The sequence below is a fragment of the Danio rerio genome, chromosome 22 (genome assembly GCF_049306965.1).
Source record: "Danio rerio strain Tuebingen ecotype United States chromosome 22, GRCz12tu, whole genome shotgun sequence".
Taxonomy (NCBI): domain Eukaryota; kingdom Metazoa; phylum Chordata; class Actinopteri; order Cypriniformes; family Danionidae; genus Danio; species Danio rerio.
Window position 1 is genome coordinate 6,793,608 of NC_133197.1, and position 113,358 is coordinate 6,906,965.

Consider the following 113,358-nt stretch of genomic DNA (forward strand, 5'->3'; position numbering starts at 1 on the left):
CAAAATTCACATGTTTAATAAGAGTCCTGACCTGAACACGTTTACATGCCAATATCTAGATAGAGTTATAGCGCCACCAGCTGGCCACAGGAAATGGCATGTTTTACATTGTAACATACTACTTCACCAAATTTTATTGTATCAGCACCAAAATTGGGTGTTGTTATCTGAAAGCTCTAGCGATGATATATTGTGAAGATCTAGAGTTTTTGCAGAGGGGTGTGTCCGTGGCGGCATGACAAACCTCAACGCTTCGCCATGGAACAGGAAGTCCTTATAACTACACCACACAATGTCTGATCTGCCTGAAACTTCATATGGTTGATAAAATTCCTCTCCTGAACACATCCACATAACAATATTGAGTCAGTCATAGCGCCACCTGCTGGCAGAAGGTAGATTGGCTCATAACTTAGCCACACAATGTCTGACCTGCCTGAAACTTCACATGGTTGATTAAATTCTTCTACTGAAGGCATCTACATGCCAATCTTAAGTCACAGTTATAGCGCCACTTGCTGGCAGAAGGTAGTTTGCATTATAACTCAACCACACAATATCCGATCAGCCTGAAACTTCACATGGTTGATGAAAGTACTCTCCCGTGCACATCTACATAATTATATTGAGTCTCTAATAGCGCCACCTGCTGGTAGAAGGTAGTTTGGCTTATAACTCAGCCACACAATGTCTGATCTGCCTGAAACTATACATGGTTGATTAAATTCCTCTCTTGAAGACATCTATATGCCAATATGGAGTCACAGTCATAGCGCCACCTGCTGGCAACGGGAAATTAAATATAACTCAGCCGAACAATGTCAGATCTGGCTGAAAAATCACATGGTGGATAAGATTCCTCTACTGAAGGCATCTACATGCCAATCTTGAGTCACAGTCATAGCGCCACCTGCTGGCAGAATGTAGTTTGCATTATAACTCAACCACACAAAATGTGATCAGCCTGAAACTTCACATGGTTGATAAAAGTCTTCTCCTGAACACATCCACATAACAAAATTAAATCATTCATAGCACCACCTGCTGGCAGAAGGTAGTTTGGCTTACAAATCAGCCACAAAATGACTGATCTGCCTGAAAATTCACATGGTTGATAAGAATTCTCTCCTGAAAACATCTACATGCCAATCTTGAGTCACAGTCATAGTGCCACCTGGTGACAGGAGGAAGTTTGACATAAATTTGTGATTTTCTCGGGTTCTTTATATACATCGGCTTAAATTAATATTGTTCGCTGTTCTCTGTCATCCTGAGGCCACCGGGCGGCGGTGAGCCCGGGTGCGAGGTCCCTATCATCGCTGCTTGCAGCTTTAATTATTATTTCTTCTTCTTCTTCTTCTTCTTCCGCGGAATGAATCGCGGTTTTGAGGGGCTAAACATGCCCGAAAACTCACGCAACTTTGCACACGCCTCAGAAGTGGCGAAAATTTACGTTTATTATGGGCTTCGGAAGTGGGCGTGGCAAAATGACTCGACAGCGCCACCTAGAAAAATTAAACGGACGAGCCCCCGATCCACGAATCACGCACATGCACGAAAATTGGCACACACCTCAAACATGCCAAAACATACGAAAAAGTCTCTTGGAGCCATATCTCAAACCCAACAGGAAGTCGGATATTTTTAACTTCCTGCGGCGAAAAAGTGGCGTTTTTGCCATTTCCAGGCGTTGTATTTTAACGAACTCCTCCTAGGGATTTTATCCGATCGACACCAAAATTGGGTTTTGTTATCTAAAGGCCTTGGCGATGTTAAATTGCGAAGCTTTAGAGTTTTCGTCGATGGGCGTGTCCGTGGCGGCCTCGCAAACTTTGACGATTCGCCACAAAAGAGGAAGTAGTTATAACTCAGGCATGCATTATCTGATCTGCCTCAAAATTCACACGCTTGATAAGCGTCCTGACCTGAACACGTTTACATGCCACTATCCAGATACAGTTACAGCGCCACCTGCTGGCCACAGGAAATGACATGATTTACGGAGTTATAAACTCCTCCCACAAATTTTATCGTATCAGCACCAAAATTGAGTGGTGTTATCTGAAAGCTCTAGCGATGTTATATTGTGAAGATCTAGAGTTTTCGCAGAGGGGTGTGTCCGTGGCGGTATGACAAACCTCAACGCTTCGCCATGGAACAGGAAGTCCTTATAACACAACCACACAATGTCCGATCTGCCTGAAACTTCACATGGTTGATAAAAGTCCTCTCCTGAACACATCCCCATAACAATATGGAAGTGGGCGTGGCAAAATGACTCGACAGCGCCACCTAGAAAAATTAAACGGACGAGCCCCCGATCTACGAATCACGCACACGCACGAAAATTGGCACACACCTCAAACATGGCAAAACATACGAAAAAGTCTCTTGGAGCCATATCTCAAACCCAACAGGAAGTCGGATATTTTTAAATTCCTGTGGCGAAAAAGTGGCGCTTTTGCCATTTTCAGGCGTTGTATTTTAACGAACTCCTCCTAGGAATTTTATCTGATAATTACCTAAATTGGGTTTTGTCATCTTAAAGCCTTGGTGATGTTAAATTGCGAAGCTTTAGAGTTTTCATCGATGGGCGTGTCCGTGGCGGCCTCGCAAACTTTGATGATTCGCCACAAAACAGGAAGTCTTTATAACTCTGGCATGCAATGTTCGATCTGCCTCAAAATTCACACATTTAATAACAGTCCTGACCTGATCAGGTTTAGGTGCCGATGTCTAGTTACAAATATAGCGCCACCTGCTGGCCACAGGAAATGACATGTTTTACAGTGTAACAAACTCCTCCCACAAATTTTATTGTATCAGCACCAAAATAGAGTGGTGTCATCTGAAAGCTCTAGCGATGATATATTGTGAAGATCTAGAGTTTTTGCAGAGGGGCGTGTCTGTGGTGGCATGACGAACCTCAACGCTTCGCCATGGAACAGGAATTTCTTATAACTCAACCACACAAAGTCTGATCTGCCTGAAACTTCACATGATTGATAAAAGTCCTCTCCTGAACACATCCACATAACAATATTGAGTCAGTCATAGCGCCACCTGCTGGCAGAAGAAATTTTGGCTTGTAACTCGGCCACACAATGTCAGATCTGCCTAAAATGTCACATGGTTGATGAAAGTCCTCTCCTAAACACATCTACATAGTAATATTGAGTCTTTCATAGCGCCACCTGCTGGCAGAATGTAGTTTGTCTTAAAACACAATCTCCACACAATCTCTGATCTGCCTGAAACTTCACATGGTTGATAAAAGTCCGCTCCTGAACACATCCACATAACAATATTGAGTCAGTCATAGCGCCACCTGCTGGCAGAAGGTAGTTTGGCTTATAACTCAGCCACACAATGTCCCATGTGCCTGAAACTTCACATGGTTGATAACATTCCTCTCCGGAAGACATCTACATGCCAATCTTAAGTCACAGTCATAGCGCCACCTGCTGACAGGAGGAAGTTTGGCATAAATCTGTGATTTTCTTAGATCTTTTTTTTATATATTGGCTTAAATTATTATTGTTCGCTGTTCTCTGTCATCGTAAGGTCACCGGGCGGCGGTGAGCCCGGGTGCGAGGTCCCTATCATCGCTGCTTGCAGCTTTAATTATTATTCTTCTTCTTCTTCTTCTTCTTCTTCCGCGGAATGAATCGCGGTTTTGAGGGGCTAAACATGCCCGAAAACTCACGCAACTTTGCACACGCCTCAGAAGTGGCGAAAATTTACGTTTGTTATGGGCTTTGGAAGTGGGCGTGGCAAAATGACTCGACAGCGCCACCTAGAAAAATTAACCGGACGAGCCCCCGATATACGAATCACGCACATGCATGAAAATTGGCACACACCTCAAACACACCAAAACATACGAAAAAGTCTCTTGGAGCCATATCTCAAACCCAACAGGAAGTCGGATATTTTTGACTTCCTGTGGCGAAAAAGTGGCGTTTTTGCCATTTCCAGGCGTTGTATTTTAACGAACTCCTCCTAGGGATTTTATCCGATCAACACCAAAATTGGGTTTTGTCATCTAAAGGCCTTGGCGATGTTAAATTGCGAAGCTTTAGAGTTTTCATCGATGGGCGTGTCCGTGGCGGCCTCGCAAACTTTGACGATTCGCCACAAAACAGGAAGTCGTTATAACTCAGGCATGCATTATCTGATCTGCCTCAAAATTCACACGCTTGATAAGAGTCCTGACCTGAACACGTTTACATGCCAATATCCAGATACAGTTATAGCGCCACCTGCTGGCCACAGGAAATGACATGATTTACGGAGTTATAAACTCCTCCCACAAATTTGATCGTATCAGCACCAAAATTAAGTGGTGTTATCTGAAAGCTCTAGTGATGATATATTGTGAAGATCTAGAGTTTTCGCAGAGGGGCGTGTCCGTGGCGGCATGACAAACCTCAACGCTTCGCCATGGAACATGAAGTCCTTATAACACAACCACACAATGTCCGATCTGCCTGAAACTTCATATGGTTGATAAACGTCATCTCCTGAACACATCCACATAACAATATTGAAGTGGGCGTGGCAAAATGACTCGACAGCGCCACCTAGAAAAATTAAACGGACGAGCCCCCGATCTACGAATCACGCACATGCACAAAAATTGGCACACACCTCAAACATGGCAAAACATACGAAAAAGTCTCTTGGAGCCATATCTCAAACCCAACAGGAAGTCGGATATTTTTAACTTCCTGTGGCGAAAAAGTGGCGCTTTTGCCATTTTCAGGCGTTGTATTTTAACGAACTCCTCCTAGGGATTTTATCTGATAGACACCAAAATTGGGTTTTGTCATCTTAAAGCCTTGGTGATGTTAAATTGCGAAGCTTTAGAGTTTTCATCGATGGGCGTGTCTGTGGCAGCCTCGCAAACTTTGATGATTCACCACAAAACAGGAAGTCTTTATAACTCTGGCATGCAATATTTGATCTGCCTCAAAATTCACACATTTAATAACAGTCCTGACCTGATCAGGTTTAAGTGCCGATATCCAGTTACAGTTATAGCGCCACCTGCTGGCCACTGGAAATGACATGTTTGACACTGTAACAAACTCCTTCCACAAACTTTCCCGTATCAGCACCAAAATAGAGTGGTGTCATCTGAAAGCTCTAGCGATGATATATTGTAAAGATCTAGAGTTTTTGCAGAGGGGCGTGTCTGTGGTGGCATGACAAACCTCAACGCTTCGCCATGGAACAGGAATTTCTTATAACTCAACCACACAATGTCTGATCTGCCTGAAACTTCACATGATTGATAAAAGTCCTCTCCTGAACACATCTACATAACAATATTGAGTCAGTCATAGCGCCACCTGCTGGCAGAAGGTAGTTTGGCTTGTAACTCGGCCACACAATGTCCGATCTGCCTGAAACTTCACATGGTTGATGAAAGTCCTCTCTTGAGCACATCTAGATAATAATATTGAGTCAGAGTCATAGCGCCACCTGCTGGCAGAAGAAATTTTGGCTTGTAAGTCGGCCACACAATGTCAGATCTGCCTAAAATGTCACATGGTTGATGAAAGTCCTCTCCTAAACACATCTACATAATAATATTGAGTCTTTCATAGCGCCACCTGCTGGCAGAATGTAGTTTGTCTTAAAACAAAATCTCCACACAATCTCTGATCTGCCTGAAACTTCACATGATTGATAAAAGTCCTCTCCTGAACACATCCACATAACAATATTGAGTCAGTCATAACGCCACCTGCTGGCAGAAGGTAGTTTGGCTTATAACTCAGCCACACAATGTCCCATGTGCCTGAAACTTCACATGGTTGATAAGATTCCTCTCCGGAAGACATCTACACGCCAATCTTAAGTCATAGTTATAGCGCCACCTGCTGACAGGAGGAAGTTGGACATAAATCTGTGATTTTCTTAGATCTTTTTTTATATATTGGCTTAAATTATTATTGTTCGCTGTTCTCTGTCATCGTAAGGTCACCGGGCAGCGGTGAGCCCGGTTGCGAGGTCCCTATCATCGCTGCTTGCAGCTTTAATTTCAAGTTTGTTTCTCAGTTAGATTTAGAAACCCTCTGAAATTGTAAGGCCTTATGCCATTATATAGTAAAAATAAGGAACTCTAGCAACACTTGTAATAAAGGAGAAAATTAATGAAATCTCCTTTATTACAAGTTTAATGTTTCGTCCATGCACCTTCTATACCTTAAAATAATTTTAAAAAATAAACATTTACTGTGGTGTGCCATTAGCTGCCAGTCCATTTTCATTATCAGCAGGCAGTAATGAACAGTTGGCCTCATTAGATGTTCCATTGGCACCATTCAGTCTGGAATTAAGGGGCACAACTTCAGGACCATTCTGAGAAAAAAATATACATTAAAATGATGGAATTATTGTATCATTACGGATGATTCAAATAAGTAAATAAAAATGTTGAACTTAAACCATGTCTTAATAATCAATAAAATCAATAATCAATAAAAACCAACAAAATCTACACTTATCACCAGAAAGCTCAAGCAGATGCCCGATTATTGGGAGAAAGAAATATAGTGGATATAATTTCTCACCGTAGTATTTTGTTCTCCTGTCCTGTTTCCTGTTGGAACAAAACACAATAAACTATTACTTTGGATATTAAAAAAAGTTTTTTTTGCAACAAATTTTCATTTTGGCAACAAAATAATCTTGTTAAGCTTTATGTATGACTTGCCATTCTGTTGTGATGAATTATAACGCCACCAGCATAAGATTACAGCAACAACAGCAGCAGCAGCAGCAGCAGCAACAGCAGCAAATACAGCAGCCACCAGCACATATGCAATAACTTCTGGATGAGCTGAATCTAAAACAGACATAGACAGTCATTATTACTACAGAACGACTAATACAAAGTTTTAGCAAACTTTTATAGCTGATATTTCTTTTCACTTTTGCAATCAGATGTATAATATTCATAAGATTACTTTTTTTATAGATGTTTTAACATTATTATCATCAGATGATAAGAGAGTTATCAAGCAAAGGTATACAGAGTGGCTAAATGATACTCACTGGTGACATTAACAGTAAGCTTCCTGATGATGCTGAATGTGCTGCAGTTGATCATCAGTTTATATTCTCCAGAGTCTGTGCTTCTGCTGTTAGTGATATTCAGAGAATCGTTTTCAGTTTTCAGTCTGTCAGTGAATCTCTCTTTACACTCAGCATTTGTGCAGATCTGACTCTGATTTCCAGTGAGTCGAGCAATGAGAATGTCACTGAAATACCAGCTCATCTCATTATATGCGTTTACGCCAGGATCTAAAGTGACAGATTCTCCCTCCTTCACTGACGGACTCTTCATTTCAGAAGTATCAGCAGCAATCCTGAAGGTCTTTTCAATGTTGTCTTTGTTGTTGCTGCTGTTGCTGTGGATAATCAGTTGATAATCTCCAGTATCGTCTGCGGTTCTGATGTTAAGGATGGTCAGATCTCCAGTTTCTTCATCCAGCTTCAGTCTGTTTCTAAATCTCTCATTCTTTGCTTTTAAATTTAGATTACACTGAACATCTGTACAGCTCTTACTCCGATCTCCATTTATCAGAGCAATGCGAATGAGATTAAAATACCATGTAATCCCTTCATGTTGGCCTGTTCTAACACCAGTGTAAAGAGTGACTGAATCTCCATCCATCACAGACACTCTTCCTTCTTCCACACCAAAAACACCTGAAGTAAATGAATAGCAAACTCATTAGCCAAACAAACCACAAAACAAGTGTGATGTGAAGTAATACAGCACAATATGAAGTTGACCATATCATGAAAGATACATCACTATAATATTAGGTTTATTAGTGTCAACTAATTTTTTCAGATTTTTTTTAAACAAACAATGAAGCTTTTAAAAGGTGCATGTTAAGCAATTTAAAAAACATAATAATAATAAATATTGACCCTAGTTAAGGATGTTCATTTCAGATCGCTTAGCACTTTTGAAATCTATTCAACCTAATTGTCACCAAAGAAATAAAAAAACAGCATTCACATGGTAATAGCAAAATAATGATTCAAATAATGAAATAAAAATGACTCTAGAAACAAATTGTTTATGAAATGTATCATACATTAACATGTTCTGAAATGTTCTAAATATAGGCATTTCAGCCTGCTTTAGCAACTTTTAAAGTATGCAATTAAATGGTGATGACATTACTATTATATAGGCATGAGCTCGTTTTTTTTCAGACTTAAAAAAAAATTACTTCTGCGGAAAAACTGTTTACAGGCACTGCTCATAGTTTCCAAAATCGCCTACATTTAATGTACTATATAGTATGGAAGTCGAGTATTATGTCCGAATACATAGAATTCGAAAAACTGTATGCAAGTACCCGACCTACTTCCGGCAAGACTCTGAAGTGTGCATCCCATGCACGCGACGCTATCCCATGATGCACCACAAGATAATTCATTAATGGGAATGAAGCGACGCAACTGAATGGGTAGGTCACACATGGTACAAAAAAAAACTATGTGCCCTTTTTTTCGTGTTCTCTGTGTGCATGTCTCAGTTAAACAAACTGTCAGTCTTTAGGGAATCAAATGCTTTTATTCTCAGTTTAGTCATTGTGTCAATGCAAGTATCTGCTCATGAAGGAGTTTATGCATCATCAGATTGGCAGTGCATGCATCTGCGCTGTTAAGGCATTAGCTGTGCTACTATCCACACATTTTGGATATGCGCATAGAAAATGGTTGATGGAAAAGCCAAAATGCACATAGATTTTCAAAATGAACAAAAAAACTCATGCGCATAACTGAATAGGATAAACTTTTTATTTGATAAAAAAATGTGAATAAACTACAATATATACCATAGCTTATCAAACTAATTCCAGTATGCGCATTAAAAAAAGTTATTTGATTTTGTTATAAGAGATCATGTGACAATAAATGTGTGAATGGACAAACCAGTAGGCTGAGCATATTGTAAAACATCTGAAATGTTGTTTTGGTCATTCTAAAATGCATTAACCATTTCAGTATTAATGTTATTATATTATTAATTACCTCCAGAACTGTCAAGAGCATCTCTGCTCCGCGTTTCATGCCTCATTGCATGCCAGCATTTGTCTTCTGAGGCGCAAGTAATTTATTAAATAAAAAAAAAATTCACGCAGCTTCTCCTACCCCAGCAAATTCTGTTTTTACGTTATTGTCACAAGTTAATCAAGCAGTGTTTACATTCAAGGAGTCAAAGAAAAGAAAATGATCACTTCCTGTTTTTGCAAGTTTGTTAATGGGATAATCCAGTTTCGCCTATAAATTTAATTAGCATCTTTGGATGGATCCATAGCTACTGAGGGCGAAACTTGTTTACTCAGTCTGTCTCTTCAAGTTTTAATGTAACTGCGCCAAACCTATTCAAATCAAAGTCCATATAGTCTTTGTCTGATCTCAGTCACTGCCGAATAAAACTAAAGTTTGTTTTTTCTCTGGCTGAAAGATTATGTCTCTCCCCCACTTACAGTCTGCACTCACCTGTTTGTTTAAGATGGGCATAACCCACATCTTGTTTGGGCACTGCTGATTAGCAGGGTTGGGTACCAAAACCCGGTGCCATTATAGCACCGGTACCTTGGTAACCGGTATGTACCGGTATTAAATCAGCGTATGAATTTCGCTGCCTAATTTCGGTGCTGCGGCAATGACGTAAGGGGTGCATGAAAAAAGGCACACATTGGCGTTGTGTCACAGCATCACTAAACATTTAATTCTAAACAACTTTGAGGAAAACGGACAGGCGATATCAGGCGATTGTTATTGTCGCTAGGGAACAGATGCACGCAACGCTAGCAGTACAGCGTACAGCCTGGTTTTCCAGCGGTTTTCGGTGAGCGAGAGCGACGCTCTTCAGATCAACACGCATGATTGCGTTCATCCAATTTGCTTAAACTGAGCATTCTAAAGTGTATTTTACAAGCAAGAATTCTTACACAGCAACTGTCTTTACAAAAGTTGCATGTAAGGGGGAAACATGTCAAACTTAATGACACTTGAGGGTTTAAAGGCAGAGCCTCTCTCGCATGCTTTATGCCTAGTTCAGACTGCGAGATTTTAGCCCTGATTTTGGCTCGCCGACAGGTTTTGAGAAATCGCCGACAAATGCCTGAAATCACAGGCAAATCGCTGCTCGTGCACGTGAGTGACAATCACACAGTATGAACAATCAAAGACGCAATCTGAGAGAATCGCCAATGAGTCGCAGATGCCTATGAGATATTTGGCGTGCTAAATATCTGGAGCTGTCGGCGATTCAAATCATGCCGTGTGAATTGAGTTTTGACTGAAAATAACATCAGCGATCGCCTACAGCCAATGAGAGAGCGGCATTCACTTGTGTGTGTTTGTGTATACCTGCTGCAGGCCAGCAGGAGGCTGGGGGAGAAGTTAAAAGCGCTCTTTTTTGGTTTATTTGGACCCACGAAATGGAGGAAAAACTAGTGGAGGTTTGACAGCACTCAGGAGCAACCGTGTCTGTTTGACGGTTCATACAGAAAGAAATTAGTTTATTATCAACTTAAGTTGAGGAGAAATGGCTAATTCCCTTTAAACCCAGGTGAGCAAACATGTACATGTTCTACCCCATTAAAGGATTCTTTCTCATTATGTAGTTATGAGAACGTAGTTTGGATGAAGTTGTCGGCGATTGTTCCTATAGTAAAGTCATGCAATCTGAAAGCCCCTGTCCCCGATCCATCTTGCAGTGTAAACAAAGCAGCGCCGAAACGCAAGCCCAGATAGTCATGCAGTGTGAAAACATCTGTGACACGACTACTTTGAAAATCATGCAGTCTGAACTCGGCATTAGGTGTCACGAGCAATCGCTCCCGCGGGCACTCACTTATACTCGCTCTCTGTTTTCGCGGCACTTGCTATCTCTGTTAAGGTGCTGCGTGCATCAGTTCGCAAAATATTTTATTCACGAAATAAACAATAAGAAATAGGACTTATTATGACTCTAGAATAATTATTTTTTAGGAAACACTGTGAAAATTTTTTAGAAACATTATTGTAAATGAATAGGAGGGCAAAATAAATTGACTTCAACTGTGGGCCTGTTAAAATTTGCAGGTGCAGCAATGTGCCTTGATGTACTTGAATGTTAGAAATGTGTTCTCCTACACCAGTATAACGTTACTTGTCAAATAAATGAACAAGGAAGATTATTTTGAGTTTAAGTTATTTAATTATCTTGTTTATGAAGACTGCAGAGTGATGCATGAAAACAATTGGCTTCAAATAATGTTTTAAGTATTTTGTAATATTTATGTTAAAATGTGCTCCTAAAAGTACGTGGCCCCTGCCCGCCCCCCCACGGGTTAATAGTAAGCTAATGTAATTTTATAATGCAAATCTTAAATTCATGCTAACCAACAAATGATCAAAGGAAATGTATTAATGTAATACAACATGAATTGATTTTAACTTTAAACTGTAATTATATTGTTCTATTAAAATGATTTTTAAAAATATTTTGTCAAATAAAATATTTTTGTAGAGTTACCCACCATCATTTTGTGGCTAAAAAATATCCATTCAGGCACCGGTATCATTTTAAAAGTATCGGTTTAGCCCCGGTATCGAAAAAAAAAAACAAGATACCCAACCCTACTGATTAGTGGGGAATGATGCTGCGTTCACCTTATTGGTTAACAATGGACATGAAAGGAATATAAGGGAGTTTTTTTTTTTTTTTACATTTTTTAAATATTAACATTTTATACCCCATAATTATATAATTGACATATGTTTAAGCTAATTATGTAGTTTAAAAACCTTAAACTCCACACTTTTTTGAGGGGGTAAAACTGCATGGTAAATCTTTCTTTCTTTTTTCTTTTTTTTTTTGTGAAAAAAAAATTGGGAATTTTATTTTTAAAGGCCATATCTCCTAGCCCAGCTTTTAATATTTGTTAAACCATTCCCAGACAGATGTACAGCCCTTTTATCATTTGTAGTTCTCTGTTTTGGTAAAGCATTATATGCTCTCTCTGTTATGCATATTTATAGGGGAAACCTTTTTTTTTTGTAATTTTGAGAAATACAGTGTATAAACATGCTTAAAATCTTTCTCTTAGGTCATTATGTGCTAGCCACTTGTTCGCATAGAAATAGTGATGGCTGAGTTATGCAAAAAATGTCACTGTTTTAATTTTTATTACTGCAACTTATTTTATAATATTATATTATAAAATTAATATTATAATATTATTATATTATAATATTATAATATATATTATTTTATCAGATTAAAGATCTGTTTAAACCATGCCCATGATTTTGTCAAAGAGCATGTCTGCTGCAGAAAAGCAGATTCAATACATGGCATGTTGTCAAGCAAAACCTAATACCAAATTTCGATTTTTAAAAACAGATTTCCAGGCGGGGGACAGTTATCTGAATTTACAAATAGAGAACAGAATTTAGTGTTGTGTCGAAACTTGTGACCCGTTAAGAACTGTGACCAGGGGGTGCTGTTCAGTAAAATTTTCACTCTGGAACGTGCTTGTCGCTGCGACCGATGTTTAAGTGCTGGGATTTAGAAAACAGGTTCATGGAAGAAATTTAATGTAGTCATGATAGTTTGACCATCCAAAACTTTGTAAAGAAATAAAAAATGTATTCTGACTCTGTTGTTGTCTCCTGGTAGACTCATAGTTTGTTTCGTTATGAAATATAGTTTATGCATTCCAGATTCAAACTACTGACATATGGCACTGTAGACCAGCTTCACAGAGGTAACATTCATAGCCACCTAAATATTGTACTGTATATGTTTAATAATAAAGTTAATAAAGGCAATCTTTTTTTTCCATTTGTATAACATTTTGACCAGATATTAGGCTAATATATATTTTATAACCTGTGTCTAGAAAGAGAAATTTATAGCGATTGAAATGCCATCCCTTTTATTTGTGCGATTATAATGTTTAATAAAATAACTTGCCATATCTTATGTCTCTAAAGCATATTGACCAGATATTTATTTACAAATGCTGTAGTCACTGAATCTGAAATAAATAGCCTTAGTCCCTTTTTATTTTCATATGACTGATAATAATGTTTAATAAAATGACTCCATATGATTCATTCATTTTCGGCTTAGTCCTTTTATTAATCCGCCAACTTATCCAGCAAATATAATGTTACCTCTGATTCTGTGAAACCAGTCTACAGTGTCATATGTCAGTAGTTTGAATCTGGAATGCATAAAACCTGAACTTATACTTATAGGTACACAATCCACTTTAAACAAATCACAATTTTCTATTCCCACTGATGGTTCTGTCATTACCCCCTCCCTTCAGGTTAAGAGTTTGGGGGTCATCTTCGACAGCACCCTTTCATTCACTTTACATGTCAATAATGTCACCTGATCCGCCTATTTCAACCTTCTAAATATAAATCGCTTACATCCTTCCCTCACACCTCATTCAGCTGCCATTCTTGTTCAGTTTAGTCACATCCGTTTAGATTACTGTAATTCCCTTCTTATTGGCCTTAATAATAAAACTCTTCATAAATTACAATTGGTACAAAACGCTGCAGCCCGTATTCTCACAAAAAACCCCTCTGTCTGTCAGATCACACCCATTCTGTATCAGCTTCACTGGCTTCCCATCTCTTACAGAATAAATTATAAAATATTAGGAGTGCAACGATATACTCAGCTCACGATACGATGTGTATCACGATATAATGTTCATGATTCGATATGTATCACGATATTTGGAATAAAAATTGAAAATTAAACTGAAATGCAAATTTTACCAAGTAAACTATTTTTTATGTATTTCTTTTGTTTCAACTTGTTAAACTGAACCTTCTTTAAGAAAATAAATTAAACAGGCTGTCTCTGGAAAATAAAACAATTTAAAAACTTCTTTAAAAATATTATTGAAATGACAGAGACAAAATTAAGGAACAATTTAAGTAAAGGTGCAAAAAAATAAGCTTTCTATTTAATTGAATTTAACAGTAAAAGCTTAAGGCTTTGCTTGGTCACTTGTGTTTTTTGTGTAAGCAAAAAAAAAATCCCCATTTCCAGGTAATCAGCAGTTCTATAAGATAATCCTGAAGTGATGTGTATCTGTCTGAGAGGTTTTTATGGATGGCTGTCTTCATGTTGGGCATGATGACTGACAGGGTGGCCGTCTTTTCATTACACAGGACAGTCGTGGCTCTTTTCAGCAGTTTAGGCAGGTTTACTATTTCTTCGGCGTCGCTGATGTCGGCGCTATCAGGTGTATCATGTTGACGTGCATTTTTGTGTACCTCTGTACTCAAAAGGGTTAATGCTCATCGTAATCATAACTCTAAAATGCGATATGATTGTTTAAATAATGTGCACGCTTTCGGTTTCATTTCCACAGCTAAGTGCTGTTCATACTTCCCACGCGGCTCCTGAACGATCACTCTGTTCCACAAACTGAATGTTGTTTACTACTTTATTAGTCACAACCTGCAGGTTCTGTTCACTGAAGCAGACGCGCGTATGGCAAGCCGTTTTAGCATTTAAACCTTTGTTCCGACTATCCATTAATATATTTAATTCATATTTAATTAAATTCATTTAGAGATATCTCTAATTACAATTGTGACTAGTCAAAACTCATTTAGAGATATCTGCAAATATTTTTCAATGGAAGTCAATGGAGGAATATGACTAGTCATAACATATTTGCAGATATCTCCAATCTGATTTCGTACTAGTACAATTGTAATTGCAGATATCTCTAATTGTCATTCTGACTAGTCGAATTATAATTATGACTAGTCAAAATATAATTAGAGAAATCTCTAAATATATTTATGGATAGTCAGAACAAAGGTTTAAATGCTAAAACGGCTTGCCATACGCGTGCGTCTATCAAAGTCCGCCCTCTGTAGTAACAGCTCACGATCAGCTCACGTTATGTGTGATTTTGCGGCCACCAATACATCATTATATGAAGACAGAATGATATTTTAGGGTGAATTGTACCTTATAAATGCAGTATGTGACTCTTTTAACAGCATTAGAAGGTATCCATGTCGCTGTGCAAAGTATGTAAATCACTGTGAAGACTTTAAAACTTAAGATGTTTAACCCAGTATGCGTGTCAAAAAGCGGACGAGTCTAAAGCAACGACTGGACAACCGAAATGTTGCCAGACGTCCGATTTTGAGAGGATGGGCCATCCTCTATTTCAACTCCACTCATCTTGGTCTGCTAACATTACTGCTGCTGCAATCTGAACTCACGTGCGACAGCAGGTGGAACGTAGCTCACGTGCAAACAGCTCAACTAATAAGAGAAAACGGACGTCATATAGTAATCAAATCGTCATAACGCCACGATGCATATCGAGACATTTTTGCATCGCAATAAATCATACAACGATAAATCGTTACACCTTTAATATATACACACACACACACACACACACTTATTTTTTTATTATTAATAGTTAATTTGTTCCTATTGCTAAATTTTGGTTTAAAAACAATTTATTGCTTGCTATAAATTACTACAATATTAAAATCATTAATTAAAAGATTATTAGAAAGTTAAGCAAATAAACACTATTAAATTGCTTGAGTAAAATATTAATATAGTGTTACACATTTGTTACATGTAAAAAGATTTTTATTACATATAATGCCTATATTAACTTGCTATTATCTACTTCATCATAAATTAATCCATTATATAAATTAAACCTTACCAAATTAGATCGTTCAGCAAGGCCAGCAAACGAGTATCTGCTATATTATTGTCAGATAATAATGACTGATTAGCTATAATGACTGATTAAAAACTGTTCAGTCTATTATATTGAATGGCGAAAGGAAACAATGCTCCCCATTCCGCCGTCTCGATTGCAATGTTTGTGAAATAAAGCAAACGCTATTGTTTATTGTGTACAATATTTATTAATCATATTTATCAAAATATAGTAGTGATGATGAAATTCAAAAAGACGTTAATAACATTAGCATACGTCGTAACCATATATGGTTTGCCTAGATTGTGTGTGCCTAAACGTGTGAGGTTCTGCGGGTCTGCAGTTGGATATTTTTGTGCAATACCTCCATTCCTGTGCCGCCATTCAGAATGTATTTAGAGGAGTGACAGGTCAGAGGCGAGTCGACTGGCTGTCGGAGAGCAAAACGTCTATGTAGATAATCAAAAAGGCAGGAAATATGTCCGTGGTTTTATTTACTCTTCTAGACATCTCTATAGTGAAAACATCCGAGAAGCATTATTCCAACAAAACATTTGTTTTTTCTGTCTCTGCAACTCAGAAAGCCTTTGTCCCGCCCTTACGTTTCATGCAACTAGAAAAAAACAACTGTGATTGTCTACTTTTCATCTCAGTCAAACCACCGCTTCAGAAACTTCGGAAACTGATTTTCAGCAGCTTATGACACAATGCACTAAAATAAACACTCTAAGCACAGCGTTGTGATCGTACGCTTCACAAAACAGCCAATGCTGATCACATCGATGTTATATTACACATTAAAGGATTAAAAGTGTTTATTGTTTATTTCATTATTTGGCGATTCCTCGATGGTAAGCGTACCACAGTTTGAGAACCACTGAACTAGGTGTTGCAGTTTGTACTCATTGTTTTGAGAAATGCATTAACTGTTGTGCTAAAATGCACTAGTGTTGTGAGAAACGCACAAAAGCGACTGAGAAAAACTGTAATAATATAATTTCATAAAAGTATTATGTGCAAACTCTAAATAGCGAAATCATATTAGCAGCCAATGACTATCAAAGAACAACATTGTTCAGAGTCAAATAAACAGTGTTAATGTTGTATTCAAGTTATACTTGCGTGCTAATTCCGATCAAATATTCAAAGTAACATGGTAAACAACACAGAGACTTCAAAATGAACGAATGTGCGAATATAAAACCAACTTTACCTCTATAGGGTGTGGCTGGTTTTTTGCAACTGCGTCATGGCCCTTGTCTTTTTTTTTTTTTTTTTTTTTTTTTTTTTTGAGGGTAAGACATTTAAGAATCAAGAACAGAACATAAATTAAAGTCATTACAAAATGAAATAGTTCTGTTTGCTTTATTATTTTTATATAATGAAATTAATTGTATATAATTACTAAATTCTTGCAAAAACACAGGAAAATATGGTTCATTATTAGTAAATTTGCATTTGTGGATATGGAATTTACAAAGAAAATAAGTTAAATTTATAACAAAACAAGTATTTCTCTTAGTAGGGGCAGATTCATAATAACTAAAAATAATTTCTTTAAAAGTAACAGAAACATCTTGTTGTATATTATCATTAATAAATAATTCAATATGTTTCCAAAATTGTACAGCATAATTACACTCCTAAAATAAATGAAAAACAGTTTCAGTATGAAATTGACAAAATGAACATTTTACATCAATATTAGAATTAAACTTTTTCAAAAATTGTTTTATAGGATCAAATGTGTTGATCAATTTAAAAGACACCTCTATGACCTTGTTGGTGAGAAAATATTTTTGTTGCAAAGACCATATTTTTTCCCATATCAAATCTCTATAGATATTATTCCAATAAGAGATTACAGGGGACAATGTAGCAACTTTTTCAATAAAAAGAGATCTAACTTTGTAATTTCTATCTTTTTTGTTTGAAAAACAAATTTTACCTAAAAATGTTTCTGTCGGATCAGAAAGGTACACTTTTTAGGAGGGAGATGAATGCTACTTTTGAAGAGCATAGTAATTCCTGATGTTATAGCTCCCATAACAATGGCGAAATTTTTTGGACTTACTGGTATGTTAAACGCGGAAATAAATTCAAAGTAATTCATTAAAAAACCTCTGTTGTTAAATAACTGACTAACTAAAAGCAAACCATTGTTAAACCAATCACTGAAAAACAAAGATTTATTTTTATATAAAATATTTTGGTTATTCCAAATAGAAATTGTGTGAAGTCCAGGCCAGAAGAACTTGTTGATGGAAATTTGAAAGTTTAACAGGAATTTTGGTTATGTTATAATTACACATCAATAAAAACTTAATGCCTCCAACAACAGAAAATACCTGTTTTGGGAAAATATTCCAAATTGAGTCTTCTTTATGTAGTTACTGGTTAAGCCAATTAATTTTGAAAGTATAATTTGAAGAGCAGAAATCAATACAGTTAAGACCTCCTTTATTATACGAATTTATTATAACAGTCTTTTTCATATAGGGGCATTTATTTTTCCAGACAAAGTCTGTTAGTTTACATGTAGGCTTATCTACGTACAGAGATTGAGCTGCATAAGAAAGACAAGACAGGCCCTCTGCTTTGGTGAGCAAAATTCTTCCTTTAATAGACAGATCTCTTTGAAGCCAACTATTCAATTTTCTTTTAGTTTTTGCAACAATTGGATTAAAGTTAGCATCACATCTATTTTTATCGTTAGTTATATTTATGCCAAGGTAAGATACTGAGTTTTTAAACAGCTACTTCACAAATTGAGGAAACACCACAATTTTTAATGGGAAGTAATTCACATTTATTTAAATTAAGATTTAAACCAGATGCATTGGAAAATGTTTGTAGAGTATTTAATGCAGCCGCCACTTGAGATGAATAGTTGACTTATAATCAAATCTGTACTTCCAATAGTAATACCTTTTAAATTACTCCTTTTGATATGTAAATTAAGAAACTGTACTGCAATTAAAAACAAATAAGGTGATACTGGGCATCCCTGCCTTACTCCATGATGTAAAAAAAAAAAACCTTGGGGAAGTACCACTGCTTAATTTAATAGAGCTATTTATGTTTTTATATAACATTTTAATCATTTTACAAAAAGTAACACCAAACCCAATTTCTTTAAGCGCTTGAAATAAAAAACCATGTTCTAAAGCGTCAAAGGCTTTATAATAAACCCAAAAAAAATATGAAACTGTCTCCATCAATCATATCAGAATAGTCTAGGATATCTAAAATTAATCTTATGTTATTAGATATATGTCTATTTTGCATAAAGCCTGACTGAGTTTCATCGATAATGGAAGGTAAAATGACTTTTAATCTTTTAGCTAAAACTATAGCAATTATTTTGTAGTCGTTGTTCAACAAAGTTATTGGACACCAATTATCTAATAAATTAGCAAAAATTGAGTTGGAGAAAAGAGTTATCTGTACTTTCCTTATAAACACTTAACAAGAAGGGAGCAATATTTTTACTAAACATATGGTAAAATTCTGAAATCAGTGCCAGGAGATTTATTCAGTTTTAATGATTTAATTGCTTCTTCAACTTCTGTTAATGTGATTGGAGCCTCACAAAAAGCCTGATCAGCACTTTCTAATTTTTCTATACAAGATAATGTTTCGAAAAATTCTAAAGCATTTTGTTTATTAAATTTAGAGGTGTACAAATCATTATAAAACTTAGCACAAAAATTAGTAATAGTCTTCTGGTCTTCACATATTGATTGATTAATTAAGTTTTTCAATAAGATTTTATTGCTGTTGTTGCTTCTCCAATCTAAAAGAATAAGAATTCTGCTCACCTTATTCCAACCATCCTTTCCGTGATCTAATAAATGCTCCCTCTGCTTTTTACTGATAGATTTCATCTAATTTATTTTGATAATGGGTAAATTCAACCTTTTCACTATCTGACAAAGTAGTTTTAGATAGAAAATCTGAAATTTTGCATATTATAATATTTTCATTTTCTTTTCTTTCTTTCGCTAATTTACTGCTAAATGTTCTTAAAAACTTTCCGATTTCATATTTTGCTAACTCCCAATTCTTTCCAAAAACATTTTACTCGTTTGCTTTTTTCCAGTACTTGCAAATTATAAATTAGATTTTTTCATTTACTTCTTTATAGTTAAGCAATGAACAATTCAATTTCCAGTAAGAATTGATTCTACACAAGTTAGCAGTATCTGAAAAAGGAATAGTTATCGAGATGCACCTGTGATCAGAAATGTGATGGAATAATGTCTGAATTAGCCTTGTTTAAATCTCTTGAGATAAGCCACAAATCTATACGGGATTGTCTGGAAAGAGAGTTATTTCCCCATGTGAAACATTTTTGATTAGGATGAGTGTCTCTCCAATTATCACTTAAACAAAATCGTTCTATGAAAGTTTTAAAATAAAGATTTGAGTTATCAGGTGATTTTGGAGGGCATCTGTCTAATCTATTATCCAATGCAACATTAAAATCTCCGCCAAGGATTAAAAAGGCATTTGGGTATTTAGTAAGTAATTTCAAAATGTGTTGTTCTATTAGATCAAGAAGTTTTTCATTTTCTTTTTGTTGATTAAACCCATAAATATTAACAATGATAAACATTGATTTGGATATTTCTGTTACAAGACAAATATATTGGCCATTTGAGTCACATTCAGAGCAAATAATTTTCCCATTAAATTGATTTTAAGGATGCAAACACCAGCTTATTTGTTTGTACCATGAGCCATCCATAAATCTAAACCCCACTGAGATCTCCAAAAATTATAGTCCTCTTTTACAGAATGACATTCTTGCAAAAAACAAAAATCAGTTATAAACTTTTTCATATACAAAAATATAGCTTTACTTTTTAGAGTATTTCTTAAATCAGTTTTAATTGTCCTAAAAAGGCCATCAGTTTTACAAAAACAAGTTTTTTTTTACCAACTTAATATTAACATCACACACCTTCCCATGTAAAGTCTCAAGCAGGAGGGAATATTTTGTTTCCCTATACGAAAGCGCTACTTGCGATGAAGTATGCTCGTTTATTATCTTTTCTTGCTTTCTCCACTGCTGGCCATGGTTTGTTTCTTCTTTCTTTATCTGCAAGGGATAAGTTTTCTTATATTTTAATGTTATTTTCGCGCAAAAAGGCAGAGTCCTTGGCTGCACGCCAAACAGCATCGCAAAAGAAACAGGAAGCAAATTGTAGAATAATTCCTCTGTTCTTGTTTGTTTGCTTGCGACCTAACCGGTGTACAGTGTCGACGGCGCTGGAGAGTCTGTCCTTGTCCTCTGGTAAGAGATGCTGACAAACATCTATAACCCTATCACGAACATCCTCTCTTTCATTTTACGGAATGCCGTGCATCCTGAGATTCCACCGCCGCGAGTAACTTTCTAACTGTGACAGCCTTCGGTCGTGTCCCACGCAAGTTTCCTCTACATTATTCAGTGTGGATTCCATCACTCCGTACTTGTTTTTCATAACTACATGAGGCTCCCATCGTTTCACTCACGTTACTGCTAACATTAGCAGCGTTAGCTGTCCCCAGAGACACATTTTTGTTCTTCCTTTTCTCCGATTTACCCATCTTATTACAAACAAGGACTAATTCTGTAGTATTTATATTATATTCTCTCTTTGCACAGAGTAAAATAGCTTTCAACAAATAACACTACTAGCCAATTACAATGTTTGAGCTTACAGAGCACATCGATTTGCTTTTGATGAGCGCCATCTTGGCCGAAACAACCACTTGTCCATAAAAAAGTGAGACTAAAAAATAAATGTCTTATGGACATGCAAAAAACAACATCTGTGCATTTTTCGACAATGTAACGCATTTCTGTCGAGGAAGAAGCAATTACAGCAAGCATAAAATCAAATGTATCACAACAGTCCGAACTTACCTAATGTCGACTTGAGGAAACACCAAATCGATATGTGAAAATAATAGGAAAGCTTCATTTTCATGTTTGAAATAATAAAATAAACGGAGTTTATTGTTCCAATAAGCTTGTGTCTGGAAGACAAAAACAAAGATGTCGCTTTCTAGTGTCTGCTGAAAACCATGAGCGTCTGCAGACTTGAACGGCAGGCACTTTTTTCCAGGGGTTTCAGTCAATGACTGTAAAAAATATGGACGACGCGACAGCCCTTTTTCCCATTGAACGGCGTGATTTTTTTTCCCAGACCAGTTCAGCGCAAACCACGCCCCCTACGCGAAAACCCCACCCGCTGCTGTGACTCACGTCCGTGACTCGATCCAGGCAGTTCTTCTTCTTCTTGGTGTTTATTGGCGGTTCGCATTCTTAACAGAGCATTACCGCCACCTACTGTGGGTTATGGATCAGAGACTCTTTTATTTTTATTTATTTATTTATTAATTTTTTATCTCTTGACTCTTCAAAACCAGAGCCTTTGATGTTGCTGCGTGTTCAGCTCCTCCATCTACAGCTCAGGTCCTTCACAGCAGAGACATAGAAAAACATAGTAGAAGAGAGGAGAAAGCTTAATATTGTTATAAATAAAATAATAATTAAGTTAATTAAATAAATATATTTAGACATTCTATATCCTATGTATTAACTGAGTTCTTTTTAAGAATTGTATCAACCATTTCTTTCCTTCCTGATATAAAAACTCTTTCAGTGTTATTTGTTCATCTTTTATCTGTAGGTCATTAATTAACATATTTCTTTCCTCTGTGTATTTATTGCAACTAATGATTACATGTTCTACTGTCTCTCTCTCTCTCCACATCCATCACACAAACCCTTTAGATGTTTTCCTATCATGTGTAATGTAGCGTTCAGCCCTGTATGTCCTATCCTTATTCTTGAAAGCATACAATCCTCCTTCCTGCTCCCCCATGAGTTCAAAATCTGTCCTACCTTTGGTTGTATTGCATATAAATGTCTGCCTTTTTGTTCATTGTCCCAACTTATTTGCCACTCTTTGTGTATTCCCTTTTTAATTACTGATTTAAGTTCAGCCCTACTATACCTCATTTTGATTTCTATCTTCTCTTTTGCCATTATGAAATTCTGAACATTCTTTTGAAATGCTTTATAATTCTGCTTTCATTTTTCCTATACTATTACCGAAATTTCTGTTTTTATACATGCCTGTAATTTTTTTTAAGCGTACCCCATACCTCACTCAAATGTGTTTCCTTGCCTAAGGTAGAGCAATATTTTCACCAATATCTTTTTTTTATTAGGTTTAATTATTCTTCTGGTTTCAGCTCTTTCTTTCTGCTATCTAATTTTTGCTCCTGATCTCAAGATTTTCCTGAGAATTCTAAGAAGCTTTATTTCTTTTCCTGATAATTTTCTGATATTCCTTATATTTCATTGTTTTTTTAGACCCTATTCCCGATGATGAGAACGAGCAGCTTAATTTTACAAATGGAATAATATCATATTCATTCTGTGGAAATATAAATTTCTATCAACTAATTCCAAATGAACAATAATCTACGTATAACTGAAAAGTTATATTCTTTGGTTTTTAATTATATAATTTCATTAACATGCCATATAGGAGGGACAGTTAACCTTTGCCTTGCTGACTACAGACTTCATTTGTATGCTAAAGTGATGTAATTAAAGAGCCCATATTATACATGAAATAAGGTCATATCTTGGTTGTAAGGGTCTCCAACAACAGTCTAATATGCATGCAAGGTCAAAAAACACTTTCATGGTCTTATAATCTGCATTTATTTTTATCTAATTATCCCAGCGACTCCTGTATGAATCGTCCAGTGATTCATTTGTTCCCAAACCCCTCCTTAGCGCGGAGCTAATCTGCGCTGATTGGACCGATGACAGTCTGTCGCGATTGGTCGACTGCCTTCAGTCAGAGAGGGAAATGGCCAATAGCTAATCAGCAATTTAAAAAGTAATCACAGTTCATACACGCTCGATAGTGTAGGCGTGGACTTTAGCTGCCACACTATGGCGAGTGGATAGTGCCACGGATAACCGAACGAAGGAGACAGTCGTGTACTCGCCATACCACACACACACAAAAACACACACACACCTCCGGATGACAACGCTCCCGCTTCAGCCCGCACCCGCCAGGTTTTAGCCTGAGAATCCGCTCCGTTTTCTGCCCGCCGCGCCCGGTCCCGCTAGAGCGGAGAACACAACCAAATATCACCCAGTATACAGTCCAGACAGCCAAGCTGTCTGTATAAAAACACACACACAGCACAAAGTACACAAAGCTCGTTCGTTCGTTCGCTCTCTCTCTCGCTCTCTCTCTCTCTCTCTCTCTCCCCGCGCCAGATTTCTGCGGCGCGGGAATACATTTCCGAATAAATCGCGGGAGCAGAACTCTAGCACGGAGCTCCATAAACAAACAGCACGCGTCGCGTTTTTAACGTGACTTTGCACGCGATAAGATAATATATCCAGTTAACCTGATACAGTACACGCGGTTACAAGTAACAAATCACAACTAAATACATTTGCAAGCTAGAGTAAACGAGGCAACAACTTTAACCGCACGTACTTACACTTGAGAAATGTAGGAAGAAACCCATCCTGACGTCCATCAGTTACTCTTTACTGATCCTTCCTTTAACAAACTCAGATGAAGTATTCTTTGTAGCATGTAGCTTCCAGAAGTTTCCAACTGCTTGGTTATAATGCTGATGTTTCATCTTTGGGTAGAGACTCAATATATCCATCTGCAGTGTGACTTCAATCGACCGGCATGTTTGTGTGCGTGTGTTTGTGGGTGTGCGTGTGTTTGTGGGTGTGTGTGTGTGTGTGTCTGGGTTACTGCGTCAGAGGGCGGGGCCTCAGGTTTGAAATCTCCCGGGTTTGCGCGTGCACGTGAAAAACTTTGTTTCGTTCGTACGTCATGGCGAAACACCTAATGAGTCGGTATCAAGGCGACTCGTTTGAAGCACTATGATTCGACTCTTTTATAGATGAATCAACAGTTTTAAACACTGTATTCTTACAGATTTAAGCCTTAGCTGGATACTTCACTTCACTTAGAGCTGTGTTACACACTACATGGAGGGGAATTTTCAAAAACCCATAATATGGGCTCTTTAATGGTTTCACAGCATGGCTGTATCTATTGTATTCCCTGTCTCCAGAACATCATTTGCACATTGTTGTAATGATGTACTTATCTATTGATGAGATCAGCATAGCACCCAGACTTCATTTGCAACCATGGCACCCAGACTTCATTTGCATGCTTTGTTTTACTGCCCCCCATGACTGACCCCACCTACATGCTGTAAGATGTATAAAATGTATTATGTTTTGCTGTGGAGTTGAGAGTTTGCTTTCGATGACGCCACAGCCACGCTGAGTTCCTCTTATTAAAAAGGATTCTGCTTTGAAGACAACCGAAAGATTCTCCCTGGTTTTTTGTGGGCTCTTAGAAGTTTACAACAATTCAAACCACTGCTTTCCATAAAAGCAGGGCAGAAATGAGACACTCACTAATAACCCCGCCTAAAAGACTGACAGCCTTATCCTAAAGGCAGTCTCTGTGACCAGAAGTGAAGAAAAATCATTTTGAAAGGGGTGGGAATGTTGTTATTTGATTAAAGATGATAATTGTAAATGAATTTTTTACAAAAATACGAATTGCAGAAACATCGTTGATAACAAAAAATTACAATATACATATAAAAATAAGGAGACTAAATTTTGATTTGATGCCAGTTTTAAGCATGGTTCACAAAAGAACACTTTCAGATCCTTCCTGTTACAAGTGTTAGTCTGAAAACTGGAGGCAATTTGATAAATTATCTCAACTGGCAGCCAGGGTTGAGGTTTCTCTTCATCTTTCCACTAGATGGTGCCACCCCCTGCCATGAGTATTAACTTGCATTCAAAATATATTTCCCACAACTCCCTTCTTAGCACTCATTGCAGCCAAAGCTGTTAACTAATCACCCCAATATTTAGGCTGTCCTTATTGTTAAAAGGAACACTCCATTAAAAAGGTTAATTTTACAACTCTCCTAAATGTTTAACAGTTTAGTTTTACCATCTTTTTAGTCATATCGATCTATAATATAGCATCCTTTCATAAATATTAGTACACGATGTAAATGGTCTAATTTAATTCAATGATCTATGCTAAGATATTCTAAAAGTGCTCCTGCCAGACCAGGGTCTGGGATGAGAATCGGCACCTCCAAGTCTGAAGCCTTGGTGCTCCACCAGAAAAAGGTGGTTTGAAATTTCCAAGTTGGAGGAAAGTCCTTGCCCCAGGAGGAGGAGTTCAAGTAGCATAAGATTGACAGATGGATCATGCAGCAGCAGCAGAAATGCGGTCAATGTATTTGTTCACTATGGTAAAGGAGGAGCTGAGCCAAAAGCCAAAGCTCGCAATTTTCTGGACCATTTATATTCATACTCTTACCTATGAAAGGACAAGATCTTGGAAACATGCGGCCGAAATTAATTTATATCACAGGGTAGCTGGGTGCACCTTTAGAGATGGGGTGAGGAGCTCCGTCACCCGGGAGAAGCTCAGAGTAGAGCCACTGCTCCTCCACATCGAGAGAACTCAGCTCATGTGGTTCGGGCATCTGTTGCATGTACCTCTTGAACGCCTACCTAAGAAGGTGTTCCAGGTTTGTCCCTCCGGCAGAAGGCCTGAGAGAAAGCCCAAGACACACTGGAGGTTTTATGTCTCTTGGCTTGCCTCGGAACGCTGGAGAAAGTGTCTAGGGAGGGGGAAGTCTGGGGTTTCCTCCTGGGACTGCTGTCCCCATGTCCCAGCCCGGGTTAAGCAGACAAAGGATGGAGGGATCTGACCAGGGACCAGACTGGCTTCAATTTAAATATCTTTTTATTCCTGAGTAGGATCATTTAATTATTGTGTGTAGCATTTGCTGCGGCAATGTGTACAGAACTGTAATTGTATCACAACATTCTAAATACAACAGTCAACTTGTTTGTTGATCATTTGTCTGTGGTGTGAGTTGGCCTTAATATTTCTGAGTGACTTTTCCTTTAATTCCTTTTTTATTCATTACTTAGAATTTTTTAATAATTGTGAAACTTGCCTGAATTTGACCCTTTTTATGGCTGCCTGTCCTCCTGACCCCTTCTTGTGCCTTACCTACATTACTGTGTTTACTGTAGCCTGATATTTGCCTGTGTGACTTTGCATATACTATTATGATCTATTATCATAATAAACTATTATGAAATGTTAAACTAGTCAAACATTACCCAAATGTGTTTGCAGAAGTCAGTAAAGGTGAATTTGAAGGTGTCATGGTTTGGTGGTGTCTCTTGAAGTGTCTCAGGGCGCATTCAAACTATGCTATCTGAACCATGCCCAGGCACATTTCCTGGTTTGTTTGAGAAGTGTGTGCGCTCTGAATCGGTCTCAGGTCTGGTTCAATTGGTCGGCCCTGACCCCGTTGGAAGAGGTGTGCCAAAGCGCGGTTCACTTGGGCTTTGGCGCGGTACGCTTGTAGTGCGAGTGCAAAGTGCCTGAGCCCAAAACTGAAGATGAGACGTGACTTTTAAGAGTCTGTTACACATGGATTTATTAATCAATCTTACTGTTCACTGAACGTAAACTCGTGTGTTTTTTTTAAAGATGCAAACCCCTCACTGCAAGACAACTGCACCTTCAGCAAACCTCCTAATACCTGCAGCACAAGGACTTTTATGATCATTTATGAGCATCGGAAGTGGCTGATCTGTTTGGCGAAATATTTGACACTGCACTGCAGGTGTCACTGCATATAAAATGACTAAAATTAAATAACTAAAGAAATCTCCACTGTGCTGAGTGAGAGTGCTTCTCTTCTGTTACTGAACATTACTTCATCGATGACGAAAGTGTGCTCTGGCTTGGATGCAATGTGGAAATATGATCATATCACCCCAATTTTATCCTCCTTACACTGGCTGCCTGTTAAGTTTCGTATTGGTTATAAAATATTACTTTGTACCTATAAAGCTTTAAATAATCTAGCTCCTGTTTATCTAACCAACCTTCTGTCTTGCTAGAATCCAACTCGCTCTTTAAGATGTTCAAGGCTTCTGGTAGTACCTAGAATAGCAAAGTCGAGTAAAGGAGGTCGAGCCTTCTCATTTATGGCTCCTTAACTCTAGAATAGCCTTCCTGATAATGTCCGATACTCAGACACACTAGCTGCGTCCCAAATCGCATACTTATGCACTATTCTACGCCATTTTGTAGTATAAATAGTGTAAGTAGTGTGTTCACACTGAAAACTCTTAAAATAATAAGTGCACTTTAATTACCCGGATGATGCACTCATTCAGCCGCTAAAATTAAGTGTGTATTGATGGACACTTCACGCACTCAACGACCGCAGGTTTGCTTACGTAGCGGAAGGGGCGGAGCTATCGGACGCACATGTTGGATAACTTTTTTTATTTTGGATGGTGAAAGCAAAATTCTCCTATGAGAGTGATTATAGCGCCTCCCGATGGTGAATGCGGTTATACTCATGGCAGGTTTTATTTGATAGTTTGGTCATTTATTTCAATGATTTGGCAACCGTCAAACATCATCAGGGAAACGGTTTGAATTTCCGCTTAGTAAAAAAACATTAGTGTGCCATTTGGGACAACACTACATACATATACTTTCCTGTTGAGTGTGTAAGTGCATAAGTACATAGTGCATGAGTGCATAGTGTGTAGTGTGCCATTTGGGACGCAGCTATGCTTCCTCATCTAGACTGATCACACTACCTGAGGATTGTCAGAGACTGCACACACTATTTAAGCAGCACACTCACTCACTCCCATTGCCGAGTCTTGTTATCTGTATAGTAACACTACAACGCGCTTTCCTTGTCTTGCTTTCTTGTGTTTTGACCCTAGCCTTGTTAGCCTTTATGTCTTAGTCTGCTGCCTGTCTCACGACCTCTCACCTGTTCTCTGATAACGATTCTGGACTGCCTCTAAACACCTGTTTGCACCCATACTGACCATTGCTTGCCTGACATTGAATAAACCTGCAAGTGGATCCAAACTCCAGTTGTCTGTATCACTTCCCCGTATTACACTCCTCAACAGCTGATAGGAGTCTGAAAACAGACTTTCCCCTTGAAAATAAGCACTTTAAAATCAAATACTGCACATGCACCATGCTGTTACTTCTGACAGTTTCGCACAATTATTCATTTTCTACTGCAGGGCTGTCCAAACTCGGTCCTGCATATTTTAGTTCAAACCACATTTAAACACACCTCAACCAGCTAATCAAGCTCTTATTAGGTTCACTAGAAACTTCCAGGCAGGGGTGTTAAAAGAAGCTGGAGCTAAACTGTGCAGGACACCGGCCCTCCAGGACTGTGCCTGGACACCCCTGCTCTACTGGATTTTGCACAATAGCCTTTAGATATTGAAATATAGAATTATAAATATAGAATTAATTTGAAGGTGTCATGGTTTGGTGGTGTCTCTTGAAGTGTCTCAGGGCGCACTCAAACTATGCTATCTGAACCATGCCCAGGCACATTTCCTGGTTTGTTTGAGAAGTGTGTGCGCTCTGAATCGGTCTCAGGTCTGGTTCAATTGGTCGGCCCTGACCCCATTGGAAGAGGTGTGCCAAAGCGCGGTTCACTTGGGCTTTGGCGCGGTACGCTTGTAGTGCGAGTGCATATTTTTAAATATAGAATTATTCATTTCATAGTTTATACTTGTTAACCTTCTTGCAAGATCTTATATAGTTGCCTATTTTGTTTATATATATATATATATATATATATATATATATATATATATATATATATATATATATATATATATATATATATATATATATATACACACATACATATATATATATATATATATATATATACATACATATATATACACATACATACACACACACACACACAAAAAACATTAAAAACGCTTTTATTCTAGCCGAAATACAACCAATAACACTCTACAGAAGTAAAAAATATTATCAGACATTTCCTTGCTCTGTTAAACATACTTTGGGAAAAATTATATATATACAGACACACAGACACACAGACACAGACACACACAGACACACACACACACACACACACACACACACACACACACACACACACACACACCTTAAGTCTTATTTAGCATTAGCATTCAACCTTAATTAATACAAATGCTTGTCAAAAGCAATGTTTTATATGTTATAATAACGATAATAATAATAATAATAAACAATAATAATAATAATACATTTATTATAAATTGTATTACTGATTATTATTGGGGATTATTAGCATATTCATAAGCACACATACTAAATAAGGTAAGGCATTTTAAGCCATTTTAAGACATGAAGAAACTATTTGAAAATCCATTATTCAAGTGTGACTTCAGGGAATTTGTGGCAAAATTATTTTCTAGTCATTCAGATGTTATAATCAATGAGGGGTAAGGATAATTTGAACTCATTTCTTTTACATCCACCTGTTTTAATAGCTTGATTAAAACGTTATCTGTCTCTACAACAGTTTTGTCAAGCAGGAAGTCCAACTGTAAGCTTCATAAAAGGAGGACAGGAAGAAGCTGTTCATCTGCAAAGACGCGTTGCCATGTTAACAACAAAAATCGTGTCCATCTAGCAGAGCAAACCTCTGAAAGAAAGAGCTTGTCTGGAAACCAGGTCACAGGTTTCAGTTTGACTCAGAAGATGAGCTGTTAATAACATAAGGTAATGTGAGATGACAGACTGTTTGAACTTTGTGTTGTGCTGAACAAAATAATTGATAAATAGATAACTAAGTTGATTTATAAACTCACTCTGCAAAAAACACATTTTACACCATGTTATTAAAGAGAATTCACACCGCAGTCATCTACTTTAATAGAGTCAGGAAACTGCCATTCAGAAATGATCAATGGTAAATACTTCAAAATATTAAAATCACTATTAAGTAAATTATGTCTTAAAAAGAGCCACAAGAATATGTAGTACAGAGACATACGTCTTCAGTGTTTGTGTGTACTTCCACAGTCAAACTCTGTCGAAGGGGAGGGGCTGCAGGGGGTTTACAAAGAAGCAGCAAACCTTTTAGACAGGACTTTTCACTGAACACCCGAAGAACATGTTTCTTTTGCTGGGTTTATGCTGGTGGCACCTAACTGGTAGGTAATAAAACACAACAAACTTATATTGAGATATTGTGTGACCCATCATGCATTTCAATCTGTAAATTTGAAAATATAAATTTTCAGTCATGGCAATCTAGCAAAAAATCTCTAAAACAATGACTAAATACTTCTGCAGCAAATCAAACATAAGATGAATTTCTTCAAACTAAAGCCATCCATATTTCTTAACCAGGTGTGTTTAGTGAGAAGTTATCAGTCATGGAGGGAGATTCAGTCCGGCTACAAACTAAAATGACTAAGCTACACGAAGATGACAACATACTGTGGACTTATAGCAAATCTTTGATCGCTAAAATCAGCATGGAGAAGCAAATCTTCTCCACATTTGATGGTCCTGATGATAGATTCAGAGGCAGACTGAAGATGGACAAACAGACTGGATCTCTGACCATCACAAACATCAGACTTGAACATGCTGGGGAATATGGAGTAAAGATAACCGGGGAAAAACTGACTAAAATATCATTCGGTGTTTCTGTGTATGGTGAGTCTGGTTCATTTGTCTCCTCCACATATTCACGGCATTTGTAGATTCAAGTCAAATTTGTCTACTTTTTTTTCACTTCACTTCAATACTGCACTTATTGGAAACACTTAAAAGGCCAAATATATTAATTCATATATTAATGTAATAAATCATTACACTGATCTAAAATAGGAATTCCCTCATTCACCAAAAATTATTTTCAGTTCAGTCTAAGAATACAATTTAGCAGGCAGTACCACCGTCCATGTAGAGTTGAAGTCAAAAGGATCTACCCTCCACAAATTTGTTTCTTTTTCAAATATTTCCCAAACAATGTTTAACAGTGCAAGGCTTTTTTCACAGTATTTACGATGATATTGTTCGTCTGGAGAAAGTCTGATTTGTTTTATTTTGGCTAGATATAATAGGGGACTAATAATTCAGGAGGGCTAATAATGATGACTTCATCTATATGCACGTTTAAAGGGGTCTTTTTTCTCCCAAATAATTTACACAAAAAATAAAAAGTTTGTCTTTTTTTTTCTAGTTCAAATATCTAAAAATTCTTAAAATCAGGAAGCCATTTTAAATTAGTTTATTTTGATGGTCCCTTTAACATATTTTGTTGAATACAAGTTATATTACATCTACATGCCAACTCATTCATTCATTCATTCATTTTCTTTTCGGCTTAGTCCCTTTTTAATTTGGGGTCGCCACAGTGGAATGAAGCACCAACTTATCCAGCATATGTTTTACACAGCGGCTGCCCTTTCAGCTGCAACCCATCACTGGGAAACACCCGTACATACTCATTCACACACATACACAACGGCCAATTTAAGCATACCCAATTCACCGGTACCGCATGTCTTTGGATGGTGGGTGAAACCGGAGCACCAGGAGGAAACCCACATGAACACGGGGAGAACATGCAAACTCCACACAGAAATGCCAACTGACCCAGCCGAGGCTCGGACCAGTGACCTTCTTGCTGTGAGGCGAAAGTGCTACCCATTGCGCCACTGTGATGCCCCCAACTAACTCTCATTATATTATTAGACTGTTAGGTTAGGTTTCCTAGTGCGTAAAAACGTGCTGGATAAGTTGGCGGTTTATTCTGCTGTGGTGACCCCAGATTAATAAAGGGACTAAGCCCAAAAGAAAATTAATGAAATGTCAGGTTAGGGTTAGTGTTAGTTGACATGTACTTGCAAAGTTTCTTATAGTCTGTTAAATATTAAGCAGACATTTAAGTAATTGGCATATAGTTGCAATGCAACTTTTAGAAAATGTGCAATAGGGACCATCAAAATAAAGTCTTACCGCCGTTTCTAGACAACAAATATGGTCTTGTTTACAGAAATAGTGTCAAAATTAAGTGACGTTTTCCTTAAAACAAGCTAATTCATTTTATTTTCAATTTAAATTTAAATTATTTTGCTGACTCTATCGATAGATAATTTAACTTGTTTTAAGGGAAAACTACTATTTATAAAATAAGACAATATTATTTTTACTAGTCTAGTAAATGGTCAAAAATGTAAGAATTTTTAGATATTTAGACAAACAGGACAAAAAAACATAAGAAAACATTTTTGCAGTATAAAAAAGGGATTTTCACGGTGATGCACAGACTTACAGTATACCAACGAAAAACCTTTTCTACTTCGAAGAACCAAAGTGTAAAACATTTAATAATCTATAATATAATTATATCCTAATGAAATCTTTTCATTTCACAAAAGGATCTTAAATGGTTCTTCATGGCGTATATGCACACATATTGGCAATGACATAGCGATGAAATAGATCATGCCAGAGATCACAATGAAATTTCTCTATAGCAATGCCAGTATTCATCTAATAATTCTTTTTCTCTTCAACACTTAATAATACACTGTATAATACTTTTATACAGTTTTCACACCCTTGTTTCTATGCTGGATATGGTGCTCCAGTGTTGAAGACATCTGGACTACACTGGAATAATAGTAATATTTGCTCTTTTCCTCTATCTCGTGTTTTTCAGCTCGTCTATCCAGTCCTAGCATTACTAGAGAATGCTCATCTTCATCCCAGAATAACTGTTCAGTGGTGTGTTCAGTGGTGAATGTGAGCGCTGTGAGTCTCTCCTGGTACAAAGGAAGCAGTGTATTGTCCAGCATCATTGTGTCTGATCTCAGCATCAGTCTCTCTCTACCTCTGGAGGTGGAATATCAGGATAGAAACACCTACAGCTGTGTGATCAACAACACCATCAGCAACCAGACCACACATCTGGACATCAACACACTCTGTCAGCCGTGTCCAGGTATGTTGATTTTAACATTCAACCCCATGATTGTTAAACTATAAACAATCAGTAAAATGTTGTTGCTGTTTGTTTAACTGGGTACAATGAGTAGGTATTACTCTTCAACAGTTCATCCACTGAACGGGTGAGCAGCTATTCTGCTTTTTATGGGAAAGTATTTTACATTCTTTTTGTCTTCGCTTTAATCGGACCCTAAAAATGTGCATTATGATGCCAAATATGGGCAAACCCAATTGTTGATTTCAATTTTAATTTAAAATAATGTAACCCAGCCGTTGTCCATATTTGACTCAAAGTTTAGTTCACAGTAAACACAATACACGACAATAAAAAAGTCATAATAATTGCAAAAGGTTGTTATTTATATACGCAGCTCTCATGTTTTATTTGTTTCAACTCAAAATTTGGGTTTAAAAAAAGATTTAAATTTAATTTAAAAAATAATTCAACATTGGGTTTGTCAATTTATGACCCAGGTGGCGCAGTAAGTAGTGCTGTCGCCTCACAGCAGGAAGGTCGCTGGTTCAAGCTTCGCTGGGTCAGTTGGCATTTTTGTGTGGAGTTTACATGTTCTCCCAGTGCTGGTGTGGGTTTCCCCCACAGTCCAAACATATGCGTTATAGGTGAATTGAATAAACTAAATTGACTGCAGTGTATGTGTGTGTATGAGTGTTTCCCAATGATGGGTTACAGCTGGAAGGGCATCCGCTGCGTAAAACATAAGCTGGACCAGTTTGTGGTTCATTCTGCGGTGGCGACATTATTAAAAGGACTAAGCCGAAAAGAAAATGAATGAATGAATTTATGATCCAACATTGGGTTAATACAACCCAGCATTTTAGTGACAAAATATTCAACTACAGTTTTGATTACAGATGAGGAATGAGTGGACGGAGGAAAGGAGCCAGTGTGGAATAAAACGTCCAGCTCAAAAGTTCAAAGTGAACTAATTTTAGTAAAATGGATGTAATGTTTGTCTAGACTAAAAACCAATCAGGATTCTTATAACCAAATTTTAGGTCAAATGTAGAAAAAAACAAAAAATTGGGTTTAAAAAAAAAATATTTTATTATATTCCAAGCGTTGTTGGAAAAAATAACATAATTTGAGATTGTACTTAAGCAAATGAAATGTAATTTCCCAGTCTGTTACTCTGTTGATTATAATCTGTAACTCCAATTAAGACTGTTCAGGTTTGATGGATGAACAATTTATTGTCAGTCTTAGAAATCTGTATAATCTGTGTCCAAAAGTGTCAATAATATGCTGCCTTCCTAAAACCTGTAAAAATAATAAATAAAAATAAAGGAGCTAATCTTATTTTCAATCCTCAAATCTAATTTAAATGAGGAAACATCTTTATTGCAAACTCCATTTTTGATTAAAGTAGAGGTTTATATTTTATAATATTATTAATACAAGTGTAAAAAGCTTAGCAAGACACTATCCATAAATGTTAAAGCAGCAGATTCTTATTGAGTGTGTGTGTGTGTGTGTGTGTGTGTACCTAGCTTTTGTGGTGTAAAAATGGTTTAGCTGGCATGGCAATCATTGTATATAAAATATGAAGAAAATATGAAAAAGAAAATGTTTTTTTATGTTTGGAGAAAAAAAAAAAAAAAACTAAAAAAAACTATTTTCATTTAGTTTTGGCCTGCTGTTAAAATTGTGCACGGGTCATTTTTTATCTGCAAGTCAACAGGAGAGAAAAGCTTAACTCAATTTTAAAGAAGATCTTGCAATGTGAAAATCTTTCAAAAATGCTGGATGCCATTTCAACCCAATTTGAGCAAATTATTGACACTTAAATGTTGGGTTAAATTGAGCATATAGTGTCAATAATAATAATAATAACCCAATGATTGATTGAGCACTTTTCTTTTTACCAAAATTGGGTTGATAGAATGGAACCCTATACTATTAAGATAAGAGCAAAAAGATCTCTCTTACACACGCTCTCTCTTAGACACACACACACAATACTTTATATAACACTTCACATAAAAGCCAGAAACTATGGACTGATGATCAACAGTAAGAAAAAAATAAAAATAAAAAATGATTAAAAAAATATATAAAACTGTTCAAAAGAAAGCACAACGCCAAATGTACCTCACTTTTCACTACAGTATGTTACTGAATTATTTAAAGCATAATCCTATCACTTGATTTTTTCGTCTCAGTTCTTGTGATTGTAAATTTTCACACCAATTGCAACATAGTTTGACCCACAATAGTCGCATGCAGAAAAAGGTGAATGGGATACAGTGCAGCTGTTTGACTGTGTTGTCGATCAGACAGATTCATTTTCATCATTGACTTATTTTTATCTATTACAGATGAGGATCTGCATCTGTTCAACATTGTGTGGATTTGTGCTGCTGTTGGGTCTCTGTTGATTTTAGTGTCTGCCGTGATGTGCTGCATCTCCAAGAAATGTAGAAAAACAGGTTAGGTCTAAAATGTTTAAAGAAAATATTCACAAATATTATTGACATCATTGTTTTAACATATCTCTGTTTAATGCAGTTCATAACTGTGAGGAAGACCAATCTGATTCAACATTGTGTAAAGAAAAATCACGAAAAAAGGTAAGAAACTTCAATGACATCTAGCAATACGTTGGTGCAGTGTAAGTTAGTGCAGTTAAAGTTTGCTGATTGAAGTTTTGTGCTTGATGTGCATCAGAGAGTCAGTGAACAGCACTTGGCCAACTGTCATCATTTTTACCACTAAATACAGAACAGATCAAAAGAACAGTTTAAGCATGCTTTTACGTACATATGTGCCTATACTAAGCCCGAGTATGCCATTTTGCAAATTCTTTGCATTTTACAAAAGGTATGTTTCATGTTGCGGATTTATATAAATGTTTCAGAATTCTTTTTGTAACAAAAAAAAAAAAAAAATCATTAAAAAGCTACTTAAATAATTACAGTAAAAATACATGTCTATAAAAAATGCATTGAACCTGTTTTCCATTTTTAATCAGTCCATTTCCTGCTATATAACGGGTGTAGTGATGGTTTTTCATGGGCAGATTTAACCATTAAGCAAGCAGTCGCTTAGGCCCCTAGAACTCTTGCAGGACCACAATAAATATATAGATGTTTAAATAATATCTATAATCTATATATAATATTGCTATCTGTCCTATTTTATACAGTCGGAGTCAAGCAATTACAATTTTAACAATTAAATATTATTAATATATGATAAAATCTAATTTTAATAAATGTGATGTTACGTAATAATTTAATACATCCACGACCCCAATCTACGAGCAGTTCAGCAGTCAAATTTATAAAAACCACACAAACATATTTATTGTTTTTAGTTTTAAACTCTTAAAAAAATAAATAAATAAAACAATTTAAATATAGTGATAACATGTAAAAAAGGAAATTGAGTGATATATATACAAAAAAGATAATATAAAAATAAAATAACTCATAAAAATAAACAAATAAATAAAAATAAATAAATAAATAAATAAATAAAAATAAATATAAATAAAAAATAAAAATAAATAAATAAATATATAAAAAAAGAAAACAGCAGCGGTTTCAGAACAGCTGATCTGAGTTGGATCAATCAACTGAGTAGACCAACTCAGAGTTAAGCGCGCGCACCACAACTAAAAAGACATTATCAATGGAGCGCAGATTTTACGAGTGACTATTGCAATATCTTGCATAAGAGATCACCATTTCTTCTCCAGCTGAATTTGCCAGTATGAACAGTTAAAAGCAACACATGTCTCTATCACACTGCAGCATGACGATATCAATCGGAACCTCTATAATGGTAGTCTATGGGACTGTTGCTAGAGTGCCGTATCTGGTTGTTAGGGGTGTGGCTAGAAAGTTAAAAGCTCATCAGTTATTGGTAGTTTGGTAGTCTGAGTTAAATGAGCCCGGTTAAAAGTCTGTGCGACAGTTTCATGTAGAGTTATGAGCTCACAAAGTTTGACCCAATGTAAAGTCAATGAGAGTTTCTAGGGTCCCAAAAGTGGTTGCTAGGGTGTGGCCAAAAAGTTAAAAGCTCATCAGTTATTGGCAGTTAGGTAGTCTGAGTTAAATAAGCCCAGTTAGAAGTCTGTAGGACAGTCTGATGCAGAGTTATGAGGTCACAAAGTTTGGTTCAATGTTAAGTCAATGGGATTTTTCAGACCGTCCCGGGACGTTTTTCGGAAAACCGAAAGTCGGATCAGTTGGAAAAGATATAGCAACCAGAGTCAAACCAGTTTGGAGGTCTGGTGTGAGTTTGGTGGTCATAGCTTGAAAGCTCTAGGAGGAGATAGAGTTTAATTTTTAGTCTCAGAAGAAAAATAGGATAACAATAGTCTGGCTTGCTACACAAGCCAGCCTAATTAATCTAGGCTACTTGTCCCTGTTGAAGGTCAGTGAATTTAAGCTTTATTTATTAAAAAAGGACAAGCCATTCTCGTCCGCGAGTTTGTTCTTCGTGTGACTGGAAATGTAGGCAATAGCTATGTTTCCATCGAATATTATTAATTAAATTTATGTGCAAAACTGGATTATCGCATAAAAGATATGTGCCAATTAAGCAGCATTTCCATCCAACGAGTCAAAGAGAACAAAATCGTCACTTCCTGATTAAACGGGCACCAAATATTAACAGTAAAAGCTAAATTTACTGCGGTAGAAGAAGCTGCGGCAGCGTCAATCTTTTCTATGTTTAATAAATGTACTTGCGCCTCAGAAAAAAATGCTGACACACAATGAACACGTGGGGGACTTTGAAGCCATGAGACGCGGAGAACAGACGCTCTTGACATGCTCCAGACGATTTGGAGGTCATTAATAAAATAATACCATTAATACTGAAATGGTTAAGGATTTTTAGAATGAATGAGCAAAACAACATTTAAGATGTGTTATAGTGTGCTCAGCCTGCTGGTTTGTCCGTTCACACACATTTTCATCATCAAAAAACAAACCTTTTTTAAAATGTACATGATGAAATTTGTTCAGTAAAAGTGTTTTCATTGTAGTTTATGCGCATCTTTTCTATTGAATAAAAGTTTCTCCTACTCAGTTATGTGCGGGTTTTTTATGCATATTTTTAAAAAGTTGTGTATCATGACGTTTCCATCAATCGTTTTTATGCACATCTCCAAAATGAGCATTAAAATAGGTGGGTGGAAACGTAAGGCTAAGGTGAGAAATACCACTTTATCTTTAAAAAAGGGGAGGAGACCAACAAGAACTCAGAGTTTAGAGAATAAAACCTGCCCCTGACCAAGTAAGATTCACAGAGTAAGTTACCACAGTAACTGACTCTGAGTTAAAGTTACCTCTCGTTCAGAAACAGGCTTGATTTACCCTGCTTTGTCGAGTTTAACAAACCTGCCATTTTGAAACGGAAAGCCCAGAGTTTCTCTCATTTCAGGGTTAAAATACTCTGAGTTTTCACTTAACCTCCTTTCTGAAAAGGCCCCTGATCAACTTTGGGATTAAAACATGTTTGGTTCTACATGTGTTTGGGATTAGCAGCCTATACTGAATAAATTATTTTATAGTATAATAATACATTATCATTATCATTAGAAAAGCAATGTAATTTAGAGAGAAATATAGACTGGCCTATACATTTTCTGTTGTTATAACATAAGATTTCTGACTGAGTTTTTTTTTTTCCTTGCAGAAATCAGACATGCAGGCTGTTTATTGTAATGTCCCTAAAAGACGGTGATAGTATCTAGCCTATAGGCTTACTGGAACCAGTGTAAGAGCTCAGCTTTCATCTTTCATCAATCCTTTTGGTTTCCTTTCAACGCTTACTTTCTGCACAGATAACTACTTTGTTTTGTCCTTGCATATTTGGTGTAATATTATTATTATAAATTTATTGTAATCATTTTGTTTGTATTTATAAGTTTAACCAACAGCACTCAGAAATGTAACCACAAAAAAAAAAATTATTTGAGTTTACTGTGTGTATAAATGTACATTAGCTATTAAATACTGATCACATCCTTCACTTTATTTCTTTCTGTTATTAACTGTTAAGGTTTTTATTATTTTTTCAAACAACTAAATGAATATGGAGAATCGCAATGTTGTTTACATCATAAGACATTATCAAACGTAACCAAAACATCATCACCCTCTAGTGTCCTAAAGGGGGGGGGGGTCATTTACATGATAAAGTATGCTATAAATAAACAGGTTGTTTATAGTGTTGGCGCCAAATACCCAGTAGTGAAAAAGAAAGTATTTTTATCGCACTTTGCTAGGTAAATGTAAAATGTAAGAGGTATGTTAAAAAAAAACATGGTAGGGATTTCCATGACACACAGAGTTTCATTCTGAATTTTAAAATGAACACAATGTTAATGTTTTTATTGATTTATTTAACTTAAATGTCACATTTAATACGATTGGACCAATGAGATTGGTATGTGAGTGCAAGTAATGATTGGTGGTTTTCAAGAACACACATTTGTATAATGACATGATCGGTAGTATTTCAATATTAAGGTCGTTAATGAGGACGAGCCTCGTGTCCTTAGGGCTCAATTTTCCTTTAAACCTCTTTATAAAAAAAAATAATAATAATAATATTCGCTGACGATACTGAACTATACCTTTCATTCGTACCTGCTTTATTTAATCTTTTTGAATTTTATAAAATGATTTATGATTCTATTTTTCGAATCATCTATTAATGTACCTTTATTATACTACTACATTACATCTAAAGTGCTGAGCGTTAAGAAAGCATTAAATACAATGCAACAAATTATTCTACTATTATTATTAGTATTATTATTATTATTATGAAGTTTGTTGGACTGAACAGGATTCATGTAAACACCTTATTTCTATATTTCTAAGCTATTGCTATTAGATTGAAACTGGTGACTTTAACTGGTCATTAGGAATTAAAGCAAACATTCACTTAATACTTAAACAGACAGAAACACAAGTCACAGTGTGCAATATTAATCTTTACATTGGCTGTTAGCTTTGATTATTTGACTTTTTCTGGGGTATTTATCAAAAAATAGCTCTTATAGAAGAGATGAACAGGAAATCATCTTTTAGTGTCTGTTTGTCCAGAATTCACCTGACCAGAGGTTATTGTGCGTCTAAAGAAAATCAAACCACAGCAGGTTTCAGTTTGACTCGCGTTGAGTTGCTAATAATCACACCTCTGACAAAGTGAGATAGCTGACAGTTTCAACTCTGTTTTTTTTCCATTAATCACCACTTCATAATTAAAAACCCTTTTTTAAATCTATTATTAAAAGATTCATTACATTATGACATAAGATTGTCACTGCATTACTGATTTTGCATACAGCATGTGTTCAGAGTGTGTGGTTGTAAACTATACAAGGCTCTATCTGTACACATTTGCGCTTTAAAATATATTTCGGTCTTTAAAAAGCACAGAATAGCACCTAAAAGCTGCAAAAGTTAATCCGTACCACCCCGATGACAGCTTTTGTACCTTTATTTCTGAGAGTGTGTTGTGGGAGGACTCACAGACCAGATGAAGAAGCTGGGCTTCAGCGGATAATCACACTTTACAAACACGCTTGCAAAAGTCAACACTCCAAAAGTCAAACACGCTTAAAGGAAATGGTTCACATTTTTGCTTCGTTCTTGTTGTGCTGGTGGCTTCCAATTGGTAAGTTATGAATGATTTATCAAATGACTTTTTCAGTTTCAGATTATTATCTGCTAACATTATATACAGTTTATGCATTTTCTTTTAAATCCACAATGATTAAATTAATTATTGATCAGGGTGCCAGTTTTAAAATAATTTACAGTATACTATAATCTGAAACTATTGACCATTTTCACAAGAGTGTTATGACGTGTTTAACAGTCATCATATTCTTAACTCATTAAAAGTTTTTAATACTTCAATTTATTTAAAAAAATGTATGAACATTTGGCGTCACGATCGCCTCACAGCAAGAAGGTTACTGGTTCGAACCTCGGGTGGGTCAGTTGGCATTTCTGTGTGGAGTGCAAAGACATGCACTATAGGTGAATTGGGTAAGCTAAATTATCTGTAGTGTGTGCGAATGGGTGTTTATGGATGTTTTCCAGTGATGGGTTGCAGCTGGAAGGGCATACGCTGCACGCGTAAAACGTATGCTGGATAAATTGGCGGTTCATTCTGCTGTGGTGATCCCGGATTAATATAGGGACCAAGCTGAAGAAAAATGAATGAGTATTTATGGATGTATTATATCATCTTTGTGTCAAATTACCAAACACGAATCGCCACTTGCGCGAGGTGTTTGTAATGCAGCGTCTATAAGGCAGGACAGTAAATTTGATGTTATTCTGTCCTCTGGCTGCAGTTATCAGTCTCACAGTTTTTTCCCTTTTTTTCTGATAGTCTTGATTAAAACCGTTGTGGGTTTTTTTTATTTGTATTATTTCAGCAAATAGGACTATAAAAAAAAATTATAAAAAAAAGATTTGAGATTTTTTGTGCTCTACCATTCTCCCACACAAGTTTACCCAACTATGACTACGTATGCTACTGAGAAACATGGAAATGCTAAAAGGGTCTATTGCAGTAAATTTTCTGATATATGCTTTTATCTTGAGTGAATTAAAGACGACAAAAGAAGAAATTAAATTAGCAAAAGAGCAAAAATATGTTGGTTCTGCATAGTCTGTTGATGTGACTTTAAGGAAAGGAATGAAGTTGGCTGCAAATATCATCTATTCATTCACTTTCCCTTGGCTTAGTCTCTTATTTAAAAAGTGTCGCCACAATGGAACGAACCACAACATACGCCAGAATATGTTTTATACAGTAGATGCCTTTCCAGCCACAACGCAGTACTGGAAGACACCCATACACTCTGTCAAACTCAAACACACAATCTTATACAGAAAATGCTAATTTTGTTTACGCAATTCATCTATACACATGTCTGTGGACTGTTGGGAAAACCGAAGCACCTGGAGGAAACCCACGCAGAGGTCTGCACGGGACTGATTTTTTAAAAATCCTGCTCTTGCTAGGTTTTATTCCGCACCAGACCGCTCGCATTGTATATTCAGTCTTTGTTCACCCGTTGCCCACTTAAAATATTTTCTACCAAACTGTTCCTGCTAAATTTAGATCTGGTTTCCAAAATCTCACATTTAAATTGGATACTACCAAAATCGAGAGATAACAGATAAAAGTGTAGGCTGTGCAAGGATTGTAGGCTAAATGTCAGTTTTATTTGCCCCTTTGTGATAAGTGCTACCTTAAACCTGAGCTTCCAGTCTTGTGATTGCTAAAGGGTAAAACTTTGAGATATTATCACATCGCGCAAAGGGTAATTGTTTTTTCCATGTGTCTATGACACGTGAAACAGACTCCCATACAACAGACTTGCCTGATGTGGGTTTCCTAACAGTAAACTGACCGTTTTCTAATGCAAGCTGAACGTTCTTTAAGGACAGTGCATCTTCAGTTTGCTCTGCCATGGTAAAGCCCACTCTGAGGACTGTTATGCAGAAGATGTGTGAAAAAAAAAAAAAAACATGAGCAGAAAGCCCTGATCATGCGTTCAGCATGTGTAACAGTCGTGAGCACTGGCTGCACTAGTGCTCAATTATAGTTGCATAAAATGGTACCGCAGAGCTTCCGAGATGCAAGTGTGTGCGTGTTCATATAGAACTATGAAGGAAGAGGTGTAGATTTAGCACTTTCGTTACCAAAAATAAGCATGTTTAAAAAACTAAATAAATAAATAAAAATTATCAGCGACAGGAGAGGACATCCTCACTACGCTGCTGCATAGGCCTACCTCACTGCACTGATCTGCTTTCATTCTATCCCTGATGATGCTGGAGGGAAAATTATTATATTTTAAGGAAGTTTTATTGTATTATTACTACTATTCATTCATTCATTCATTCATTTTTTTGTCGGCTTAGTCCCTTTATTATTCCGGGGTCGCCACAGCAGAATGAACCGCCAACTTATCCAGCAAGTTTTTACGCAGCTGATGCTCTTCCAGCTGCAACCCATCTCTGGGAAACATCCACAAACACACACTCATACACTACGGACAATTTAGCCTACCCAATTGACCTGTATCGCATGTCTTTGGACTGTGGGGAAAACCGGAGCACCCGGAGGAAACCCACGCGAAGGCGGGGAGAACATGCAAACTCCACACGGAAACACCAACTGAGCCGAGGTTCGAACCGGCGACCCAGAGACATTCTTGCTGTGGAGGCGACAGCACTACCTACTGCGCCACTGCCTCGCCTATTGCTACTATATTACTAATATTTAAATTTAAAATCTGTGATATTATACATCTCATATGCATGTATGCATGTTGTAAAGTGTGAGTGTGTTGAAAGTTTGTACTCTGTTGTCTGTTGAGAGACGCAAAACAGACTCGGCTGATATTAAGAGAGATTGCCTAATTGTGTGTTATGCAGAAGCAAAATTAAATCACCTTCACATGACCATGTTTGAGTCAAGCTTCTTTTTTAATAATAAAATAATGATTTTAACAACGCAGAGAAAAACCTTCATCTCTTCCGTCATTGTTCTATGCGACTGGAAATGAACACACACACACACTTGCAAATCGGAAGCTCACCGGTGCCATCTTGTACAAGTAGCCTATTAGAATGAGGAAATCACAGATACGCTGTTCTGAAATAACGCCAGGACTCGACAGCCTGATCCCATTAAAATTACACCAGAGTTACCGACTGTTACGTGTTTATGATGTTAAAGTGGGATGCTGTAACATTTAAGTGAGACAGGTGTAATGTGTGCGACAGATCAAGAATGAGGCAAGGATCAGTTACTCTTATTTAAGCTTTTACTCAATATTTGAAAATTGTAACACTAATAAATGGGGGGGGGGGGGGGGGGGGGGGGGGGATGGGGGGGAGAGAAATAAACATTTATGATTATTATCTTTAAACAAAAACAACAAGTGTAAGCCAAATCAAAGAAATTAACAAAACAAAACAATACTTAAATCTAATGTCTAAACTAGGCGTCAAAAAGAAACACAAATAAAAGCCGAGATCTTCAGTGTATACGACACCCGAACTAAACTAATTAAACTACAAAACTCAAAAATACACGGGTGGCAAAACACTCAAACTAATCTAACAAAACATCAATCTAAACTAAAACGAAACAAACCGGATAAGTCTGTCAAAGCTTAGTTTAGAATCACACAACAACCATCATACTATGTTACTTGAAGCCAACGAAGTTCAACAAGCAAACTCGAATTATCACAGTAACTGAGATCAATCACAAAATAGACGAAGCATTTGCACAAACAAATTGCATGGAGCACAAAGGGTACCGCCGAGGCAGGGCGCACACCACACACTGATCTGACAGGGCTTTAAATCCTTGCGGCTCGTCCTGGGATTGGTGGAACCGGACAGCGTCATAATGATGATGGACAGAATAATAAACCAATAAGAAACCTAAGGGTTGAGCAAACGAAGAGGAGGGTGAAAAAAAAGACAGAAAGAAAACATAAATCATAACACCGACCACTACTGCATTTTAGGGGAAATTTATTCCCACACCGCAAGAAATCTGGTTGGGTCCTGTGGTACATGAATGCAGACCTCTAAACCTACATGAAGTGTGGAGAACATGCAGAAATTCCAACTGGCCCAGTCGGGACCCAAAACAATGAACTTCTTGCTATGTAGCGACAGTGCCAACCACTGAGCCATCATTGCAAATATCAGTGTATTGAATTTGTTGTACATGGCTTCCAAGTGCAAACTGATGAACAGAGGGGAAACAGGTAAATTTGCTAGTTAAATGAGCTATATTAAAAACACTTGTAACATCAAAATACCTTTAAGGCAAGTAATTTCACCCTGCGGCCATCTTTTAAATGCCTCTAAGTCAGTATGCTCGGGCACTCTGCTTGAATGGGGAAACATCAAATTCTTCAAAACTGTTAGTCAAGCTTACGATTACGATGCAGATTTGGAATCACCAATACATCTAAACAAAAACAGTCTCATAGATTTTTATTTCTAAACGCCAGAATTAAACAAAATCAGAATATTTTCAGGTTGTCCGAGCTTATGTGCATGCACACTCAAAAAGAAGGAGATCATGACACCAACCTCATTTATGGCTGATGCACATTATTATCCTGTGGATAATGATCGTCTGATCGCGCTGCTCTTCTGACGTAATTCACAACTTGGTCTTGATAGTGAATCTCTGGCAGAAATGACAGCAACTCTGTAAGTTTGTGGGTGTTCGAGTAGTTGCTGTGAAGTGATGTGCATTTCACAGGCGGGCTGTACCTCGTATTCATTTCATACAGATTACAAAATCAAAAAACTTTACTTTTAAATGAAGCAAGTGCACTTATAAAACAGAGTTTTCAAGCTTTATGTGGATATATTTCTTATGTCTGTGAAGCAAGTATTCACTGAGATTCCAGTGTGTTTGTTGATCAATAAACTGTTGTAATGTAAAAGCACCAGTCTCGTCCGAGTTTCTCCCCCCAAAAATCGTCAGTCTACAGCGATTGCTGATTGGCTTCTGTACTAGAAGGCGGGGCTTCATTCGCCATATTGACCGTTACACATTTCTTTATTCAAAACTATGCGAGTGACATGTCTCGTGTATTCTATAGTCTTTGGTAACATTACCAGATTTTTCTTTTCAGCTTGTTACATTACAACGCCTTATATTTGCGTACATTCATCTGTTAATTAGGAGTACTCTAGATACTTAATCTGAGTGTAAAGTGGTTTCTGTCCTTTAGGTGTGTTTGCTAAGAAACTAAAAGTGTCCGTGTCAGTGACTGAAGGAGATTCTGTTACTCTAAACTCTGGTGTTACTATAATACATTGGGAGAACATGCTGTGGAGTTTTGGAGCCGAAAACACTCTTATAGCTAAAATCAGCATTAAGGAGCAAATCTTCTCCACATTTGATGGCACTGACAGATTCAGAGACAGACTTAAGATGGACAGACAGACTGGATCTCTGACCATCACAAACATCACATCTGAAAATGCGGGAATTTATAATCTTGATATAAGCGGAAAAAAATGGCCATCAAAAATATTCAATGTTTCTGTTCATGGCGAGTAAAGTTCTTTAATCCTTCACAAATTCTTCAACAATTTACACTCAAACTCTGTACTGAAAATCTCTATTCTCATGTTTTCCAGCACGTCTGCTTGTTCCTGCCCTCATCTTCAACTCTTCTCTGTGTTCATCATCCCAGTATAATTATTCAGTGTTGTGTTCAGTGGTGAATGTGAGCGCTGTGAGTCTCTCCTGGTACAAAGGAAACAGTGTATTGTCCAGCATCAGTGTGTCTGATCTCAGCATCAGTCTCTCTCTACCTCTGGAGGTGGAATATCAAGATAACAACACCTACAGCTGTGTGATCAACAACACCATCAGCAACCAGACCACACATCTGGACATCAACACACTCTGCCAGCCGTGTCCAGGTATGTTGATTTTAACATTCAACCCCATGATTGTTAAACTATAAACAATCAGTAAAATGTTGTTGCTGTTTGTTTAACTGGGTACAATGAGTAGGTATTACTCTTCAACAGTTCATCCACTGAACGGGTGAGCAGCTATTCTGCTTTTTATGGGAAAGTATTTTACATTCTTTTTGTCTGCGCTATAATCGAACCCTAAAAATGTGCATTATGATGCCAAATATGGGCAAACCCAATTGTTGTTTTTAATTTTAATTTAAAATAATGTAACCCAGCCGTTGTCCATATTTGACTCAAAGTTGAGTTCACAGTAAACACAATACACGACAATAAAAAAGTCATAATAATTGCAATAGGTTGTTATTTATATATACGCAGCTCTAATGTTTTATTTGTTTCAACTCAAAATTTGGGTTTAAAAAAAGATTTAAATTTAATTAAAAAAATTAATCCAACATTGGGTTTGTCAATTTATGACCCAGGTGGCGCAGTAAGTAGTGCTGTCGCCTCACAGCAGGAAGGTCGCTGGTTCAAGCTTCGCTGGGTCAGTTGGCATTTTTGTGTGGAGTTTACATGTTCTCCCAGTGCTGGTGTGGGTTTCCCCCACAGTCCAAACATATGCGTTATAGGTGAATTGAATAAACTAAATTGACTGCAGTGTATGTGTGTGAATGTGTGTGTATGATTGTTTCCCAATGATGGGTTACAGCTGGAAGGGCATCCGCTGCGTAAAACATAAGCTGGACCAGTTTGTGGTTCATTCTGCGGTGGCGACATTAAGAAAAGGACTAAGCCGAAAAGAAAATGAATGAATGAATTTATGATCCAACATTGGGTTAATACAACCCAGCCTTTTAGTGACAAAATATTCAACTACAGTTTAGATTACAGACGATGAATGAGTGGACGGAGGAAAGGAGCCAGTGTGGAATAAAACGTCCAGCTCAAAGAGAAAAAGTTCAAAGTGCACTAATTTTAGTAAAATGGATGTAATGTTTGTCTAGACTAAAAAACTATCTGGATTCTTATAACCAAATGTTAGGTCAAATGTGGAAAAACCCAACCATTGGGTTTAAAAAATAAAATATTTAAAAATATTAAACAAGCGTTGTTGATAAAAAAAAAAAAAAAAAAAAAAAAAAACTATTTGAGATTGTACTTAAGCAAATATAATGTAATTTCCCAGTCTGTTACTCTGTTGATTATAATCTGTAACTCCAATTAAGACTGTTCAGGTTTGATGGATGAACAATTTATTGTCAGTCTTAGAAATCTGTATAATCTGTGTCCAAAAGTGTCAATAATATGCTGCCTTCCTAAAACCTGTAAAAATAATCAATTAAAATAAAGGAGCTAATCTTATTTTCAATCCTCAAATCTAATTTAAATGAGGAAACATCTTTATTGCAAACTCTATTTTTGATTAAAGTAGAGGTTTATATTTTATAATATTATTAATACAAGTGTAAAAAGCTTAGCAAGACACGATCCATAAATGTTAAAGCAGCAGATTCTTATTGAGAGAGAGTGTGTGTGTGTGTGTGTGTGTGTGTGTGTGTGTGCCTAGTTTTTGTGGTGTAAAAATGGTTTAGCTGGCATGGCAAGCATTGTATATAAAATATGAAGAAAATATGAAAAAGAAAATATTATTTCTTTCTGTTTGGAAAAAAAAAACTATTTTCATTTAGTTTTGGCCTGCTGTTAAAATTGTGCACGGGTCATTTTTGATCTGCAAGTCAACAGGAGAGAAAAGCTTAACTCAATTTTAAAGAAGATCTTGCAATGTGATAATCTTTAAAAAATGCTGGATGCCATTTCAACCCAATTTGAGCAAATTATTGACACTTAAATGTTGGGTTAAATTGAGCATATAGTGTCAATAATAGTAATAATAATAATAATAATAATAATAATAACCCAATGATTGATTGAGCACTTTTCTTTTTACCAAAATTGGGTTGATAGAATGGAACCCTATACTATTAAGATAAGAGCAAAAAGATCTCTCTTACACACGCTCTCTCTTAGACACACACAATACTTCATATAACACTTCACATAAAAGCCAGAAACTATGGACGGATGATCAACAGTAAGAAAAAAAATAAATAAATAAAAAAATGATTAAAAATATATATAAAACTGTTCAAAAGAAAGCACAACGCCAAATGTACCTCACTTTTCACTACAGTATGTTACTGAATTATTTAAAGCATAATCCTATCACTTGATTTTTTCGTCTCAGTTCTTGTGATTGTAAATTTTCACACCAATTGCAACATAGTTTGACCCACAATAGTCGCATGCAGAAAAAGGTGAATGGGATACAGTGCAGCAGTTTGACTGTGTTGTCGATCAGACAGATTCACTTTCATCATTGACTTATTTTCATCTATTACAGATGAGGATCTGCATCTGTTCAACATTGTGTGGATTTGTGCTGCTGTTGGGTCTGCCGTGATGTGCTGCATCTCCAAGAAATGTAGAAAAACAGGTTAGGTCTAAAATGTTTAAAGAAAATATTCACAAATAATATTGACATCACTGTTTTAACACATCTCTGTTCAATGCAGTTGATAACTAGGAGGAAGACCAATCTGATTTAACATTGTGTAAAGAAAAATCACGAAAAAAGGTAAGAAACTTCAATGCCATCTAGCAATACGTTGGTGCAGTGTAAGTTAGTGCAGTTAAAGTTTGCTGATTGAAGTTTTGTGCTTGATGTGCATCAGAGAGTCAGTGAACAGCACTTGGCCAACTGTCATCATTTTTACCACTAAATACAGAACAGATCAAAAGAACAGTTTAAGCATGCTTTTACGTACATATGTGCCTATACTAAGCCCGAGTATGCCATTTTGCAAATTCTTTGCATTTTAAAAAAGGTATGTTTCATGTTGCGGATTATATAAATGTTTCAGAATTCTTTTTGTAACAAAAAAAATAAAAAATCATTAAAAAGCTACTTAAATAATTACAGTAAAAATACATGTCTATAAAAACTGCATTGAAACTGTTTTCCATTTTTAATCAGTCCATTTCCTGCTATGTAACGGGTGTAGTGATGGTTTTTCATGGGCAGATTTAACCATTAAGCAAGCAGTCGCTTAGGCCCCTAGAACTCTTGCAGGACCACAATAAATATATAGATGTTTAAATAATATCTATAATCTATATATAATGTTGCTATCTGTCTTATTTTTTACAGTCGGAGTCAAGCAATTACAATTTTAACAATTAAATATTATTAATATATGGTAAAATCTAATTTTAATAAATGTAATTTTACGTAATAATTTAATATATCCATGACCCCAATCTACGAGCAGTTCAGCAGTCAAATTTATAAAAACCACATATTTATTATTTATTTTTATTATTTTTAGTTTTAAAATCTTTAAAAAAATAAATACATAAAACAATTTAAATATAGTGATAACATGTAGAAAAGGAAATTGAGTGATTATATATATATATATATATATATATATACATATATATATACATATATATATATATATATATATATATATATATATATATATATATATATATATATAAATAAACACACAAAATGGATAATATAAAATAAAATAACTCATAAAAATAAACAAATAAAAATGAATAAATAAATAAATAAAATAAATGAATAAAAATAAATATAAATATAAATAAATAAATAAATAAATATATAAAAAAAGAAAACAGCAACGGTTTCAGAACAGCTGATCTGAGTTGGGTCAATCAACTTTGAGTAGACCAAATCAGAGTTAAGCGCGTGCACCATAACTAAAAAGGCATCATCAATGGAGCGCAGATTTTACGAGTGACTATTGCAATGTCTTGCATAAGAGATCACCATTTTTTCTCCAGCTGAATTTGCCAGTATGAACAGTTAAAAGCAACACATGTCTCTATCACACTGCAGCATGACGATATCAATCTGAACCTCTATAATGGCAGTCTATGGGACCGTTACTAGGGTGCCGTATCTGGTTGTTAGGGGTGTGGCTAGAAAGTTAAAAGCTCATCAGTTATTGGTAGTTTGGTAGTCTGAGTTAAATGAGCCCAGCTAAAAGTCTGTGCGACAGTTTCATGTAGAGTTATGAGCTCACAAAGTTTGACCCAATGTAAAGTCAATGAGAGTCTTTTGCAGTGGAAGTCTAAGGGACAGTTTCTAGGGTCCCAAAAGTGGTTGCTAGGGTGTGGCCAGAAAGTTAAAAGCTCATCAGTTATTGGCAGTTAGGTAGTCTGAGTGAAATGAGCCCAGTTAGAAGTCTGTAGGACAGTCTGATGCAGAGTTATGAGGTCACAAAGTTTGGTCCAATGTTAAGTCAATGGGATTTTTCCGACGGTCCCGGGACGTTTTTCGGAAAACTGAAAGTCGGATCAGTCGGAAAAGATATAGCAACACGAGTCAAACCAGTTTGGAGGTCTGGTGTGAGTTTGGTGGTCATAGCTTGAAAGCTCTAGGAGGAGATAGAGTTTAATTTTTAGTCTCAGAAGAAAAATAGGATAACAATAGTCTGGCTTGCTACACAAGCCAGCCTAATTAATTTAGGCTACTTGTCCCTACTGAAGGTCAGTGAATTTAAGCATTATTTATTAAAAAAGGACAAGCCATTCTCGTCCGCGACTTTGTTCTTTGTGTGACTGGAAATGAAGGCAATAGCTATGTCTCCATCGAATATTATTAATTAAATTTACGTGCAAAACTGGATTATCGCATAAAAGATATGTGCCAATTAAGCAGCATTTCCATCCAACGAGTCAAAGGGAACAAAATCGTCACTTCCTGATTAAACGGGCACCAAATATTAACAGTAAAAGCTGAATTTACGGTAGAAGAAGCTGCGGCAGCGTCAATCTTTTCTATGTTTAATAAATGTACTTGCGCTTTAGAAGACAATGCCGACACACAATGAACATGTGGGGGACTTTGAAGCCATGAGACGCGGAGAACAGAAGCTCTTGACATGCTCCAGACGCTCTGGAGGTCATTAATAATATGATACCATTAATACTGAAATGGTTAAGGATTTTTAGAATGAATGAGCAAAACAACATTTAAGATGTGTTACAGTGTGCTCAGCCTGCTGGTTTGTCCGTTCACACACATTTTCATCATAAAAAAACAAATCTTTTTTAAATGTACATACTGAAATTTGTTCAGTAAAAGTGTTTTCATCGTAGTTTATGCGCATCTTTTCTATTGAATAAAAGTTTCTCCTACTCAGTTATGTGCGGGTTTTTTATGCATATTTTTAAAAAGTTGTGTATCATGACGTTTCCATCAATCGTTTTTATGCACATCTCCAAAATGAGCATTAAAATAGGTGGGTGGAAACGTAAGGCTAAGGTGAGAAATACCACTTTATCTTTAAAAAAGGGGAGGAGACCAACAAGAACTCAGAGTTTAGAGAATAAAACCTGCCCCTGACCAGGTTAGATTCACAGAGTAAGTGACCACAGTAACTGACTCTGAGTTAAAGTTACCTCTCGTTCAGAAACAGGCTTGATTTACCCTGCTTTGTCGAGTTTAACAAACCTGCCATTTTGAAACGGAAAGCCCAGAGTTTCTCTCATTTCAGGGTTAAAATACTTAACCTTCTTTCTGAAACAGGCCCCTGATCAACTTTGGGAGTAAAACACGTTTGGTTCTACATGTGTTTGGGATTAGCAGCCTATACTGAATAAATTATTTTATAGTATAATAATACATTATCATTATTATTAGAAAAGCAATGTAATTTAGAGAGAAACATAGACTGGCCTATACATTTTCTGTTGTTATAACATAAGATTCCTGACTGAGTTTTTTTTTTCCTTGCAGAAATCAGACATGCAGGCTGTTTATTACAATGTCCCTAAAAGACGGTGATAGTATCTAGCCTATAGGCTTACTGGAACCAGTGTAAGAGCTCAGCTTTCATCTTTCATCAATCCTTTTTGTTTCATTTCAACGCTTACTTTCTGCACAGATAACTGTTTTGTTTTGTCCTTGCATATTTGGTGTAATATTATTATTATAAATTTATTGTAATCATTTTGTTTGTATTTATAAGTTTAACCAACAGCACTCAGAAATGTAACCACAAAAAAAATCTATAAAATCTATTCTATCTAGTTTACTGTGTGTATAAATGAACATTAGCTATTAAATACTGATCACATCCTTCACTTTATTTCTTTCTGTTATTAACTGTTATGGTTCTTATTCTTTTTTCAAACAACTAAATGAATATGGAGAATTGCAATGTTGTTTACATCATAAGACATTATCAAACGTAACCAAAACATCATCACCCTCTAGTGTCCTAAAGGGTGGCGGGGGGGGGTTATTTACATGATAAAGTATGCTATAAATAAACAGGTTGTTTATAGTGTTGGCGCCAAATACCCAGTAGTGAAAAAGAGACTATTTTATTGCACTTTGCTAGGTAAATGTAAAATGTAAGAGGTATGTTAAAAAAACATGGTAGGGATTTCCATGACACACAGAGTTTCATTCAGTCACATTTAATACGATTGGACCAATGAGATTGGTATGTGAGTGCAAGTAATGATTAGTGGTTTTCAAGAACACACATTTGTATAATGACATGATCTATAGTATTTCAGTGTTAAGGTCGTTAATGAGGACGAGCCTCGTGTCCTTAGGGCTCAATTTTCCTTTAAACCTCTTTATAAAAAAAAAAATAAAATAATAATAATAATAATATTCGCTGACGATACTGAACTATACCTTTCATTCGTACCTGCTTTATTTAATCTTTTTGAATTTTATAAAACGATTTATGATTCTGTTTTTCGAATCAGCTATTAATGTACCATTATTATACTACTACATTACATCTAAAGTGCTGAGCGTTAAGAAAGCATTAAATACAATGCAACAAATTATTCTACTATTATTATTAATATTATTATTATTATGAAGTTTGTTGGACTGAACAGGATTCATGTAAACACCTTATTTCTATATTTGTAAGCTATTGCTATCAGATTGAAACTGGTGACTTTAACTGGTCATTAGGAATTAAAGCAAACATTCACTTACTTAAACAGACAGAAACACAAGTCACAGTTTGCAATATTAATCTTTACATTGGCTGTTGGCTTTGATTATTTGACTCTTTCTGGGGTATTTATCAAAAAATAGCTCTGTTAGAAGAGATGAACAGGAAATCATCTTTTAGTGTCTGTTTGTCCAGAATTCACCTGACCAGAGGTTATTGTGCGTCTAAAGAAGATCAAACCACAGCAGGTTTCAGTTTGACTCGCGTTGAGTTGCTAATAATCACACCTCTGACAAAGTGAGATAGCTGACAGTTTCAACTCTGTTTTTTTTTCCATTAATTACCTCTGCATGATTACAAACCCTTTATTAAATCTATTATTAAAAGATTCATTACATTATGACATAAGATTGTCACTGCATTACTGATTTTGCATACAGCATGTGTTCAGAGTGTGTGGTTGTAAACTATACAAGGCTCTGTCTGTACACATTTGCGCTTTAAAATATATTTTGGTCTTTAAAAAGCACAGAATAGCACCTAAAAGCTGCAAAAGTTAATCCGTACCACCCCGATGACAGCTTTTGTACCTTTATTTCTGAGAGTGTGTCATGGAAGGACTCACAGACCAGATGAAGAAGCTGGGCTTCAGCGGATAATCACACTTTTTTTAAACACGCTTGCAAAAGTCAACACTCCAAAAGTCAAACACGCTTAAAGGAAATGGTTCACATTTTTGCTTCGTTCTTGTTGTGCTGGTGGCTTCCAATTGGTAAGTTATGAATGATTTATCAAATGACTTTTTCAGTTTCAGATTATTATCTGCTAAAGTTAAATACAGCATATGCATTTTTTTTTAATGCACATTGATTAAATTAATTATTGGTCACTATTCTTTAATTCACATCTCATTTTCCGGTGCCAGTTTTAAATTAATTTACAGTATACAATAATCTGAAACTATGGACCCTTTTCACAAGCATGTTATGACGTGTTTAACAGTCATCATTATCTTAACTCAATGAAAGTTTTTAATGTTTTAATTTATTTAAAAAAATAAAATAAAAAATGTATGAACATTTGCCGTCACGATCGCCTCACAGCAAGAAGGTCACTGGTTTGAACCTCGGGTGGGTCAGTTGGCATTTCTGTGTGAAGTGCAAAGACATGCAGTATAGGTGAATGGGATAAGCTAAATTGTCTGAAGTGTATGAGTGTGAATGGGTGTTAATGGATGTTTCCCAGTTATGGGTTGCAGCTGGAAGAGAATCCGCTGCGTAAAACATATGCAGGATAAGTTGGCGGTTCATTCTTCTGTGATGACCCCAGATTAATAAAGGGACTATGCCGAATAAATATTAATGGATTGAATGAGCATTTATGGATGTATTATGTCATCTTTGTGTCAAATTAGAAAAAATGAATTGCCACTTGCGCGAGGCGTTTTTAATGCAGCGTCTAAGGCAGGACAGTAAATTTGATGTTATTCTGTCTTCTGGCTGCAGTTATCAGTTTTCCTTTTTTCTGATAGTCTTGATAACACCATTGTGGCGTTTTTATTTTATTTATTATTATTTCAGCAAACAGGATTGTAAAAAAAAAAAAAAAAAAAAAAAAAAAAAAAAGATTTGTTGTGCTTTACTATTCACTCTAAGTTTACCCAACTATGACAGAGTATGCCACTGAGAAACACGAAAATGTGAAAAGGGTCTATTAAATTAAATTTGATATATGCTTTTATCTTGAGTGACTTTAAGATGACAAAAGAAGAAATTAAATTAGTAAAAGAACAAAAATATGTTGGTGCTGCATAGTCTGTTGTGAATTTAAGTAAAGGAATGAAGATAGTTGCAAATATCGTTCATTCATTTTCCCTTGGCTTAGTCTCTTATTTATCAAGTGTCACCACAGTGGAATGAACCGCAAACTATGCCAGAATATGTTTTATACAGTAGATGCCTTTCCAGCCACAACGCAGTACTGGGAAACACCCATACACTCTCTCACTCTCCAAAAGGCCAATTTTGTTTACCTAATTCATCTATACACATGTCTTTGGACTGTTGGGAAAACTGCTTTGTTTTGTCCTTGCATATTTGGTGTAATATTATTATTATAAATTTATTGTAATCATTTTGTTTGTATTTATAAGTTTAACCAACGGCACTTAGAAATGTAACCACAAAAAAAAAAAAAAAAATCTTTTTGAGTTTACTGTGTGTATAAATGTACATTAGCTATTTACATGATAAAGTATGCTATAAATAAACAGGTTGTTTATAGTGTTGGCGCCAAATACCCAGTAGTGAAAAAGAAAGTATTTTTATCGCACTTTGCTAGGTAAATGTAAAATGTAAGAGGTATGTTAAAAAAAAACATGGTAGGGATTACCATGACACAGAGTTTCATTCTGAATTTTAAAATGAACACAATGTAAATGTTTTTATTGATTTATTTAACTTAAATGTCACATTTAATACGATTGGACCAATGAGATTGGTATGTGAGTGCAAGTAATGATTGGTGGTTTTTAAGAACACACATTTGTATAATGACATGATCTATAGTATTTCAATGTTAAGGTCGTTAATGAGGACGAGCCTCGTGTCCTTAGGGCTCAATTTTCCTTTAAACCTCTTTATAAAAATAATAATAATAATAATATTCGCTGACGATACTGAACTATACCTTTCATTCGTACCTGCTTTATTTAATCTTTTTGAATTTTATAAAATGATTTATGATTCTGTTTTTCGAATCAGCTATTAATGTACCATTATTATACTACTACATTACATCTAAAGTGCTTTGAGCGTTAAGAAAGCATTAAATACAATGCAACAAATTATTCTACTATTATTATTATTATTATTATTATTATTATGAAGTTTGTTGGACTGAACAGGATTCATGTAAACACCTTATTTCTATATTTCTAAGCTATTGCTATCAGATTGAAACTGGTGACTTTAACTGGTCATTAGGAATTAAAGCAAACATTCACTTACTTAAACAGACAGAAACACAAGTAACAGTTTGCAATATTAATCTTTACATTGGCTGTTAGCTTTGATTATTTGACTCTTTCTGGGGTATTTATCAAAAAATAGCTCTGTTAGAAGAGATAAACAGGAAATCATCTTTTAGTGTCTGTTTGTCCAGAATTCACCTGACCAGAGGTTATTGTGCGTCTAAAGAAGATCAAACCACAGCAGGTTTCAGTTTGACTCGCGTTGAGTTGCCAATAATCACACCTCTGACAAAGTGAGATAGCTGACAGTTTCAACTCTGTTTTTTTTTCCATTAATTACCTCTGCATGATTACAAACCCTTTATTAAATCTATTATTAAAAGATTCATTACATTATGACATAAGATTGTCACTGCATTACTGATTTTGCATACAGCATGTGTTCAGAGTGTGTGGTTGTAAACTATACAAGGCTCTGTCTGTACACATTTGCGCTTTAAAATATATTTCGGTCTTTAAAAAGCACAGAATAGCACCTAAAAGCTGCAAAAGTTAATCCGTACCACCCCGATGACAGCTTTTGTACCTTTATTTCTGAGAGTGTGTTGTGGGAGGACTCACAGACCAGATGAAGAAGCTGGGCTTCAGCGGATAATCACACTTTACAAACACGCTTGCAAAAGTCAACACTCCAAAAGTCAAACACGCTTAAAGGAAATGGTTCACATTTTTGCTTCGTTCTTGTTGTGCTGGTGGCTTCCAATTGGTAAGTTATTAATGATTTATCAAAAGACATTTTCAGTTTCAGATTATTATCTGCTAAAGTTAAATACAGCATATGCATTTTCTTTTAAATGCACATTGATTAAATTAATTATTGGTCACTCTTCCTTAAATTCACATCTCATTTTCCGGTGCCAGTTTTAAATTAATTTACAGTACACATTAATCTGAAACTATGGAGCCTTTTCACAAGCATGTTATGATGTGTTTAACAGTCATCATAATCTTAACTCAATGAAAGTTTTTAATGTTTTAATTTATTTTTAAAAAATTCACAATCGCCTCACAGCAAGAAGGTCACTGGTTTGAACCTCAGGTGGGTCAGTTGGCATTTCTGTGTGAAGTGCAAAGACATGCAGTATAGGTGAATGGGATAAGCTAAATTGTCTGAAGTGTATGAGTGTGAATGGGTGTTAATGGATGTTTCCCAGTTATGGGTTGCAGCTGGAAGAGAATCCGCTGCGTAAAACATATGCAGGATAAGTTGGCGGTTCATTCTTCTGTGATGACCCCAGATTAATAAAGGGACTATGCCGAATAAATATTAATGGATTGAATGAGCATTTATGGATGTATTATGTCATCTTTGTGTCAAATTAGAAAAAACGAATTGCCACTTGCGCGAGGCGTTTTTAATGCAGCGTCTAAGGCAGGACAGTAAATTTGATGTTATTCTGTCTTCTGGCTGCAGTTATCAGTTTTCCTTTTTTCTGATAGTCTTGATAACACCATTGTGGCGTTTTTATTTTATTTATTATTATTTCAGCAAACAGGATTGTATAAAAAAATAAAAAATAAAAAAAATAAAAAAAAGATTTGTTGTGCTTTACTATTCACTCTAAGTTTACCCAACTATGACAGAGTATGCCACTGAGAAACACAAAAATGTGAAAAGGGTCTATTAAATTAAATTTTCTGATATATGCTTTTATCTTGAGTGACTTAAAGATTACAAAAAAAGAAATTAAATTAGTAAAAGAACAAAAATATGTTGGTGCTGCATAGTCTGTTGTGAATTTAAGTAAAGGAATGAAGATAGTTGCAAATATCGTTCATTCATTTTCCCTTGGCTTAGTCTCTTATTTATCAAGTGTCACCACAGTGGAATGAACCGCAAACTATGCCAGAATATGTTTTATACAGTAGATGCCTTTCCAGCCACAACGCAGTACTGGGAAACACCCATACACTCTCTCACTCTCCAAAAGGCCAATTTTGTTTACCTAATTCATCTATACACATGTCTTTGGACTGTTGGGAAAATTTAAGCACCCGGAGGAAACCCAGGCAGAGGTCTGCACAGGACTGATTTTTAAAAATCCTGCTCTGGGTAGGTTTTATTCCGCACCAGGCCGCTCACATTGTATATTCAGTCTTTGTTCACCCCTTGCCACTTAGAATATTTTTCTATTAAACTGTTCCTGCTAAATTTAGATCTGGTTTCCAAAATCTCACATTTAAATTGGATACTACCAAAATAGAGAGACAACAGATAAAGTGTAGGCTGTGCAAGGATTGTAGGCTAAATGTCAGTTTTATTTGCCCCTTTGTGATAAGTGCTACCTTAAACCTGAGCTTCCAGTCTTGTGATTGCTAAAGGGTAAAACATTGAGATATTATCACATCGCGCAAAGGGTAATTTCAATCTCAAGTATTCACTGAGATTCCAGTGTGTTTGTTGATCAATAAACTGTTGTAATGTAAAAGCCCCAGTCTGGTCCGAGTTTCTCCCCCCAAAAATCGTCAGTCTACAGCGATCGCTGATTGGCTTCTGTACTAGTAAGCGGGGCTTCATTCGCCATATTGACCGTTACACATTTCCTTATTCAAAACTATGCGAGTGACATGTCTCGTGTATTCTATAGTCTTTGGAAACATTACCAGATTTTTCATTTTCGGCTTGTTACATTTCAATGCCTTTAATGTAATATATTTGCATACATTTATCTGTTAATTAGGAGTACTCTAGATACTTAATCTGAGTGTAAAGTGGTTTCTGTCCTTCAGGTGTGCTTGCTAAGAAAGTAAAAGTGTCTGTGTCAGTGACTGAAGGAGATTCTGTTACTCTAAACTCTGGTGTTACTATAATACATTGGGAGAACATGCTGTGGAGTTTTGGAGCCCAAAACACTCTTATAGCTAAAATCAGCATTAAGGAGCAAATCTTCTCCACATTTGATGGCACTGACAGATTCAGAGACAGACTTAAGATGGACAGACAGACTGGATCTCTGACCATCACAAACATCACATCTGAAAATGCGGGAATTTATAATCTTGATATAAGCGGAAAAAAATGGCCATCAAAAATATTCAATGTTTCTGTTCATGGCGAGTAAAGTTCTCTAATCCTTCACAAATTCTTCAACAATTTACACTCAAACTCTGTACTGAAAATCTCTATTCTCATGTTTTCCAGCACGTCTGCTTGTTCCTGCCCTCATCTTCAACTCTTCTCTGTGTTCATCATCCCAGTATAATTATTCAGTGTTGTGTTCAGTGGTGAATGTGAGTGCTGCGAGTCTCTCCTGGTACAAAGGAAACAGTGTATTGTCCAGCATCAGTGAGTCTGATCTCAGCATCAGTCTCTCTCTACCTCTGGAGGTGGAATATCAGGATAACAACACCTACAGCTGTGTGATCAACAACACCATCAGCAACCAGACCACATATCTGGACATCAACACACTGTGCCAGCCGTGCGAAGGTACAATATGCAGTTAATTTACTGACCTGTCCTGTGATATAGATCCGACCAACACATTCACTTCTATTTCTTCTGGTCCTCCGGTGTCAGGTTCTCAGATAGTTTTGATATCTGCTGCTGCTGGATCTCTGATGACTTTTGTTGGAGTCGGGATCTTCTGGATCTGCTGGAAATGTGGAAACTCTGATCAAAAAGGCAAGTGTTACATCAGTGTTACATACATGATTCTTAAACCAGTGATAAACCCACACGGAAAGAAAATATATGGCCTGTATATGCACCTCAATTTTGCCTATATGTGGCACATTTACACATGTGCATAAAGGTTCATATATATGCATATATCCTCATTTAGGACCTTTCCATGTGGAAATATTTTAATCAATTGATAGACAAAACTATTATTTAGCCCCTTATCGGTCAGCCCTCTTTTTGAATTCAGACTTGATCTATGCATATGATATATAGTTAATTAAAATATGTACAGGAACACATCCCAGTAAAGGGGTTAGTATGTTTTCATAGGTAAAGTACCTAAATATGTTAATAATGGAGATGACAAATGAAAAATTTTATTTATGATGCGCTTTTCTTAACCTCAAAGCTCTACAAAACATACAATAACTGTGACGAGCCAGCGGCTCAAACCCATGTTTCTGGTATGGTAGACCTACGTGCTACCGTTTAACAACAGGAAGAGGTGATGAACCAAGTTGCTAAGGTACAAGGTCTAGTTCAACAAAAGGTATTTATTTAGGAAATCCAAAATCATCAAAATAGCAGCCAGCCAAAAACACAGGAAGTCTACAAGACTGACTACAGCCAAGCAGGTAACAAACAAAGTTCTCCATAGAGCACAGAGACAAGAGCACATCAAACCCAAAAACCAAGTGACAAGTGAAGAAAAGAGGGTAAAATAAATAGGCTAGTCTACGACACAGCTGAACAAGATTAACACAAATGAACCCAAACAGAAAACACTGGGAAAAATAGCGACATCATGTGGAGATGAAAAACACCAATAGTTCAGAAGATGTCAATAACAAAAAAGAAAAAAAAATGCAGAGAATGACAAGCTTGCATAAAATCCCAGTAAGAAGCCAGAGTCATATCGCAATAATGAAACGATAAATTAGCAAAATGTTAGAAATTTTATAAAAGGGACTGAGCTAAATGCTTTGCTAAAAAGATGCGTCTTAAGAAGCTTGTCAAAACAGTCCAAAGAAACAGCTTCCTGATAGTTGTAGATAATGCATTCAATAATATTGTCGCACAATAAGAAAAAGCCCTACCTTCTATGGTTTTTAAGTCTACAGCATGGCTGATACAAAGCGAATCCACATGCAGAACGAAAACAGATATGCACAAATGTAATCAGGGCCCGGTTTTTCAAAAGTAATCCACTAGGATTTTGGATAAGGGATTGGATCAAATCTTGAAAATGGGTTTTTCAAAAGAAAAAACGGATTACCTAATCGGATTAGATCACGTAATCTAATCTTGGTTTTGATACGGATCAAACCTTTACTTTGGGTTTTTCAGACATTTTTTGTAGGATTTGGATCACTTTGATCCAAAAAACCTGGATTAAACTGATCCCATCAGAAGGGTGGATTTAGTGTGGATTTTATGCCCAAAATGTAATGAAAACTTAAAAAATGTATTAAATAATACTATTTTTGGATCATGCAGAATCTTACGAGATATACTATTTATTAATAAGGTTTTAATTTTATTTGTTCATCTGTCAGGCTATAGTGATTATTGGCTTCAACATATTTAGGCTTTCAGTATAGGCCTACGGCAAACAGCTGTCAAAATTGACCAGAAACAATACATTTTATTCTGTCACTAATTTATATATATATTCATCACAATAAAAAATATATTTGTTTTTAGAATATTTATTAATGATGCATGCAATGATTACAAAATAACCAAGAAAATGCAAAGAACGGCAATCACTGATTTTTGAAATCACCTTCAACAACTGCAAAAAGAGACTGAAAGGGCAGAAGCACAGCTTCATCTGGCCGAGGAACAACTTACTCTGACCAAACTGCAGCAAACCAAGACCACATTTGAGATTCACCTCCTAAAGGCTGCGCTCAGACAAGCTACTCTCTCCACATCAGATGAGGAAGTCTGAGTTTTTGACATTGACATTTTTTTTTTATTTACATCTATATTTGTAACTTATTAAAAATACCTCAATGTACAGTGTTTGTGTTGTAGGTCTCAGATAAACGGACTGCTGGAACAGGATGGGGTGGGCTTTTTATTGTTTTTTTTTTTTTAAATGTGTGTTTTCATTTCTAATAAAAATTAAGTTATATTTACCCCACACTGGCTATTCTACTTGTTGCTCTTTTCATAGGCCTGTCTATCCATCTACATTGTGTTTGAGCACTGGTAATCCAGATTTAGTGATCCTGAAAAGTTCCTATCCTGATCAGATTGATCCAATCCAATGTTGCTTTGAAAAACTGGCTCAAAAAGTAAGCTGGATTACGTGATCACGAATCGCAAAAACAGGATTACTAAATCCGGATCAGTTTTATCCAGATTAAACCTTTTGAAAAACCGGGCCCTGGAGCTTACCTATTTACTGATCACACACACAAAATACTGATTATGTGTTAAACATTTTACTCTACTATGGTAAATGTTTTATATGCAAGTATAAAAATGTGCTAATGTCAAATTTAATTAATGCCATTTTATTATCAAAATGTAAGGAATAATTGATGACAGACCATGGAATTATTACTAAAATAATGCACAAGCACGGTGGTGATAGACATAATACGAAGCAGATGCAAGGCATTATTTTCCAATAAAAACAGATTTGAGTAAATTATTCCAGTTGTTCTCATCCCCACAGCTAAAGATAGTGTTCAGACGTTGTATTTAGGACATTTGCCAGGTTTTTGTACTCAATCTGCTCCTGTGTATAGGACTAGCTTCTTTCACATCTCATCAAAAGCCTTCTGTTGTGTTTTGATGTGTTGTAGCTGTGAAATAACTGTCTGTGTGGGTCCTAATGCCCCAGTATATTGACTCTATGCACCATCTTTCATATAAGATGTTAAACTGAGGTCCCGACTCTCTTATAAAATCACTTTGAAAAAAAAAAGTAGGGGTTAAACCCCGGTGGTCTGGCGATCTGTACCTCCTCAAAATGTGCTACCGGTAGCTTAATCTGTCCTGTTTCACCAAATCAGGGTTAGCACATCATTCAAATGTCTATCAGAATGAACTAGCACATTAAATAAGTATGTAAAAACAGGGGTAGCACATACTGTCAGCTTCAAATATCCATCGAAATTTACTACTACTCTGTCGAACAATGTTGAAAAAGGTGTAGCAACTTCAAATGTTTATCAGAGGTAACTACTGCCTTAATTATTTTTTTCTTAGTTTTATATTTAATTTGTTTATTAGTGGTAGTTCATTCCGATTGACATTTAAAGCTGACAAAATGTGCTAACCCTGTTTATACACCCTTTCTTTAAGGAGGTAGTTCATTCTGACATTTGAAGCTGAAAAGATAAAGAGCTTTTTCGATGAAATATGACAGATTGAGCTACCGGTAGCACATTCTTAGGTGGTAGCACAATCTTCAGAACACTGGCGTTCTGGCCAAAATTTGCCCACTGGCCTCTGCCCAGTATGGCCTCCTAACCATCCCCATATCATAATTGGTTTCATCACTCTGTCTCCTCTCCACCAATCAGCTGATGTGTGGTGTGCGGTCTGGAACCATATGCTGTACACTGTTGGTGGATGAGGAGATTCCCTCTAATGTGTATATGGCTTTGAGTGTCTAAGCGCTACATAAATGGACTTATTATTACACAGCAGCTTAGAATGTTTATCATTAGCCAATCAGAATCAATTATTCAAACGACCTGTAGTATACATGTAATAAAATAGCACACACTGTATGTTGTGACGACTGAACTAGCTGAGTTTTGTCATTTAAAATCCATTTCTGTTGTTGAAACAGTTCAGCCGAATGAAGATGAGCTCACTTTTGCTGCTATGTTACATCAGCCATCGTTCTGTGAAAGAAACTCACAATCATGGGTAAGATCATTTACTACCAATTTAGGAGTTAGTTGCATAATTTCAGCAGTGAAGTAGATGTGTGCATTATTATTATTTTCTGTTTTATCTACTGAAGCAAAAACTCAAGTCTTCACTAAATTATGATGTTTTCCTTTCTTTATTCTTTTATTTTACAGAAAGCTGATGAGGTGGCTCATGTAGAGTATGTGATGCTTGGTGACCATGAGATGATGAACAAACCAGTATTTTCTTAAGTACTAAATCCAGAGGTGTCGTCACTTTTACATGGAAATTATGACAACTTTAGAGGCTGAGTCTATAACATTAATTATTAAGTCTATAACATTAATTAATTCAGTTTGGTTAAATACACATAATAATAATAATAATAATAATAATAATAATAATAATAACCCGTATTGTAATCCAAGTGTGTTAAATAAATTCTTTTAAAAGGTACTGTTGAATAAACACTGGCTGTATATTTCAAAATACTAAAGTTGAGTCATTATCAATTTTTAAATCTTTCTTCACTGATCTGCAGATGAACGAAAATTATTTATCTAATAAATGTCGCCATCAAGTGAATCAACTGTATCACTCTTTCACTCCTGGGCTGTATCTGAAATCGCCCCCTATATACTTAAATGGAGATTAAGCGCACTATTTTTTAAAAGGAGACATTTTAGTGGTGTCCGAAACCATAGCATGTTATATAGTGTTCTCAATCAACCCCACAATGTAAAGTAATAACGAGTCTGCAACCAGGGTATAATCAAAAGCTAGAAAATCCCCTAATGCAGTACACACATTTGACCACAAGATGACATCTGAAGCACAATTCCATAGGTCTGTGGTTAAAAAAAGAAACTTAATGTAACGTTTGTATAGCCTACCTGACTGAAATCAAAAGTCTTTATTTCATTGCTAATAAACAGCTCGCAAGTGTAAAAATAATCATAATCAGAGCCCAAGAACTGCTGATGTATTTTCACACCTATAAAAGACTGGGACGTTAAACATTTAACAAATTTATTCATAATTTAATCGTTTTAGATTCATATTCAGCCCAGGTTGATGGTAATAATGTTGTGTATTGTCTGGTTGTGTAAGAATTTGTACAGAGTAAGGTTGACTCATTCAACAAACCACCAGAGGGAGCCCTCTCTGTCACACCCGGAGAGACGGATCCAAACGCAAATGCTGTTAACACAAAAGGATTTTATTAACTTTTCAAAACAAATGACGAGCCAAGGCTCGTGACTCAACTGAAAATGAAACCGCTCGGCGGGAGCGAAAGGCAACTCGGCAACAGTGTCCAAATCAGCGGGCGTGAGAGAGGTCAGGCAGGCGAGCATCGATCGGGAGGCAGATGGGATAACGGAGGAAAGGCAAGTTCAGCGTCGGACAGGCGAAGTCGAAGGTAGGTGGCTGGCCGGGGAGAATCCAAAATGAAACAGAAAAAACACAGGCAACCGAGCAAAAACTGGGCAGAAGAGAAAAACAGAATCAGAACATGAAGTAATGCACGACAATGACAGGAATCAAGATAACGCAGCGAGATAGCCTGAATAATGACAGGACACACTAGCGACCAGAAAGTGGGAAAAGGAGAGCTTAAATAGCAAGGAAATTAACGGAGACCAGTAACAGGTGCAGCAAGCCGTGTGCGCACTGATTCGTAATAATGATCAGCCGAGTGCACGCTGCAAGAATGAAAAGCAGGGAGAGGGAGAAGTAAAGAGAAAGATCAAGCCAGTGTCCTGACACTCTCTGCAGTACTGATCTGATTGCTTTTTCATGATTATGTCTTTGGGGTCTGGTTTTGATTTGTAGTATAATCCATTTGCAAACTTCTTTTAAAGCGATTTTTTTACGAAGACTTTGTGCCCAGTTTGTGACAGTATTTTTAAAATATCAAATCAAAGATTTATCTGTAATGTTGCGCTGCAATGTAAACAAAATCATTATTAACTATTTGTTTTGTGCACCCATATGTTGTATTTTATTTGTTTCCTTTGTTTCTTATTGTGTTCACCTGTTTCTTATTTGGTTTTTCCATTAACCCGTGTAACAGAGGCCTCAGTTTAGGTCTGCCTAATGTCCTATCTTCGCATGGGAAAGGGTTACAATTTGCCTTAAAGGTTTTTCAAAATATTTGTTTTGTTAATAAAAAGGCAACAACTGCAAATTAGGTAATCTGCTCATTATTACGCTAACCTGCACTATGACTTACGCAGTGGCGTAGCGGATGGGCCCGCAGGGCACGCACCGCGGGGGGGCCCCGCGTGATTAGGGGGCCCCGCGTCGTCGCGATTTTCAATAATTAAAAATCCACCGGCAACCGCAATAATCAAACTCTTGGGAACAACTGTGGTCGGAACCAAAGTTCACAGGTCTGTGTTCTCTGAACACCTCTCAAGCGGTGGACTACTTCATTCTGATTGCTTGCCGCCAATGTTGCAAACTTAGCGACTTTGTCACTAGATTTAGCGACAAATCTAGCGACTTTTTTGTGTGTTATTGGAGATTTTTTAGACTGTCATTTGTCCATACTGTACCGTCCCTACTCTTCTAAACGAGTTGCGTGTGATGCCGCCGGCCCCTCCCAGCAGCAGCCTCTCCCACCTGCAGCCCGAGAGCAGATCACCCCTCTGCGTACCGACGACAAATGATTTAGCACAGGCAGTGTGAAGGTATTTCCCTTGTACAGTCAAACCGATGTACTTCTTTATTTTAACAATTTAATTGGACCGTTTATTCTTTTCTTGTTTACAATCACAGATATTTTAGTGACAGTTTCTGAACTTGTTCTGAGTTTATTACATATGAGAGATTACTGCACATTCACTACACATCTATACTGACATACTGTATTCAAACAGCAATAAATTTAGTTAAATAAACATGCTTATATAAAGTGTAGTGCAATTATAAATACCCCTTTATTAACCATAGGCTGTTAAACAAACAGAAACGGTATAACGTGATGACGTCAGTGATATGCAAATTGACGTATGACTAATCCCCCACCCCCTTCATCAGGGGGCCCCGTCAGCGATCCCTGCAGGGGGGCCTCCGCATTTTGCGCTACGCCACTGGACTTACGCTGCTGTCACACTAGAGTTTGTGTGTGCGAAATTCTGTCGTGCGTCACTGCGAAAAGGGGTGTGATTAAACAAGATTATTAGACATTAAAAAAGCGAGCGATTGCTCCATGTTTTAAATATCTTTCGAGAGAGGTCGTGTTTTGATCCTTGATTGGTCTCATGTAGTCAAGCGATGTGATTTTTTTGATGCATGACCTTACGTTTCCGGTCTGATGCATTTGCATGCATATGAATGGAAGTCTATGGGGAGAAAAGTCCAGTGTGACCACAGCTTAAGTGCCATAGGGTTGACAAACTCTAACTGTGGAGGAAATGTTAAGGCACTGTGATAAGAGCCATCTATGCAATAAGTACATTCATGAAATTTTCTGTCTGTAATATCTAAGTGAAAGCAATTGGGAGCAGCAGAAACTCCAGGTGGATGCTGCACATGGATGGATGGATGGATGGGTAGATGTCCCCCACCCCCAATCATGCTTCTCTGTCTAGAGCAGGGGTGCCCAAACTCGGTCCTGGAGTGCCGGTATCCTGCATATTTTAGTTCTAACCCCAATTAAACACACCTGAACCAGCTAATCAAGCTCTTTCTAGGTACACTAAAACTTCCAGGCAAGTATGTTGAAGGAAGTTGGAGATAAACTATGGATAAACTATGTAGGACACTGGTCCTCTAGGACAGAGTTTGGACCATACCTGTCAATCTTTCCGTTTTTTCCTGCATTTATTCTGCTTCAGGAGTCTTGATTGTAAACAACACAACAAACAATGCAATAAATAGTTTTGAAAAAAAATTTGCTGTCATTGAACCTGAGAAAAACTTTGAGAATAATAATAATGATGAAGTCTCCATGCTATACTAATAATTAGAATGAAACAATTTTTAACTGCGGGAACATATCTTTATTAGTACAATTCGGCTGTATTATTTGTGTCCCCTTCAAAAAAATGTTAGAAAGAAATTTTATAGTTATTGTCCCCCCCTACTGTTAAATCAGATGCCCATGAACCAGCCCTGCACATTTACCATCCCCCCTTAACCAAACACACCTGATTCACATTATAAGCTTATTGGCAAAGACTGAAAGATCTGTGATGGGTGTGTTGAACAAAGAAGACTTCCAAAACATGCAGTGTGTTTATATATAAAATATTCATTTATTAGAATTCCTCATATCAATTGTTCTGCTATAGCTTTCTTAAATTTTGACCTGTAAACCACAGTAAAAAATCTGCAGAATAAAATTTGGGAAACAACAAACTAAACTAAAGCCGTTCATAGCAGCAGAACAGGAAGAAGCCCCTTTTCCTGCGAACTGAACACTACACTCTGAATGTCATCTTTCACCTACAAGATGCTTGTCCTGCTCAAGCCACATACCTAAACACCAACCACAGCAGGTTTCAGTTTGACTCAGAAGATGAATGTTAATAAAACTTACACTGGAAGATCATATATTGGTCTAACTTTGTACTTAGTTTTTTCCTTTTACTAAAACAGAACTAAACAAATATGCACAACTTTTCAAATGTATCCTCTGTTTTACCATTAAATGTTATTAATTCATAATCCACACAACTGTCTTCTAGTCTGTGCAATTTGTCACAATTAAGCAACGAATCGCCTTTCCAAAAAAAGATGCTATATAGTATATTAGTATATTATTTGCCCCCATTTAAAAACTGTTCAAGCCATAATGATGAAAACATAACAAAACATTTATTTCAACATATTAATATAACATAACATGCGTATGTAAAGTGAGAGGGCAGGGTCAAACTCTGTTGTGGGTGGATTTACATGAGCTGAGTGTTTTCAGTGGTCTTGTATCTTGTATCTTGTATCTGGTCTTTAAGAAGATGTTTAATGTGTTTGTTTTGCTCTGTTTGAGCTGGAGGACTTCATCTGGTAAGAAACTTTTAACTCTTCTTTAATTTCTTCTCATCTTTTGTAACAAAGCTGCCGCAAATGATAAGGTCTCTGTTCATAGTTTTAAAAAGAATATTCTAGGTATAATAAGATGGCAGAGCAGCAAAGACAGATAAACATCCCAAATTGAGGAGAACGTTATACGACAGTCCCTTATATAGTCTTAAGGCATGAGATATCATTTAAAGATTAGAAGATTGGGTTGACAACCTCTACTGTTCTACCAATGACCCAGAGTTCTTACAAAGTATTCTGGATCATGGCTTCAGTCTCGGCCAGCTTGCGGTATGAGTAAAATGGATAATCTCTGAGCAGGAAACCTTACTTTGAAACTGTTTCAAAATGTTATTTGTAAAGGCAACATTTCTTCAGATTCCTGCAAATGAAAGATTACATATCAAGAACACTACATCTACAGTACTTGTAAATACTCATTTACAGAAGATGAGAAAATTCTAATAAATCCTTCTGAACGAAGGCTGATCTTTTTTTTCTAAGGCTCTGTGCTCTTTTAACATTAACTCACATCTCAGATTTGAAGCAAAGAGCTTAGGGTGAGCATTTTGGAAGTAGAATGGGAGATGGTTTGGTTTTTAGCCAATAAGCTTTCAGTTTGCAATAGGGCCAGAGCCGTTCAACTAAGGATCCTTCATAGAATTCAAATCACACCTTATTTAAGATATAAATACAACACAATCGACTCACGGGATTATATTAATTGCATACGGGACTGGCGGGTGATTCAGGCCTTTTGGCGCAGAATCGTAGCTTAAATAAACATTTTTGGTCTGGACATGGATATAGATTAATTAAAACAATTAAATAATACTTTTGTAAAATTTAATGAAAATTAACCCTCTACCGCATGCATTATGATAAATCTGTAAAAAATATATTTTTTAAATTTAAAAAAGCAATTTAAAGTGCTGTAAAAATAAAAATATATTTTTTAGGTACTTTATGAAACGTTGCCATATGGCAACAACGTCCAAAGGTGGATCTACCTCAGAAATTTCAATTAAAAAAATTTCCTTAAAATTAATAATTTTTTTGTTTGTTTGAAACGATTTAACTGGTGTTGCAGCATTATGAGCTTTACCACGGAACTTATAAATGACACCTTCTACATACTTTCCAACAACTCATATTCCAACAGCTTTCATTTATTGCATTCTTTTTTGCTGAATATAAATAAAAAACAAACCTAATATTGTATTATCATGTTTTCAACATACAGTAAATATAAAGATTTCCTCCAGTAAATATTATAACAAATAAATAACAAGTATATATCCAGATGCATCATGTAGCTACTAGCTAACATTGTTTATATATTATACTAGTATATAGTATATACTATTCACCTCATTCTCGGCCGACGAGTAGGCGCTGCCATTTGAATCTTTTTGGCTTGAGACTTCCGGTCTCATTCACTTTCATTCATTTTTTGACGTTAAAAACAGCTCATTACGCTGCCTGATGTTGCAATTTGATATTTTCTTATTATATTATTCTACTTGGTCTGTATATGCAAACATTTGTTTGTAGAGCAAGTAGTTTGACCGTTTTCTCCCATTTATTATTCCTAGTCATTTCTCCCTTAGACTAAATCGGAAGTTCTAAGACAATCGCGAAAACAGGCGCACTTCCGCATTTTAGAATAAGGTCAATGCTACGCCTGTCTTATCTGCCTCTGAGCTAACTTACCTGAACTGTCTCTATCAAATGTCCAGTCTGCATTATTCTCATGATCACTAAAACCCATCTCACCCTCACTTTCATCTGAAGGAAGAGCCAGTTCTGTCCTTTTCTTCTTTTACTTACCATAGAACATGGTGGTGCTCGCTAATACACTGTTCCCTGTATTCATATCTATTCAAAAGTAGTATTGCCATTAAAACTAGATTTTATCCATAATGCAAATGTCATTAACATATGACTAATCAACATTATATTACTAGCATTCATGATGTTATTGGTACAACTTAAAGTTCACAGCTGACCTTGCTAGCTAACCCATTGCAATATTGCATGTTCCACTGTTGGACAGTGTTGCCAGTGTTGCCAACAATGTCAGAAATCACGCTACAGAAAAACACTGCATGTCATGTGACTTGACTAAAGCACCTCATTGGGTACTCTAAGGTGTTCTCTTACCAACAAAAAAAAAAAATATGTTGGTCTTAAAGAAACTGTGGTAGGAAAATGAACACAAGTATCATGTTGTCATCTGGTTTCGCCGTGCAGTAGAGGGTTAATGCAGAGTTTAGAATACACAGTGTAAAAAACAGCAAAACTTTTTCATAAATAACTTTTTAAAAATTAATTAAAATGTAAGTTGATAAATGTATATAAACAATTACAATGTCATATTTTACTTTAAAAATAGAAATGAGAAAATAATCTTAAAATATATTTTATCATGCATTTGTTACTTTTCACAATGATTTTGCTTCCACACCAGATAAATTTTAAAAAATCAGTAAATATATGTGGTGTGTTCCAGGTGTGTTTTGCGAGTCTGTGTCAGTGACGGAAGGAGATTCTGTCACTCTAAACTTTAATGTTACAGTGCAAAAAGATGATGTCTTACTGTGGAAATATGGAGCTGGGAATTCTTGCATTGCTAAAATCAGCAAAACGAAGCAAACCTTCACCACATATAATGATGTTCTTGATGGGAGATTCAGAGACAGACTGAAGCTGGACAATCAAACTGGATCTCTGACCATCATGAACATCAGAAGTGAACATGCTGGAGATTATGAACTAGAGATAATAGGAGCACAACTGACAATAAGAACATTTAATATTTCTGTCTATGGTGAGTAGAGGCTTGTTTAACATTAACATATTTAACTGTCTAATCATTGTGATTTGTTTTGGATCAGAGGAGAACACCCACTGACCATCACATAAATACATTTTGCAGATTTATCCATATGTTTCTCCGTTCTCTGGTGTTTCCAGCTCGTCTGCCTGTTCCTGTCATCATCAGAGATTGTTCTTCATCCTCATCATCAGTGCAGAATTGTTCAGTGCTGTGTTCAGTGGTGAATGTGAGCGCTGTGAGTCTCTCCTGGTACAAAGGAAACAGTGTATTGTCCAGCATCAGTGTTTCTGATCTCAGCATCAGTCTCTCTCTACCTCTGGAGGTGGAATATCAGGATAAAAACACCTACAGCTGTGTGATCAACAACACCATCAGCAACCACACCACACATCTGGACATTAACACACTCTGCCAGATGTGTTCAGGTATGGCATTGCTGATTTATGAGATTATTGACACACATTCACCTACATGTAACCCTATTCTAACTCTACTTTAGGTCCTGCAGACTCTATGTCTCTGATAGCACCTATCTCTGCTGCTAGCGGATTTCTGGTGATTTTAACTGGATTTGGGATCTTCTGGAACAGCTGGAAAAAAAGAAAAATGGAGGAAAAAGGTTAGAGTTATTTTACACAATATTATAGCAAGTAATGCTTCGCAAATATGATAAATATTTTAATCAGTTTGTGATGCTTCTCGTTTTCCCTTTTTGGTTTGAGAAAGCCAACATAATGTTACACTATTTAAACGTATTATTATTATTCCGTCTTCTGAGGTTCCTCCTCATTGGGCTTTAATGCTACAAGCCCCCAATTTTAGCCAAAACCTGTGTTCTGCATTGCAATTTGTTGCTATAACTTTTCCAACTGTTCCAACTTTGGGTTTTTCCAAGAACTGACCCAGAAATCTTGAAAAAATCTGGTTGACTTAACATGAGACCAAATTTTGACGCACCATAACTATTATTATGAGGTATTCTGAAAAACGTGACCTTTCACAATTGAAGAGGCTGGCAGGCTTTGTAAAACTATATACTTTATTAAAGGGCATCTAGTTTACCATCTAGTTATACGTTTTTTGCATCTTCATAGTGTCTTTTACAGAACATGTCTATAAAGTTTCAGCTCAAAACACCCATCAGATTTTTTACTTTCAGAGGTTTGTGATTTTTAGCTTTAAATAGCTTGTTGCTGTTTTTTGTGTACTGTGCCTTTAATGCTAGTCCTCCCCGCCCACTGTTCCCACGTGCCTGTTATGCCCCGTTTACACTAGTGAGTTTTAGTTTGAAAACGCACAAGTTTTGCTACGGTTACGCCATCCATCCACACTACGCCAGAATGTTCAAGGCCTGAAAACGGAGCGTTTTGAAAACGCTGAAAAGGTCGTTTTCATTCTAAAACGCTGCTGCTCCGTCTCAGTGTGGATGAGGGAAAACAGAGACATCTGAAAACGGAGGCGGGGCTGCTGAGATTCGCTACCTGATTGGGGCTTTTGTGTCATTGCGTATCCTTGCATATCCTTCCTAACAACAGCCAAATGCCGAGCGGGACACATGCTTCATGTTTATACTAGAACGCACATGCCCAGAGTGCGCGAATGGTCACGTGATATACGTTTTTGGTGGCGTAGTGTGGACGGAGATATGTTCAAAAACACTAGGTGAAACGCTAGTGTGGACACAGATCGTTTTTGATCTAAAACACCATTTTAAAACTAAAAAACACTAGTGTAAACGGGGCCTAAGAGTGCCTCAATCTCCGCCTTTAGCTGAGTCAGCAACAGACAGACATGAAGGAAGCAGATCTCATGTAACGTTTGTGAGAAATACTACAATAGAAACTTTCCCAATGATGGGCGACGCAGTGGCATAGTAAGTAGTGCTGTCGCCTTACAGCAAGAAGGTCACTGGTTCAAGTCTCGGCTGGGTCAGTTGGCGTTTCTGTGTGGAGTTTGCTTATTCTCCCTACGCTTGTGTGGGTTTCCTCCGGGTGCTCCGGTTTCCCCCGCAGTCCAAAGACATGTGGTTCAGGTGAACTGGGTAAGCTAAAATTGTCCATAGTGTGGAGTGTGAATGAGTGTGTATGCAGTGTTTCCCCTATCATAATATAAGGGGGGCACCCCGCCCTCCCAATGGCTGTACCAGCCCCCATGGAAGTCACATTAATTTTATTATCTATATAGCGCTAGATGACAACTTTTTTAAAATAAACAAACTAAATATGTCGTAATGTCGTATAGCGGAGCTATCTCTATCTAGTGCTGGGGTATCCACACTTGGTCCTGGAGGGGCGGTGTCCTGGAGAGTTTAGCTCCAACCAGGGCTGGAGCAAGCTGAACTGCCGCTCTAGGCAAAGGAAGGTCACGCCGCTCTCAAACCTCGGGGTGGCACAGGTGGTGAGGGTAGTTTCTTTTCTGCCGCCCTAGACGCAGATATAACTGAGTCGCGGATGTCGAGGTTAGTTTAGGGGACGCTGCCCGAGCCGCGGGTGGCGAGGGTAGTTTAGGGGACACCCCCTCTCTATTCTGTTGCCCTTGACGCGGATATAACGGTGGTGAGGGTAGTTTCGGGGACGCCCCCCTCTCTATTCTGTTGCCCTAGACGCGGATATAACTGTGACGCGGATATAACGGTGGCGAGGGTAGTTTCAGGGACGCTGCTCTCTCTATTCTGCCACCCCAGACGCAGATGAGGGCGCGGGTGGCGAGGGAAGTTTCGGGGACGCCACCTCTCTATTCTGCTGCCATAGGCGGTTGCCTAGGTCGCCTCTATGGACGCGCCGGCCCTGGCTCCAACCCTAATCAAACAAACCTGAACCAGCTAATCAAGTTCTTATTAAATATATTAGAAACTTCCTGGCAGGTGTGTTGAAGCAGGTTGGAGATAAACTCAGCAGGATACCGGCCCTCCAGGATCGAGTTTAGACACCCCTGATCTAGTGTCTAGTTATGACCTCTCCTGGAAGCTCTGCGTGTCTTCCGCAAATTCATACTGGCTCAGAGATTAAATTTAATTAAAATACCAGAAAAAACATGGCACAGACCATGAATGAGCAAGTGAACAGATCAGCGAGGGGCACAGTGATGGGCACATGCATCAGTGCAAGATATATCAGTGCAACCCAGAATAAAATTGGGACTAAGCCGAAAAGAAAATGAATGAATGAATGAACTTTCCCAATTATTGTTGGATGCATTTGTTGTGGAGTTGCAATGATGAGTCACACACAATGTTGTTACAAAGTTCACGCACACACACAGATACACACACACAGACAGCGCGCGTTTAGCTTTGCACTGTTTTTTGCACGCAAATGTGACAGGATACACATTCATCTCCACTGCTGTATGGACAGCTGTTATGTTATTGTAAAAAAATAAACCTGATTTAACGTCCACAAACCAGGATTGAAGCATCTTCTTTTATAATTGTACTGACATGCAGCTGTGCTGATGAAGTAAATTGCTGTAATTCATTACACACATGCACTGTTTTAAAACACTTTAAACTTGTGAAACTCACTCTTCTTGATCACATTTGATGATGATTGATGATCCTAGCAAACTGAACAGACCTTTTATTCCTAGTTGCTTTGTGCACGTCCTGGTAATACGCAGGTGTCAATCAATTCAGTGGAGGGGGTGGCACTATTATGTCATGTCGGCCTCAAAATGGGAGGGATTTGGATCCTATTTTAATGTCAGTAAATTTTAAAAAAGAGACTTATTGTGTTTATATCAGCCTTATATGACTGTGGACACTATACCTACACACAGTTCTGTCCAAACAGCTTACAAAAGATGATTTTCATCATAGGTGCCCTTTAAACTGGGGTGTAAGTTGTACACCTGGGACACAAGAGCCTTGGAGGTGAGTTTAGTTGATTCAGGCAACCAATTAGTCTCTCAGTATCATTATGTAGCTAACATGCTGCAGCTTCATAAAGACATCAGGCTTGATTTATTCATTCATTCATTTTCCTTTGGCTTAGTTCCTTAATTATCAGAGGTTGCCACAGCAGAATGAACAGCCAACTATTCCAACATATGTTTTATCCAGCGGATGCCCTTCCAGCCGCAACCCAGTACTGGGATAAAGGGTTGATTTATACAGTATCATTCATATTGGCAAGACACTTTTTTATAAGATGTAAGCCATCAATCAACCCTAGCAGCAATTCAACAACATCAATATCTCTACAATAGAACATAGTAGGGACCTGAGTGTTGGTACATTTGACTCATGCTAGCAAAACAGGATGTCCTGTGTACTTCATTTCCTTTTTGGCCTCTCAAGCCAACATCAAAGTTTATGAATTTTAGTTTCTAGTCATTTTATTAAATTTCACCACTCAAAGATAGCTGATGACATTTAATAGTTTAATTTAATCAATACATTGTGTAAATATTGTCTTTCTAAATGTAATAACTACATACATCAAGCATGTACCTTTAGGTACTTTTGTCAGGTAAATTTCTTTGTGTGCATCAACATGCTAACTGACGTTCCTAAAACCAGCATGTTGCAAAAAAACACATCTATCATTAATAATTTATGTGGCTATCATTTGTTGAAACAGTTCAGACTGAAGATGAGGTCACCTATGCTGAGCCGAAGTACTACAGAAGGAAAGTGCAAAAATTGGTAAGATTCATTTTTGTTGTCTGTCTCTCAGTAGTGAATTGGATATAGATGTGTTAGTGCACTTGACTTTTGTGTGTATAACATTTTCTCTATATTTGTCTGTGTAACAACCTTTTAGATCATGATTTATTTTAGAAACATAAACTCACATAACAAGGCAGCTTAGTGGTTAGCGCTGTCGCATCTCAGCAAAAAGGTCACTAGTTCAAGTCCCGGCTGGGCCTGTTGGCATTTCTGCGTGGAGTTTGCATGTTCTCCCCGTGCTGGCATGGGTTTCCTCCAGGTGCTCCGGTTTGCCTCACAGTCCAAAGACATGCGCTATAGGTGAATTGAATAAGATAAATTGGCTGTAATGTATGAGTGTGTGTGTGTGTGGATGAGAGTATGTATGGGTGTTACCCAATAGTGGGTTGCAGCTGGAAGGGCGTAAAACGTATGCTAGAATAGTTGGCGGTTCATTCTGCTGTGGATACCCCAGATAAATAAGGGACTAAGCTGAAGGAAAATGAATAAAGGAAACTCACATCCCATAATACTAGACAGCTTTATTATTATGTTCCCTTGTGTTGTTGTCTTGTTGAACTTCATTTTTCCTGTGCTGTGTGTATTGTTTTTCCGGTTAATTAGCATTGAGTAGTCTTCATAATCGTTCGATATGCACAAGATGGAGAAGGCATAGCACTCTACTTACCAAACAAGACAGCAGTCACAGGAGTACACAGAAATGTCAACAATGACACGAGGAAGTGCACAGCACTATAAAGTACGATTCCATAAAGCTCACAACGGCCCACTCTACAGTACAAAAAGGAGCCGGCCAGACACCAGCCTTTCAAAGAAAAATCTGAATTAAACCCAAAACATTAAAAAAAGAGAAAGGGCTTAAGCAGCGACTACATACCAGACATACAGCAGCGGCACACCCACCACAGTGAGTGAGCTGAACAATGACGCAATCTGATGGCCTTTTATACACCTCTTAATAAGCCCTAGTAAGTAATGGGCGTACATCAGGAGTGACTAACCCTGCTCCAGGAGATCTACCTTCCAGCTGAGTTCAGCTCCAACCCTGATCAAACACACCTGAACCAATTAATCAGGACCTGAACAGCTATGGATAATTACAGGCAGGTGTGTTTAATATGGGTTGCCACTGAAATCTGCTGGACGGTAGATCTCCAGGGCCCGGTTTTTCAAAAGTAATCCACTAGGATTTTGGATAAGGGATTGGATCAAATCTTGAAAATGGGTTTTTCAAAAGAAAAAACGGATTACGTAATCGGATTAGATCACGTAATCCAATCTTGGTTTTGATCCGGATCAAACCTTTAATTTGGGTTTTTCAGACCTTTTTTGTAGGATCTGGATCACTTTGATCCAAAAAACCTGGATTAAACTGATCCTATCAGAAGGGTGGATTTAGCGTGGATTTCATGTCCAAAATGTAATGAAAACTTAAAAAATTTATTAAATAATACTATTTTTGGATCATGCAGTATCTTACGAGATATACTATTTATTAATAAGGTTTTAATTTTATTTGTTCATCTGTCAGGCTATAGTGAGTATAGGCTTTAACGTATTCAGCCTTTCAGTATAGGCCTCCAGCAAAGTAGAAAGAGTTTGGCCTCATAAAATAATCCCCCAAACAGCTGTCAAAACTGACCAAAAACAATCAATTTTATTCTGTCACTAATTGATTGATATATATATATATAGATATATATATATATATATATATATATATATATATATATATATATATATATATATATATATATATATATATATATATATATATATATATATATATTCATCACAATGGAAAATATTTTTCTTTTTAGAATATTTATTAGTGATGCATGCAATGATTACAGAATAACAAAAAAAAATTTGCAAAGAATGGCAATTGCTGATTTTTTAAATCACTTTCAACAATTGCAAAAAGAGACTGAAAGGGCAGAAGCACAGCTTCATCTGGCAGAACAACTGACTCTGACCAAACTGCAGCAAACCAAGGCCAATGACTTGAGATCCGCCTCCTAAAGGCTAGGCTCAGACAAGCTGCTCTCTCCACATCAGATGAGGAAGTCTGAAATTATTGTGGAGTTTTTGACATTAAGTTTTTTTTTTTTTTGGTTTACATCTATATTTGAAACTTATTATAAATATTCTCAATGTACAGTGTTGTAGGTCTCAGATGAGTGGACTGCTGAAAGAGGATGGGGTGGAGTTTTTCTTGTTTTTATTATTTATTATTATTATTATTTTAACAATTATTATTATTTTTTTTTTTAGTTTTCATTTCAAATAAAAATAAAGATATATTCAATTTTATCTGGATTAAACCAGGTTTAATCCGGATCAAATTGATCCAGATTTAGTAATTCTGTTTTTGCGATCCGTGATCACGTAATCCAGCTTACTTTTTGAGCCAGTTTTTCAAAGCAACATTGGATTGAATCAATCTGATCTGGATATGAACTTTTCAGGATCACTAAATCTGGATTACCAGTGCTCAAACAGGATAGGAAATCACAATGTAGAACTATAGATATGTAAAGAGCAACAAGTAGAATAGCCAGCGTGGGGTCAATATAATTTATTTTTTTTAAATGAAAACTAAGAAAATATAATAAATATTAAATTAATAATAATAATAAATAAGAAAAACAAGAAAAAGCCCACCCCATCCTTTTCCAGCAGTCCGCTCATCTGAGACCTAAAACACAAACACTGTACATTGAGGATATTTATAATAAGTTTCCAATATAGATGTAAATAAAAAAAATACTTAATGTCAAAAGCTCCACAATAATCTCAGACTTCCTCATCTGATGTGAAGCGTATCCTTTAGGAGGGGGATCTCAAGTCTGGCCTTGGTTTGCTGCAGTTTGGTCAGAGTCAGTTGTTCCTCTGCCAGGCGAAGCTGTGCTTCTGCCCTTTCAGTCTCTTTTTGCAATTGTTAAAAGAGATTTCAAAAATCAGTCATTGCCATTTCTTGCATTTTTTGTTTATTCTGTAATCATTGCTATCATCATTAATAAATATTCTAATAAGAAAAATATTTTCCATTGTGATGAATACATATATATATATATATATATATATATATATATATATATATATATATATATATATATATATATATATATATATATATCAATTAGTGACAGAATAAAATTGATTGTTTTTGGTCAGTTTTGACAGCTGTTTGGGGGATTATTTTATGAGGCCAAACTCTTTCTACTTTGCTGTAGGCCTATACTGAAAGGCTGAATACGTTAAAGCCTATACTCACTATAGCCTGACAGATGAACAAATAAAATTAAAACCTTATTAATAAATAGTATATCTCGTAAGATACTGCATGATCCAAAAATAGTATTGTTTAATAAATTTTTTAAGTTTTTATTACATTTTAGGCATGAAATCCATGCTAAATCCACCCTTCTGATGGGATCAGTTTAATCCATGTTTTTTGGATCAAAGTGATCCAGATCCTACAATAAAGGTCCGAAAAACCCAAACTAAAGGTTTGATCCAGATCAAAACCAAGATTGGATTACGTGATCTAATCCGATTATGTAATCTGTTTTTTCTTTTGAAAAACCCATTTTCAAGATTTGATCCAATCCCTTATCCAAAATCCTAGTGGATTACTTTTGAAAAACCGGGCCCAGGAACAGAGTTGGTCACCCCTGGCTTACACGAATGTTTCATGCATAACATCCGCTACTTATTTATAAATATACATATTGCTGTACCTCACATTAATATGTGGGACTGGACCACACGATAAGCTGTTAGTCTTCCTTTTGGCTTGAACCCTGAAGGGATGGGGGTTATCTGGGGAGTGATGGGCTGTGTCTACTCAGTATGTACTGCGTTTGAATTTAAATGTACTACTCGGCCATTAGAAAAGTACGTTCTATACAGTATGAACGTGAAAAGTATGAATGGAATTCGAACGTACTACATCCGCCATTTTGTCACGTGACCTACCTGCGTCAATTGCGTCGCTTTACTCCCATTCATGAATTCGCTCGCGGGGCATCATGGGATAGCACAGCATGGGTGCTATCCCACCTTCAGGGAACAAAAGTTATGACAGTAACCCAGACATTCTTAATTTTCTTTAAGGATGCTGCATGTTACAGCTTAATAGGGGGGAATTGAAAATCTAAGTTTGACATTTTATTTGCGTTTAGCATTTTTAGTATTATTGTAGCTAACTTTTATTTATATTTATTGTTTGTTTTTTTACAGAATGGAGAAAAGGAAGATGATGTGGTTTATGCACCTATTGCCATGAGAAGATGATCAAACTTTACGCTTTGTCAAAATGTTGACTTTTACAATTGGTGAGAATCTTGCAATGTAAAGAACATGCGTTTTATGTAGAACATGATATAAAACCTTCATTTTGTTTTAATTATAGCAGCTACATTACATTATTTACTTGTTCAAACTTGTTAGAGTATTTTTCTATTAAACACAAATGAAGATATTTTGAAGAACAATTAACTTTCAGATTTTTTTCTTATCATAAAAGTATTTGTTGACTGGCTACATTTTCATCATGGGTGGGCTATCTCTTAAGGTCTGATTAGTGGAAATCCACAACAAATAAAGTGTTGTAATATAAGGGCAAGATGAAAAATACTGCTAAAAATAATGAAGGCAGAACTCAGGGCTCAAGTCTCTTTTTTTCAATTTATTTATACTTGCACAGAGATGTGGTTTGGTCTGATGTGTGACCAAAAACACCTTCTAAACACATTCTGGAGGTTTGTGGTTGTTGTTGGTAAGCAGGTTTGTGAAGAACTTGCAGCTGGTCTTGTTTGCATTCCTGTGCACATGAAGTTTTACAGCTTTAATGCAAAATACTAAATCTGAAGCATGAAAATACCTGGTCTGATTCTTATTTTGTAAATGTGGAAACGAAAAAAGTGAAATGTTAAGACATTCAAGAAAATAAGAATGTCTATACACGTGCTCTGATCATGCAGATCACGCTCTGATCATCCTCTGCTAGTTTCACTACCTGTTTCCATTCAAGCTTATTTTTCAGAAGAGCTAGGCTTGATCTCACATTTCTCTTAGTTCAAACAGTAAGAATAAAACTTACTATATTCACAGAATCATGAGAGATGTGCAATTAAATGTGTTTTTACTTTAAACTTTTTGTGTCTGCCAAAGCTAACTGAACATTTGTGATCAACTAAGTTAGGAAAATCTCTCGTCCTACACGTTTTGTACTGCTGGTTCTGTGTGCGTGAAAACTGTCACCACTCCCACGGACAATCTCACATGCTCTGCAGACCTACAGAGATGCACCTTTGGGAACGTAAATGCATCTGGTATAGGTTTTTTAATCTCCAAAAATGTTTTTTCTGATGTCAATATATTACATATTTTATACATATCAAAAATGCTTTGGCAATACTGTACAAAATGTCACGCCAATAAAGCAACTTGAACTTGAGAGAGAGAGAAAGCGAGCAGCTTTTACCTGCCAGTATGTGCACATGGCTCTTGAATAGCATAAAAGAGAAATAGTGGATTTTTTTATTTTTATTTTAACAGCCTTTAAAAAACACCAAAAACGTTAACCCATTGAAAAGAAACAGTGTAACAGTGTCATAATAATTAAAAATATTGTTAAAAATCCTTTTTTTTTGTTGCCGCATGTACTGTAGTAAAAGTTGTTTCAATCAAGCTACCACCACAAGTATATTTCAAACCAGTGGAAAGCACTAATATTTGATCACAATGCAATCACTGTAAAAAATATGAACTATGCAAAGACACTTTTCTCCATTGAATGCTTTAAATGCAAAACGCCTAAGGACAGGAACAAACTCTCGTAAAAAAAAAAAAGAGCCTGGGCATGTGCAGAAGGCACAGCTAGAGGTTTGTAGTCTAAAGCATGTTGTTGCAATGTTTACAGTGCAGATCCTATACTTCTGGGTTTCATCCCACCGCAGCCTTGCTTTCGTGTTTTAAAATGGCGGCCATGTGAAGTAAGCGTAAAGTTTTTGACTCGGATTCAGAAAATCTGATTCAATTCAGTTGTGAAAATTCAAATAAAACGAAACAAAATCAACAAAATAACACTTTTGACAATGGTCAGTTGTATGACTTGTACTTATATTGCTTGATTCGGATTGGCTGACAGAGATTTACATCATTTATTTTTTTTTTTAACATTTTTTACTTTACATCATTGACCTCTGAATAATTTCAGGTATTTCAAACATTTTTATAACCTACAGCAGTCAAAAATGTATTTACTAAAAACACAGCCTGATAAAAGACACAGGCAATGGAAAAGTATTTTAAAGCCAGGGGTTTTCAAACTGGGGGCCGCCAGATGGCGCTAGGGGAGCCGCAAAGAAATTTTAGATGAGGGGTAATCAATGGGCCCACATGGATGAATTTTGTGTCCCGCATCATTCTGAAGGTGAATATATTTTTTATTATAATTTGAGCTCAAAAGTACTGCAAAAATTAAGCTTTATGCTTATGTCATTTAAATGCAGTTGACACTTTCGTGACACAGGAAAAGAAGCTCAGCGGCCCGCCTCTGTACACGGGGACTTTTATTGAATAAGCGCTTCTGTCCGGGCGCTTCCTGTGATTTTTGGCGCTTGTCTGCTGCACCTGACGGCGTTTACCTTTCACTTACGCTTACCTCTTTTACGCTAAACAACTAAATGAATACTCAGGTCTATTTAACTGACTATATTTCAGTTAAAATACATGATCAATAGGAGCATTATCGGTGGCTGAAAGCACTTCCCTGTTTATGTACTAACTTTAAAATGTTAAAATAACCAATCATATTGTAAATCAGTGAGCCTGTTAAATCTGCTAAACAGCCACAACTCAAAAAACATTAAAAAATTGTTCACCCCCCAAAAGAATTATCATTATCCCTTCAATAAAACACAACACCCTTACCTGACCCTGCTCTGCCTGATCCTCAATCATCTCTTTCTCCTTCACCTGTGATTAATATTGTGACATTAGTATTTTCACAAGCACTCATTCTGAAAGCCAAATTGCTTAATATGTGACGTTTTTGTACTTGGCGTTTAGATGCAATCAAAAATTATTATGTCCATTTTCTCTGTCATTTTATCCAATGCATGACATCAGGCACGTTTATTTATACTGTAGCACATTTTATACACAATGGCAATTTAAAGTGCTTTACATAAAGAATGCAAAACTATCATAAAAATAATCACAACATTAAAAACAAAGAATTAAAAGATTAACATTTTAATTTCAAATTAATCGAGTAGAACAGAATAGAAACTGATTTTACAAAAAATACAGTGGGGTTAGTGTGCACAGTGTAGCTGTGCTCATTTGGCAAATACACAACTAATAATATGCAAATTGTAATGGTTAATGTTAAGTTAACATTATGCCAAGTCGTCACAAATGAAACAATGCATGGGAAACGTCTTAACTAGATAAGTAATTTTAATCAGCAGATTCATGGACAATTACATCCTTAATCAGCATTTTTTGCCACAACTAATTTATGAAAGAGTCTATGTGTTAACTACATTGAGGAGAATCACTTTAAGGTGGGTTAAAAACCCCCTCCTTACTTACTTGAAATCAACAGTAACTCAGCAGCAGCCTCACACACCCGGACGCGTGTGCGTGTGTCTGAGCATAGATATATACACTAGATGCCGCCTGGCCTATTGTTGTCTATTGGACGGAATGCGTCAATAGCGCCGCCATCTTGCTGCTACCGGGTAATGCTCCTTTGAAATGAATGCGGTACCAAGGTACAGTGGAGGACTGTGGCCATGCAAAGCCAGAGATATACACATATACACATATATCTGTGATCTGGAGTTTTCCTGGATGTTAGTATGTAAATTTTTTTTTCTAATTACGAAAATTATAATTTTACATCACTTTTCTACATTGATGGATCAGTGACCGCACGGGCATTCCTGACAAAAAGCTTGTGTTTGTGTGTACAGAAATGTTCTATATTTTATAATTTAAAGTTAAATTTAATATAATCCGTGTCCTGAAACACACCTCCTCTCCTGCTTTCACTTCTCAAACTGACAGAGAGAGCGATTCGTTTGTGAATGAATCCCCCGAACGACTCTTTCACTATAACGTTAGCCGACAATAATACAAGTTTCTGGCAGCGCAGCATCTCGTTGTCATATTTCTTTTGCATTGTTTGCTGATTTTATTCAACAAAACTAGCATAAGCCGAGTGTTTAGTGCGAGTAGGAGCTGCTTTGCCGTATAGTGAATGCAGTAAGTGACTGTTATCCTCAATAACGTTACCTGATTAGCACAAAAGTTCAGAACATATAAAAACAGAAAAAAACATAATATTACCTATGAAATGTTCTGCCTTTGTGCTTTGTTTTCTTTGTTTGCTCGTTACTACACCCGTAGACAGCGCTAAAGTCCCACATATTCACGTAATAGCACTGTCTTGACTAGTGCAGTTGAATGTCATTTGTCCTGGGAGCACTGCTGGATGAAGTGTCCCTTTTGTTTGTTTTATAGACGTGCAGCACCAAATTTGTCATTATTTTTTAAGGCAATTGTTCTCCTTGTGTGAATCTAAATGCTAATGTGATAATGAGCTAATGATAATGATGTGATAATGTGCTAATGTTTAATGATAAAAATGTTCAAAAACTCACCAGATGATGAACCAGATAAGGTCATTTTCGTTTAGCTACTTTCCTGGTATGTAACGGATGTAGTGACGCTTTTTGTACACTAGATGGCGTAAAAACATTCATTGCGTAGGAAAAAATGGATTAGCATCTCTAGAATTTAAATAGTCAATTAATAACCAATAAGAGAAGATTCACAGGATACAAGCAGCTTTTAATGTGCAAGGTCAACCTTTGGGGTAAAGTCATGTCAAATCTACATCTATATGGTATTTTAAAAGCCTTTTGATTAAGTAAATAATATATTAGATATTGTTATTATTAGAATAGCGATGTAATTTAAAGAGAAACATGATCTTGCCTATAGATTTCCTGTGACATCAGCAAGACTGACTCAGTTTGTGTTTTCTTCCTTGCAGAAATCAAAGATGGAGGCTGTTTATGAGAATGTCCCTAAAATACAATGACCGTAGGCTAGCCTACAGGAACTGCTCATGCAGGACTTTTATCTTTCATCACTCCTTTTGACTTTTGTTCGCATGTATTCTCTACATGGATATCTTTGTTTTTAGATATTTTATATTTAAAGGTCCACTTGCATTTGCAAACAAAAAAATATAATCTATGTCATTTGTTAATCAGGTGAAAATGTGCATTAAATATTAATCACACCTTTTTGCTTGCTATTTACTGTTCTTGATTTTTTTTCCTTTTCTTTTTTTCTTTACAATTAAAGAGCACTGTATACTTTGTATATATATTTTTCACAATAAAGAGAGCACTGTATAGCCTTTGCAGCAGCAAAATGATCAGCTTGAATTTATATTTGGCAAACGTAGCTAGAAGGCTATCACTACCGTTCTATAATTATCACATTTTTCTAATAACTGTGCTTCGAGAGGGTGCGCTATACTTGCTTCTATTTTTAGTGTTGAAACAGAAGACAGTAAAATTAGACAAACTGTAGGACAGGCCTGCTTATGTTTGTCCTTATATCTGATGCTTATTTAAAGCATACATTCAGTTAAACACCAGATATCATAATAAAAAGTTACATCCACACTGAAGTCCCAAAGGTTTCCAGTTCAGTAAATGAAAATTAAGCCAAACACTTAAATCACAATCGACAAGTCACGTTTATTTACAAAGCACCTAGCATATACAATGGTATTTAAAGTGCTTTACATGAACAAGAATAAAAGAAATAAGTATAAGAAATAAAAAAATATTTAAAATAATTAAAACTGATAAAAAGCTAATTGTGTTTAAACAGGTTTTAAAGGAATGAAACAGACAGTGCTGTTACAATAAACAGCTGCATTAAATAATAAAAATTGCCTTTTTATATAAAAATATATATTCTGCATTATATATCATCTTAAGATATTTTAGATTTAATCCATATTTTTTGAATATTCCATTGTTTTTTTTTTTTTTTATAATTTACTCATTATTTATGTCTATGGGAGGAGCCCATAAAACACGAACATTCAACATGAGTATGACAGGATATCACAGCTCCACGTCACTATGTGCTTTTCCACTGTGTAAACTATAGCTGTTACCATAACAGTTTATGCCTAAATCAGACATAAAATGAAGAGCACACAGCTGAAGCTCACACCTGCTCTCTAAAATAAAATCTGGCAAGTGACTTTCACATATATTTGGAATAAGCTTGTGTAAGTAATAAGAAATGTTCACATATCTTTTGCAAGTTTGTAATTTGAGATGTATAATGCATGGAAAAGTAGCTGCATGAAGAGACACTGAAAGCGTCTGCATAGAAAGACACTGCAGCGCTGCTGAAGATTGTGGCTGTTTCCTGCAGTTTGACTGATAAACATGAATTTGTAGCTAAATTGTTAGCAGTGCCAAACAGCATTTCTGGTTATTTACATCCTTGTTTGCGTCCTCGCTACAACATACCATTAACATTAGAAACTGTTTATGTATGAGATCAATTTGAACAAATAAAAGCACTTACAGATTGTGGCTCACAATCCCCAGCTTCGTCGGTTGAAGGAGTTTTTAGCCAAATTCAGCCCTGAACTGGGAGAGATTCTGGAAGCTGTCCTTTGTCAAATGCTAGAGCTATGTCTTTTTTTTTATAATTCTTTGGAGCATAATTAAAATTAAATCGTAAACTCTTCTTTCTTTGTGTCGTGTCCTTTGGAAACCAAAATACAGAAACAGGAGAAGCTCTGTGGAAATAGCAGCGTTTGGATGGCATTTTAGCTTTCTATGCTATAACATTACAGCGCCTCTGGCCACGTCCCTTTGCTGTGCGGGGTGTGTGTGCATGGTGAATGCACATAACCTGAAGCGTTTGTGACCACTAGCCCGGATGTATTTTTTTGTAGTTCTCAAACTTCATTTACTGTAGGCTTTGCTAAGCTAACTCTGTAAAAGCCAATGTCTCCCTTTGAATTGAACATCTTACATTCAGAGATGTTGTTTATGTTTACACAGCTACATAACATATCAACTAAAGTTTAAAATATGTTATTGTAATGCACAACCCCTGTAAAGAAAACTGAAAAACCATTGATTTTGGAAATTAGCACTGGCACGCTCGCTTTAGGAGCCATAGTGGAAATGCGGCTATTGAAAAAAAGTATTTTAGCACCTTCTTTCATTCCCTATTTTGTCTTCAGTTCCTATATCTCCTTTATGTACCCTTTCAACAGAACCCTTAAAATAATAATAATAATAATAATAAAAACAAAAGGTTCTATGATGTCCTATTAGCCATCAATCCATTCCATTTCCTGCAGAAAATCATGGTGTGTTGGCCTAACTACTGGACATCCCAACCTAAGCCTGCTGACCAGGGTTATGGGGATTAGATTCTACAGCATCCATCTAAAAGAAAGAAGATATAAATTATGAAATGTTGTTATCAGGAATTGTAGTTGTTACACCAATAGGAAAAAAAGCTAAAACAGATAAGAGCATTTATGAGAATTTGAAACCAATGAAAACCAATAAAAACTACACTATCACACAGAGAGCTCAAGCAGATTGTGATGCCTGGATGGTTTAATGACATTGATTTGACACAAATCATCACTTACATATTCTGATATTTCTATGCTTGAAAAAACAGCTATTAGAAATGAGAAGAAACATAAGCAACACAGAGGTATTTGACAGAGTTCAAAGAGTTCAATGACAACATAATGAAGTGGGTCAGTTTTCTGCTGCAAGAAGGACATGATTTAGATGACACTTCTAACCAACTACTGCAACTGAAATCTGGAAGAAGCTTGGAGCTTTATCTTCATATGAAGATATCCTTGTCAGCTATAGGAGCTATGGCCTTAGAGGACAACCCTGGGCAGCATCCCTAAATGCTAATATAATAATAAATTAAATGCTTTGCTATGTTTTTTTAACAAGTGTATCACCCTAGAGGAGTATTTACTTTTATTTTACAAAAAAAGGATATTTTTTTCTGTATTATAACATTTTTTTAATATTTAACAAACTGTCTATGCTTTCAAATAAGTCTTATTACACCAGCTAAGCACCTATTATCAACCAGAACTCTTATCTCGAACCCACACATATATCTCGAAAACCCTTTATTTTTCCATTGTTCCCACCCCCTTAATCTGATTTACTGATCAGAATATCAGTCGACCATCAATAATCAGGCCTGTCAGGTAATGGGGTTGAGTTTAAAGGCTCCTCCTTTCAAACTGTGTCGCGTTCATGACAACTCGAAAATGTATCTGTGCTATTTGTTCCTGTTAATATATGTAATCAGTAGGGAAATGCATTTAGTTTTGCATTAAATGGGTTCGTTTTGACCTACAAAAATGAGATCATTGCAGTTTCTAAATCATGCGCTGTGTCTGTTAGATCAGCAGATCGCATTCACAACATTGGAGGGTTATTACCTGCTCTTCACACACAAAATAGGCCAATGATCTCCTTTTTGTCTCTTTTATTCTTGTTTATGTAAATCACTTTGAATTGCCACCATGTATGAAATGTGCTATATAAATAAACTTGCCTTGCCTGAAACTTTAAATTAGAAAAGGCTTAATAATACATTGGACAGATCCTCAATGCACTGATTTCTCCCCTTACTGCTGCTAAGTTTGGAAGTGTCTGCAGATACAGGAGGGCTGCGTGCTGTGTCTCAGTGATGCATCAAGCACTTCATTCACGCACGAATTGCTCAGACGTGATGTGCGCCACTGCATAAAATTATTCTTACAATGAGTTTGTTCTTTCATCTTTCCAACTGAGTTTATTCTTTCAAGGGGAATACTTTCAATGCTGCGAAAAGTTTGTAAAACCTGGCTCATTGTGGTCAAAGTAGTTGTTTAAAAGTAAAACTGACAGACACAATTGATATTTTTGTCAATATGAATGAGTATTCTTAATGCAGTGCCACCTGAGGAATCTGAGATCACAGTTGTTCAGCTTAGACTTGTGCCCTTGACCATTACGCACTGAAATTCCACCAGATTCCTTGAATCTTTCAATGGTGTTATGCACTGTTGAAGTGAAATATCCAAATGTCTTCCTATTTTCTTTGAAGAACATTGTTTTTAAACATTTCAATAACTTTCTTACATATTTGTAGGCAAACTGGCAATCCTCTGCCCATTTTTGCTCTTAAAGGACTAGACCTTTCTTGGATGCTGCTTTTGTATCAAATCATAATTACAATCTGTTGACATTAACTGTTTTAAATCACTTCATTATTTAACCTATTTACCTGATTACTAGCCCTAAACTGCTTCGGTCTCTTTTTTTAGTATGCGTTTCAGGTCTGAATGACAGGGAAGGATGCATATTTAAAAATGAAATGAAGTTGACCAGACAAAACATGAAATATTTTGTGATTCATTAAATATTTTCATATTGTCTGCAATAGTCAAAGTAAATTTGGAAATCACTACTTTATTTTTTACTTGTGTTTTCCATACTGTCACAACTTTATTAGATTTGGAGTTGTAATTTGTTGGGCTTTTTCTTTTTCTTTTTTACTGGTTTTGTCTTAAGTTATCATTGGGTATTTGTTTGAGAGAGAGTGTGTTTTTAGTTTATTCTTACTTGTGTATTACATGTTTGACATTTAAATTTTGCAGATGCTTTTGTCCAATGCGACTTACAATTGAGGAGGTATTCAGCAATTCAACAAGAGGCATTACATACAAGAAGTGCTACTTACACAAATGAACTGTTGAAACTACAAATTGTAAAAGGGTTTCTACAGATGGTTTGTCAAGCTTACTCAGCTGTGTGAAACACTTCATAAATACAAAATGTTTTTTTCTTGATTGTTTTCATAACAATACATTTATTTGTGTTCTGTAATTATATCCCCATATGTTCTTTCTGTAGTGCACTTCCCTTGTGAGGTTAAATTGAAATAGGGTTTATTAGAGTAAACAGTAAATTAAATTTTTGGATGAACTATCCCATTAATATCTGAGAGCTGGGCAGCCTCTGCTGAATGTCTACTTCTATATGGTTGTCAAGTGTTTTAGCAACATACAGAAAATTAAGAATTTGTAGTTTCTAAAAGTGATGAATTTGGAGTATAGTTGTCTAAAGAAGTGAGTTATACAACCTGACTTCAGTGACAGCAGATGTAAACACCATCTAAAATCAAATGATACCTTAATTTGGCCACAAGGCAATTCACAACCCCAAAATAATAATAATAATAATGTATGAAACATTAGACCATTCAGAATAAATTATAATAGTAAAGTGGGATTTACCAAGGTCAGACATCATTATTAGCACTACTAGGTGTCCATATTCTAATTAACTAAGTATTGAATTTAAACATTCAGAATACCCATTACAATCAGTTGACATAAATTCGCATTTTCAAGAAAATCACCATTTTGTTATCAGTATAAAATTTATATAAAATACTGATTGGGCCTAGGGCTCTGTTAAACCCCTTTAACAAACTTCTGAAGGCATACACTAGCATTTTAAATGTGAAAGTTTAGCGCATCGGTGTGTTGACTCGACATTCTATTAGCAGTGTCATTTTTTGATATCAATATCTTCTTAAAATCATTCAGAAGCATACAAACACATAGATTCCAGTCGAAACAAATTTATTTAAAAACTTTTTCTATGCATTACAACTGAAGGCCCAAATATTGTTGTATTATTCAATGGAAAAACAACAACAAAGCCAATATGCATGTATAAACACAAACAATAAAGTCAGTTTGAAGAACAGAAGAACTTAAGGCAATAGCTTTTTTTTTGTCAGGCATGAAACTAACTTATCACATTCCTTTAGCATAAAATGACCTTTCCATACATTTAGACGTCAAGATTCCCAAGTCCTTCAGTACAACCATGCCAACAATGGCAAACACATGGTATACTCTTGTGCAATAACTTGGTCATCAAAAACAATAAAAAAAAAAATTGCAACTTGCACTAATGGTCACAAAAATATGGGTTTTACAGCAAACAAAATAACATGTGCATATGTTTTAAGTGTTTAATAATTCGGTGTTTGAACAAAAAATATCTAAAAACTCATATATGAGGGAATACACTCAGAAAAGAGATGTCATCACTGCATAAGCTGTTTTTTTCAAGGTCCATGAGATATAAACTGAGATATAAACACTTCTGCTCAGCTTAATCAGTATACTACAGTACAAAACACTTTAAGAAAATAATACTTCTGTGACACCATAAACTACAAGCAATGTGATAAATTGAACAATTGTAGTAAAAAAAGGAAAAAAAGGTACATTCGTACACAAGATCAGTATATATATATATATTTGTCTCATTAGTTTTAAATAATTCAGCAGCAAAGCAAAAAATACAGCAGCAAAAATAATAAAAAGTAACAATACTCCCTTTTTAAACTGCACATGACAAAAACTGTGTTTCTATTTGATCAGAAAAAGTGAATGCTTAAACATTAGTGTCTTTCAGTGCATTTATTACCATCCAAGCACTAGAAATGCATAGTGTTATACTATGACATGGAAATTATGGAGATAATTCATATTTTTTTTCTTTTAAATTATTAAATGTATAATTTATCAATTTAAAAGTACCTATTGGAGTTGAGCTATAGCTAGTTCAATGAGTAAATTGGATGTTAAGGCACTACTGCAAGAAATTCATTGTTTAAAGGCACATCTCCTCTCAAATACATAAACCCTTAAAGGCAGTAAAAATGTAAATACAGTTGAAGTCAGAATTATTAGCCCTCTTGTTTATTTTTTCCTCATCTTCTGTTTAATGGAGAGAAGATATTCTTAACACATTTCTAAACATAATAGTTTTAATAACTCATTTCTAATAACTGATTTATTTTATCTTTGCCATGATAGAAAGGTAACTAACTCAAATAACCACTCGCTACAACTGAGGAATGCAGAAATGCCTCGTCTGATGAGTCTCGATTTCTGCTGCGACATTCAGATGGTCGGGTCAGAATTTGGCATCAACAACATGAAAGCATGAATCCATCCTGTCTTGTAGCAAGGATTCAGGCTGGTGGTAGTGTAATAGTGTGGAAGATATTTTCTTGGCACACTTTGGGCCCATTAGAACCAATTGAGCATTGTGTCAACACCAAAGCCTATCTGAGTATTGTTGCTGACCATGTCCATCCCTTTATGACCAGTGTACCCATCTTCAGATGGCTACTTCCAGCAGGATAATGCCATGTCATAAAACATGAATCATCTCAGACTGGTTTCTTGAACATGGCAATGAGTTCACTGTAGTCAAATGGCCTCCACAGTCACCAGATCCCAATCCAATAGAGCACCTTTGGGATGTGGTGGAACAAGAGATTCACATATAGAAATGTGCAGCTGACAAATCTGCAGGTGTACCTAATAAAGTGGCCGGTTTCTAAATTATAAAATACATGGCGCTGCAAGGTGTGGTTCCCAAAAAGAGGAAATTAGTTATTAATATTATTTCATTAGAAAGATAACACATTTGCCACCAGCTGTTGTTCTAGAAGCACCGACACGAACCAGTAACTTAACCAGTTGGAAATATAATGCAAGGATAATTCTAAACCAATATGACTATGAAAAAATACTTTGCCAAAATTACAAGGTTATTAACTGTGGAAATGTTTGATCACAGTGTGTGAATTTACACTTAGAAAATAGAATTTCATATTTATCTGACTGCGTTTAAACCTAAACCCCATTTCTGTCTGAATCCCATTAGAAACTGTAATCCCTTCCCTCTTGCATAAAAACATCAGGCACTTTTTGGTTTTTCTTGAATTTAAATGGCTTTGTAAAAACTTGGTTTTGACTAGCTTGTTGCAGCTGCCGCTTGTCCCCTTGCTGACATTCTAATATTGTGGCACTTCCCTTCATGTAAACTTTTCAGCAGGACCCTTCAAATAATAATAAAAATAATGTTACAATGCGCCATTAGCCAATCCATTCTTGTCAGCAGGCAATAATTGAGTGGAAGGATTTCCGGACACTTCATTAGCAGCAGCATTCTGTCCAGAGTAAAGGAGCTCAGATTTTACAGAATTCATCTGAAAAAAAAAAAATTTCTAATTACCAATCAAATAAATAAAACGGTTAAAATACTAAAGTGCTAAAACAAAGGAAAACTTAAAACCAACAAATGCCAACTAAACCACACTATTTTAACACAGATGCCCTTTTTTGAGAGACTAAGGGTGCTTTCACACCTACACTTATGTTTCGGAACGTGTCTCGTTTGCCCAGTTAGCGCGGTTCGTTTGGCATATGTGAAACCACCAATCGCGCTAGGATCCGTGCCAAATCAATCGCTCCGAGATTGCTTGAGTGAGGTGGTCTCGGCTTGATTGAAACGAACTCTGGAGCGGATCGATTGCAGTGAGAGAGCGGTACGATCCAAACGCGGTTATATCACTGTGTTTAATGGATATGTAATAGGCTTACGGCTATATGAAGAGAGAATTAGGAAGAGGGCAGGAAGTTTCGTGAGTCTCCGGATGCACGCAAACAGGTGATGATCTCCAAGTAATCTCACGTCTCCCTCCCGGTCCTCAAATATGCAACGTCGCGCAGCCTTCTCGCCCCTTCCCACCACATCACTCTTCAAACACGTCATGCTCACCTTCAGGGCTTTACATTAACACCCGCCAACCCGCCAAATGCGGGTAGATTTCAGCTTTGGCGAGTTTGACAGCCGCTCACACTAGCCACTTTGGCAGGTTGTAAATAATTTTTACATTGTAGTTTTCTTAAAGCAGGGTTCGACAATAAGGATGGCCCAATATGCGTGCAAATGTGATTTTAGAATCGAGAAACAGCACGACTGAAAACAATAACTGTGTTCGCGCAAGACAAAGCAGGTGAATACCGTATGAGAGGATGATTATTCGCGCACACAGGTGATGCTCCCGTTTACTTCAGCTTTTTTTCCATTCACTTGCGATGGGTCCTCTGTGAAAGACTGGACAAAAAACGATGCTCGTGTACCCACAGGCTGCTGCTTTTAAGAGCTCAAGATTGGAAAAAAATAAATAAATAATTTATATATATATATATATATATATATATATATATATATATATATATATATATATATATATATATATATATATATATATATTATATTTGTAAGCAACAGCAGCAGTCACTGCTTTCGTTTTAATTATTCTCAGGCACGTGATCATCCTTTTATTATCACTCGTGGTATGTTTTTACCTGCTTTCTTTTGCTTACAGTTATTTTTGTAATATAGTCTAATTATCATGCTTTACAATAACATTTCTTTAATATGAGATTAACCAACCATTTGTGTGTAGGAACTGCTGATCAAGGACACCAAAACATCTAAATCAAGTCATTTTAGCATGTCAAAGTCACATTTATTTATATAAAATATATTTTCCAAACAACAAAATTGAGGCTAGTGAAAATGGCAAGTGGCTAGTAATGTTCGAAATCTACTAGCCACAGTGGCTGTTGATCAAAAAAGTTAATGTAAAGCCTTGCTCACCTTGTCAAACACCACTAAACTACCACCTCTCTAGCAGTGTGAAAGCGAACCGCTCCAAGAGCAATGAGCATCAATGTAACATTTGTAATCTCTGTTTCGGAACAACTGAATCGATTCACAGGTGTGAAAGCACCCTAAGAGATTTGGTGCATATAATATCATACCTTAGTATCTTGTTCTTCTGTCCCGTTTCCTGGTTGCACAATTATAATAAACCATTACTTTGAGCAACCATATAAAAATGTTTAAAGATTTGTTTTAGCATAACAGATTTTCATCTTGACAAAAATTATTTTGTTAAATCATTTATATGTATGACTTACCATTTTGTTTTGATGATTTACAACACTTCCAATATAAGATTGCTGCAGCACCAACAACAGCAACAGCTATCAGCACATAGACAGTAACAGCTATCAGCACATAGACAGTAACAGCAGGCCCTTCTTCTGGATGAGCTGAATCTAAGGACAGGTAAAGACAGAAAGGCATTATTACTACTGAATGATTAATTCCAAATTTCAGCAATAATATTTAGTTGACATTACTTTCTACTTTTTTCTATGTTTATATATTTTAACTATTATTATTAGTAGATTAAATTAGAAAATTGTATACTATTATAAGTATTGTATAAAGTTTAACATGCATGTGAAGGTGATGAGATGTATATATTTTTTCAAATCTCACTTTATAATTTTCTGGGTTGACTGAAAACATGGTACAGTTATTTTTAAAAATTCTCAAGCAAAAGTGCATTTGTATGATTAAAAGTGCTGAGTGATCAAAGGATACTCACCAGTGACATTAACACTGAATCTCCTCATGATGCTGAATGTGTTGTTGTTGATTTCTAGATAATAATCTCCAGAGTCTGCAGTGCTGGTGTTCATGATGGTCAGAGATCCAGTCTGATTATCCAGCTTCAGTCGGTCTTTGAATCTCTGATTGCCATCATTGCACTGAACATCGGTACAAGTATAACCAAGATCTCCATTGATTTGAGCGATAGTAATGTTATTAAGAATCCACTTAACATATTTTTGTTGGTTTCTTTTAACATCTGTATTAACGGTGACTGAATGTCCCTCCTTCACAGATGCTGAAACATTACCAGGCACACCTGTAGAAGAAGAACAGATAAAATATGAGCAAACAAACAACAGAAAAGTACAGTAAAGATTGTGGGTTAGTGTGATGGAACACATGCAAGCAAAAAGCAGAATTTTGTTGATTCATACAATATTTAATGAAGCATTTTAAACCTTCAACATGAGCATTTGATTAATTTATTAGCCGACTCACACACTTACGTAAACTACATCAACATTTACTCACGGTTTGTTAGAGATCAAGATATTAAATCTAGTCACTAGAGAACATTTTGGGATAATGCCAAGCAATTAAAAAAAAAAAAAACTATATACACTTAGGGCGTTTTGATTGAAACTTTTGTTATGTTGGTGGCTGTTTTTGTCCCATTGACTTCCATTATAATGACAATTTTGATTGCAAAGCCATGACACCATATAATCAAGTATTGTTGATTGCTGGGGGTTTTCCCTATTGGAAAGAGGAAAATGTTTTAAGTTTTACTGTTGATCAGTTGTAGTGCAAAAAAAAGTTTATTTTTTATTTGGAGTTATATGGTGTATAGTGTGTGTGTGTGTGTGTGTGTGTGTGTGTGAGAGACACTGTTGCACATTACTCTTGATGCCTGAGATGTGTATTTTAAGAAAAAAATTTATATACTTTAGGTTTTCTCAGGACATAAAATATGTACCTGACCAAATCACTCACTACCCAAACCAGACTTTCCTAAATTCAGCGTGCAGATGTGATCAGTGAACGGAACATAAACATAAAAATTTAATTGACAGCTTTATTAAACCATAGATTCACTAGTGTTGTTTGCAAATTTACCTCTTCTCATAGGATGGGCTTCTGATCACAAAAAAATAAATGTGTTGCTTTACATGAAACATAATTAAGTACAGTGCATCCATAAAGTATTCAAAGCGCTTCATTTTTTTCACTTTTTTCACAGATTTTTTTAATGTTACAGTCTTATTCTAAAATAAATTCATTTATTTCTTCAAAATTCTACACACAATATCCGTAATGACAATGTGAAAAAAAGAGTTTTTTAAATTGCTGCAAATTTATAAAAAATAAAAAACTATACCACACATAAATCAGTATTCACAGCCTTTGCAGTGAAGCTCTAAATTGAGCGCAGGTACATTCTGTTTCTACTGATCATTCTTGAGATGTTTCAGCAGCTTCATTGGAGTTCACCTGTGGTAAATTCAGTTGATTGGACATGATTTCAAAAGGCATACACCTGTCTATATAGGGTCCCGACCGCTGCAAATTGTGCTTTAAAGTTTGGATGGTCAATTGTATGGTACAGAAACCTTATATACTAGACATGCGGATGAACCCGTCTCATACAGCTGAGAAGACACTTTGTAGAGAGCAATTTAACACAACTGCCTCTAGGAGTCGCCAATGAATGAAAAAATGTGCGTACGCCAGCCATGAAGCTGCCGTGGAGCTGCGCACATTCCCACGTTCAGTTCATCGTTAGTAAATCCAAACGTGAGCGATTCTGAGCGTGAAACCTGGCGTACGCAAAGTTTTTGTGCGTACGCAGCGTTGATGCATGAGGCCACTGGACTCTTCCTAGAGATGGTCAGACATCTTTGAGTAATCGGGGGAGAAGGGCCCGAGTCAGAGAGGTGATCAATCACCTGATGGTCACTCTGTCCGAGCTCCAGCATTCTTCTGTGGAGAGAGGAGAACCTTACAGAGGGACAACCATCTGTGCAGCAATCCACCAATCAGGCCTGTATGGTAGAGTGGCCAGACGGAAGCCACTCTCCACTAGGCTTGCCACGATAGACGGTGTTGACAGTGATACCGGTGTTAAGACGCAACACCGGGGAAATCACTTTTCCACCGTGACACCGTGCCCACATTTGTTTTTTTAAGTATTCGTTTTTTGTTTTTTATTGAACATTTATTTGAAATAAATGGAAAATATAATTATAAATAATTGACTTAAAACAAGAGCATGCTCTATAATTATCATTTGAACATAGCTACAATGCGTCATATTTCATTTATCACGTGAGGAGAAAAGAGGACTCGAATTTACAGAAAGAAGATGGCGGACGATTTATTGTCAAAACGCAATGCAAAAGGGCCTGTTTGGCAATATTTTGGGTTCAACCCAAATGCAAAAGAGAACCTGAAGACGTTAATGAGGCAATCTGCAAACTTTGCCTGACAAAGGTGGCAGTATCTGGAAACATAACTAATTTATACACGCACCTTCATGTTTAACTATGGGTGGGTCGCGGAGAGGTCAATGGCCATAAATACGCAATGCATACTGTCATTTTAAAAATCATGCGACCATCATCGCACAATGTTTAAAAATAAATATCTTATTTTTTTATTAAAACGAGTGATTTAGCAATTTGACAATCCAATTGCAGAAAAACAACATCGTGGCAACGCGAGCACTTTTTTCAAAGTTCAGCTGTTCTTTTTTCCACTTGATTATGTGTTTAATGTTAAAAAAATCCATAATAAATAGGCCAACAAGAGCGCATCCCGTGTGTGCGCGCATCATTTATAACTGAGGCCGCTCTCTTCAAAAACCGAAAGTTGCTTCGTCTGTCTGGAAATATTTAATCGAATGAAAAGTTCATTTAGATGAGCCAATATTAAAAATTGCAATAAAGTAACCGAGACGTGCGGCCACACATCGAATCTGAGGACTGATCTCTCTCTCTCTCTCGCTGACAGGTAGAATAGATGAAGCCTTTGCGAAATCTGTCAAAATACACCACTGAAAACAGGCATAAATGTCTTTGAGCCAAAAAAGTCTATTGGTAGGATATCTGTAAAAACGCAATGGGAGCCAAAGATATTTGTTAAGCCTATAAATTATAGGCCTATTCATTTGAATAAAATGAAAATCAAAATAAACAATTCATTGCATTTTTTGTTTGATAAAAATATTCGTTAACGAAAAAAAATCAAAAAGGTGGCTAGTTTGTATTAATGTGTTTTAATATTAATGAAAATATGCTTAGCCTACACTGTAAAAAGTCATTTTGTGGCCTTGTAGATTTCATTAAAGAGCCCATATTATGGGTTTTTGAAAATTCCCCTCCATGTAGTGTGTAACACAGCTCTAAGTGAAGTGGAGTATCCAGCTAAGGCTTAAATCTGTTAGTGTACAGTGTTAAAAACGGTTGATTCATCTAAAAAAAGAGTCGACTCATAGTGCTTCAAACGAGTCGCCTTGATACGGATTCATTGGGTGTTTCGCCATGACGTACGAACGAAACCAAGTTATTCACGTGCACGCGCAAACCCGGGAGATTTCAAACCTGAGGCCCCGCCCTCTGACGCAGAAACCGAGACACACACACACACACACACACACACACACACCCACAAACACACACACACACACAAACATGCCGGTCGATTGAAGTCACACTGCAGATGGATATATTGAGTCTCTACCCAAAGATTAAACCTCAGCATTATAGCCAAGCAGTTGGAAACTACTGGAAACTTCTGGAAGCTACATGCTACAAAGAATACTTCATCAGCGTTTGTTAAAGGAAGGATCAGTAACTTACTGATGGACGTCAGGATGGGTTTCTTCCTCCATTTCTCAAGTGTAAGTACGTGCGGTTAAAGTTGTTGCCTCGTTGACTCTAGCTTGCAAATGTATTTAGTTGTGATTTGTTACTTGTAACCGCGTGTACTGTATCAGGTTAACTGGCTATATTCTCTTATCGCGTGCAAAGTCACGTTAAAAACGCGACGCGTGCTGCGTTAACAGAGACGTTAGTGTGTGTGTCTGTGTGTGCGTGCGCGCGCTGTCGTCCGGAGGTGTGTGTGTTTGTGTGTGTTTTTGTGTGTGTGTGTGTGTGTGTGTGTGCGCGCGCGTTGTCGTCCGGAGCAGGGTTAAGTGCGTATGTGTGTGTGTGTGTGTGAGTGTGTGCAATATGTGTGTGTGTGTCTGTGAAAAGAGCAGAGTGAGAAGCTAGGAGATCTCCTCAACTGTTTTTGGAGTTTTTGCTCAATAAAATAGTTAGCTGTCTGTATTTTCAAGTCCATAGTCTGTATTTACATTGACCCACTGGCAGCTAAAATCCACGCCTACACTATCGAGCGTGTATGATCTGTGATTACTTTTATATTGCTGATTAGCTGTTTGGCATTTCACTGTCTGACTGAAGGCAGTCGACCAATCGCAACAGACTGTCATCGGTCCAATCAGCGCAGATTAGCTTCGCGCTAAGGAGGGGTTTGGGAACAAATGAATCCCTGAACGATTCAAACAGGAGTCGCTGGGATAATTAGGTAAAAATAAATGCAGATTATAAGACCATGAAAGTGTTTTTTGACCTTGCATGCATATTAAACTGTTGTTGGAGACCCTTACAACCAAGATATGACCCTATTTCATGTATAATATGGGCTCTTTAATAATATTATGTACAGTTTATTTAATGAAATTAATTTCCTGATTTTAGGGCATTTTTTTGCTTTGAAATTAATTTAAAAATGTCTGTAATAAAGTCTAATCAATTTTATTATAAGAATTTAGCTGTTATTTTTGAATAATTTCAAAAAGAGAAAATATTAATTAAATCCAACGTGATTTTATTAGAAGAATTTAGCTGTTATTTTTTAATAATTTCAGAAAGAGAAAATAATAATTAAATCCAACGTGATTAAAATGAGCATTTTCAGATTAGCCAGGGGCACACAAGTCGCCGAGGACCAGCTGCCCTCGCCAGGTACACGGGTAATGAGCGCTCATCATGACCTGGAGGTGGACATGTCAGCAATTTTCAAAGGACATTTAAAAATACGCACAATCTTTAGAAATAAACAGCGGATTTGAGTTTTAAACAACTACATTCTCGCATGAACAACCGTTAAAACTTTATTTCATGGTACATTTTTAGAGCAATATGTGATTATTGTATTGGTTCTGTTCAGTGTGAGATTGAATCGGATTGAACCGTCTTTGGATTGAACTGTTTGCTGGGAGATCGGGAATCTTTTTATCACACGTGTTCAAAAGCTTATAGTCATCAACATGTAATTAGTGTATAATGTAAATGCGTTTGAATGAGTTATAGCGAAATGCTAATCAATCGTGTTGGTAATTACACAAAAATGCAATCGGTTTCGGGTGGGATCCGACTCTTACAAATCACTTAAGTGAGCCGATTCCTAGAACCGAACCACTCGACTCAAACAACGCCGAATTGCTTCACCAGACAAAATGGAGATGTCGTGGTCTCATCCAAATGGATTTTTCGGTAAGTGTTGAAATGTCCAACTTTGTTAATCAAATAATTGAAATATATTATAATTGTAATATATATTAGTATAACATGTAATTCACCAAGTAACTTTAGCTTCTTTTGTCACGCTGTTTAGCGCGCCTATTTATAAACGAAGTTACCAAATCACTTTATTGTCACATCAGCAGCAGCACGTGCGCTATGATGAGTGAAAAGATTAGAACGCGTGTTTGTAACGTTAATGCTAATTTCGTGGTATTAGAGAGTGTATGAGTTTTTAAAAAGGTAATTTTCTGTTAACTTAGTGTTAACTGTGTTTTATTTCAGCACAGCATTGAGTTGAAGTGACCACAGAATAATTTAAGCAAGGTAAGCACTGGCCTTCACTTCATTATGAACCTCATTATCAAACCAAAACAAAAATGGTACTGTCTAACACTATTTACTAATTACAACTTTTTGTATAGTGTCCGAGGCAGAGGAGACACATCAACCAGCAAGTGTGTAACTTATCAGGAAAATGACAGACTGAATGGATGACTGTCTAGGTTGCAAGCTGGACATACATGTTACAGTTAAGTATTTTAGCTACAACATACTGTTAAATCACAGTAACCATCTTGCCATTAATTGTAACTTCACAGTAAAATATAGTTAATTCTACAAGAGAATACGGTGAAATCACAGAAATGGGCCTTACTATCTACCTTGAAGTCACATATGGCTGTAATTTCACTGTAATAAAGTGTAAAACAAATCACAGTGGCTTACTGTGAAAGTAATACAATTATTAGTCAGTAATTTACTGTTAATTAAGGGTCAAATATTTTACAATGCATCAATAAAACTCATGTAAACATTTTGTCTGTCATTCTGTTTTTTAAGGTGAGCGCTGAATTGGAGAGAGAAGCCACTGTGCACCGTGAATCTTCACAGCTGCTGAGGAGCTCCTGGAGTAAGACAGAGTTCTGAGATTAAAGGTAGAGTTTATGATGTTTATCATGTTTGCAGTTTCTGACTGTGTCATAACATGATAACAGATTGTTAACATATTTTCTCTTTTATAAATTCTTTTCTTACTGTTGCTCAATGGAGTTGGACAATGAAGAACCGACAAGAACTGAACGGCTTGTGAGGGCAGTAATGTTGACCTGAGCAGGGGCCTTCTACAGGGGACCGCCTAAAGATACTGGCATCATCATCATCATCATCGAAGGTGTTAAAGTTCTTATAGACCTCATCTTTACCAGTCTCAGGCAAACTCTGCTTTCACTCCGCCCAAAGCCTCAGCTGGACTGTTTCGGCCCAGGGTATCTGATCAGGCCCCGGAAGTGACTGTGGAAACTTGACTGGCCCTGGCTCATATTGGCACGCTAACTTAGGCCGTACTCACACTAGGTACAGTTGCCTCGAACCGGGCCAAAGCACGCTTGTCCCCCCTCCCGTCTCCCCCGACGGCCCACGCTCACACCATATGGGCCTCGGCACGCTTACGTCATCGCTGCTGCGCTGTTCAGAAGCGCTCTCTATGGCAACCCTTTTAGCATTTAAATCTTTGTTCTGACTCCATAAATATATTTAGAGATATCTCTAATTATATTTTGACTTGTCATAATTATAATTCGACTAGTCAGAATGACAATTAGAGATATCTGGAATTACAATTGTATTAGTACGAAATCAGATTGGAGATATCTGCAAATATATTATGACTAGTCATATTCCTCCATTGACTTCCATTGAAAAATATTTGCAGATATCTCTAAATGAGTTTTGATTAGCCACAATTGTAATTAGAGATATCTCTGAGTTTTTACTAGTCATAATACATTTGGAGATGTCTTTAATTCATCATATTTAGAGATATTTACAAATATATTTGAAGATCTCTAATTAATTTACTAATAGTCGAATTACAGTTGTAGATATCTTGAATTGGATTTTCGCCAAACAGTCCTTAGGGATGTGGTGACACGCAGTCAGATATTTCGCCCAACAGATCCGCCACTTTTGGCGCTCATAAACAATCATTAAGCTCTCGTGCTGCAGGAATGAGGAGGTCTGCTGAAGGCGCGCAGCTGTCGTGAAGTGAGGAGTTTGCGTCTTTAATAAACTACGGCAGTTTGCGTTCACTGAACAGTAAGAATGATTAATAAATCCATATCAAACAGTCCCTTAAAAGTCACGTCTCGCTTTCGGTTTCGGGCTTTGGCCACTCAAGCGTACCGCGCCAAAGCCCAAGTGTACCGCGCTCAGGCACACCTCTTCCAACTGGGCCAGGGCCAGCCAAGTGAACCGTGCTTGAGTGCGATTCAGCGCACTCACACTTCTCAAATGATCCGGGAAACGGGCCTGGGCACGGTACGGATGGCATAGTGTGAGTAGGCCCTTAAATCGCGAGAGTGAAAACACAGCTCTTGACTACATTCCCAGAGCTTGTGTCCACCTGGGTTTGACATATGCATTTTAACTGTGACAAAAAATGGTGTTTTTACGAGTGACTGTCTGATTAACACTAGGAGATATTAGAGGGTAGTATTCCCATGATCTGTGGTGTCCTCTTTGCTTCAATGAATCTGCATTATTCTGGCAAATAATACCTTTCATGCATTAAATCACACAAATTTCACCCTAAGTCTATTGTTTTAAATAATATTGTTTAATGTTCAGTTGTTTGAAACTGTTTAAAAAAAGATGATTTAAGATGATCAGTTTGTTTAAATGTATATGTTTTATTGTGTATTATGTGATGTTTTGTCTATTGTGAGATTGTTGTTACTCTGTATTGTGGCTCCACACTTCTGAACAGGCTCCACTAATTTGAGCTAAATTTAATTAAATTTTACTCAATCCATACTTGTTGAATTTAATTAATATTATTGTTTGTAATCTGTTGCCTCAATTTTATTGTGTAGATATAAAGCATTATTTTCTAGAGCTGATGACCAGGTTCCACACTTTTTATGTTAAATCTAAATAAAAACATTGAGTAGTTTTCATTAACATTGTGTCAGTTTTTCTGTTCAATTTAATTAATATTTTTGTTTAAAATTTGCTAATTTCTTTAAGTAATTTTTACTTACTCAATTTAAATGACTAATTTTAAATAAGCTAATTTTATTAATTGTTACTCAATCCATATATGTTGAATTTAATTAATAATATTGCTTGTAATCTGTTGCCTCAAATTTATTGAGTAGATATTGGGTATTATTTTTTACAGTGTATTTAATTAACGGCTATATAAGCCGTCAATAGACAAGCCATTCAAAACATTATTTTACTGTGTACTGGGTTATAATGTATATTTTACAATAAAAACTAAACGTATCATGTCTCGCTGTCATTTAAATCATGTAATTCATAACCACACCAGAGCTGTGGACCTGTACAGTTTATGCAGTGTGTTGACTTGTTGGTCAACAGTCTTACTGCGCACTGAACTCCAATCCGAGGGAGATTATGTTACTCGATAGTCAACATTACTTGAGAGATTTAAAAAATAAAAGGTAGGCCTATTTTTGAAAAGGAACAACGCGCAAATCAGCAACAAATAAAACTAAAAATAAAAGGTCTTGCCAGTGCTGTATGTATTCCGCCACTGACAGTGTGAGACCCCCTTATGCAGCGCCTGTAACTGCCACTTGTAAGAGAGATTAAGCCGATATAACCAAAAAGCAAGATCATATTGTTATATATACTCCATAACAACACTTATCGAAATATTTATACATTTACATGTTGTTTATTGAGATTGTGTGATCTGTATATGTTGTCTGATCTTTACAGAAGCTTTAATCTGACACGTGTGCGGTGATGTTTAGCTCTGACATAGGCGCTTTTATTTAGCCTGTAGATTTTTTACATAATGTTCCAATTCATAACATTTTTTATTCATAGTTATATAAAATGAGTGCCAGCTTGTTTAGTTGTGATAATTATGCAAGGATCATATTTCATATTTGGTTTATTCTTCAATAGCCTATAGATTCGTTAATAATGTATTTTATAAATGAATTGTTCATAAGGACTAAGCTGTTAATATGTAATATAGGCGTTTACGGTTGTTATTTGTATGATTCCAACTTCCACAGTTTTTTTAGCCTGTAGCATTGTTGTGTTTTATTCTTTATGTTAATAAAAGTTATGTGTTGTTTAATAACAGTGCTTTTTTTTTTGTATTTCCTTTTCGTCCATTGAAACAATTGACGCCGAATTGGCAACACCCGCAAAACTGAAAGTAAAAGTATTATACACGCGCATTTATAAGCTATTTAAAAGCAGAAAAAAAGAGGAAAAGAAGAAACGCCCACTCCCACGGTGATACCGGTATTGTCACATGTCGATTAACCGGTGGGGAAATTTCCTCACCGTCACAACACTACTCTGCACCTGGAATTTGCCAATTGGCAGCAATGTACAGAGACATCCTGAATGAAAACCTGCTTCAGAGTGCTCTTGACCTCAGACTGGGGCAAAGGTTCATCTTGGACAATGACCCAAAGCACACCGCCAAAATATCAAGGGAGCGGCTTCACAACAACTCGGTGAATGTCCTTGAGTTGCCAGACCAGAGCCCAGAGCTAAATCCTATTGAACATCTCTGGAGAGATCTGAAAATGGCTGTACACCGTCACTTCCCATCCAAACTGATAGAGCTAGAGAGGTTCTGCAAAGAGGAATGGGCAAAAATTCCCAAAGACAGGTGTGCCAAGCTTCTGGCATCATTATCAAAAAGACTTGAGGCTGTAATTGCTGCCAAAGGTCCGTCAACAAAGTATTGAGCAAAGGCAGTGAATACTGATGTACATGTGATTTTTCAAGTTTTTTATTTTTAATAAATTTGCAACAATTAAAAAAAAAATCTTATTTCACATTGTCATTATGGGGTATTGTGTGTAGAGTTGAGGAAATAAATGAATTTATTCCATTTTGAAAAAAGGCTGTTACATAAACAAATGTGGGAAAAGTGAAGCGCTATGAATACTTTCCAAATGCACTGAAAGTGCCTTTATAGATGTACGCTATTTGATAATTTATTGCATTCACAAACATGCACTAAACATGAACGTGCAAGCATGTGCTGAAGTACTGCAATATCAGTAACTGATAATGTGATGTTATCTGACTTACCAATGAAGGTAACAATGAAGATCCTGTCGTAAATGTCATTCGTCTGTATAATCTTGAGTATATATTTTCCAGCATCTTTGTTTCCGATGTTCATGATGGTCAGATATCCAGTCTGTTTGTCCAGCTTTAGTCTGTCTTTGAATCTCTCAGTATCGTTTTCACAATTATCACCTGGACAAATAGAAATGCCATCTCTATAGATTTGAGCAATACGAATGCCATTAAAATACCACCTAATATCGTCGTGTTGGTTTGTTTCAGTATCAATGTGTAGAGTGACTGAATCGTCCTCCATCGCTGACACTGTGTCTGGATCAATACTGATTGCACCTGAAAATAATAATGATGAAAATTTATAAGCCAAATTAAATTACAGAACAGAAAAGTGGGTGAAGTGTACATATATGGGCAGTTCAAAAGTTAACATTTTTTATTCCTTTTCTGCAACATTTATTATGATATAAAATGTATTTCACCATAATGTAATTATTTTAGAAGGATGGGAATGATTTTGTAGAAATCCGTGTTCCACGGCCAAAAGGTCCAGAACTTGTCCTTTTATTTATTTTATGTAATTTTACATTATATAATATATTTATTATATAATTAATACATTTATATTTAATATATTTTGTAATAGTCTAATTTTAAATAACTCAGGCCAGTAATTATAATCCCAGAGCCTCAAAGCCCCAATGTTTCGCGAGTGTGACATATAATGTGACATAACCCACTAACTTAGGGGTAACATTTGTTATGTTTTTTCTTTTATAGAGAACCCACAGTTGTGCATGAAAATAAAGGTTTACAATGTCAGTATAACTACTCTAGTCTATATATTGTTGAATATAATCTGATAATGGCAAATGTCTGATTTTACCAGTGAATAAATTTGTCTGATATGACAGATTGCAAGCATATATCTCAAACATAATAATTCAACATTGAATTATTATGAGTAGAATTGAATTATTTATAGAAACCAGTAGACCTACACATAATATTATTGTGGATGTTGTTGCATATATTGCATATGGTTGTTTTTAAGCTTTACAAACACACACACATATACACACACACACACACACACACACACACACACACACACACACACACATATATATATATATATATATATATATATATGTATGTATATATATATATATATATATATATATATATATGTGTGTGTGTGTATAAGCAAAGATCAATTTATACCCGTCTATTCTATCTAGTTACCTAGCCAGCGGCAACTTTCCCCTATGCTGTTTCCTTAACCTGCAAGTCTTTATTTTACAAATTATAAAGAATGTCTGCTTCTCAAGCTCTATGAGGGGTGTCATTCATGTATTTTAAGATGCACTCCGTCAGAAGACAATCGCATGAGATATCATGACATTGTGTTTTTGATTGTGAGCATGATGTAGGCTTATAGTGACAATAATATTTATACAATATGGTTAATATAATGATATTTATACATGACCAAACTAGTGTGCAACTTAAGCAACTTTTTTTACATTTAGTTTTGTTGTTCGGGCAGAAACAAATATTTGTTACATTTTTCAATTGTTTAAGTTCATTTGATTGACAATGTAAAATCTTTTAGCTACGTTTGATGTTTCATTGTTGAGTTTAACATTTATTAAGGGTCTCTGACACATTGCTTTTATTATTTTTATCTGTAATTTATTAATCAATATTAACTGTGTGCGTCAGCAGGCAGTTTTTATGTTCATTATTTATTAGGCTCCCTCAAAACACACAGGCACCAACATTTCCAGTATGGATTATAATTTAGTTATAATAATAAATAAATAAAAAATACTTTTTAATTTGTCAACTCTCGTTATTTCCTATATATGGCTTTTGTGCTTTTATAGAATGGGAGTTGGTAAACATATTCAAGGGCATGCACAGAAGGGAAGCATTTTGATTGATGTAGTAGACCAGGGGCGAATTTTTTTTTGTCCCAGTCCAGCCTGCAGTGAATTGTTTGTATTCAATATTTTTTTATTATTATTATAATTTTCCATATCTGTAATGCCTGTATTTTGTCATTTTTTTGCAGTCCACTTAGAATCCAACATGGAAATCAATGCTTTTTTTTTTTTTGGCATTAAGTTGAAATTCAAATGGCTTTAACATGCCTGTGTTCTTATTTCTGTAATAAATATGGCTGTCAAGCAGGATCTTGATGGAAGAGAGAGAGAGAGAGCAGTTTTCTTCAACACATTTCTGTACATAATAGTTTTAATAACTCATTTCTAATAACTGATATATTTTATCTTTGCTATGATGACAGTACATAATATTTTACTAGATATTTTTCAAGACACTTCTATACAGCTTAAAGTGACATTTAAAGGCATAACTAGGTTAACTAGGCTGGTTAGGGTAATTAGGCAAGTTGTATAACGATGGTTTGTTCTGTAGACTATCTGAAAAATAATTAGCCTAAAGGGGCTAATAATTTTGTACTTAAATTGATGTTTAAAAAAATAAATAACTGCTTTTATTCTAGCCAAAATAAAACAAATAAGAAAAAATATTATCAGACATACTGTAAAAATGTCCCTGCTCTGTTAAACATCATTTAGGAAATATTAAAAAACTAAAACAAATTCAAAGGGGGGCATACATACATACATACAGTAACTGAGAATATAATAACAGGTATTAAGGTTGAGCAACAACACACGCCAATAAGCAAAATACATTGGCTGGCTGTATTTCAGTCAAGTCAAACATGAAACGATTAGAAATTAAATCATTTTTGATACCAGGGCAAGTAACACATCTTACCGTAACAGAAACAGAACACCAGCAACGAACACCAGCAACAGAACAGCATAATTTTAGTACTTTTCCAAAAATAATTAATTCCGAATATATGATGCATAAGCGTTTAGAAAGTTTCTGTGCTGAATCCCAGAAGCTTTTTGGTTTGTTGTCGCCTCACTGGAAAAACAATCCGCCTCGACCTGACTGCATCGTAACATAAATGAGAGCAGGGGGCTGCAGTAAAAAGACGGCTGAAAAATGTAGGCCTACATGAGAAGTCGGACACCATGCGAAATGAATAGGTGCGTTCGACTTCAAGCAGAGCTGCGCAGATCGATCGAAATCTGTCTTAAAGCGGTGCGTTCTGGTTAAAGATCTTAGGCTCGTTTAAGATGGTCAAAATCTGCGCAGAATCGATCACTGGTGATCACCGCAGATGCATGCCGGTTAGAAATGTGTCCGCATTGCCTATACGTCGCTCTGATGTCACGCTGACGTACGCCAAAATACTCTCGCGATCGCGAGGCGTATGGCGTCCGGAATGGGCCAATAATATGGCGTTCCTCCTATGGCGAGTGGATCGTGCCACGGATAACCGAACGAAGGAGACAGTTGTACCGAACGAAGGAGACAGTCGTGTACTTTTACGTCTGAGAAGAGGTGCGTTCGACATGAAGCTCAGCTGCAGCCGGTGATCAACGAGATTAGCCGAGCGCAGGCGGGGGCGGAGTTAAAAATGGAGCCGTCAAGACGGACAGCTGGACACTTCGGGACTCAAAGTTGCTGCAGTCATGATGACCGATCACATGGCGTCATCATATTTTTTTGTTTTTTGTTTTTTTTATTTATAACAACAAAACATTTACAAATAAAACAGAATACAGTCTCTACAAACTATAGTTCCTTTTTAAACAATAAGAGAGAATTATGAAAAATATATAACAAATGCATGAGAGAAATAAGAGGAAATGAGAGGTTAATATAAACATAAAAACGAACAGGTCTATTAAATACAAAGCAATAAGCATAAATTCTAGGAGTTAAACATCACTCTTTGGGCTAATACTTCTTGTTTGAATATGCTAAAAAAGGGTTTACATATATGTACATTTATAGATATAAAAATTTCCCATGTAAAAAGCAAAACAAGGTGTTTTGATTAGGTCTTAATAAATGAGATTATTTTGGATAATGAATGAATTTTCAAAAAAGCATTTTAATCCAAAAAGATTGTGTTGAAAAGAACAAAAGGTAAAATAAGTGAGCTATGTAGAAGTTTCCCAGAAAGAGCAGGTAGCCTTTAAACTGCTAGATAGAAAATAAAATATATATTTATATTATAATAATAAAACCATTTTATAATTATTTAATAAAATAGTTATTTAACTTAATTTGTTGAGAGAGCTTTAAGGTGGCAGGATCAATGATGATGATTATTTTATGTCAAGTCTGTAAGACTTATTTAAGTTCATATTTAGGTTATTCACTAAAATATATCATTTAAATCATTCGTGGAGATGAATGCAATAAATAGTCAGTATAAAAAGTTAAAAATAAACCTGTGCAAACAAGCCAACCTTTATAACCAGATTATTTAACAAAAGATGATACTGCAGTAAAATATTTGTAGTCTTTTAATAAGCAAGATGTGTACAGGATAGAGAGGGTGTGAAAAGTGAGTTGTTTGTTTTGAAACTTTTGAATCGGAATTTGTCCAATAATAAACCTGAAATACACGTGTTTGTTGTCATGTGGTGAACTCGGCCAATCGTGTAATATCGGTGTCGTCATCAAAGCTCCTGCAGTCGCTCTTCAGAAGCTGCATGGTCTGAATCAGCCGTCTGATCTCGGAGCGCTGTCGCGGTACTTTGATGCCACATGTGACAGTCACGTGGCGTCGGCGCAGCATCAATCCGGACAAGATTTCTAACCAGAATGCACCGCTTTAAGACAGATTTCGATCGATCTGCGCAGCGCTGCATGAAGTCGAACGCACCTAAGGTTACGTCGCCTCAACAAACGTGTGATAAGCACGTCGCCTCATACAAACATCTTACACTGACGTCGCCTTAACAAAGGTGTGATAAGCACGCCGCCTCAAAGACGTCTGATACTAACGTCGCCTCAAATACGTCTCACAGTAACGTCGCCCCATCAAACGTGCGATAACATTGCTTGCCATGTGTTGCCAAATAAGATCGGAAATGCTGTCCGGTGTGGGGGACGATGAAACCGGAAATACTGACGTTTCTGATGTTTCGACACAGTGTCGAGATCCTGAAGCGCAAGTAGCTGTGTCCCAAATGGCACACTATACACTATGCACTCATGCACTATGTACTTATGCACTTACACACTCAACAGGAAAGTATATGTATGTAGTGTTGTCCCAAATGGCACACTAATGTTTTTTTACTAAGCGGAAATTCAAACCGTTTCCCTGATGACGTTTGATGGTTGCCAAATCATTGAAATAAATGACCAAACTATCAAATAAAACCTGCCGTGAGTATTGCCGCATTCACCATCGGGAGGCGCTATAATCACTCTCGTAGGAGAATTTTGCTTTCACCATCCAAAATAAATAAAGTTATTCAACATGTGCGTCCGATAGCTCCGCCCCTTCCGCTACGTAAGTGTCCATCACTACACACTTCATTTTAGCAGCTGAATGAGTGCATCATCCGGGTAATTGAAGTGCTCTTATTATTTTTAGTGTTTTTAGTGTGAACACACTACTTACACTATTTATACTACAAAATGGCGTAGAATAGTGCATAAGTATGCGATTTGGGACGCAGCATTTCGAAACACTGCACCGAAGCATGATCCGAAGCACCCAAGTCACGTGACTAAAGTGTTTCGAAACACTTAGTCACGTGACTAAAGCGATTCAAAGCATCGATCAGCTTAGAAGCGTTTCGAGACCTGGCGAATCCTCATTTGACTGCCAAGGTCAAAAATTACCTCTATATCATATGGCCTAGAGGACTGTGTGTATACAAACTGGACAGAATCGCCACATGATGTTTTGGCTTCGCATCCCGACTTGTACAAATACTCTGAATTCATCGTTTTATGTATTTTAAACATTTTTCTGTTTTGTGTAACCTAAATAGAATACAGCTGCAGTTACGCCATCAATTTAGCATCA

At 36.3% G+C, this 113,358-nt stretch overlaps 5 protein-coding genes and 1 long non-coding RNA gene across 13 annotated transcripts; 3 read left to right on the forward strand and 3 right to left on the reverse strand.

Moving 5' to 3' along the window:
* Window positions 1-5,986: 5,986 nt before the first annotated feature.
* Window positions 5,987-21,909, reverse strand: zgc:171490. The gene is given in 5 exon segments (NM_001113586.2): window positions 5,987-6,369; window positions 6,582-6,610; window positions 6,725-6,856; window positions 7,066-7,722; window positions 21,682-21,909. Coding segments are annotated over 5 exon segments (1,011 nt in total). The 5' UTR covers window positions 21,746-21,909; the 3' UTR covers window positions 5,987-6,240.
* Window positions 21,011-40,279, forward strand: LOC100538170 (SLAM family member 5). The gene is made up of 8 exons (XM_021469541.3): window positions 21,011-21,066; window positions 30,270-30,469; window positions 30,773-30,903; window positions 31,103-31,414; window positions 33,429-33,710; window positions 36,053-36,163; window positions 36,243-36,304; window positions 39,384-40,279. The coding sequence occupies exons 3-8, from the start codon at window positions 30,864-30,866 to the stop codon at window positions 39,429-39,431; spliced, it is 855 nt and encodes a 284-aa protein (XP_021325216.2). The 5' UTR covers window positions 21,011-21,066; window positions 30,270-30,469; window positions 30,773-30,863; the 3' UTR covers window positions 39,432-40,279.
* A 775-nt stretch (window positions 40,280-41,054) lies between these two features.
* Window positions 41,055-61,737, forward strand: LOC137487262 (uncharacterized). 4 transcript variants are annotated; one of them, XM_073937154.1, is made up of 9 exons: window positions 41,055-41,375; window positions 46,498-46,821; window positions 46,910-47,197; window positions 49,599-49,691; window positions 49,771-49,832; window positions 53,031-53,111; window positions 59,978-60,301; window positions 60,390-60,677; window positions 60,768-61,737. In XM_073937154.1, exons 1-5 carry the CDS (start codon window positions 41,180-41,182, stop codon window positions 49,779-49,781), a joined length of 912 nt encoding a protein of 303 aa, XP_073793255.1. In that variant the 5' UTR covers window positions 41,055-41,179; the 3' UTR covers window positions 49,782-49,832; window positions 53,031-53,111; window positions 59,978-60,301; window positions 60,390-60,677; window positions 60,768-61,737. The 4 variants fall into 4 exon arrangements, with proteins under 4 accessions (XP_073793255.1, XP_073793256.1, XP_073793257.1 ...); XM_073937155.1 differs by lacking the exon at window positions 46,498-46,821 and having other exon boundaries at window positions 41,111-41,375; XM_073937156.1 differs by lacking the exons at window positions 46,498-46,821; window positions 59,978-60,301; window positions 60,390-60,677; window positions 60,768-61,737 and having other exon boundaries at window positions 41,111-41,375; window positions 53,031-53,381.
* Window positions 61,738-65,920: 4,183 nt separating this feature from the next.
* LOC137488899 (uncharacterized) lies at window positions 65,921-86,615 on the forward strand. 3 transcript variants are annotated; one of them, XM_073937166.1, is made up of 7 exons: window positions 65,921-66,171; window positions 72,292-72,609; window positions 72,756-73,043; window positions 73,118-73,237; window positions 77,199-77,263; window positions 81,533-81,627; window positions 86,364-86,615. In XM_073937166.1, exons 2-6 carry the CDS (start codon window positions 72,519-72,521, stop codon window positions 81,584-81,586), a joined length of 618 nt encoding a protein of 205 aa, XP_073793267.1. In that variant the 5' UTR covers window positions 65,921-66,171; window positions 72,292-72,518; the 3' UTR covers window positions 81,587-81,627; window positions 86,364-86,615. The 3 variants fall into 3 exon arrangements, with proteins under 3 accessions (XP_073793267.1, XP_068072507.1, XP_073793268.1); XM_068216406.2 differs by lacking the exon at window positions 65,921-66,171 and adding an exon at window positions 69,646-69,764; XM_073937167.1 differs by lacking the exon at window positions 65,921-66,171 and having other exon boundaries at window positions 72,718-73,043.
* Window positions 69,553-86,020, reverse strand: LOC141380157 (uncharacterized). Of its 3 annotated transcripts, XR_012397692.1 has the most exons (4): window positions 85,969-86,020; window positions 84,219-84,274; window positions 81,269-81,352; window positions 69,553-73,208 (listed from the first exon to the last, which is right to left on the reverse strand). It is a non-coding gene; the product is annotated as an uncharacterized lncRNA (long non-coding RNA). The 3 variants fall into 3 exon arrangements; XR_012397691.1 differs by lacking the exon at window positions 81,269-81,352; XR_012397693.1 differs by lacking the exons at window positions 81,269-81,352; window positions 85,969-86,020 and adding an exon at window positions 84,896-84,960 and having other exon boundaries at window positions 72,578-73,208.
* A 5,406-nt stretch (window positions 86,616-92,021) lies between the features above and the next one.
* Window positions 92,022-110,674, reverse strand: si:ch211-209l18.4. The gene is made up of 6 exons (XM_001923556.8): window positions 110,226-110,674; window positions 107,421-107,750; window positions 96,737-97,060; window positions 96,261-96,401; window positions 96,102-96,130; window positions 92,022-94,477 (listed from the first exon to the last, which is right to left on the reverse strand). Exons 1-6 carry the CDS (start codon window positions 110,320-110,322, stop codon window positions 94,352-94,354), a joined length of 1,047 nt encoding a protein of 348 aa, XP_001923591.2. The 5' UTR covers window positions 110,323-110,674; the 3' UTR covers window positions 92,022-94,351.
* Between the last annotated feature and the right edge of the window lie 2,684 nt (window positions 110,675-113,358).

Coding starts and splice junctions, on each gene's coding strand:
- LOC137488899 (XM_068216406.2), top strand. CDS start 69,716: ATGTTTAATGTGTTTGTTTTGCTCTGTTTGAGCTGGAGGACTTCATCT. Junction 69,765..72,291: donor GAGCTGGAGGACTTCATCTG/GTAAGAAACTTT, acceptor GGTGTGTTCCAG/GTGTGTTTTGCGAGTCTGTG. Junction 72,610..72,755: donor ATTTAATATTTCTGTCTATG/GTGAGTAGAGGC, acceptor TGGTGTTTCCAG/CTCGTCTGCCTGTTCCTGTC.
- LOC137487262 (XM_073937154.1), top strand. CDS start 41,180: ATGACAGCTTTTGTACCTTTATTTCTGAGAGTGTGTTGTGGGAGGACT. Junction 41,376..46,497: donor GTGCTGGTGGCTTCCAATTG/GTAAGTTATGAA, acceptor TCTGTCCTTTAG/GTGTGTTTGCTAAGAAACTA. Junction 47,198..49,598: donor ACTCTGCCAGCCGTGTCCAG/GTATGTTGATTT, acceptor CATCTATTACAG/ATGAGGATCTGCATCTGTTC.
- LOC100538170 (XM_021469541.3), top strand. CDS start 30,864: ATGTTTCTTTTGCTGGGTTTATGCTGGTGGCACCTAACTG. Junction 33,711..36,052: donor ACTCTGTCAGCCGTGTCCAG/GTATGTTGATTT, acceptor TATCTATTACAG/ATGAGGATCTGCATCTGTTC. Junction 36,164..36,242: donor CAAGAAATGTAGAAAAACAG/GTTAGGTCTAAA, acceptor TGTTTAATGCAG/TTCATAACTGTGAGGAAGAC.
- si:ch211-209l18.4 (XM_001923556.8), bottom strand. CDS start 110,322: ATGCATCATATATTCGGAATTAATTATTTTTGGAAAAGTACTAAAATT. Junction 96,131..96,260: donor TAAATCATCAAAACAAAATG/GTAAGTCATACA, acceptor TTGTGCAACCAG/GAAACGGGACAGAAGAACAA. Junction 94,478..96,101: donor CAGAAGAACAAGATACTAAG/GTATGATATTAT, acceptor TTTTTTTTTCAG/ATGAATTCTGTAAAATCTGA.